This window comes from Musa acuminata, chromosome BXJ1-4 (genome assembly GCF_036884655.1).
Source record: "Musa acuminata AAA Group cultivar baxijiao chromosome BXJ1-4, Cavendish_Baxijiao_AAA, whole genome shotgun sequence".
NCBI lineage: Eukaryota > Viridiplantae > Streptophyta > Magnoliopsida > Zingiberales > Musaceae > Musa > Musa acuminata.
In genome coordinates, this window is record NC_088330.1 from 10,798,239 (window position 1) to 10,928,863 (window position 130,625).

General features: G+C 40.5%; 14 protein-coding genes and 1 pseudogene across 24 annotated transcripts in view; 8 read left to right on the plus strand and 7 right to left on the minus strand.

The window, feature by feature from the left end:
* Positions 1-555: 555 nt before the first annotated feature.
* LOC103981350 (V-type proton ATPase subunit e1) lies at positions 556-17,662 on the minus strand. The gene is made up of 3 exons (XM_009398058.3): positions 17,465-17,662; positions 2,827-2,874; positions 556-851 (listed from the first exon to the last, which is right to left on the minus strand). Exons 1-3 carry the CDS (start codon positions 17,560-17,562, stop codon positions 785-787), a joined length of 213 nt encoding a protein of 70 aa, XP_009396333.1. The 5' UTR covers positions 17,563-17,662; the 3' UTR covers positions 556-784.
* A 543-nt stretch (positions 17,663-18,205) lies between these two features.
* On the minus strand, positions 18,206-19,509 carry LOC135648456 (homeobox-leucine zipper protein HOX3-like). Its single transcript, XM_065166172.1, has 4 exons — positions 19,391-19,509; positions 19,089-19,288; positions 18,897-18,976; positions 18,206-18,614 (listed from the first exon to the last, which is right to left on the minus strand). The coding sequence occupies exons 1-4, from the start codon at positions 19,485-19,487 to the stop codon at positions 18,320-18,322; spliced, it is 672 nt and encodes a 223-aa protein (XP_065022244.1). The 5' UTR covers positions 19,488-19,509; the 3' UTR covers positions 18,206-18,319.
* An 8,107-nt stretch (positions 19,510-27,616) lies between these two features.
* On the minus strand, positions 27,617-31,571 carry LOC103981351 (sm-like protein LSM8). 2 transcript variants are annotated; one of them, XM_009398060.3, is made up of 6 exons: positions 31,365-31,571; positions 28,930-29,024; positions 28,708-28,748; positions 28,325-28,399; positions 28,075-28,127; positions 27,617-27,962 (listed from the first exon to the last, which is right to left on the minus strand). In XM_009398060.3, exons 2-6 carry the CDS (start codon positions 28,964-28,966, stop codon positions 27,872-27,874), a joined length of 297 nt encoding a protein of 98 aa, XP_009396335.1. In that variant the 5' UTR covers positions 28,967-29,024; positions 31,365-31,571; the 3' UTR covers positions 27,617-27,871. The 2 variants fall into 2 exon arrangements, with proteins under 2 accessions (XP_009396335.1, XP_009396334.1); XM_009398059.3 differs by having other exon boundaries at positions 28,930-29,013; positions 31,365-31,570.
* Positions 31,572-32,595: 1,024 nt separating this feature from the next.
* LOC103981355 (uncharacterized) lies at positions 32,596-33,998 on the minus strand. Its single transcript, XM_065166160.1, has 2 exons — positions 33,505-33,998; positions 32,596-33,224 (listed from the first exon to the last, which is right to left on the minus strand). The coding sequence occupies exons 1-2, from the start codon at positions 33,664-33,666 to the stop codon at positions 32,691-32,693; spliced, it is 696 nt and encodes a 231-aa protein (XP_065022232.1). The 5' UTR covers positions 33,667-33,998; the 3' UTR covers positions 32,596-32,690.
* Positions 33,999-43,169: 9,171 nt separating this feature from the next.
* LOC103981356 (sec-independent protein translocase protein TATC, chloroplastic) lies at positions 43,170-48,016 on the plus strand. Its single transcript, XM_009398064.3, has 4 exons — positions 43,170-43,527; positions 46,423-46,724; positions 47,235-47,525; positions 47,672-48,016. Exons 1-4 carry the CDS (start codon positions 43,248-43,250, stop codon positions 47,879-47,881), a joined length of 1,083 nt encoding a protein of 360 aa, XP_009396339.2. The 5' UTR covers positions 43,170-43,247; the 3' UTR covers positions 47,882-48,016.
* Positions 48,017-48,596: 580 nt separating this feature from the next.
* Positions 48,597-53,136, plus strand: LOC103973478 (ATP synthase subunit beta, mitochondrial-like; annotated as a pseudogene).
* A 383-nt stretch (positions 53,137-53,519) lies between these two features.
* Positions 53,520-58,030, plus strand: LOC135648484 (eukaryotic translation initiation factor 5-like). 8 transcript variants are annotated; one of them, XM_065166252.1, is made up of 3 exons: positions 53,786-53,954; positions 54,510-54,613; positions 56,059-58,030. In XM_065166252.1, the coding sequence occupies exon 3, from the start codon at positions 56,410-56,412 to the stop codon at positions 57,772-57,774; it is 1,365 nt and encodes a 454-aa protein (XP_065022324.1). In that variant the 5' UTR covers positions 53,786-53,954; positions 54,510-54,613; positions 56,059-56,409; the 3' UTR covers positions 57,775-58,030. The 8 variants fall into 8 exon arrangements, 5 of the variants coding, with proteins under 5 accessions (XP_065022324.1, XP_065022311.1, XP_065022304.1 ...); XR_010500982.1 differs by lacking the exons at positions 54,510-54,613; positions 56,059-58,030 and adding an exon at positions 55,595-56,033 and having other exon boundaries at positions 53,520-53,954; XM_065166239.1 differs by lacking the exon at positions 54,510-54,613.
* A 1,318-nt stretch (positions 58,031-59,348) lies between these two features.
* On the plus strand, positions 59,349-68,705 carry LOC135648474 (sulfhydryl oxidase 1-like). Of its 2 annotated transcripts, none has more exons than XM_065166215.1 (12): positions 59,349-59,770; positions 62,026-62,050; positions 62,133-62,225; positions 62,843-63,024; positions 64,668-64,740; positions 64,870-64,938; positions 65,026-65,099; positions 65,173-65,329; positions 66,311-66,351; positions 67,560-67,706; positions 67,790-68,275; positions 68,366-68,705. In XM_065166215.1, exons 1-11 carry the CDS (start codon positions 59,562-59,564, stop codon positions 68,262-68,264), a joined length of 1,545 nt encoding a protein of 514 aa, XP_065022287.1. In that variant the 5' UTR covers positions 59,349-59,561; the 3' UTR covers positions 68,265-68,275; positions 68,366-68,705. The 2 variants fall into 2 exon arrangements, with proteins under 2 accessions (XP_065022287.1, XP_065022295.1); XM_065166223.1 differs by having other exon boundaries at positions 59,351-59,770; positions 67,790-68,227.
* Positions 68,706-69,859: 1,154 nt separating this feature from the next.
* LOC103981359 (uncharacterized) lies at positions 69,860-73,693 on the minus strand. The gene is made up of 8 exons (XM_009398074.3): positions 73,444-73,693; positions 72,441-72,704; positions 71,249-71,320; positions 71,056-71,123; positions 70,821-70,971; positions 70,657-70,737; positions 70,480-70,569; positions 69,860-70,380 (listed from the first exon to the last, which is right to left on the minus strand). The coding sequence occupies exons 2-8, from the start codon at positions 72,699-72,701 to the stop codon at positions 70,276-70,278; spliced, it is 828 nt and encodes a 275-aa protein (XP_009396349.2). The 5' UTR covers positions 72,702-72,704; positions 73,444-73,693; the 3' UTR covers positions 69,860-70,275.
* An 11,575-nt stretch (positions 73,694-85,268) lies between these two features.
* Positions 85,269-86,747, plus strand: LOC135648521 (probable ribose-5-phosphate isomerase 1). Its single transcript, XM_065166282.1, has one exon. It carries the CDS (start codon positions 85,593-85,595, stop codon positions 86,472-86,474), a length of 882 nt encoding a protein of 293 aa, XP_065022354.1. The 5' UTR covers positions 85,269-85,592; the 3' UTR covers positions 86,475-86,747.
* Positions 86,748-99,140: 12,393 nt separating this feature from the next.
* Positions 99,141-100,367, minus strand: LOC135672420 (probable ribose-5-phosphate isomerase 2). Its single transcript, XM_065180901.1, has one exon. It carries the CDS (start codon positions 100,136-100,138, stop codon positions 99,269-99,271), a length of 870 nt encoding a protein of 289 aa, XP_065036973.1. The 5' UTR covers positions 100,139-100,367; the 3' UTR covers positions 99,141-99,268.
* Positions 100,368-107,250: 6,883 nt separating this feature from the next.
* Positions 107,251-112,978, minus strand: LOC135648527 (ATP-dependent Clp protease proteolytic subunit 3, chloroplastic-like). Its single transcript, XM_065166289.1, has 5 exons — positions 112,634-112,978; positions 110,517-110,631; positions 109,885-110,060; positions 107,860-107,955; positions 107,251-107,775 (listed from the first exon to the last, which is right to left on the minus strand). The coding sequence occupies exons 1-5, from the start codon at positions 112,940-112,942 to the stop codon at positions 107,482-107,484; spliced, it is 990 nt and encodes a 329-aa protein (XP_065022361.1). The 5' UTR covers positions 112,943-112,978; the 3' UTR covers positions 107,251-107,481.
* A 685-nt stretch (positions 112,979-113,663) lies between these two features.
* On the plus strand, positions 113,664-117,585 carry LOC135648536 (serine/arginine-rich SC35-like splicing factor SCL33). The gene is made up of 6 exons (XM_065166297.1): positions 113,664-113,797; positions 115,086-115,243; positions 115,771-115,848; positions 116,499-116,660; positions 116,968-117,126; positions 117,206-117,585. Exons 2-6 carry the CDS (start codon positions 115,095-115,097, stop codon positions 117,309-117,311), a joined length of 654 nt encoding a protein of 217 aa, XP_065022369.1. The 5' UTR covers positions 113,664-113,797; positions 115,086-115,094; the 3' UTR covers positions 117,312-117,585.
* Positions 117,586-122,271: 4,686 nt separating this feature from the next.
* On the plus strand, positions 122,272-125,658 carry LOC103981363 (IQ domain-containing protein IQM1-like). Of its 2 annotated transcripts, none has more exons than XM_009398077.3 (10): positions 122,272-122,410; positions 122,706-123,252; positions 123,348-123,462; positions 123,569-123,634; positions 123,733-123,821; positions 123,911-124,001; positions 124,092-124,238; positions 124,322-124,414; positions 124,489-124,590; positions 124,771-125,658. In XM_009398077.3, exons 2-10 carry the CDS (start codon positions 122,795-122,797, stop codon positions 125,512-125,514), a joined length of 1,905 nt encoding a protein of 634 aa, XP_009396352.2. In that variant the 5' UTR covers positions 122,272-122,410; positions 122,706-122,794; the 3' UTR covers positions 125,515-125,658. The 2 variants fall into 2 exon arrangements, with proteins under 2 accessions (XP_009396352.2, XP_065022384.1); XM_065166312.1 differs by lacking the exon at positions 122,272-122,410 and adding an exon at positions 122,420-122,558.
* Positions 125,659-130,525: 4,867 nt separating this feature from the next.
* Positions 130,526-130,625, plus strand: part of LOC135648549 (beta-galactosidase 5-like) — a 7,190-nt gene continuing 7,090 nt past the window's right edge. Inside the window, exon 1 of the mRNA XM_065166320.1 lies at positions 130,526-130,625. This exon is cut by the window's right edge and continues 303 nt beyond it. The gene's annotated coding sequence lies outside the window, so the exon portion shown is untranslated.

Consider the following 130,625-nt stretch of genomic DNA (forward strand, 5'->3'; position numbering starts at 1 on the left):
TGAGTTTTCATGTCAACTGGAACATGAGACCTATTAATTATGCAACAGTAAACTACATGAGACATAATATAGTATAAAGTTGAGCATCACAAATGCAAAAACAAAAAGCTTGCTGTCTGAAAAATACAAGTTGAGCAATGCAGTGAACATGATTCCTTTGTACTACATGCTAGGGGTCATCAATAGCATCCTTTACCTTTTTATATTAGATAGTAGAATGATTCCATAAAAGTAATAAACAATGATTCCAAAAGAATCTGAGACCAAATAAGTTTAAATTAGTCCAATTGAAAACCTTTCAGCACTCACTAGCAAAATGTAGTGCTGTTAAGATATAAAGATAGACAATTATAAATTAAACATTTCCATAATCACAATTGTAGTGTTACAGACAAAACTACATATGCTTGTCACAAATTCAATAAAAAACCATAAACTTAAGCTAACAGAATGCAAACGTAGAATGACAAAAATATTATTAAGTAAATGAATGTATGATAAATTTACACTTGTTCTCCTTCTTATCGTACACCAATGTGGTTGAGAAACAACAAATTGACCAATTAACTACTTGGGACCAATGCCCTCAAGTAAAGATCACATGAATCAACTAAATGAAGCACAGCATCAAGAACCATAAGGATACATATCAGTTTTTGATCCTAGTTCAGAGATTAAAAAGGTGAACCCTTACAACAAACTGTTCAGTTGTACTGCAAGCAACATGAAACATATACTTTGTTAGATCATAACACATGATCCAAGTTATTCTTTGCCATGCATCTCACTCTCCTTCACTGAGAATTGGAACAATCAGAGGCTTCAGCTGTGCAAGATAGACGATTGCCCACCTAACAAGGGAAGAAAAGCGTAAGCATAGATGAAACTAACAAAAATAATATTTTAAGTTTCACCTGCCAAAGTAATGAGAGAGATAATAGTTCCCCAATTAGGCAAACTAAACTTCCCGTTGTGCCACTAAGTATGAATGAGGCAAATCTGATATACACCTTTGCTAAGCATAAAAAATTTTCTAGGAATGATTACTAAAAAGGAGCAAAAAGAGTTAAAGCTCATCTCTTAAGTGAGGTTTCAAGGTATGTACATCCCATGTTATCACCTTCTACTGGCCCATTACCAAATTCAACAACCGTTTGTCTTTGTCAGCATGTATTCCCTGTAATCATGATCCTCCATGACACTTGATGCTACATCCTAGTTCTCAAAAGTTGAGTTCCTAACAAAAATTTTGGGCATTTGTCCCTGTTGCAACCTATAGTCAGCTTAGCATCAATTTGATTCACTCAAGTTCTAAGATTAAGGCAATTACTCTTCAGATTCAGTCAGATAAAGTCATCTGGCTGTTGGAATTGAATTTCCTATTTTTATTATGATTTTTTCAATTGGTTCTCATTGTCAATTAAGATAATTTTGAGGTTCTCATAGAATTGATAGAATATTTTATTTGTCCAGTTATGAAACTTAGATTCTGTTTAATATGATAAATATTTGTGTAAACTATTATTTAAAGCAAATTTCATATATCAACTAGAAAGCTGAGGTCCAGTGAAGCATCTAAGAGGCAGCTGCCAACAAAAACGGACGTGCCACTGTCACATGGACAAGTTCCCTGTAATATTCATATTCAACAATCATAAATGTTGGGTTCTTGAATACACTTTCCACCAAAATAAAATTTTTAATGATACAAAACAACTTTGGGAGAAGAAATAGGTGACAACAAATTACAAAGAACACATCAGTGAGAAACTCAGAGAAAACAAAGGAATTGGCCTGAGGACAAGCCAGATATGGTTCAAAGGAGGTCTAGGTATATGCAAAACTTTCCAGATTTTACATCCAAATCTGTAGTAACAAAAATAAACAATCGAAAGTGTTGTATCTGTAAAACATTTCTTACATACCATATCAAGTAAGGAAAGAATGAAAATTTTTGGTGTAAATTTGAAATGTTTGTGCTGTTATAGCAAGGAATAGTACCATAGTCCTTGTTATACTTATTCTGTGTTTAAAAGTTGTCCACATATGAAGCGAAAGAAGAAAAAAATTGAATAAGTAGCTTTGTAAGTTCCAGATGCAACCCTGCAGTCTGGACAAATAAGGCCATAATAGACTTTTAATTCACCCAAGAGGCTATCAAATGCTCATAATATTAACAGATAATCTCCTAAATCCCATGTTATTGTCTTTTACATGCTTACTAGTTACCACACACAAAAACTAAACAAACCCAAGTGGTAGCCCATATTTCAAAAAGAAAAAATGTAAAATGTAAAAAAAAATCTTAGCCATTAACCTTAATTTTCAGAAAGCAGAAATTTATGTTGAGACTTGAGACTACGTTTCACAGTTAGAATAAACTATATGATTGGCTTTTGGACCCTTTTTTTAGTGATTCAATTTATTTTGATATTGTCAGATCCCAAAATATCCATGTTTCCTGTAGACAGATTTGATGGAGTCCATTCCTAGGAAACAGACAAAATCATTAGAACTTTCTAATTTCAGCATATCTGTTTTTTTCCAAACAAATAGTCCACCTCCCTTAAGGAAAGATTTCTTTCCTGTACATTTGTCAAGTTCTTATGATATCAGTCAAAGCAATCTTGATGATTTCTCTCATGCAACCAAAGGTTAAAGAGACTAATGTATAGTATAAATGACATAGAAATAAAATACCCCATTTTATATAGATTGAAGCAAAATAAAATTAGAAAATGCCAGTGATTGTCATGAATTAGAAGAATGCCATAAAATAGAACGATGGATGCTGAGAAAGCGATAGCAAGAAAGGTGAGAACTTACATCATCCAACAGCAGACTGTCGCCGTGATTATCAATGTCAAATGAAACCTGCACAGCCAATTTGTCGGAATCATTTAACATTTTCACTAACCCATACGATAACCAACAATAACAAACGTTTGAGATGAAACTGCTAATTATTATGTTAATAAAATAAACCATCAGCTATCATGCTAGTATCACCCTACCTTAGTGTATATCACAATCTACCATCCAGTGTTAGACTGGCAGTTATAAAGTGTTTAATTCCATAGCTTAGTATCATAGCAAGAGAATTTATGAACATCAGAATTGCATTTCAAGGCCCCATTGCTACAATTCCTACTACCATAGTGTCACGGACTTAGCTAGAATTTCCTACGTCGTGAGGCACCCTTGTGGCCAAGACACGAACTTAGCTTGCGTTGCCTAAGTCGCGAAGCACTCTTGCGCCAACTTCTCGGACTTAGCTGGGATTGCCTAAGTCTTGACGCACTCTTGCGAAATGCGTCCGCAAAGGTCAGCCAATTTGCAACCTCACTCAAGTCTCAGAGGACCTGTAAAAGAGAATGTTGATTAGTTCAAAGAATGAGCGACGGACAAGTCCTGACGTCTCGTGAAGAGGGAAGCTTTACAAGCAATTCAGCGAGCACCTTGCGTGCAAGAGAGAAAATAGAGAAAGGAGGAAAACAATGACTTTAGCGGGTTGAACGAACAGCTGCAAGTCCACAAACAACTGCTCACCGGGTGCCGGGCGCGAAGGCAAGTTCCCGTCAAGAAAACGAGTGAACTTGTGAAGATTGTTTAACGCCCGACACTATACCAAAGCCCCATCCCCCATGGTGCCACCCGGGTGGTTCCAGGGTGCTGAGATGGCTAACGTTTCGCGCGCGGCAGCGGGCTGCAAAAAACAGCCCGTGGCACGCGAAAACGGAGCCATTTTAGGCTGTTTTGTTCGGTGCGGTGAGCGGTCGCACTGTAGCGCTGCAACCTGTTCGAACGTACATTTTTAGAAGCAAAAGAACACAAAACAAAGGCAAAACATGCTACCAAGCATCTGTACATGTAAACAAAAGCAATGAACTGTCACGAACTTAGCTGAAATTGTCTAAGTCGTGAGGCACCCTTGCGGCAAAGACGCGAACTTAGCTTGCGTTGCCTAAGTCGCGCCTCGCCCTTACGATATGCGTCTGCAAAGATCAGCCCACTTGCAACCTCTCGCAGGTCCCGAAGGACCTGTAAAAGAGAAAGTTGATTAGTTCGAAGAACGAGCGACGAACAAGTCCCAACGTCTCACGAAAAGGGGAAGCTTTACAAGCAATTCAGCGAGCACCTTGCGTACACAAGAGAAAAGAGGGAGAGGAGGAAAACAAGGACTTTAGAAGGTTGAACAAATAGCTGCAAGTCCACAAACAACTGCTCACCGGGTGTCGAACGCGACAACAAGTTCCCATCAAGGTAACGTGCGAACTTGTGAAAGATTATTCAACACCCGACACTATACCGAAGCCTCATCCCCCATGGTGCCACCCGGGTGGTTCCAGGGTGCTGAGATGGCTGACGTTTTGCATGCAGCAGCGAGCTGCAGAAAACAGCCCATGGCACGCGAAAATGGAGCTGTTTTGGGCTGTTTTGCTCGGTTCGGTGAGCGGTCGCACTGTAGCGCTGCAACTTGTTCGAACTTACATTTTTACAAGCAAACGGACATAAAATCAAGCCAAAACATGCTGTCACGTAGCTGTACATGTAAACACAAACGACGAACGGCTCGTTGAACAGAGTTATTACGGGCACGCGACGACCGTTCGTGACATTCTCCCCCACTCAAACTGTCGACGCCCTCGTCGACGCTTGTTGGTAATTGTTGATGATTGCTTCTTCATGTTCTAGGGCATCTTCGGGCTCCCAACTGGCTTCAATTCGAAGAAGCTTTTGCCACTTCACCAAGTACTCGGTCTGCTCAGCTCTAGTGGGTAGCTTTATCTTGCGGTCCACTAAAATGGTTTTAACTCGCTTCTGGTAGGAGGCTCTAGTGGGGGGTAGTCGAGTTGGAACACTTCGGGAAGCATCTTGCGGGTCCAAGTGGTAGGCTTTTAAGTTGCTGGTGTGAAGAACATTGTGAATTTTGAACCACGTCGGCAGCTGCAACTTGTATGAGACGTTGCCCACCCTGTTGATAATTAGGAAGGGCCCTTCATATTTGTGCATCAATCCTTTGTGTACTTTGTTCCTAAAGAATTGGAGTGATGCTGGTTGGAGCTTAACCAACACTAAATCACCGACCTTGAACTCTTGCAGTCGCCTTCTCAAGTCGGCCCACTTCTTCATTCTTTTTGCCGCCTTCTCCAAGTAAGCCCGCATAATATCTGCATTTCGGTGCCACTCCTTTGCGAAGTGGTAGGCTGACGGACTACTCCCAGTATACCCGATTACCATGGTGTGAGGAGTTGATAGTTGTTGCCTTGTAATGATCTCAAATGGGCTCTTGTTGGACGCAGAGCTCCGCTGCAAGTTGTAGGAGAATTGGGCAATGTCCAACAACTTCACCCAATCTCGTTGGTTGGCACTCATGTAGTGCCGAAGATATTGCTCTAGGAGCGAGTTTATCCTTTCAGTCTAGCCATCCGTCTAGGGGTGGAGGCTTATGGAGAAGTATAACTTCGACCCCAACAATTTGAATAGCTCGGTCCAGAATCTTCCCAAGAACCGAGCGTCTCGATCACTGATGATATTGTGCGGGACTTCCCAATACTTCACCACATCCTTCATCATCAACTTGGCCGCCTCCTCTGCTGAACAGTGTAAGGGAGCAGCAATGAAAGTTGTATACTTTGAAAATCGATCGACCACCACGAGTATCGATCGACCAGCAATGAAGTCCAAGGAAATGCTCTCCCACGGCCTTTTTGGTACGGGCAACGGCTCCAAAAGTCCCACCGGCTTCCGCTGCTCCACCTTGTCTTGTTGGCAAGTGAGGCATGTTCGAACATATTCCTCCACATCAGTCCCCATCTTCGGCCAGTAGAAGGCCCTCTCCACGAGAGCCAAGGTTCTGTTAATGCTTGGGTGTCCTGCCCAAAGGGAATCGTGACACTCTCTTAAGAGTTCACGCCTCAGATTGTCCACTCGAGGAACATAAACCCTATTCTCTTTGGTGTAAACGAGTCCCTCCTGGACCCAAAACCGTCGTGCCTTGCCTTCTTTAATGAGCTGCATCAGGGTTACTGCCTGGGGATCACTGTACAGACCATCCCTGATCCTGGAAAGGAAGTTGGAGTGCAATTAACTTGCTTGGCCTCTGCCCTCCAATTGTACGACATTCACGTGCTCCACTTTCCAACTCAATGCAACGGCCACGACATTTGCCTTTCCGGGCTTATACTCCATTATCATATCAAACTCAGCCAGGAAGTCCTGTCATCGTGCTTGCTTTAGGGAAAGTTTCTTCTGAGTTTGGAAATAGCTCAAAGCGATGTTGTCTATCCTTAGCACAAATCGTGATCCAAGAAGGTAGTGTCGTCAAACTCGTAGACAGTGGATCACCGCTGTCATCTCCTTCTCATGCACCGGATATCGCCGTTCAGTCTCGTTGAGTTTGCGGCTCTCGTAGGCCACCGGATGACCCTCCTGCATGAGTACTCCCCCAATAGTGAAGTCTGAAGCATCAGTATGGACTTCGAAGGGCTCCCTATAGTCCAGCAATTTGAGCACTGGTTCTTCCAACACAGCAACCTTCAGATCTTAGAATGCAATTTCATATTTATTAGATCACCTCCAAGGCTGCTCCTTCTTCAGTAACTCCGTCAGTGGAGTTGCACACTTCGAATACCCCGCTATGAAGCGTCGATAGTAGTTGACGAAACCAAGGAAGGATCTTAACTCTGGCACCTTCTTTGGGGTTCGCCATTCCGCAACCACTTGCACATTCGATCTGTCCATCTGAATGGAGTCATCACCGATTCGATGCCCCAAGAATAAGATCTCTGTCTTAGCAAAGTAGCATTTCTTCCTTTTCACGAACAAAGTGTTCTGCCTGAGAACCTTGAAAATTGTCCGAAGTTGCTTGACCTGCTCCTCGAGCGTTTGACTGTAGACGACGATATCGTCCAAGTAGACGACCACGAACTTATCCAAATACTCTTTGAATAGCTGGTTCATGAGAGTGCAGAACGTGGCCGGAGTGTTGGTTAAGCCGAAAGGCATCACCAAGAACTCAAACGCTTCATACCTGGTCACACACGTAGTCTTCGCTTCGTCGCCTCCCAGCTAAGTCCGTGATAATGTGTCAACTCGACACCGACCTTGTTGGATCTCCCAACGGGTTCGCCACCAAAGTTTTGCATCTCCGTTCAGATACATGGTAGCTATAGAAACTTTGGTTTCTTCAGAATCAGGTCTCGTCGCTCGAAAGTATTGTTTCATGTCGAACAGGAAATTCTCGAGCTCTTTGGCATCTCGGGCACCTCCATAACAATGCGCTCGGGTGCTCTCAAGTTTTATGCCGATACAACGTGGGTGTTGCTTCCTCCCGCATTCAATGCCCTCGTGAGCATGGTCACCCTGGAAGTGAGTTCCGCCACGATTTCCTACAGGTGTAGCACGGAGTCTTTAGTGTCATCTGACAATCGGTCGACTAGGGCCTCAACCTTGTCGATCCGGGACTCCGCTTCTTCTTGTGAGCTCTCTACCCCAACAAGTCTTTGTTGTCCATGGTAGAGTTCCTCCAAGCTTGCTTCAAGAACATCCAAGCGGGTTTTCGCCGCTGTGAGTCTCTCCTTATGGCTCTTCCTCCCGGTTGGCGCTCTCGATTGCGCCTCCTCCGCTCGTGGAGACTAGCCAACTTCTCGCTCGTCATGTTCACTGCCTTGCTCCACTTTAGTGGTTCCAACGACATGAGAGCGAGTATGTACTTGCAGCCCACCTACGGCTGCTTGGGGCAAGGGTCCGGTTTGCCCCGTCTTGCTTGATTCGCCACGGTGCTTTGCCATGGCGAAAATGCGAAGTTCCTTTGCTGCTTGCTTGAATTTATTGCCCGCTCTGATACCACAATGTCACGGACTTAGCTGGAATTGCCTAAGTCATGAGGCACCATTGCGGCAAAGACGGGAACTTAGCTTTCGTTGCCTAAGTCGCGCCTCGCCGTTGCGATATGCGTCCGTAAAGATCAGCCCACTTGCAACCTCTCGCAGGTCCCGAAGGACTTGCAAAAGAGAAAGTTGATTAGTTCGAAGAACGAGCGACGAACAAGTCCCGACGTCTCGCGAAAAGGGGAAGCTTCACAAGCAATTCAGCGAGCACCTTGCGTGCATAAGAGAAAAGAGAGAGATGAGGAAAACAAGAACTTTAAAAGGTTGAACGAATAGCTGCAAGTCCACAAACAGCTGCTCACCAGGTGCCGGGTGCGGCAACAAGTTCCCGTCAAGGTAACGTTCGACCTTGCGAAAGATTGTTCAACGCTCAACACTATACCGAAGCCCCATCCCCCATGGTGCCACCCGGGTGGTTCCAGGGTGCCGAGATGGCTGACGTTTCGCGTGCAGTAGCGGGCTGCAGAAAACAGCTCGTGGCACGCGAAAACGAAGTTGTTTTGGGCTGTTTTGGGGCTGTTTTGCTCGGTTCGGTGAGGGGTCGCACTGTAGCGCTGCAACTTGTTCGAACTTACATTTTTACAAGCAAACGGACATAAAACCAAGCCAAAACATGCTGCCACGCAGCTATACATGTAAACACAAATGACGAACGGTTCGTTGAACAGAGTTGTTGTGGGCGCGCGATGACCGTTCGTGACAGAACGGTTTGTTGAACGAAGTTGCTGCGGGTGCACGCCAACCGTTCGTGACATTCTCCCCACTTAAACTGTCGACGCCCTCGTTGACGCTTGTTGGTAGTTGTTGATGACTGCTTCTTCATGTCGAGAGGCATATTCGGGCTCCCAACTGGCTTTGGTTCAGGGAAGCTTTCGCCACTTCACCAAGTACTCGATCAGCTCGACTCCATTAGGTAGCTTTATCTTGTGATCCGCTAAAATGGTTTCAACTCGCTTCTCGTAAGAGGCTCTGGTGGGGGTAGCCGAGTTGGAACACTTCAGGAAGCATCTTGCGGATCTGAGTGGTAGGCCTTCAACTTGCTGGAGTGAAAAAGATTATGAATTATGAGCCATGCCGGTAGCTGTAACATGTAGGAGACGTTGCCCACCTTACTAATAATTGGGAAGGGTCCTTCATACTTGCGCACCAATCCTTTGTGTACTTTGTTCCTAAAGAATTGGAGTGATGTTGGTTGGAACTTTACCAACACCAAATCGCCGACTTTGAACTCGTGCGGTCGCCTTCTAAAGTCTGCCAACTTCTTTATCTTTTTGGCTGCCTTCTCCAAGTAAGCCTATGCAATATCTGCATTTCGGTACTGATAAGGCATATTTTGGGCCTCAGCCACGTCACAACCAGCCCCAGCCACGCCATCGCCAGGTCAGCAAGAGGAGTACTCCCACGCATCGAGCCAGGATCCGTACAAAGGCACTCCTCAGTACATCCCATCCCGGAAAGCTCGGGACGGCACCGTATGGCACCGTTCCATGCGTTCCGGGATGGCGGCCGCACGAAGGTACTGCCTCGCCCCTCGAGGATCGACCGCTGCGCCAAACCCGCGTACGACCGACCCTCGAGCAGTAGTATAAAAACCCCGGACTGGCATCTGGCCAGGGCAGGCAAAAAAAAAAGAGAAGAGAAAGAACCATCACTAGCTTAATCGTCGAGAGGCCAAAGTCGAGAACCACCCGATGAGGTCCTTCTGTGCAGGAGTGCGGTCATCCCCGGAAGTGCAACCACCCCGACCGAGAGACGTCCTCCCGAAGACGACACCAGGCATCCAAACCGAGAGGCGCCCTCCTCAGACGAACGCGGCATCCTAACCCGCAGGCGCGATCAACCTCGACGACCCCTTCGACCGATCGTGGGCTCCCGACATCGACCCGTGGACCTGGCCGTGCTGACTCACCAGCCACGGCGCATTTGTTCACCAACAGGTACCATTCTTTTGCAAAGTGATATGCTGACGGACTACTCCCAGTATATCCAATATCCAAGGTGTGAGGGGTTGACGGTTGTTATCCTGTGATGATCTCGAAGGAGCTCTTGTTGGACGCAGAGCTCTGTTGCAAATTGTAGGAGAATTGGGCTATGTCCAACAGCTTCACCTAATCTCGTTGGTTGACACTCACGTAGTGCTGAAGATATTGCTCCAAGAGCGAGTTTATCCTTTCAGTTTGGCCATCCGTCTGGGGGTTGAGGTTTGTGGAGAAGTATAACTTGGACCCCAACAATTTGAATAGCTCGGTCCAGAATCGTCCCAGGAACCGAGCATCTCGATCACTGATGATATTGTGCGGGACTCCCCAATACTTCACCACATTCTTCATCATCAGCTTGGCCGCCTCCTCTGCTGAATAGTGTAGGGGCGCAGTAATGAAAGTTGCAAACTTTGAAAATCGATCGACCACTATAAGTATCGATCTCAGTCCCCCTACTATCGGCAAGCTTGATATAAAATCCAAGGAAATGCTCTCCCACGACCTTTCTGGTACGGGCAACGGCTCCAAAAGCCCCACCGATTTTCGTTGCTCCACCTTGTCTTGTTGGCAAGTGAGGCACGTTCGAACATATTCCTCCACATCAGTCCCTATCTTCGGCCAGTAAAAGGCCCTCTCCACGAGAGCCACAGTCCTATGAATGCCCGAATGTCCAGCCCAAAGGGAATCGTGACACTCTCTTAAGTGTTCACGCCTCAAATTGTCCACTCGAGGAACATAAACCCTATTCCCTTTTGTGTAAACGAGTCCCTCCTGGACCCAAAATCATCGTGTCTTGCCTTCTTTGATGAGCTACATCAGGGTTACTACCTGAGGATCACTATACAATCCATCCATGATCTTGGAAAGGAAGTTGGAGTGCAACTGACTTGCTTGGCCTCTGCCCTCCAACTGTATGGCGTTCACTCGCTCCACCTTTCGACTCAATGCATCGGCCACGACATTTGCTTTTCCAAGCTTGTACTCCATTACCATATTAAACTCAATCAGGAAGTCCTGCCATCGTGCTTGCTTTGGGGAGAGTTTCTTCTGAGTTTGGAAATAACTCAAAGCGATGTTGTCTGTCCTCAGCACAAATCGCGATCCAAGAAGGTAGTGCCGCCAAACTCGTAGACAATGGACCACCACTGTCATCTCCTTCTCGTGCACCAGATACCGCCGCTCGATCTCGTTGAGCTTGCGGCTCTCGTAGGCCACCGGATGACCCTCCTGCATGAGTACTCCCCTAATAGCAAAGTCTGAAGCATCTGTATGGACTTCGAATGGCTCCCCATAGTCCAGCAATTTGAGCACCGGTTTTTCCAACACAGCAGCCTTTAAATCTCGGAATGTAGCTTCACATTTGTCAAACCACCTCCAAGGCTGCTTATTCTTCAGTAACTCCGTTAGTGGAGTTTCACGCTTCGAATACCCCGTAATGAAGCGTCGGTAGTAGTTGACGAAACCAAGGAAGGATCTCAACTCTGGCACCTTCTTTGGAGTTCGCCATTCTGCAACAGCTTGCACCTTTGATTGGTCCATCCGAATGGAGACATCACCGATTCGATGCCCCAAAAACAAGATTTTCGTTTGAGTAAAGTAGCACTTCTCCCTCTTTACGAACAAAGTGTTCTCCCTAAGAACCTTGAAAATTGTCCGAAGGTGCTCGATATACTTCTCGAGCGTTTGGTTATAGACGACAATATCGTCCAAGTAGACGATCACAAACTTATCCAAATACTCTTTGAATAATTGGTTCATAAGAGTGCAGAACGTGGTCGGAGCGTTGGTTAAGCCGAAAGGCATCACCAAGAACTCAAACGCTCCATACCTAGTCACGCAGGTAGTCTTCGCTTCGTCGCCTTCAACAATGCGCACCTGCCAGTACCCCGATCGGAGGTCGAGTTTGGAGAAATACATGGCCTTGCCCAATTGGTCGAACAAGTCCACAATGAGTGGGATTGGGTACTTATTCTTCACCGTCACTTTATTGAAGGCTCGATAATCGACGCATAGTCGGAGGCTCCAATCTTGTTTCTTTTGGAAGGGAACTGGAGCTCCGAATGGTGCTTTAGAACTGCGAATGAGACCACCGCTTAGCAGTTCATCTAACTGCTTTCTGAGTTCTGCCAACTCATAAGGGGGCATGCAGTATGGTGGTCTCGCTGGAGGCTTCACTCATGGCTCCAGCTCGATATGATGATCCACGCCTCTGCGTGGCAGTAGTCTTCGGCAACTCAGGTGGCATGTCTGTGAACTCCTTCAGCACGTTAGCCACCATAGTAGGATCATGAATGAACTTCTCGTCGAGTGGCTTTAGCTTCATAGCAGCCACAAATGTTAATTCGCCTTTTCATACCCCTCTCTTTAGTTGTAATACTGATATTTGTTGGGGTTTCCCGGTTCCCCTCTGAGAGACAAGAACCACACAGGGGTCGTCACCTCCCATCATACATAGGGAGTTTAGGAATGACATTGGCACCAACTTCGCTGCGTGCATGAATTTCATTCCAAGAATCACTTGGAAGTCGTCCAGTGGCACCGCCATCATGTTAGTATTCCCGCTTCACGTTTCGATCTTGATGGGAACTCCCTTTTCCAACCCGGAGATTCGCTTGGCCTCCGAGTTCATCGCCTTCATTCGACTTGGGTTCTTCTCCAAGATCAGCCCAAGTCGCTTTACTTCTCAATCGGCAATAAAGTTATGGGTAGCTCCCATGTCCACCATTGTACGGGTTGTTTGGCCATTGAGCATAATGTCCACGTACATCAGCCCACTGCTCCCTGCTTTCAATGGCTTTGCCTTTATGTTCTCCCCCACTTGACCCCGCAATGCATTTAACAAACGCATTGCTCCCATTCGGGGACCCTGCGACTCCTCATCGTTGCTGCTAGATTCTGAACTGCTTGAACTAAGGGTGACGACTTTGCCCTTGTCTGATTTGGGGGGATGGATGGAAGCTGTTAAAGCATTGAGTGCTTGTTTCTACGGGCACTCCCTCACCATGTGCAGTCCTCTGCACAAGAAGCATCCACCAGGTTTCGAGGCCTTGCCTTTTGAGCTTGGCCCTTTGTGGGAGCTTTTCTTCCTTTGTTCGCCTTTGGGCTCCTTCCCTCGAGAATTTTTTGGAGGGCGATTTCCTGAAGATGGTTTCGTTTTTCCTAGGTCCTTAGAGGAAACAAAGTCGGTGAGCCTTTCTGCAACAGCAATTGCCCCAATCACATCGGAGATATTCCTTCGATGCAGTTCTTGTTGAGCCCATGACTTCAAACCATCGAGGAAGTTGAATAGCTTATCCTTCTCGGACATGTCCTGCATGTCCATCATTAGCGCAGAAAATTGTTTCACGTAGTCTCGGATGGAAGTACTTTGGCGGAGTTGTCTCAACTTCCTCCTTGCAACGAACTCTGTGTTCTCGAGTAGAAACTGAGTTCTCAACTCTCGCTTTAAGTCCTCCCATGTGTCCACCCGACACCGACCTTGTTGGATCTCCTCCCAACGGGTTCGCCACCAAAGTGTTGCATCCCCATTCAAATACATGGTTTCTATCGAAACTTTGGTTTCTTCGGAATCAGGCCTCGTAGCTCAAAAGTATTGTTCCATGTCGAACAGGAAATTCTCGAGCTCTCTGGCATCTCGAGCACCTCCATAACAATGCAGCTCGGGTGCCCTCAAGTTTTATGGTGGCGCAACGCGGGTGTTGCTTCCTCCCGCATTCAGTGCCCTTGTGAGCATGGTCACCCTGGAAGTGAGTTTTGTCACGACTTCCTGCAGATGTTGCATGAAGCCTTTGGTGTCGTCCGATAGTCGATCGACTAGGGTCTCAACCTTGTCGATTCAATATTCAGCTTCTTCTTGCGAGCTCTCTACCCCAAGAAGCCTTCGCTGGCCTTGGTAGAGTTCCTCCAAGCTCGCTTCAAGAACATCCAAGCGGGTTTCCGCCGCTGTAAGTCTCTCCTTATGGATCTTCTTCCCGGTTGGCGCTCCAGATTACGCCTCCTCCGCTCGCGGAGAGTAGCCAATTTCTCGCTCATCATATTCACTGCCACGATCCTCCAAAGCGGCTCTAACGACAAGAGAGCGAGTTTGCACTTGCAGCCCACCTGCGGCTACTTGGTGCAAAGGTCCAGCTTGCCCCGCCTTGCTTGATTTGCCACGATGCTTTGCCATGGCGAAATTGCGAAGTTCTTCGCTACTTGCTCGAATTGCTTACCCGCTCTGATACTACAATGTCATGGACTTAGCTGGAATTGCCTAAGTCATGAGGCACCCTTGCGGCCAAGACACGAACTTAGCTTGCGTTGCCTAAGTCGTGAAGCACCCTTGCACCAATTTCTCAGACTTAGTTGGGATTGCCTAAGTCTTGACGCGCCCTTGCGATATGCGCCCGCAAAGGTCAGCCAATTTGCAACCTCACTCAAGTCCCGAAGGACCTATAAAAGAGAAAATTGATTAGTTCGAAGAACGAGCGATGGACAAGTCCCGACGTCTCACGAAGAGGGAAGCTTTACAAGCAATTCAGCGAACACCTTGCGTGCAAGAGATAAAACAGAGAAAAGAGGAAAACAAGGACTTTAGAGGGTTGAACGAATAGCTGCAAGTCCACAAACAGCTGCTCATCGGGTGCCGGGCGCGAAGGCAAGTTCCCATCAAGAAAACGTACGAACTTGTGAATATTGTTCAACGTCTGACACTATACCGAAACCCCATCCCCCATGGTGCCACCCGGGTGGTTCTAGGGTGTTGAGATGGCTAATGTTTCGCGCACGGCAGCGGGATGCAGAAAACAGCCCGTGGCACGCGAAAACGAAGCCATTTTAGGTTGTTTTACTCGGTGTGATGAGCGATCGCATTGTAACGCTGCAACATGTTCGAACTTATATTTTTACAAGTAAAAGAATACAAAACCAAGGTAAAACATGCTGTTAAGCATCTGTACATGTAAACGAAAGCGACGAATGGTTTGTTGAAAGAAATTGCTGCGGGTGCGTGCCGACCGTTCGTGACAATAGGGTAAATGATAAGGTAGCAGATTCGAGCTTGTTTTGACTTCTCTTATGAGAACCAGGTTAGTTATAGCATTGTTGTACCAACACCCAAAAGCCACTGGGCAGAGATAAGGAGATTTCCGGAGTTCAATTAGAGTTTTAGGCAGAAGTGATCTGATGGTCGTTATCAATCATATCGATAGCTTAATTTTAGAAAACATAAGCGGCTGCTTTGGTTTCTCCGAAGTCTAAAAATCATTTCTGTTCAGTCTTAACTGTATTCATTGAGAAAAGAACATGGCTGAGATGGTGAATGAAGGACGAGAAGCAATAGTGCTATTATGTAATTTTCTAATATTTATAAAAATTCGTAGCACCAAGTCAAATAACTGGAACCAATGTTCTTATTGCTATGCAGCAACAGCATTTTATTTCGTGGTGAATTTTTGTTTGAGATTATCTATTGGAAAGAAGGGCAGAGAAGCCTGTCCATTTATTATCTACTCATACTCATGCCCATTCTACATCTACTCTTTTATCATGTTAAAAATCAGCTATTATCTATATTGCAAGATGACGCTAATCTATCTACCATTTGTACCTCAGACATCAGATACCAGCCCGTTCATATCAAGTGGTGCAAATCCAAACAATGACGTTGCTTCAAGTACATTCTATAAAGTCCTTGTTCCACTCAACTTTTACCTTGAACTTTAAAGGAAATAACTTAATATGTTTACATCATTATTATTTTCCGGGCAGCTCGATTCAAAGAATGAGATTTTGATAATCAAATTGAACAAAACAACATTCATATCATATGGCATTCAAGATCAATTAAATTTATCTCGCAAAAAATCTTCCCAAATCAAACTATTAGCAGGGTAATAAAGGCTTGCAGTAAAATGTTCCACAAGTGTTTGACCTACTGCTACAAGACAAGAAGTTCAACATTTCATTTTAGATGGGAATCCATGAGGCTGGAAGACCTAACTCAGTTGTGATCCATGTTCCAAACCTAAAGAGTAACTATTGTCAATTACATCCTGAAAACAGGATGACGGGGGAAAGAAATGAATCATATGTATTACCAGTTAATTATGATGTTCCATGTAATCAACAAGATTTTTTTTCACCCTTTTCCAAAATAAGAATTGTTAAATTAGGATTTCGTCTTATATCATTAATTAATTTTCTTTATTAGCAATCAATTAAAAAATAACTAATGATTGATCTTTATTTCTGAAAAATTATGAATGTAAATAATTAATTCAAAATTATTAATTAATTATTTTCTTTGGGAGAGTCTTACCTTCAATCTCCCATATTTTGTCAATGGGGGTTGATCAGATAGGAGAAAGATAAAGATGAGTATGAGAATGATGTACATTTTCCTCTAAAAAAAAGATAAGAATCATTCCTCCTTTCCTTTTGTTATCTCAGATGATTGTTCTAGATTCCTTGTTCATCTTTTGTTCATAAGCTTGTCTTATAATTATTCTATCTTTGTTGACTTGATCTTCTTATGTGCAGCAATCTTGTTTGATTTCTAATTCATAATTACTATATAATTGACATGGACATATTTTATATTTTTCGATTTAGTTAACTCTTCATGATCTTTTTATCATTAGCTGCATGTTGAATATATACTTTGGTAAAGATGATTTCAATCATGAATTATTTTATATGTTAGAATATGTTAATTATTTATTTGATTTCAACATTATTAGTTGATTACATTTTAGAATATGTATTTATATAGTAATCCTCTCGTAGAGATTATCTATTTGTCTTTGGGAACCCAACTACTGTACACACGTCTCTCATGATATAAAAGAAAAAGTCTCGTTGATTATATTCTATCATTAATCAAATATGCAGCATCCAATCGATGATAGAATGCCCCCTTCAGGATTGTGTGGTCAGTTCAAAATTCATTAAATTGATATACTTCTTTTAAACGGAAAACTCAACACGCTATTGCACTCCTAATTAGAATATTAACTTGAATATCATCTAGTTTGTAAGCATCCTTTGCGATACCACAGATGAATTCAAGACAACTCGGCTAGGTGAAAAATATCAGCAAAATTTTGAACAAATGACAACGGGAACTTTTCCTGCAATACCAAGGATTATCAACTCGTAAACATATAGTTTTTAACCATTAATGCGGTTGTATGACTACAATCGATGCCCAAACCTGCTCACAATCATATAAGATCCGCTAAATCAACCAATACTATGAAAAATACAAACTTTTTTGCAACAAAATCTATTCGTAGAATTCTAAAAAAAGGTTTTGATACTGAAAAGGAGGAATGCGAAGTCTGGGAAGGGTAATGTACGCAGATAAAATCAGATCAAAAGAAAGAAAGACTTCGTCCATACGAATCATATCAGAGACGTCGCAAATGAAACTTCAAGCAACAGATTCTAATTGACGCAATCGGGGATCGTGAAAGACCCTAAATCGAGCATCAGATTCGCATCACATAAACACATGGATAACGAAATAGATCGAGAATCCTGAAGAATCCGGTGCCAAACGCCAATCAAACCACGAGAATAAAGGAGGAAGAACAGAAGTTGACGACATACAGATTGGTGGAGGGACCGCGGTTGCAGCAGAGACGGGCCAAGACGGAAGCGACGACGCCCACCACGACGAAGATGATGGTCGTCATCAAGAACCCCATCGGCAAACCCTCTTTCTTCTATGCTTCGATCTCCTCCTCCGCGTCGTCCGTTCGCGATCGAGATGGATGGGGTGTTCGTGGGTGCTCTTCTCGTCATCTGTGTCCGACATCGTTTTAACGACCCGCAACCGTGGAGGTCTCACGTACCCGATAAATTATTGGACTTTGGATTGTATGCAATTGAATCCGCATCCGACAATATACAAATAATACACAGTCAACGTAACCCTTGCCAAAATTGACCATATGAGCTCATGTTGACTATTCATACCCATGCTATGACAGACACTACACACACAAAGCAACAGAGAATTTAGTTGGGTGATGGATGATTCTCAAAGCCAAAGAAGAGTTGGCTGTGAATGAGGTCCGTTTAAGTGCCACAATGATACGATTTCCACAGAAGCTGATGGCAAGGGTGATCGCAAGGACCATATGTACCACAAGATGCTCCAACCAATATTACTCCCATCTTATCACTGAAAAGGCTGCATTCCAGGATGTGTTCTTGTAGCAGCCGACTCATTGTTGCATAATGGCTTCCGGGAAAGCAGTGGGGGATGAATTCTTCTTGTTCTAACATTATCTGATAGCACTTTGAAATGGAGATGAAGAGAGTGACTAGTAGAACACATTTGCAGGAAGTCTTTGATGTTCCATGAACCTTAGACATAACAAACAGAGCAACGAAGAGGTGTTGAGAGGGAAAAACACCTGTGCGTCTCTCATGTACAAAGCTTATCCCACACGATCTCGGTCAGCCATCCGCGATTCCGGCGAAAGGCAGGGTGGCGGGACGGCGGAATGGGTGGCGCCCTGCCGACGACGGCGTGAGGTGCGGCGCCGCGGTCACCCGCTCGCACCGGGGGCACATGGTCAAGGACGAGGCCGGCAGCGGCTGGCGGGTGTGGGGGGAGAGCACGGTGGGCGGGGCCACCCGCAGCGCCCGCAGCTCCTCCACCTCCCGCTGCAGCCGGCGGTTCTCCTGCGTCAACGACCCGAAGCACCGCTTCAGGAACTCGCACTCCATCTCCGTGTGCTTCAGCTTCGTCCTGCACCACAACGCAAGTAGTGCTCTACGTCATGGTCTTTCCAGGCAAAGCCTGCAAGCGGGTAATGCCACAACCACAGCATCTAACGATCTCTTAGCTACTTCTCCTCATTTGTCGTGTCCTCGCTGTCCGAGCGATATCTCACCTTCCTCAACGTGACCAAGTAAACACGAGCCTTAAATGAGATCATTAACTCCATAGTCAAAGCAACAGCGACGAGGACGCCGTGGGCGGTGAAGGAGAAGAAAGGAAAGACGAGGAGGAGCATTAATCATCGCTCACCTGGCCCTGCGGTTCTGAAACCACACCTCCACTTGGCGCGGCCTCAGTTCCAGCTTCATCGCCAACGCTTCCTTCTGCTTCTGCCGTTTCGTTCATTTACATCGTCAGTACTTCACCCCCAACAAATACCAACAACACAAATGCGCATTTATTACAAAGCTTTGACCTGCAGAGAGTTGGAGGAGGACTCACAGGGTTCAAGGTGTGATGCTGCGTAAAGCTCTCTTCCAGTAGCCTAGACTGCTCCTTGGAGAGCCGGAGCTTCTTGGGCCTGGGAGTCCCGCCCTCCTCTTCCTCTTCTTCGACGCTTCCCATGGGGTAATCCTCCTCTCCGCCATAAGCTGGCTGGTTTATGTCCAAGTCCCTCATGCTGCCACCACCACAACCCGCTGCTATATATGGACCCAAGACAACCAAGAAAGAAGATGAAAAGACAGTGGAAGATGCAGAATCCACGGCTACGGAGGAGAGAGATGAACAGAAGGAGAGCCTACCAGACCAAACTGGGGAAGAAGAAGAAGAAGAAGAGCTCGAACCAGGGACACCAATGGTGAGGTCCAGCCCGGATGGGCTCCTCCCGAGACTCCCCATCGGCCACCCCAAAAGACAAGGAAGAGCATGTGGTGCGGCCAGTAAAAGGGAGGAGGTTTTAGAGATAATGGAAAGAGGAGGAGGGGGTAGAACGGTAAGTGCGGAGGAGAGAGAGAGAGAGAGAGAGCGGATTGTGGGGTCGGGGCAGGTGCGGCAGGTTGACTCGAGTGGTCACGTCAAACGGGCGCAGTAAGGGGCGGGGTGACTGACACGCGTCAGGGTGTATCCAGGAGCAGACTCGGCAGGTCACCTTGTCTGGGGTTGCCGAGTCGGCCTGTCGGATCCAAGGACGGCTGCCGTAATCATCGGATATAGATAAATATTTTCTTTTATATATATATATATATATATATATATATATATATATTCTCTCTCTCTCTCTCTCTCTTATGCTCGTATCTCTGTCTCATCGGTTGGCCAGCAACTCTTTAATCCTCGTTAATGCATTTGCAGGCACAGAGAGAGAGAGACAGAGAGAGCAAATCCTTCTTGGATTACCTTTTTTTTCACGCCTTCAATTTAAGGTTTAAAAAATAGAATTAATCAAAAAATCGGAAATTAAAACATTTGAGCAATTAGATTTACTAAATAGAACCGTCTGCATTTTAAAAAATAAAAATGAAATAATATCTTTGTTCAGTTATATAAAGTTTTCCAATGATATTTAAAATAATAATAAATAGTAATTTTTCTTATATTCTTCTTTTTATCCCCTTCCTTTCAGGTGTTTGTCCCACCAATGGATTCTCGGAGAAAAATATATTTTTATAAAATATAAAAATTATCATTATCAAAAAGTACTTCTCATCAGTTGTAACACTGTCATAGCAAAACAATGTCTTTGTATCCCTTCAACAAGGGACAAAAATTAAGGTACCAATCAACTATTTGCTATTGGAACTCACATTAGGTTTTGTGGGTAGTACGCATCAAACCACATCACTCGTCATGTGTTGGTGAGAGGGATGTGTGTGTTTGTGTGGGTCTCTCTCCAAAGTGGTCATCAGTCACTTTTGTTGGTGTCAGTGTCCCTCCATCATCCCAAAGGCACTCCAATGGTTATGTTTTGATTGAGAAGTGGAGGATGGAACACATTCAATTAGCACTCCAATTTCACATTTTGATTTTGATTGAGAGAATTGAAGGATTCAACACATTGACATTAGCACTCCAATGTCAACATCTATGCATCTTTAGGTCCACTTACCAAAGGCATAGGTTTCCCATGCTCATAGTATCCATGATTTTGATGGACAAAACAATGGTCTAGTATTATTATTATTATTATTATTATTATTATTATTATTATTATTATTATTACTATTATTATTATATATGAAGTAGAGAAAAATTTAGGTTTTTAATAATTAGTAGTTTAATATTTTTGATATATCTAAAGATATTAATAAAGATTAAATCATAATAAGATTAGGTTGACCTCAATATCAGCATAAATAATAAGATATTGAGAATCATGTTGATTGCATTAGTATCATGAAAATTAAGAATCATGCGGATTGCATTAGTATCATGTTGATTGCATTAATATCATGTTGATTGCATTAGTTTGGGTGTCATAAGTATGATAATTGTAACATTATATAACAACGGTAGATAGATACATGAGGCAAGAAAGAAAAAAAACACTAGAATTTTTAATATTTATTTATTTTATAATTTTATCAGTAGCTTATAAGATATTGGTGGGAATTGAAGAAGAGAATATGTTAAATTTTATATTTTGGTTATTAAATGATATACTAATTAATTATAATAAGATTCTCTTTCGATCAGATTTGTATATAACATATATTATCAAGTGATTAGCTTTTATAGTATTATTATCCTAAAATGAAATTGAAAATGGATTGATGTGGGAGGTTGAAGGGAAGTGAGCATTACATGTAGTTATTGACGTAAATATTACTGTAAATTGTAGAATGGGGAGAAGATGAAGGAGTCGATGATATCATCGATAAAGTGGTTGATATAGTGGACACATTCAGACTTCAGGAATGAGCTGCCTTTGACAAGAAACAGTGTGACCTATATATATGGAAGTAGGAATTGTTCTAAAAACACATTGAGAAGCCACAAAGTTCTACAATTTATTTGTAGGTGAAAACATGTATGATGATAGGAGTTTGATCTTCACATAGTATGGTACAACTAATCTAATATTTTTATATTTTGTCTATAGATCAGAGAAAATTAAATGTTAAGTATAATGTTATGAGTACAATGGAAGATGAATATTTAGTTTTAGTTCCCTCTGCTTCTCTGTAGACTAATTTCCTGCAATTTAAGTATTTTAAAAGATGCCTTCTTGCTGTCCTTTAACATTAAGTAAATGGTAATAATAATAATAATAATAATAATAATAATAATAATAAGTTTCATGCCTTAAAATAATAATATATCTTATATTTATAAGATAGATATATTTATTTATTTAATATATCTCATCTTAAATTATTCATAGTAACAAAGACTCTTATAAGAAGGATGAAATGAGAAATAATTTTATATTCATTATCCTAGTATCTTCTTACATAACATTTTAATTTATATCTTTTAACATATTTTATATTTATTGTAATTTTATATTTATAATATCTATAGTTATAGGATCTCTTATTTATATAAAACAAGAATAGTTTATTCCAATATTAAGATTAGGATAATCTAACAAGGCATTACATGTTTTCACCCATACAACCATCCCATATAGCAACTAATTATGTGCTTTTTATTCACATAATCTTATCGATCCGATTCAACGATATCGAAATTTGACAATGATTTATTCCAATCGAATAAAATAAAAATATGACTATCGTTAACAATCAAATGAGTATTTAATTTTATACACAAACCCGATTAAGGAACACCTAAACCAAGTTTAATCAGACTTGATGATAGTAAATATATATTAAAAAACATTTGTTATCATTATCATTCAATAAAAGAATGGTAAATCCTATTTGAAACTGAGCCTCACTAATTATGTAGGTATCTATTTAACCCAAATAAAATCCAATTAAGATATATATGGAATTAGTTGAAATAAATCGAATCAATGTGATCGAAAACATCACCACATCAAAACTTAAGCTTGGCATGAGTTGGAATTCGAGTGACTCGCATTCCTAAACCCAAATCGAGCACCCTACTTATTCAAGATATGATTAGTGAGTGCTAGGATCCAATTCAACAGGTAGCTGCTGTTCCTGCCTTGAGATTTAAGGAGGAGCTGTCCTGAGGAAGCAACATGGTTTGGGAAGCTGTATGATAACGGAAGGTAGAGAGATAAACCATTCGAGGCCATAAATAGTTGGATGTAAGGTTTACAAAGATAATTCTATGCTAAGATATTTGTGAATGTCTTAATGACTTCAATTAATCTCACTTAGGATCTATGTTTAGAGGAGAAAAATTTAGTTTCTTCGTTGCGGCGTTTAGTCCCACGTTGGTTTGCTAGAGGACTCTTCCTGTCCTCTTTTATCTCTCTCTCCTCTCAAGCCAATGAAAAAGAATTCAGAGAAATAGGAAGAAAATTTTGAGGAAAAAAACAAGAAAGAAAAAATTTCCACTTTCATTTCTTTCTTTAACTATTATTCTTATATTATTATTAGTATGCTAATATCTTCCGATTCTTCAAGATCGTAGGAGAATCTACCCAATTGTACCTTGAATGATTTATTATTAGATATACCAAGGAATACACTTAGCATAGCTTTTTGAATTTTTCTATAATTTCTATTTGATTTTTCACTTATATTATATATTTTTATTTAATTAAAGTATAGATTTTAGTATTATTGCTTTAATAATTTTTTTGCAAACGAAACAAAGGTGAGACATTCATTAGTCAAGCTTATGCTTGAATTAGTAAAAATAACTAAGGATGTCTATATTTTCTTAGTCTTGAATTTGTCGGCTTAGTCATTCATTATTATAATATTTTAATTAGTCCAATGTAAGTATGATTAAGATTGACTTATAGAGGTTTGACGAATATATTTGATGGGTCAACTAACCTATCACTCAGGAGTTAGAGCATAGTGTTTCTCATGATTGTCAATTTCTTGATTCATCATATTATCTATCTAACTTGAGCAATGGAGAATGATGTTACTGTCCCAGTGAGCTTGTCTAGGTTTTGCGTTTGTAAGACTTTGCACTTCAATATTGACAACTTTATACCAAAACAATGCTGCTGTTGACTGACCTTTCTCCAAAAAACAAAAAGCCACCCATCATTACAACAGATCCGAAGTAGGTTCAGTTCAATATTTGGTGAGAGCAGGTGTAATCAGAGTTGGCAAAAGATAGATAGATAGATGGTTAGACGTATCATTGAGATGCTCATAGACATGTGAGAGACTTCCAAGCTGCAAGTTTCTTGTGTTTACACATTGCAGATAAGGATTAGATACAACTTTGATGATTCTCTTCTCCACAATCATTCAATGCATGTTAGTGTTCCTTCCCTTCCCTTCTCCATGTCATAACTCTCCTCATCTTAACAGTTGTTCGTAATTTCAATCTGATGCAATTTTACCCAAAGGAATCTCGACAGAGTAAGCACATCAAACATGCCAATTATTGATGCCAATCGATTCAAGCTCAGAAGCATTTGTATATATATATATTATATCCACAATATGATGTAATGATCGGAAATATGTGCACATACAAAACAACACTGGTTTAGGTCACGGATGACAATAATGTTGGCATGTTCTCTTTCATCCAAATAAAAGCTTACCATCAAAACATGATTCGGCACAAGCAATAATGGAGGGTGAGCCATGCAAAGCCCGGAGTAGTTCATGCATCAAACACAGCAGGAAGAAGAGAAAAGGCACACCACCTTACCTAACACTAACCTAATTCTCTTATATATACATCGCAGCTTTCCCTCTCGGTCACAACAAGGAAGAAGACGAAGAGCATAACTACGTTGTCGGAGAATGCAACGAGGCAACCCGAACTCGCCGCCACCGCGCATCAAGTCGATGCTTGTTGTGGTGCTGGTGATGGCTTCCATGGTGGCCGGACGCTCAGCGACAGTAGAGCGCGATGTGGGGTCCGATACGCAGGTCAAGTGCACTTGCTATCCCTGCGGTTGCGCACAAAGCCCGCCGCCACCACCACCGCCGAAGTGGCCAGTGCCATACTGTCCACCTCCACCGCCGGCGCCGTTTCTTTACATAGTTGGCGCGCCGGGCAATCTGTACCCGTTCGATACTGCAAACTTCCCCTCGAGCTCCTGCCGGAGCTACGCCGGGCTGACGCCGGTCTTTGTGCTCTCCGGGCTGGTTGCGCTGTTGATGTTGTGGTGGCTATGACTCGTGTTGTTGTTTCATGCCATGCTCCTTCATCTGTAACGCTCTTCGAGTTAGATTTCTGCTCTGCAATCTCAAGAATTTGAGTCAAGAAATTAATTGCTAAATAAACTACTATTTCTAAATGATTATTTTTCTTTTTCTTCTCATGGCTCTCAATAATTAAAGTGTTCCACAGTTTGATCAGTGTTCATGTCACTTGTATGATAAGGAAATCATGGAAACTAAGATAATTCTAATGCTGCTTTAAGCTTTAGCATATCATTTTTTTTCATGTTAATTTCCTTGGAATATTTGAGATTTATTTCTCCTTACCATATTAATCAAACCATTGATTGCATGAGATGAGGACAATGATTCAATTATGTCAAGTTGGACTTTGAGTGAATTAAGAAGGATGCATATGTGTGATATTTTATTCCATGCTACTTATAATAATTACAATGATTGCAAGTGTCTACCTGTTGGTGGGTGCATAAGGTTGGACCAGCATCATCAGTGTCATCTTCCTGGTCTAAAATTGAGGCTCCATTTCATGTTAAACTTTGACTTTGAAGTCAAAATAAGATTTGGAGATGGTCCAATTAGAGATCAAAGAGATACCAATGGGTGATCAATTTTTATACTAAATCTAATCATTTTTTGTTTTTTTTAAGGGTCAAAATTTTTACCAACTAAACCAATGTTTCATATTTTTTTTTCTTTTTAAGAATTATAATATCTTAATCAATTCACTTTTGGAGAGGCTCTGTTATTAACCAATTGGAGGCTGCCACGTAACTGTTGACTGGTCAAACAATAATTCCGTCAGAAACAATCGACCGCTTCGCTTCTGTCACTTCTCCGTTCTTTGCCATGTCGTTCACTCCATCGCCAACATTGACGGGTTCAATTGTCTCGCACTGAGGACAGCAGCACAAAGTCAAGTCAAAGAAGGCCTCCTGCTCGATCGCAGTGGGAATGTTATATACTGTGAGCTCCGCTTAGAGCCTCTTGTGAGCTGAAGGTGAGGACTAATGGAGAGCATCAGCACTCAGGTGTTCCACAGCATCCACTCGTACTGGCGGCGCCGGACTTATCGGAGACTGGACGCAACCAAGAAGCAGGCGAAAGCGATACGGCTCGGCGGAGGCGGAGGAGGAGGAATAAGGACGAGCAGCTGGCGATGTCGGAAGGCGAAGGTGGTGTGGCGGACGCTTCGGTTGCGGCCGAAGGTGTGGTCGGCGCCGCTACGGCTGCTGGCGTGGGTGCGGAACGCTTACGTGGACGCGATGCTGGCGCTGGCCGGCGGGAAGGGCCGGCCGTCGGCGCTGAGCAGGGTGAGGAGCGGCTCCGAGGCGCTGTGGGGGAGGAGGATGCCGAGGGCGAGGCAGGCGAGCGGCAGGTCTGCAGACTTCGAGAGGAGGATGATGATGCATCTGATCCATTCCATTGTAGAGCCGGAGTTGCCTTGTCGTGAATGAGTAATATGGAGGAGCAGTTGTACGTAAATCTCATGCATTACTGCTGGATTTAATGGTTTCTTTTCTTCAAGAGAATATTTTTCTCAAATAATAATGTAAAGAGATGGCTTTGAGTTGCATTGTGGCTGATGTTGATTTCATGTGCTCATGGTGTTTGCTCATTTAAGTTGAGCCGATCTAAGTTGATCCTTCTCAATATCCATTGATATAAACTTACGTTCATTCCTTGCCAATAGCACCAACTTTCATGTGCACACCCATCGATTAAACTTAGACACTTGAAATTGTAAGTTGTTAGAGGTAATTGAGCAAAACTCATGGGGAATTAGCTTCCATACCTTGGAACGGAAAGGAACTGGGTGAAATAGCAAGCAACAACAGAGTAAAGAACTTGAACTGAGACTCCAAGTAAGATTAAGGTTACTCGGATCCACAAGAAACATTTTAACACTCATGTTCACTGCCTTCTACGACAGATCTTATTGAGACAGAAACTGAAACAGACGAACGAGTAGTAGTAGTAATGCAAGCAAGCAGACCCTTGAAGGAAGCTCCATGCCATGGCTCACCTGGAGGGTCCTCCAGGGGGGCTCATGTTGGCTGTAGGAGAAGGTGGCGTGAGCAGTGACTCCCTGCTCAGGCTCACAGATCCTTGTGTGCTCACCTCACCATCTCCGCCTGCATACGTGAATCCATACAAGTAGGCTTCAGATTAGAAAACACAGAACAAAGATGGTGAAATCAACGTCAGACCTGTGCTTGGATGATGGTGGACTGGGACTTCTCTGCAGTGGGATGGAGAGACCAGGAGAGCTGAGAAGAGGAGAGCTGCCACTAAGATGGAGGTGATGGCCCTGGGAGTGGAATGCTCCATTGAAGGACCTGTTGATTTCGGATGGATGAGCAAACGAAACACAGAGAGAGAGAGAGAGAGAGAGAGAGAGAGAGAGGTGGGTATAGGCAATTTGGTTAGTTGACTATTTGTCTGCATCTCTCATGACATGTGGTACGTCTAGATCTGAAGGGTGCATTAACCAAGGTTGACCCAGACCATGGCTGGCGTTAGTCAAAGGCCTGCACTCCATTAGACTCCGACAGACAAGACAAGAAAGAGGCATGAAATTGATGAGATCATGATATCTCAATTTTAAGTGCCTCCACAGCAAACAAACAAACAAATGCCAGTTTAACAGCAATCTTAAAAGCCTCTACGTATGCACCTGCTAAGACCACAGGGAACTTGAAAGATTACCTCCTTATCCATCAACATGGTTAAAGAAAGACTTGGAAACGGCAAATACTCCATCAACCAACCTTGAGAAAACAAGAGGACAGCATGAATACTATTTTTAAAGGAATTCTGCTGGTCTCCTGACATGCTAAACAGAGGAAAAAGGAAAGCAGATGAACTAACTTAGAAGCAGCAAGCCCACAAATCTTTAGTACTGATCATTGGCATTGTGATCAATATTGAAGGTGGTACAACATACTCACGTTGAGCTCTAAAACAAGAACAATATTCTCCTACAAACATGTAGCCCGTCCTCTTGTCTTGATCATGCTTCCTCTGTTAATGTATCACAGGTTTAAGAGGATGCGCCCTGAGTTTGGACAAGTCGAGATTTGCATCCAGTTCTTCATCTAACTCTCCCACTACACTTCTGCACACACACGAGTTATATTTAGGACTGGATTGGTAGTGTCAGAAACAGCAAAGTTTACAGGGTACAGAGTGGAAGTAAAACAAGGCCTGTCTAAACTCAGGAGCCATACATGTTATCGCCTCTTATAATATAGAGCCCTAAGACAAGTTGCTGCACACCTTCCTGCAAAATAGGCCAAAAGAAATGTCACAGATTGTGGATCTCAAAATGTCTAATCCTGGTTATCAGATCTCACGTTCTTGCTCCTTCCAAGGATTTTAATGTGAAATGAAAAATAAAATCAAGTAAAAAAACAGACAATGAAATACACTGCAATTGAAATAATATTCCGGTTGGAAATGGTAAAAAGATGAACGAACCTTGGTAGAGTAAACCCTCTCATGAGATTCATCAAGAATAATATTTGTAGCCTGGTCAAAGCCTCTCAAAACTCCCTAAACAAGAAACCCAGGGTCAATAAATCACTAATGGGGGATGAGTATTATACTAAGCCACAAAAAAGAGTTAGTTCCTGTGTAAAAGGAAAAGAAAAAAATGTCAACAAATCACTAATGGGGTATGAGTATTATACTAAGCCACAAAAAAGAGTTAGTTCGTGTATAAAAGGAGAATTGAAAAATGCCACCAAATCATAAATTAGCTTAACTCTAAACAAGTAACAAGGAGAAATGTTCCATGAGAAACTCAGGAACACTAAAAGCTGTTACAATGACTGATATTGTTTACAGTTATAGCAACTCACCACAATGTTGCGCCCATCATTTGTAATGACTGATATTGTTTCTGCATCAGAAAAAAACATTAGCTTTTGCTTCATCAATTCAACTCATTATTTAAAAGTCAAAGATCCATAAAATCATGTGCAGCGGTATCACTACATATGAAAGTAGAATTAGTGGCACTGAACATCATTACTCTAAGTAACTAAACTTTGAAAGATGAAGATTGATCACAGAGCACATACGATCTACCAATGACTCGAGTCCAGGGCCTGTTGACATGTCTAACTGCAACTATCTCAATGGGGGTTTTGCTCTTCCAGGAAGCACTGCAGGAAAGCTGAATGATCATTATGCAGGTTAAACATAGTTCTGCAGACACCATGACATCTAATATCACCAGTAATTCTACATAGACTGGTAGGGACTGTAACAAAATCGAAATATAATAAAGATGAACCTGTAATTAGATATAATTTCATCCAAGATAGTCAACTTGGAGAAATTTCACATAACATCAAAAGTATGGCAATATCAAATACTAGATTACCTAAACATATCATACTTCAGAAATATCACTTTGCAGAGTTTGTAGCTTAGAGTGTGTGGTTACTCAAAAGAAATGGTGAACTTGTGAATTTATTTCTGTTCGGTATATGCTACTTTCACAGTTAGGTACAGCTGACATAAAGTCTATGTTACGAGCAGAATTGGCATGGCCCCACAGCAAGGTGGGATTAGTTACGACTGAGCATATTGGATTCATGTGAACCATCATGAACTTCTATTATCCACCAAAAGATACAGGCACAGGTAACAGACAGATGGAAGTCAACAAATATCAGTTTCTTGAAGGCAATTGAGCATTTTGTTACATGCAACAGTCCCCGATCAAAAGTTTTAGGGCTCACTGATCTATATAAACATATTCATGAGTTTAGGAGAAGAATGAGAGATGATAAAGTCAACATAAAGATTGTCGAAAAGGTGGCAAACAGGAATCCTGATATTTATGTGTCTTTGAAAAGTAAGATGCTCCCTTGCTGCTAAAAAAGTTAATTATTTCCTTTATATGCCATGTTGGGGTGCGTGATTAAGAATTTTAATAGAAAATATTCTTAAAACAGTAGATGCACTTCTTTTAAATTCAAACACATTCTTATTTGGCTGTCTATGTAAACAAAGTGACATATCTTACAGGATTCGAATGTCACAACTAGTTTCTAAGAATTTCAAACACAAATCTTATAGCTCTATTTAGCAAGATGGATGACAGAAGTATTATGTCTGTTAGAAACCTAAATAGAAGATATAAGAACATGCAGCACATTGAACAAAGTGTATGTTACAATCCACGTGGGTTTGTGTCAAGAATCCCTTCAGCAGTTGCTTGCAGGATGTAGGTTTGCCAATGAACTATGGTGTATACTATGCCCAAATCCCAGCTTTCAATGACCATGATTTCTTGTACAAAAGGATTAGTGAACAATGGATCCTAGAGAGGGTGGCTTAAGTACAAATGATAGAATTTTATACACGCCTTAATTGATTTTATACCTTCTGAAACCTTTAGAGATGAACTAGCCAATCAGTTAAGATTTGGAATTTTCTAAAGGACATAGTTTTGCCAGAGGGAGATGCAATTCTGAAACCATATGGGGATGGTTGGAATCACCTCCGCTGAACTGACCAGATTCTAACTTCAATTGGTGTTTCTCCAAAACACAATGGTGGGGCAGGTACATGCAATGCTTATGGTGACACGATGCTTACGGCGACATGTTTCATGAAAGCACCAAATGCAGGCATAAAGCATGAGCTATCCTAAAGCTCTCGTGTGATGGAAAGTCTAATTGCCAGCCAATAGCTAATATGCAGAACATAACGCCCTCCGTGCCAATTTCATTTGCAAGGAAGACATCAGTCCTTGAGTGATCCATGGTGTCGTAGGTGACATAGCCTTTTCTTGCAAAACCTTTCGTATTATCAAAGAGAGCATGTTTTGCACAATGTATGACACATGAATTTTGGTACAGCTTCCAGTGCTTTTGAGTGGAAGGTTGTGGGAAGGGATACAAGTAGTACAACTAAGGAATTATCAGTGACACAAGGTGCTAAAAGACACCCAAGGTGTTCGGCGTGCTAGACACCCGTCAATATAAAAATTATAAAAATATAATTAAGGAAAATATAATTATTGAGAATAAAAATTAGACGATGCATAAGTTCCGCAACATTTCATTTCAAAGTATCACCACTAAAACATCGAATCAAAAGCCCAAGAATTTTGACAAGCATTCTAGCGATGACAATTCCATAATTAACATAATTCATAGAGTATTAACTAGAATTAACTATTATTAACATGAACTAGCATCACTATTATTAACAACTATTAAATTCAGGATGAGGCAGGGAAGGGTGCTGAGAACAGTAGGAGGTCGGTTGAGGGTAGGGGAAGGCAGAGGAGAAGGGCTGACTGCAGCCGGGGTCGAGGGCCTAACAGCGGGAGAACAAGAGAGCGGAGAACGAAGGGGGGGCAGAGAGGAGCTGGAGGCTGGATGGCACATGGAAACTTGTCCGGAGGAGAGAGAGAGAGAGAGAGAGAGAGAGAGAGAGAGAGAGGCGACCGCTGTACTGGGAAGAAGCAGAGAGCAGGGAGGATGGGATGGGGCTGTACCGCCGGCGGCCAGGGCAAGCGGGAAGGGGGGAGACACTGCCGCGAGCTGTCGATGTCGTCCGCGAGATGGGAGGCGCAGCCGCGTTGGGGCAAGCCTTGCGCACGGACGCCGGTCGCCGATCGTCGGCCGCTTTGCAGCGCAACAGGGAGAGGAGTGGACGATTAGGTTTTCTGCGAAGATGCCACCGCGCGCGGGGGTTGTCAAGGGTTTACGGTGTTTTTATTTGATTTGATCAAACCAAGGCGGGTCGAGCCGGGATCCAATCAAATCAATTGACTCGACCCAGATCTGATCACATGCGCCTGGGCCGAATCTCAAATTTCCCAATACAAGCGTAACTAACAAAACCGGACCGGACTATCGAACCCTCAATCGATTCGATCCCCCATAATTGGACCGTTCCAGTCGATCGAAATACCTTCGATTTTTCTTATGACTTTATATATTTGAGATGGATAACTATTAAGGACATGAAATGATGAAATCCTAAGACATAAAAGCATTTACTCAAGAATTATTTTGAGGTCCCAGTTTTCTGTCAGCATAGCATAATTCTTCCGTGACATTCTCCTAATAGTGGGCTAGTGGGCATGTGGGCAACAGCGAGCTATTTGCAGAGCATCATGCCAAGATTCGTGCTGGTGACAATGATGAAGAATCTTGATCCATGAGAACCCCAACCCAAAAATGGGCATTAGGATCACCCAACGAGAAGCAGCATGATGCTATGTTGCCATTTGTGGCGGATCCATATGCGCAGAGACGACAGGGATACTGGAGAGCGAACGCAACCACTTGATGGCCGGAGATAGAGGGGGATAAGGTACTGTTCCACTTCTTCCTTCATCTGCTCTCCGGGAATTCCGGCCAAGTTGCATGAATCCAGCAACTAATTATTTTCTTAGATCAGGATCCAATGACTGCTGTAAATTTCTCTCGGTCCTCCTATAAATAGGAGGGTACGAAGGGTTTCATGGGTCCTTGTAGGTCTTTTGAGTTCCTCTCTCTTGTTCCTGGTGAGAAGCAGAGGAGGCACGTCGGTGATGCTGTTGACAGAAGATAGAGAGCACAGATGATGGCTTGCAACTCTTTTTGCATTCCACTCCTTTGTGCTCTCTATGCTTCTGTCATCACGTTCGGCCCCTTGCACACAGCCACCGTCAGGATCTTTGTAGGTGATGCCCCCTTCGAGTTGCTTCTCGAAAGCTTCTTACAACCCTTGGATGTTCATGAAGAAGAAGAAGAAGCCAGTGCAGCTTCCGATGGAAGATTTATGGTGATGGAATCAAATAGCACTAAAGACATGCGTGAAGAACCACCGTTCGTTACACTTCCTCTTTGACATCTTCTTCGACAGTGAAGGAGGAGACATGAAACGCCCGAGGAAGCTCCGTGGTGGTGTCCAAGAAGAAGAGCAGGCAGCACATCACCACGCTGCTCGCCAGCATCGGTATCGGCCCAAAAACCCAGAGGAAGAGGGTGAAGGACACGTAGAACGCCCTCAGGCCGAGAGACCAGAAGAGGCTGCCTCGGTCCAAGCTCCTCGCGGCGTGCTCCGGCGAGACGGGCCCTGCCACCGGCTGGCTCATGAGGAAGCCGGCGTGCGTGTGGTACCGGACGGACTGCACGTTGCAGAGGAAGGCGAGGATGAAGCAGAGCAAGAGGGCGAAGTACTTGATGGAGCGCACCACGGAGGACTTATTGCCGTAGACGAGGGAAGAGGTGGCGGTGCTAGTGGTGGCGCTGACGAAGACGCTGATGAGGGAGGCGAGGGTGACGGCGGTGGTGGCCAGCGCGGTGGACGCCATGATGTCGTTCCTCAGCGTTTGCACCGCCAGGGTGCCGTTCCCGAGCGGGTCCTGTTCAGCGTACACATTAATATATATATATATATATATATATATATATATATATATATATAATTGTATATATAATTTAAAATAATTGGCGATATTATAATTAATTTGACTAAAAAATTAAATTATTATTTAATCGGACCAAACAATCATAAATTTGAACTTCCAATTTAATTTTTTTATCTGCATTTTTTCGTATATTTTGGTCATTATACTAACACTCTTGAGTCATACAGGAAGGAACTAAAACATTCTTAAAGAAGACGAGGAGATGCAGACTTACAGTCATCATGGCTCTGAGCCACCGGTGCTTGACCTGGGCGTTCACGCCGATGACAGTGCGACTGGGATGTCGGACTATGGTGAAGAAGAGCCATATGTGGTAGGTGGCCTGAAGCAGGAGACCCAGCGGAACCATCACCATGTCCAAATATTTCTCCTCCATCTCTCTGCACCTCCTCCTTCTTCTTCTCTGTGCTGTTGCAGTCTATTAAAAGTGTTCGGATCGAGGTTGAGGAAGAAATAAGCAACGCATGGAGAGGCTGAAAAGGCATTTAGAAGAGTTATTGGTTAACAGAGACGGGACCGAACGCTTCCCTTGTACCCAAGTTTCATTGGTAAAGCGTGTGGGAGTTGTTCTTTGAACCTGTCCTCTTTCCGGATGATCCCAATACCTCTATTACGCGAGATTAAGATAAACAACTGTTCCAGAAATTGTTGGCCTCCGAGGATCGTCCAGAGAAGCCACGAATCGAATCGATCCATGCTTGTAGGTTTCCTCGCATGCCCAAATCAATTTAGACTAAGAAATGAAAAGAGGAGAAATATTCTTTAAATCAACTCTAACTGAGAAAAGAGGAGTAATATTTTTCTATATGCATGCATATAATATAAGTACATATGGAATCTAATGAAGAATGTCATGCAGCATTACTAATCAGAAATCCATGTTTGATTAAAGGATGAAAAAGGAATTGCTTGGGTCATTTTCAAAGTGATTAAAGGAATATATGTATATATATATATATATATATATATATATATATATATATATATATATATATATATATATATCACCTGCAAACAAATAATCTTAGCATGATATTTTTTATTCATTAGTGACAAAACAGAACAACCTTGTAAAGATTCAAGCATTGCTGAGAAAAAGAAGCCATCAACATTTTGTCAAAGGATCCATATTGTCCCAATACAAACAATCACAGTACATTAAGATTGACTTGTGGGAGTTCAAACAGATAGGATAGAAAACCATAAGTGTGAACAGACGATGGTTTTGCAAGTTTTGTAGACATTAGCTTGAGAAGAATGTGATGATCAAGCAATGGGAAAGAAAACATACCAAGTTGGGAGGCAAAACCATGATTGCACATATATCTTTGCGATTTCGTATGGAAAAATTGCACCATGCATCAAATTTGTAGAGCATGGGGATCTGACTAGTACCATGACTATACTCAATTAAGAAGCATTTTTGGATATTGCATGCATCAATGATCATTGAACTTTGAAGTGTGTTTTCTTGCACTTATATCTTCTTGCACAGATGAACTCCCATTGATACCGAGCTCTTGTAGGCACATAATTAAATATCTGCCATCTTCCATGAACAGCAATTGCTGACAAAGAGCTTATTGTACAGCCAGCAGCTGTGTAACAATGGTATGATTAATTAACAGATAAACATATTAACTGGGCATGCAATCTGTCATACCACCACATAAAATAAAGGCTAGCTGTACAAGCAAATTGAGATAACAATCAAGTCGAAGAAAGCAGTAATTATTTATGGTGTAGGAAGTGCAAGTATTATCTAAATTGTATCGTACCAGAACCTTCATTGATTTTGCTATTGCCTAGTTCATCCATAACTTGAATAGCCTATCCTTGCCACTAGATGCTACTTTTTCACCATCTGGACTCCAATCCACACAGAAAACCTAGGAAAAAGAAGAAGAAAGGACTTTATGTGACATTAAATAGTGAAGTTTGATGTGCATAAACTCATCAAGATTCTTGGAAAGAGTAGTACCTCATCTACATGACCTGGAAGATCTTGTTTAAGCTAATGCAATTACTCCGGCAAGAGTCTCGTCCACTACGTTCACCCATTTACTCCATAAGCTAATGCATCCATCATACTTTAAGGTTAATTTTGTAGTATCTGCTGTATCAAATGCTACATCATGAGTTATTTTGTCATGCAATGCTAGTTGTCAAAGTTGAATTCTTTATTGCCAACGCAGGATCTGATGCGGAGGGTTCATACTTAAACATAGTATCTATTTACATATGCTCAAATGACCCATCCTCATTATAAAAATATACATAACTCTATTCCGATCTCGTCTGGTATGGAATGAACTTATAATATGATGATCGAGTCGATTTCATGATTATAAGTTCATAATCCCAACCCATTCCCATTTTGGGTTGAGCAGAACATATCTACTAATTCTTTTATTCTATTTAGGGTTCATATATATATATATATATATGTATATGTATATATACATGTATATATGTATGTATATATGTATATATATGTGTATATATATTTATATTATTTCTTTAAAAAAGTAATAAAACACTGACAAAATAAAGGAGAAGCTACCAGATTACAAGTTATCAACTTGTATGAAATATCTGTAAATTTGTTATTTGTATTGGGTACATAGAAATTAAAGAAAAAACAAGCACTGAACTTTCAATAGAACATTATACAAATGAAATGCATACCTTATGTATATCATGGCATCACCACCCCACTTTACACAGGTAACAGCCAGAGTGTGACCAAAGAGACAAACAACACACTTGCTCAAAGAAATATCCCAAATACGTGCATCCCCATCCTTGCTGGAACTAACTAAACGGCGACAAGGAGCTTGCAAATGCACAGGCTCCCAGGAAATACCAGTAATCGATTTCTTGTGGCCCTGCCATTTTATAATGTACCCAAAATATATATTGTCACAAGGCACATGATGATGAATGCACATCAGAATGTCAAGTTAACTGCCCAAAGTTGATATTATAAAACATTAACAAGTAAAAATACGATTTTAACATAAACAGAATATTTTAAAGGATAGTAAGCTGAGACAAACAACAAAATGGAGAAAATTGGTTTTGAGCCAATACCAGTGGAATATTTGGATATGACCTTCTAAGAGATCATACATGAGGCTTCTTGATCATCGGTCAATGCATATGACTTTCCAAAAGACTGCAGTCGAGTTGTATACTAACCAAAGTTCGTCTTATGGGTCTGTACCAATATACAGACTGGCCGATGGTACAACATGTACCATTCTGTCACGGACAAACTTTGAAACAGGGTGTTTGATGTAATGCTTATGTATGTCCGTGTCTGTTGGCATGTTCATGCCTTGTACAGTGTGTAGAGGGGCAGCCGAAGGCTTATAAGTCCCATTTTAGTTGGGTTGGTGGCCTCTTTAGGCTTGTAAATAAAGGTTGTGTCATGTAGACACGTGCGAGAGCTTTTCGGTCTGTAATGGACCATTTTACCCTTTGTTGTGCCACTGTTCAGAGCTTGTAAAGTCTGTTTGTAATTTGCATTGTCTATGAAGTGTTTTTCGGACATGTTTGCTTGTGGATCCCGTTTGAGGCGTTCTCTCTAACCCGTTCTCTCTTTTGGTGGTCCTAAGGGACAATGGGAGGCTTCGGGGAGGCTAACCTTTGCGGACGGACACGCAAGGGTGCCGCACGCCTTAGGCAAAACCAGCTAAGGTCGTGACAATTGGTATCAGAGCGGGACAAGCACTCATAGAAACACTTGACATGCAAACGTGGGGGACCTAGCAGGGCTGCGTTGAGGGCAGTCAGCACACACGCGACCGTTTGAGGGAAAACGGGCATGGAGATGTAGGGAAAAGAGTCGCTCAGAGGAGCGGGCATCTGAGATTGGCATTCAGAGGAATGGCCAACCCTTCGCGCAAGAGGCACTACGAGAACATGCAAGCTTGGAAGAATTTGGAGCGCACAAAGGTTGGGATGGCTGAGTTTGAGCTACGGCTCAACGTTGACAACTATACTTGATGGTGCTCTAGGCAAGCGAGGCGCTTGGCAAGAATGAGACCATGCAAGGTGGAATGAGTTGCTCAACGACCAAAAGAGTTATGCAAAGCTCACAGAGGTGAGGGGAATTGCTAACTCGAAGATTTTGGTACTCATGCATGGGCTTGTATGCGGACGACGGAATGTTCGTGGCCATCCCAAGGCGGCCGAGACTCGGCACCATGGAGCATTGAAACTTTCTCTTCGGCATGTGAAGGATACGTCCGTAGGAGGCTGAAGTGTGCAACGAGTTCAGCATGTTGCTAGACCTTGAGGGGTGCAGTGGGGGCTGTATTGACGGGGAGTCGCAATCTAGCAAGTGCGTTTGCAGGAGGCAGAGCAATGCACAGTTTGTTCAGCAGATCGGAGTAGTCCAAGGGGATGGTGGTCTCCGAAACGAAGAGAGATGTTGCTCCAATGGGACAATTATCCAGGAGGGATAAGTCTCAGCTCTCCAGAGGGAGAATCATGTGAGACGGACTTCACATGTTGAGGAGGAGTACCTCAATAAACAACAACTCCACGAAGCTCGATGGACTGAGCAAGCGGCGAGGAGTCGTCGCATGATCTCGCTTGAGAGAATGCATTGGTGGATGCATTGCGAGATCAAGTGGGGGAGCAATACAGATGAAGGCACACTTGGAGTCGATATGAGATCGGACTCAAGGGAGGGCTGACCCGTGGAATGGTGGGCACGAGGGCCACCATCGACTCAATGCGAAAACGGGGAGCGGAGCAACTTGGGTGTAACTTGGCGAAGTACCCAAGCCGCATGAAGGGAGCCAGCAGAGAAGTTGGAACATGGAGCAGAGGCAGAGTGCTTTCCTTAGACAGGGGTCAAGGACATGAACACTTGCAGAGGCAAGAGCAGGATCATGTTGTTCCATGGGTCCTTCATTCTGACGGAGCAGACTCATCTTGCATGGTGCCAAAGACGAAGGGAGCTTCGGGGCACATGCACCTTATCTCGGAGAAGCATTTGAGGGAGGAACTAAGGCGACTCAATTTGCGGAGGCGAAGTTGGGTTCAGAAGGCCTTAGCACGGGGCAAGAGGACGCAGAGGCGGGTACTCTTGAAGAATATGCCACAGTGTTGCCATTCGAGTTGCTATGAAGGAAGCGGTGCGCAGCGGAGATTGTGCTGGTAGGGGCAGAGGCCCAGGATCCAGACAATGGTGCACCAATTGCAGCGAAGTCGGGGGACTTCGGGAGCTACTAGGCGACGGACTGTCCTAGAGCGGTGCTTCATCTAGGTGTGACCCAAGAGTGGGTGGATGAAGGTCGATTGCCAAAGGAGCGAACAAACTCGAAGGTGGAAGAGACCTGGCGATGTATTGGCAGAGGCCACACATGGAGGGTTCACAATTCGAGTTTATTCCACGAGGATCAGAATGCAATGGAGATGTCACCAGGAGGCGACATGGTGCAGCGGATCGTGGTGGAACAGTTCGTGGCAATGCGATACACACGACGGTCCCGTGAGGGATGAGATCATATGGAGGTATGATCGGGAGCTACTGGGAGCTCCACTTCGGTGAACAACACGACGGCAAGAAGGGCTATGGATTCAAGGAGTGAAGGCCATGGTACCGCAGAGGCGGGTCTTCCGGGCGTGCATCGAATTCTGCATCGGATGAAAACCTTGGTCATCAGCATATGGGGGCTGTGTTCCACCAAGGGAAAAGTTCGAATGCAAGTACCAGTGAGTTCCATGGGAGGGACTTGATCATGCAGAGGTATGATCGAAGCAGCTGGAGAGTTGGACTGCTCCAGAGCTCATATTCGCTTAAGGGAGCCCGGTAAGTCAGAGGACAAGGCCGAGTAAGCGAACGTTGCTACCAAGGAAGCTATGGAGAACAGAATCGGTGCAAACCCTACAATGCGATGGCAGAGGCCATGCATGGGAGTGCAGTCTGTCTTTCCATCGACCAGAAGGAGCTGCTTGGAGAACACAGAGGTGTTGAAGCAAGGGGTCGAAAGGGGCGAGGAAGCGACGACGAGTCCAGAGGGACTTAGCTACCCAAAATCAAGCATCAGTTAGAATGGAGGTGGACTCAGAGGAGTGCCACGGAGACATCTCTACTGATCATGAAGAAAAGAGATTCAGAGGCGAGGCGACGGATAGTAGTGCCATGGGCATGGCAGCGCCATGGTACCGCAGAGGCGGGACTTCCGTGAAAGTCACTGATCCCTTGCTCTCACGGAGGGAGAGCGTTTGGTCGTGAAAGGGGCCGAGGAGGTGGAGCATGCAGAGGCAATCTTCAAGTACCGGGACAAGGCTGAAGGGCAGAGGCCGAGGAACTTCGTAAGACCGGTGTCAGTGTGCTTCTCATCAAGACAGCCGTAAGTGAAGGACTTCGGGTCATGCAAGAGTGCACGACCAAGGAACGAAGCAGGCAGTACGCGGTGCTGTACCTTTGCTACTCAGTGGAGTAGGCGGCAGGGTTGATGGAGAAGACGGTACAATCCCAGAGGCGACCTCATCTATCAGAGAATTACTCCAAGTTGGGGTGAAAACTTCCCGCATTCCAGAAGTTCGATGGCATTGAGAAGGTGAATCACAGTAGCTAACTCAATGCAAGGAGTGCAAACACTTCAGGTGCTTCAGAAGTGTGAGCAAAGAGCAGGCGAAGGCCAGTAACTAGCTCGATGCATGAAGTACAACCTCGAGGAGGCGGGCGAAGTCAAGTAACATTTGCCTTCTCAACTCTTAAGAGAATGGGCGAAACCGAGTACCCCAATTCTCTTATCTATCCAGCAGAGGAGCTCTGCATAAGATCAAAGACCCTTCGAAGATAATGGAAGACAATAGTTGTCAAATCCTCACCAACGGTGATCAGTGCTACTGAGAGTAGATTGTCCGCTTCATTTCCCAACGAAATGCCAATTGAAAGCGGAAGTGATGCGAACCTACTTGGATGTGACAACTAACTGAAAGAAGAGTCAATGAGCAGATTTTGTGGAGGAAGGACCCAAAACTTCAGAAGTTTGCGAGATGATGCTCGTTAAAGCTCCAACAAGCATCCACCCAGTTCAAGCAGCATGTGGAATTTCTGAGAGACTGGCGCAGTAAGGATGGTCTTTTCCTTCATCTGGGAGATCCGCAGGAATCAACGAGGATCAACACAACTCCGCCAACCCCACACCAGAGTCAGAGTCATTGGCGAGTTGAAACAGCATGGCGGATCAAAGGTTCGACTACTCAAAAACAACAGCGGAGAGCAACGGGGAGCCAGGAGGCGCATTGCAGCTGGAGCAGAAGATGGAAGACTCAGCAAAGGCGAAGAGTTGCAGTGTTCACAAAGGCTTCGACGAGGACGTCGAAGGGATAAGTGGGGGAGAATGTCACGGACAAACTTTGAAACAAGGTGTTTGATGTAATGCTTATGTATGTCCGTGTCTGTTGGCATGTTCATGCCTTGTACAGTGTGTAGAGGGGCAGCCGAAGGCTTATAAGTCCCATTTTAGTTGGGTTGGTGGCCTCTTTAGGCTTGTAAATAAAGGTTGTGTCATGTAGACACGTGCGAGAGCTTTTCGGTCTGTAATGGACCATTTTACCCTTTGTTGTGCCACTGTTCAGAGCTTGTAAAGTCTGTTTGTAATTTGCATTGTCTATGAAGTGTTTTTCGGACATGTTTGCTTGTGGATCCCGTTTGAGGCGTTCTCTCTAACCCGTTCTCTCTTTTGGTGGTCCTAAGGGACAATGGGAGGCTTCAGGGAGGCTGACCTTTGCGGACGGACACGCAAGGGTGCCGCACGCCTTAGGCAAAACCAGCTAAGGTCGTGACAATTCGGCACCGATGTATCATGTGTCAATACGGTGGGGCATACTGATATGTAAAATGCATAAGGCATATTTTCCTCCTAATAAACGAAAAAAGGAAACAAGTGAATTTCTTTACCAGAGGATCCATGACTAATCAAAGTTTTCAAAGACGACTACAAAACAAAGAAAAAGAAAGTAAATCAAGACTATCAAGTAATATAATCAAAAGCAAAAAAAGACAGGATATCTTTGAGATTACATTCTTCAGCAGTTTGTTGACTATTTCCTGGAGCTGTGGTGGTCCAGCATTCTGTGGGAGATAGAGAGGAGCCCCAAGGGGCTCCCCTTCAGGGTCAGTCAAAAGGCACATCGCGCGATTACTACTGCTTATTTCTCTCACTTCTTCTGAAACCTCCATCTCTACCTGGCAAACTCTCAGTATAACAGAACCCTAACCTGAAAGAAGAAAGAAGACAATATATCCTAAATTACAATACAATGAAGTCCAACAAGATTCCCTCTTGTCCAAGATGAACAAATGAAAAATAAGCAGACTTTTTCTTGTAAGTGTTCATCTGATAAATTTACGATGGGGTTGCATTATCCAATTAATAGAAAAACAACATTACAAGTGGATACAAACAATACCAAATCAAAATAAACATAAAGTCAATATCAAACAAATCATTACAAAGAAAATTAAGAAATCACTCAAGGATGCTGGACATCCAAAAGCTAAGACATAACTCTATTCACTTTGTTTTGGTAGTCATGGCACAAGAGCTATATTTATAGGATTGAGATGTACGTACATCTAAACTAGAAACAATTAATAGACTAAGAAAGAAAAGAAAATAAAGGAGAAAACTAGAGGCAGTTAATAATTAAGGAATTAGAATTATTGTACTAAATTGAAAAGCAAAACCAATTAACATTTCTTATTGCCGATTGCCATCTCATCTTAAGCATGTAGCAGGTGTCAGCACGGCTATATGACATGTGCCCTTTCCTTTTGGATATCGTAGCAGCAGACTGTAATCAAGGCAGAGGTTTCTCTCTCGCTTGTCCACTCTCATACAAACCTTATGCAAGGGTTCAAAATCTACAACATACCTCAAACGACGAAGGGCAATTAAAATCATAATCAGAGGAGAAGAAAAATACGACAAAATTCTTAAATGAGAATAAGAGAATAAACTAAAGACGATCGTATTTCACAACTCGAATAATCTCTATAAAAGCAAGCAAAGAAACCAAAAGAAAGTGATGAAGCAAGAACCTTTATGATTGGAAGAGATTGAGAAGAGTGTTTGCCTAGTAGCAAAGCCCCTTTCCTCGTGTAGAAGGTAGAGGAGGTGGTGGTGGTGGTGGCACGCGTCGACGGAGCGAGGGAGGTGATGGTGGAGGCATGGGTGGTGACGGAAGACATCCGAGGGGTTTAGGGGTTCGATGAGCACCTTCGGCCGGTGGATCCGCGCTGCAGTTGCACCTCTTAACGGGTCCGCTTGGTGGAGCTCCGGTAGGAAAAAGATACCAGATGAGTGCAATTTCTGACCCGAATCCGAACTGTGAACTCAGTCTTGCGGTTTGGTTGATCAATCCGACCCGATCCGTCTTCCCCCTGATTAACAATAATAATGATATCGTTGCTATCATTAACAATAATAATAATAATAAAATGAGACGAAAAGAGTTGAAAGAGTTTGTTGGAATTAAGTTAGGATATTTATATAATTAAGAATATTAAAAAAATAAAATAAAAAATATAAATAGGAAACATATTTACCAAAAAAATCTCTCATATATATATATCAACAGAAAAAAAAAGAGAGTAACAGAGGAATTAACTAGTCATGATATTTTTATCATCTTAAGAAGTCAATATTAAATAATAAAATTACAAAATGGAAAAAATGATGGGTCTTAATTGCATTGTGCAGTAAAAAACCAATGGAATCGCCTGGTTACTGAAGCGTGCAGCGCACGTGTTTCTTTCGTGAGTTGTCACGAAAAAAATATCGGACACAGAAAAAATAATAATAATAATAATAAAACCCCAAAAATAAGAGGAGCACAGAGAAAGCCGTCATAAGAACCCCCTAATTTCCCAAAACGAAGCGAAAACGAAAACGAACTTCCGGAGAGAGAGAGAGAGAGAGAGAGATGGGTAGCACGATTCTTTCGCTTGCATCCCATCCGCAACCCTCTTGCTGCTGTCGGCGACGCCGCCTCCGCCCACCAAACCACTGGGGCGATGTCGCGCGGATCAGCGTCGCGCCGTCCTTCTTCTGGAGCTCCATCACCTCTCCGAAGCCTTCCAGCAGGCATCGCCTCATCTGCACCGCCCTCCTCCAAGACGATGCCCCGCAAGGGGGGCAGCAGCAGCAGGATCCGCCCACGCAGCTCCCCGCTGGCGTCGGCGCCGCGGTCGAAGAAAGGCCCGGTACCCTCTCGAGCATTTTCTACTTTTTTGTTGCCTTTTTATTCTTGTTATGATATTTCGACAATTTCTTTCGTTTTCTTCATTCTGTTGGCTCCAAGATGAGGTTTTTTCCTCGGAATTGCTTCCAAGTTTGCATCTTTTCGTGTTTTCGAAGAACAGTTGCTGCACTTCCAAGCAGCCATTCCATGAATGGTTCTATTCTGATAAGTAATGATCTCGTACATTATCAGTCCTCTTAAAAGTTTGGGGATTTGGAATGATCTATTAAGTTTCAGCCAGCGGACTTTTGTAAGTCGGTCGTTGGACTACAAAAGTAAAAAAAAAAAAAAAAAAAAGTCATCTAGTAGTTAGTAGAATCCTAGGTTGGAACACCTAAAGCGAGTCAAGAAAATAATGCACCGAAGCACTTAACAACTGAAATGCCCAAAAAGGATGTGACGGATGAGTTCCCGAGGCATTTGTGGAGCTGAGCTGGTTGTACACCGAAATTTCTGTCTGCTAATAATTTGAACCTATTTCTGCTAATGAGTAGAATTTTTCCTTTTAGTTTATTCTCTCTTCAATTCCTAGTATTATGATAGAACAAAGAAGTTAACAAACGGTTTTTTGAGTGATCACATCCCATGTTCGTCCATTGTATCATTTCATGCGGTTGAGAACTTTTTTGTCATTGGAGGGGACATCACAGGGTATGCCATCAGGTTTATTGAAGGATAGACATATATGCCTCCAAGCAGGATGAGATATCTCTAGTGTAAATATGGATTTGATGGTTTGATCCTTTTTGGAATCAAGATATGCAGCATTGCATGATTCACAAGTCAAACAAAATGGAGCTAGCCGAGGTTACTTCATTTTGTTGGAATATTTTTTCTCTCTCTTGGAACATTTTGAATTAGGCTTTAATTGGAACTCCTTAAGAAATTAAATTAGAAGGTATAGCATGCCATCCCATGATGACTGAGATGTTCTTTTTGTAAGAAACATGGCTTCCTTTGTCATATCATAAAGTGCCATATGTCCATTGTTTGTTAACACATGTTTTTGGCTTACCTAGCCCTAAGTGTAGGTCCATGTTGTTGCATTGGCTTGAGCCAGCATGGATTGACATACTTAGTATGGTGCTCTTTGCCATTCACACTGTCTGGTATGTTAATCACGGTCAGATGGAGTCCTTTCAACCCATGGTTTTTCTACCATTACAGCTAGCAGGATTAGAGCTTCAATGATGAAAAAGAAAAGAGGCTTGTGCATTTAGAGAAGTCTAAGCTGAGCATGTGTTGATTCATTTGATGGTGATATTGAAGGTGCACTCACTATGGGAAGCCTATTATTTTGAAAATGATATTGACAACTATCATCTTTTGCTGACTTCTGATTAGGTGACATAATACATAGCAACAACAGATCCAATCCAGTGGCCTTTGATTGATGAGGTTAATATGTACCAAACCAATTTTCAAGAGTGAACAAACAAACTCTTCTTTTTGACCAGCTTTTGTCCTTCCATCATGATCATATCTCAAGCCGATATGTGTAGCTATTCCTTGTGAGTTTGGTTAGTTAAATTTGAAATACAGAAATCACATAGTGAATAGTAGTGCCTCTTGGATTTAAATTGTTTTTCTCTGGCAAATGGCCGAAGACTTAAATGATTCAGAATGGACACCATTGTAAATTCTAACTGTTGAATGCTGGCTTGCAATTGCAACCAAAACTGGATTTAATTTTGACCCAGTGGTCACATAATGTGCCTCAGAGTTGATTTTTCTACTTACATCAATCATTACCTTCTTCCAATCTATGTTACAATGCTTATTGGATTACCGAGCAGGTGTGCTGTTGTATATCTACATCTCTTTTAGGTGCTTTCCCTATTGTACAAATTGATTGCAACACTTGCCAAAGGTTGCATTTCTGGAGATCCTCCACTACTCAGCTGACGGAGGAATTGCTGAATATAGTATTAGTAAGCTTGACCTTTTGGCCAATCAAAGCCAGCCTTCGCCATGATTATGCCATGCTTGTCCCTTACTTGAGAACTTGAGATGATACAAACTCATCCATTTGGAATTGAAATAAGCTTGGTGTCGTTCTTGCGTTCATAAATATTTATCACTGCAAACTTGAAAGAGAGGGCAAATTCTCAGTTAAGGAGATCTAGGCATGACTTCAGCTTTGAAGGATATCAGTTTGCATTGACTGGTCATGCTGTGGTTAGAAGTTATAGGATATGTGCTATGATTCGCCATTCATTGCTATGTCAAATATGATCAATCTTACATATGATCAGAAATTGAGACAGGCCTGTAGATCTAGTACATTATAGAAGATATCATTAGATGTTTGGAGACATTAGGGCTGTATACCTTCTTTTCTGAATGTGATATACTTTTTGGCACTTCCCTGTGTGGCATTGGGAAAAAGGAACCAAGAAAAGATGCCCTTGTCTTGAGAATAAGGGCTGTAGTTCCATAACATTCTGTTGCAAGTGCACAACCTCCAATGCTGTGCTTCCAATCTTGAGATTCAAGCACAAGTTTGCAGCTGTCTCATATTTCTATTAGCCCTCAGAAAATTGTGTGGGAGTTCTTTTTCCCATCTGTATGAACTAACACCTAGATGTCAGTTTTCTGTTGTTTTCTTCAACATGACTTGGTCGATCTCAGCATTCTGCACCCACTGTTGTATGTTCAGGCTCAGGTGACTTAAATAACTCTTTTGCAAGCTTTTACAAATCTAGGACTTGAACTTTCTTTTACGTCTCATGCATGACAGTGTCACTTCCCTCAGCTTATTAATTTCATACAGCTTCCTCTTAAGTATTTACCTGCGGCCAAAATCAGTTTTCTTGAAGTTTAAATTGGCCTAAAACAGTTACTGCTTTTGGTGCAGCTGAAAACATGAGTAAAGATCCATTGCAGAGTATGAAGCAGGATGGTGAGCAAAACTCTGTTTATAACTTTCTCTATCCCAGCAAAGAGCTTCTTCCAGATGATAAAGAAATGAGCATATTTGACCATTTAGAAGAGCTTCGCGAGAGAATTTTTGTCTCAGTTTTGGCTTTGGGAGCTGCTATGTTAGGCTGCTTTGTTTTTTCTAAGGATTTGATCATACTCCTTGAAGAGCCTGTTAGTTCACAAGGAGTTCGCTTTCTGCAGTTATCACCTGGAGAATTTTTCTTTACCACTCTAAAGGTAAAGTGTTTTCTCCATGGCTTCAGGTGCCGTAACTAATTTTTTGGATGCTTACAACTGAAATGATTGCTGTTTAGCTAGATGTGCCAGTCTTTTCAAAGTTGATGCTATAGATATTCTGTGCATTATGACCACATGAATTTTGCTTCTTGTTCCTTACAAAAGCTCATTGTCCTTTGACACATCTAGTAAGCATTCTTATGTTCAGAAGCCTATTCTTCTCAGCAATCACTATTAACATTTAGTGACCTTAGCTGAATATCATTGACTTATAAACATATCCATTTTACTCTTATTCTGTGTTCTTTTGATGATGGGGAATGGTTTGTTGAGTCTTTGGGAAAAGAATAGTGCATCTGTAGCTTAACACTTCTATTCTGTGATTTGGCTTCTCACTTCTTAGATGTTCTGTACAACTTTCAGCTAGCTTTCTTTTTGTCTCTTGTTTGATATCAGTCAAGTTGATAGATGTGATTGTGCCAGCTTAAACAGTATGTTGTTGTCACACAGGTATCTGGTTACTGTGGTCTTCTTCTGGGGAGTCCTGTCATTCTTTATGAGATCATAGCTTTTGTTCTTCCTGGTCTAACAAAGGATGAGAGGAAGTTCCTAGGACCCATTGTCTTGGGCTCCTCTGTCCTTTTCTATGCTGGCATTGCATTCTCCTATGCTGTTCTAACTCCTGCAGCCTTGAATTTCTTCGTGAACTATGCGGAAGGTGCTGTGGAGTCGTTGTGGTCCATCGATCAATACTTTGAGTTTGTTCTCGTTCTTATGTTCAGCACAGGACTGTCTTTTCAGGTAATGTTTCATGATCCTGTAAAGTTATGTTTTCCATGTTAGCTGCTGCAGACTATTAACTTAAAACACACTTTTAATTCCATCATTTTTTCTGCGTGTACTACTGCAAAAATGCATGGCATACTTGAACAATCTTGCTTTTGCAGGTTCCTGTTATCCAGCTTCTACTAGGGCAGGTTGGTCTGGTGTCCGGGGACCAAATGTTATCGATCTGGAGATACGTCGTGGTTGGTGCCGTTATTGCCGCTGCCATTCTTACCCCATCGACCGATCCCCTGACGCAGATGCTACTGGCAGGGCCTCTGCTGGGTCTCTACTTGGGTGGTGCATGGATGGTCAAATTAATAGGTCGTTAATCCAATCATCTTGTGCATGTTTTATCTTCACCAGGGAAATTATGTGTATCAAAATATGAGGCACATCTCCTTTACATGCGACATTACTGTTTACATTCAGTGTATATTTCTTGTAGGCCATTTAGATCTTTCCAATTGCAGTCTTTGAAGTGTTTGTTAACTGATCATATCCAAACTTGGACAATAGCCTATCTTGTTATTGTAACAATTCAGGACTAGTATGCAGTATGATTTGGTATTACAAGGATTAATACACAATAAAAAGCTCATGTAATGACAATCCATTTTGTTCCATTTAATATGTAGTTTAATCGACTTTGGTGTCCTAATTATTGAGTTTAATCTGTATTTCGGAGTTGGCATCCTCTGGAATATATATATATATATATATATATATATATATATATATATATATATATATATATATATATATATATATAAAACCAATCACACACAGTGTTTCTAATTCTCCATCCCGACCGTCCATTTTATAGAAACAGTATCTCGATCGTCCACGTTACGAGTAACTTCAAGTCGAAAGCATGGTTAATGGATGAGATGAGCGGCCAAGATGTGCGGAAGGACGATGGATGGGTGCCCATTTGCGATATTAGTTGGAGGGAATCCGAAAGCCCGAACCCGGCCGGACTCCAACGATTCCATAAATCCACTTCACTCGCCCATTTAAACGTCCGCTTTCTTCACTCCTCTCTCTCTCTCCTCGGCGCTCTGCTTTTGAGCCGCGAACAGGGAATATAATAGAGCAGGTCCGCCGCTTCTCCTTCCCTGGTGTCGTCTACGCCTGGCCGCAATGGCCTCCCGCCGCCTCCTCTCCTCGCTCCTACGCTCATCCACCCGCCGGGGCCCCGCCCTCAGATCCGCCGCTGCAACCTGCCCCATCTATAGGGCCGCTCCGAGACCCTCCCCCGTTGCATTCCTCCTCTCCCGCGCTGTCGAATATGCCACCGCATCCGTGGCAGCTTCTCAGCCCACGCCGCCCCCGGCCAAGGCCCCCGCCGGGCCAAGCGGCAAGATCATGGACGAGTTCACTGGCGCCGGCGCGATTGGGAAGGTCTGCCAGGTGATCGGCGCCGTCGTCGACGTCAGATTCGATGCGGGGCTGCCGCCGATCCTGACGGCGCTGGAGGTGCTCGACAACCAGATCCGGCTGGTCCTCGAGGTCGCGCAGCACCTGGGGGAGAACATGGTGAGGACCATCGCCATGGACGGTACTGAGGGTCTTGTACGCGGCCAGAGGGTTCTCAACACCGGATCTCCTATCACTGTATGCATCATCCCTTATTCTTTGATTGAAATGACTGCATAATCAAAACAACAACATCTTTCAGTGTATCTTCGATGTCTTCTTGCGACGAAGCAACCAATTGGACGATAATGCTGGAAAAAGTAATGCTTTCGTCGTTAGATAAAGTTAAATATGTATCTCATGGCTAGTCAGTGGAACCCTATACTGTTAGTTTTTGTGCAGCTTGGGAATGGTCTGATATTTCTTAATCTGGGTCAGGCTTAGGGCAGGTACAGGGTATGATTTTTGAGTGGTAAGATGGGTGCAGATTGAGTAAAACCCACCTGCCGTGGCGCTTGGCTTCTCTACTTGCAAGGATGGCAGCTGTGTCCTATAAGAAAAAAATTCTTTCCTTTGTACTTGGTTTGCATTTATGTAAGCAAGTAGATGCTTCTAGGTTGGTTTGCATGGCAGGTTAATCATGTCTGGCTGTTTATTGCTGGACTTGCTCAAAATTTTCTGTTAATTTTTTCCAAGAGGTTTTGTAATGACAATTTGCTTGTAGAATTGGCATCAATAAGAAAATTGATTGTTGTTTGACAAATATATAATCTTGATGACTCTGATTCATATGATTCTTGACTTTTTACACTTATTGTGGTTGGTTAAATTGTTAGGTTCCTGTCGGTAGGGCTACTCTTGATCATGAATGTTATTGGGGAACCAATTGATGAGAAGGCTGAAATAGGTAAGAGTGTCAATTTGTTCTAGTTTGATAATATTTTTAATGAATAATGTCTTCAAATTCTGTCTTCATTTGTCTGATGTATAATCCTCTCTTTTATGAACAGAGACTAGTCACTTCCTTCCCATCCATCGTGAAGCACCTGCTTTTGTTGAACAAGCAACAGAACAACAAACTCTTGTTACTGGCATTAAGGCAATTTTTTAATGCTCTTCCCCCATATCCAGTCGTAGTATTAATTTTTTTTCCTGAAACAGAAGTCTTTATTTCTCTGAAATTGCCAGGTTGTAGATCTCCTGGCACCTTATCAAAGGGGTGGAAAGATCGGGCTCTTTGGTGGAGCTGGTGTGGGAAAGACTGTACTTATCATAGAACTGATCAACAATGTTGCAAAGGCTTATGGTTAGTCCTGTTGAGATATATTCATTTAAGTTTCCAACTTGTTTTTAATTGTTATATTTGTTAATTTTTTGGATTTTAGGTGGTTTTTCTGTCTTTGCTGGTGTTGGCAAGCGTACTCGTGAGGGTAATGACCTGTACAGGGAGATGATCGAGAGTGGTGTCATTAAGCTTGGAGACAAACAGGTCCATGCTTGAGAAATCTCATTATCTTTGATGCCTCTATTCTTTTGCACTCCTTTGTTGCCTTCCTGAAGCTGTGTTTGTGATCTAATTGTTTTGTACCTCAGAGTGAGAGTAAATGCGCTCTTGTTTATGGCCAAATGAATGAGCCCCCTGGTGCTCGTGCGCGTGTTGGTTTGACTGGGCTGACAGTTGCTGAGCACTTCCGAGATGCTGAAGGACAAGATGTGCTTCTCTTTATTGACAACATCTTTCGGTTTACCCAAGTAAGCTATGAATTCAGGTGTGTTTTTCCTCATGATGAAATTGTTTGTTAGCAGAATATTTTCTCATATATCTTCAACTACCTAGGCAAACTCTGAAGTGCCTGCCTTACTTGGTCGTATTCCATCTGCTGTTGGTTATCAACCAACTCTTGCTACTGATCTTCGAGGACTGCAAGAGCGTATCACGACAACAAAGAAAGGTTCCATCACCTCAGTGCAAGCTATTTATGTGCCTGCCGATAATTTGACAGATCCTGCTCCAGCAACTACTTTTGCCCATCTTGATGCTACAACTGTGTTGTCGCGACAGGTTGATAACATAGTTGTCTATAATAATACCTTCTTTTGGAGTTCTTAATATTATTTAATGATTTGATGTGATTCTTCTAACATTTATGTTTGACTCATTAGATTTCCGAGCTTGGTATTTATCTTGCTGTTGATCCTCTTGACTCCACATCAAGAATGCTTTCTCCACATGTGTTAGGGGAAGAACACTACAACACTGCTCGTGGTGTTCAAAAAGTCCTTCAGAATTATAAAAATCTCCAAGATATTATTGCAATTCTTGGAATGGATGAGCTTAGTGAAGATGATAAGTTGACTGTTGCTCGTGTTCGAAAGATCCAGGGGTTCCTGAGCCAGCCTTTTCATGTTGCTGAAGTGTTCACTGGTGCACCTGGAAAATATGTCGAATTGAAGGAGAGCATGAACAGTTTCCAGGTTAGGAATATACCTTTACACAGTGTTACTGATTCATGATGTGATCTTATTTTACTGAAATCATGTTAGCAAATTTGTCTTGAAAGACAATATATCATTACTTATTGTCTTTAGATTGGTAAGTGCGCACACCAAGGTTCTAGCCATTGTTATTGTGCAAATTTCTTTTCGGATGATTAAATAATAAATCATTTTAAAAATGGAGTTTGTGAAAGGGTAAGATTATTGAACCCTTCAACAGCTCAACATTTTGTTTTAGGTGGGCTGTTGATAGTTCAGAATTGGTAGCTTCAGATTAATTTCACCATTATCATGATTTTTACAATATCTAATTAGTATTAGTGAACCTACATGTTTGTTGCCTATGGTGCTTGGAGTCAACTGCCATCTACATAACACGATATAGATCAAAACTGCCAGGCATGGTTAGAATTATCCAGCTACAAGTTTCTGTTTGGATGTTGGCGTTGGTTAATTCCAACTTCTCATTAACCAAGGATTTGTGAATAGTTCATGTGAAGAATAATATGACAAGTGTAGCAACTTATTTGTTGCATATATATATATATATATATATATGTGTGTGTGTGTGTGTGTGTGTGTGTGTGTGTGTGTGTGTGTGTGTGTGTGTCATGTTTTGTTTCTTGAAATCTTTGCTTTCCTTCGAACAATTTTTTTTTCCAGTGATCAGTGTTGCTAATGATCTATTTATGCCACTTGAAAAAGTTACATGTGGATTACATTTAGAATGTATATGTATTTTTTTGTTTGTTGTTTTCTCAATAACATTTTTAGGATGATAACCAAGAGCTATAATTCCATGCACCCCAAATATACAGGACAGTACAACTTGCCATGATATCTAAAAATGTTAGGATGGAGAATAAATATGACCAACTAGGATTTTTGGATGGAGAATAAATATAATCAACTAGTCAAATAAATATATCTGTTTAGTCAATCAGCGTGATTCACAGAATGGTCAGTACAACAGAATTGGTAGAATTAGCTATTCCATTTATGTTGTTGTTACTTGTCCTGTTAGCGACAAAAAAATAATTTTTACTATTTTTTTCTCTCAATCTAAACAAGAACATCAAGAGCAGCTACCTCGCTGATCAAGAGTTTCGGAGGAGATCTTTAGCCCATTACTTGCAAATCTCTCTAAGTTTCTAGTTGGGATGGTCTAGTTCGTTTAAGTTCTATGTATTAAATTCCTTTGTGCCATGGTACGAGTTTCTGTCACAGATGATTATTCTGTATAATGATTTTGCAGGGTGTTCTGGATGGGAAATACGATGACTTACCCGAACAGTCATTTTACATGGTTGGAGGTACCGAGGAAGTCATCGCCAAGGCCAAGAAGATTGCAAAGGAGTCAGCGTCATGATAGAAATTTCTCTCCTCATTCAGAAACTGGAGCGATATAGCCTATGGGACCACCTGCGATCAAGAAAAATTGCATTTCCGTAGACAGCTTTTTCTTTGTTTTAATGCTGGCCGGATTTTTTATCTTCTTCCGAGAGAGCCAAAAATGAACTCTCAGATCTTCTTGGCACGATAAGTATATGCAGCGACTCGTTTTTTTCTTGCATGAGACATTTGCACTCCAAACTGTATCCAAATGTGTATTTTGTACCAGTCACTGAACCATGTAGTTTGTTTCTCTAGTGGTTCTTACCTTCTGGTTTAATATGTTTCTTTTACCAGTTGCATAATTTTCTTGATTAATGAATTACAAGGAGTGAATTAATATTTCTTTAAAACTCCTTTTCTTGCGATTCACTGCGTCTTAATAATTAGGACATCTCATAGGTCAATTTTATCTCTCTAGTTTGAACATTTTGATGTTAATTTTATCACGAAAGGAATTTTAATTTCTTTTACGGAAATCACCTTAGAATTATTATAAACTCCAAAAAAGTCTTTTCGATAGTTTGACATTTCGTTGACCGTGGACTTCGGCCGCAAACGTTGGGTGGCCATGTCACCCATCAAACCTCTGTGGGGTGATTCATCCTTTCTGAACGGTGGATGGTGAGAAGCCAGATCACCCCCTAAACTTTTCTAGGGTGATTCATCCTTTCTCAATGGTGGAATGAATCATGTATTTTATGGATCTATAAATGTTGGCCACGTCAACCATGTCGACTTGATCGTTTTGACCGTTCTACGTAGCAACGTAACCCAAATGAGGCATAACCGCGTGCAAGAGGCCCATCACTGATTCGCGGCCTTCACTGGGCCCATTAAGCTCATCACGATGGTTCATCCGAATGCGTCTCAACCCTGATGCAAGCGATCGCCGCAACCGCCTACAGAAACCTACGCCGAGGGTAAACCGCGTTAATAGCAAACCAACAGGGCGGATGGCATACGCTGACGTGCCCTAATCCTTCAGGGAAAGGGCTTCGGTACCCCCCCCTCCTATAAATCTGCCCAATCCTCGCCTCTCTTACCGTCCATTCCTCCGAGCTCAGATCGTCGATCTGGCCGTCGATCGCATCCGAGGTGAGATGAGTCCCTTCTCTGCTCCGTCTATCGCCCTGTTTCGCTTCTTTCCTTCTTGTCGGTTTCGACGTTCGATCTTGAGTTGGAAATATCTGATTCAGCTGGATCCGATTGTCCTCTGTGTTCTTCTTGTTGCCTATTTATTTGTTGTTTTTTTGTTATGGGTGAGATTGGATGATCTAATGATTGATCGACCGTGTCGATTATTGTGATAGTCTGTTTTTCGAGTTTCTTGAATCTTGATGTGTTTGGATTGTTTTGATTTTGCGTTGTTTACATGGAAAGAGATATAACTGAGATTTCGTTTCATGGCTGGATTAGAGCTGGGTTCTTTCTTTTATGGTTGTTATGGTTATTTGATGTTGATATATATGGGAGATGGAAACTGATGTATGGTAGGATCGACATATTGCCATTGTTCAATATTTAATGCGTATATGATTCAGTATAGTGAAGTTTATGTTTCTAGATTATAAATCTCTTAGGCCTGGCTAATCTTTGGTTATGTTTGAATGTGTATAATATGATGTGTCCTGTCAATATCTGTGGTAACAGGTGCTTTGAACGAGGGCGGGATTTGACAAATTTATTCCTTTGATAGCTGCTAAATTCATTGGTCTAATTTCAGTAGCTCAACTTGATGCGTTGGATATATTTTGGTTTGTGATTCCACATGATTATGTTTTGGTCTGCGATTGCTTCATTGTCATAGAATTTCCAATGTTTGTCCCTTTTTTTCTGTAACTGTACTAATCAAGCTCTAGAAAGTGGTAATAAAACTCAAATGGGCACACTTCTTGTCTATATCTATAGTTGGTGATAAGCAAAAAGTTATTTCGTTCAGACAACAAAGTTCTTTAGGTTGTTTGTATTATGAAAGATGTTTTATCACAATGAATCTGATGTAAACTGCTTTATCATTCATGGAGGATGGCTAATGATTTCCATGAGCTAATGCTGGAGAGATGTAGTAAGTAGACATCAATTATCAACAAGCGCTTGGATTTTGTAACCTCATCTGCTCTAGAAGATTAAAGATGAAGGTTAATGGTGGAGTCGCAAAAGCAGTTAACTGGAGTCGTAGGTCTCTAAAATAGTGGTAAACATCATGAGCCGTATTTCTCAGGTAACTGATTGGCATGATCTGTTTTGAGCTACCTCAAATTCAAACTGTGGAAGGACTTCTCATTCTAGACCTACCATTCACCTATCTCCTGTACTGCATTGGCCTATAGCCGAGCACCATAGTGTTAAACTGGAGTTTTCTATATTAACTGACAGCAAATTCTATTCCAGGAAGTTTTGATTATGGTTGTGGCATATATGCACTGGATATTATTTTACCTAGTTTGAAAGTTTGTCGCTGAATATCTTCTAAGTTCAGTGTACATGATTTTGGAAGTTCATTACAGACGGTGGATATTTTTCATTGGATATATGATTTCAGACTTTCCATTGTTTAAACAAAGCAGATGGGGGTAAGTAGGATATGGCAATTTACATGGGTACACTGGATATTTTTCATTAGTTATATGATTACAGACTTGTCCTTTCCCTCTTCTTGTGTTGCAGGCATTCATTTTGTTCTATTTGCATCTGAATTTAATTACCAATGTGGCTGACCTTGCTTTCTTTGTTAGGTTTTCATGTTTTCCATTTGCTTTGTGGATGAATTTTTTCAACAAAAGATGTTATATCATTTCAAATGCCAATGGCTTCTCCAGTAATCAGGCAATCGACAGAATTACACATCTGCGGTCAAATTTGTTAGATGTTGGGCCATGATGTATTTAATGGGATCACAAAGTTCTAGAAGGAATTGTGCAGCTAATAACCCAATTATACTGTTAATGAGATTTTACCTACTTTGGCACTTTGTGAATACAATCAAGGTGTTTTCAGCTAGGCATGACACACTCACTCAAAATAACTAGAACCAAATGAACATTGTAGTATTCTTGGTCTCATATTTTGGATTCAGTTCGACTCTGTTTTGCTTATAAATTGGTGCACTGCATATGACACATTTACATTTTGTTTGTTAGATCTGTTAAGTGTTTCCTTTTTTTTCTCACTGAATGATAGTTGGTCAACAATGATTTAGGAAGTCAAAAGCCATAACTAATACCATTGCACATTGCCAAAGTCGAGGGGGTGAACATTGAAGCTTCTTTTATGTCTGAGCAAGTCTCTCTCTTTTTGGTATTAATCGGATTGCTTGGAGAATATTCTCCGACCGCTAGAAGGGAAAGGCTCTTTTGGGGGATTTTTAGCTGCATGCATTACAGGTCACATCAGCATTCCGTACCACTTTTGGGTTGCTACTGCACGCAACCTCTTCTGATCACGGGGGACTTTGCTGGTGTTTGTAAAGGAAAGGACAGCATTGCCACTATCAGTTCTTGCTACCTTTGACAGACCTTATTTGTCTTACCAAAGAATCAGCTTAGTGAATATGGCTTTGCAGAATATCGGTGCTTCAAACAGCGATGATGCCTTTTATAGGTACAAGATGCCTAAGATGATAACAAAAATTGAAGGTCGTGGCAATGGCATCAAGACTAACATTGTGAACATGGTTGATATTGCTAAAGCACTGGCTAGGCCTGCTTCTTATACAACAAAATATTTTGGATGTGAGTTGGGGGCACAGTCTAAATTTGATGATAAGACAGGGGTTTCTTTGGTTAATGGGGCCCATGATACTGCTAAGCTTGCTGGTCTGCTTGAGAATTTTATTAAGAAGTATGTGCAATGCTATGGTTGTGGCAACCCTGAGACAGAGATTATTATCACCAAGACCCAGATGTTAACCCTAAAATGTGCAGCCTGTGGATTTGTGTCTGATGTTGATATGAGGGACAAGCTGACCACCTTTATTCTGAAGAACCCACCTGAGCAGAAGAAGGGAGCAAAGGAGAAGAAGGGAATGAGGAGGGCTGAAAAGGAGAGGATGAAAGAAGGCGACACTGCTGATGAGGAACAGAAGAAGCTGAAGAAGGAAGCAAAGAAGAAAGGAGTCACCTCTACCAAGGAAGTAACCTCTTCAAAGGCTACCGCTGCTAAGAAGAAAGCTGGAGGTGGCTCTGATGAGGATTGTTCAGCTTCCCCTCTTGGCAGTCGAAATGTTGCTGCCAATGCTGCTGCTGATGATGACGATGTCCAGTGGCAGACAGATACCTCATTGGAGGCAGCTCAACAGCGTATCCAGGAACAGCTGAGTTCTGTGACAGCTGAGATGGTAATGCTCTCAACCAGTGAGTCCATCCCAGAGAAGAAAACAGAAAAAGTAAACAAGGGAGTTACCAATGGCAGTGTGAAACACGAGGAGAAAAATGGTGCAGGCCAAAATGCTGTCCTATCCAACAGTTATGACACATTGCTAGGGAAGATCAGAAACAATTTGAACAAGGGATCTACCCCCAGCCAGCTGCAGACTTTTCTGGGTTCTCTGACTGCATCTCGTCCGGAGGTTATGGCTGCTCTCTTTGAAGCTCTCTTTGAGGGAGTGGGGAAAGGGTTTTCCAAGGAGGTTGGGAAGAAAAAGAAGTACATTGCTGCTGCTGTCCATGGTGAAGACTCCCAGGTGCTTCTGCTCCATGCTATCGAAGCCTATTGTGGCAAGTGTAGCCCAGAAGCTGTGAAAGAAGTTGCCCTTGTTGTGAAAGTACTTTACGATGATGACATCCTGGAAGAAGAGACCATAATTAAGTGGTATGAAGAAGGTACTGCAGGAGGCAAGAACTCTCAGGTATTCAAAAATGTGAAGCCCTTTGTGGAGTGGCTTCAGAGTGCAGAGTCTGAATCCGATGAAGAGTGACAACATGCATTTTTCATTTGCGTTTGCTGTGGCTGTCATCATAGCAAGTCATATAAGTCTGAATGTTTCAGAGTCGTATGTGAAGGGCTCATCTACCAAGCCCTCGTCGGTTTGAGTTGGTCTGTGTGATGGTCATATCGTCGCTGTGCAATAAGCTTGATTGGTGTCCAAGCAGCGGAAAACAACTTTGTTGTAATAAGTTTGGTTCAGTCATTTGGATTCTTTTATCGTTGAATGTGCTCATGCTGGTTTTTCACTTTTTAATTCTTCAATTACAACTCTATTTTATGCAAAATTTGACCTTATTTGTTGAAATAAGTTTGGTTCAGTCCTTTGGATTCATTCTTTTATCCTTGAATGTGCTCATGCTTTTTAGTTCTTATTTTATCCCATTTTCCTTCCTTACTCTTTATATATAAAAAAAAATTATGTAAAATTTATCCTTATTAGTTGGAATTACCTTTTTTAGAATTGAATTTTAGTATTTTTTTTATTTATCTTATCCTATTTTCATCACTAACTGTTTTTTTTAAAAAAAAATTATTTTATGCAAAATTTGTCCTTATTAGTTGGAATTACTTTATTAGAAGTGTGAGAAGTTTGAAACTATGTTAGGAAAGATGCAGGTGGGTTGATAAGGTTGCTGCCTTCTCGTGTGGCTTTTGCTATATGCTGTTGTTGTAGTAGATTCCAAGGTGTTATTTATATATGTGCTCCTTAACTCATGAATGCAGATTCTGCCTTTTCAACAGTCCCTAGTTATTTTTATACTGACCAAAGGAAGGATTATCCCTACCAAAGTTTCATATAATGAAATCATCTAATCTTATTAAGTATGTTTTTCTGGTGAACTGTGCACATCTATCCGTTCTATATAGGTTACCACTGAAAGCATGGTTCTACCCAGCCATGAATGATAGATACATCATCATCACCACTTACTAGTAGCATTCTAATCACTATATATTTTCTAGCTACCAACAACGACCACAACCACTCACCCAACTTGTTGTTTTTCTTTCCGTCTTGGTTGTGCTTCAATCATTCACCAGCACTTGCATGCACACGTCTAAACTTTCCTTTACTTCGACTCCATCATAAGCTTGATCATAGTGTCCGACAAGTCCCTCTCGATCAAGTAGATGATTGCCTATAAATCTTTTTTTTTTTTTACAATCAATTTAATTACAAAATTTCCAATTGACTACCGACAACCAACTACTAGTGGATTTTTATGTTCTATACTACGTTGCGAGTCGAAATTATATTTAGATTTTGTTAGACATCAGTCGGTTTAGAATTATGACCTATAAAGTCTCCATCTCCTCCATTTTTTTCCTTATTACCACTTCCTTTTGTGTGCGACTCGATTTTATTTATTGCACTTGCAAAATTGATCTGATTGCTATCTTTAAGATTCGCATCACATTCTTAATAAACGGTAAGAGTTTTTTTCATTCTTTATATACATGTGTGTATGTATATACATGGACAAAGCTAAGCACTATTCTGGTCATTTACCACATGTACAGCCCAATCGCGTCGGTCCAAAAAGAATTCTCGGTATCGGCTTCTAAACATCCCCCCTTCACCCCGTGAAGACTTCCCCATTTGAGATCGAACGGAAGAACTATTAAACCCGCCCCTCTCTCTCTCTCTCTCTCGCGAGGAGATCCTTCATGGAATCTCCTTTTCCTGTACTCTCCACCCCGTTTGTTCATTAAGAGGGTGGATCCGTGTCGGTGATTTCTCTTCTGCTCCTTCTTCGATTCTTTTCTGGGTGTTCGATGCCTCCTCCTGGGCGAAGGCTTTTCCTCGCCCTCGCCCTCGCCCTCCTCTTCCTCCTCGTCCCGGGCCTCGACGCCCTGCGAACTCTTGGCGACGGCAGCGGCGCCGATGTCCCCGACGCCGCCGTGGAGCTCAACGCCTCCAACTTCGATAGCGTCCTCAAGGAGTCCCCGCTCAAGTTCGCCGTCGTCGAGTTCTTCGCCAGCTGGTACGGACTTCGCTCTAGTTTCCTATCGGAAAGTTGACCTTTGTGCGAGGATCGGGTTGACAAAGATTTGTCGTTTCCGGTTTCTCTGCGAGTTGCGTGTTGGGGATTCTTGATCGGTGTGGTTATTGGATGAGAGAGGGCTCACTTAAATCTCTACCCCCTTTGGTGGATTTCTACTCTTGTTGTCTGGATCATAGGAATTTTGGTTTGTTGAGCAGCTCCAAATCGAATAATACTGGAAAAGAATGAAACTTTGTCATAGATCATGATGCGATTGTCACAACTTCGTCGATGAAGATGATGAAATTTCAGGCGAGTTATTGGTTTGCTCCGAAACGAGGGGACAGGTTGGCAGGTGTTGTCTATAGAGGCTTATGATAAGGTCAATAGGATGGTTTCCTATGGTTGTTCGTGAAGTGGATATTAACGTTTTGGACACTTATAAGGGTCATGCTAACATAGATGTAAGGCCTTTTGCGTTTGCCAGTAGCTAAAAGATCATATTGTGAGAAGCACCTTTCATTATAAAGGTTTGCTACTTGGAACTTTATCATTTTGGTTTCTCTAGAATTTCCTTTTCTTAAGTAAACACTGATCAAGCGAACAAAAGCTACGCAAACATGTGCCCTTGCCATCTTTAGATAGCCACTTCTCTTCCCTCCCTCCTACCCAACCCACCTAAAAGGGATGAAATTAAGAAATAACGAGAGCACAAAGTGAAACACACTTATACGTCCATTTTTTTGGTAGGTCATCTCGAGTTTTCAAATATCGGTTAGACTGTTATGTGCAAACGGGTACTTAATATTCTAATCAAGGACTGATATCTGACCATATAGCTTGAAAATGCTTAATATTCATTTTATATTATTTTATTCGGTGATACCAGCTGTTATAGGTCAGTCAGTATGTTTCTGTTTTAGAAGTCTTTCAATAAAAAAAAATGTTGATCCTGGTTTGTCTCTAGCCCAGTGATCTTTAAACTCTCAAGAAATTGGGAACTGATCCCAGTCAGTTGATTCCCAATTGTCTTTCTCCAGTCGGATCTGACAATCCGATCAGATAAGCATTAAACTCTCACCGCGGGTGTTTGTGATTATCTTATGTGAGAATGCTGTTTCTAGTTGAGGCACTTGTCCATATTTCTTTATTCTTCTCTCTAAATTTCTTTTAATCTCTTTTTCTACCTCCACTTCTGGTTATTTTATACTTTGGGACTCTGTCTAACTAGAGTTCATCAACATAATTCTATCTAATTAGCTCCATCTGAGTTGGTGTGGCCCAACTAAATTGGTGATATCTGGAAAACAAGGGCACATCAAATAAATTTGATAAGAGCAAGCTACTCTATTTGAAAGCCTCCTTCCCAAATTCCAAAAGAATACATATTTTCTTAAACAGCTCGGTTGGCACTTTGCAGATGGAATAACAAGATTTTGACAACTTGAAGAAATATTCCAAGACTAGTTAACTTCTTATTCTATGATGCCTTTGACTCTGTCAGATTATTGGAATGCTGTAGTGTACCCAGAGGTTGTATGTTTTAGGTTTGGCTTTTGCTTAAGATATAGAGCAGTAAAAAATGGTTCCCTTGTTGCTTAACAAAGTAGTGTTTCAGACAATCACTTGATCAAAATGAATGCTTTCAGATAAACATCTGGGGTCTATGTGACCTTGGCACAAAAGATCAATCTATTTCTTACAGATTGCATGGTTGTTCTATTTGATAGGCAACTCATTGTTGCAATATAATATGGTCATACGATTTCATAAAAGAATGTGATATAGTCAGAGTTAATGATTCTCTTTTGTCGGTCATTACCTTTGATTCTAGTGGTAAAGGGAGGAAACAATGTCCTTTACTCTGGAACCTCGAGTGGATCTTCTATGAATTATCATAGGGTAACGAAAAGGTAACTGTAATTTTAACTTGATATTTATTACCACAGTCTCCTGTTGGATTTGATATTTGATGGGATATAAATGAAATTTAGTTTTCTGATACCATAATCTGTTGCTTTCTAAAATGCATTTTGTCATTGGTGCTGGAAAAGTATATTGCATTTATTGATTCTGAAATTTGCTTGCAAGGTTCTAGGATTTTATTAATTCAATTGGTTCAACACACATTAGAAGGGATGTTTAACTTAAATCATCATTTTTACCAATTTAAATTTCCAAATTGTATTTTGTGTTGCCTTTTTCTGTTATTATTTCTTTTTGATATGTTTCATCTTAAATCTTTTATTTTGCAGGTGTCCTGCTTGTAGAAACTATAAGGTATATGTGCATGCTATTAGGATTGATTATATTTTAAGTTTTTACTTATGAATTTGACATTGGTTGAGTAACAATCACATAGCCTCAATATGAGAAAGTTGCCAAGCTTTTCAATGGGCCAAATGCAGTGCATCCTGGGATTATACTCATGGCACGGGTTGATTGTGCAATGAAGGTATGGTTTCTCTGATTCAAACATAGTATTTTTTATATGTCAATTATCAAGAAGATATTTCTTGCTAATATCTTGGGTAGATATATACTGCTTATTCGTTTTTCATGTATATATTTTCTGCCTATGAGAGAAATGGGAATTAAGTAGAAATCTTAGAATAAATTGTGGAATTTGGTATAATCTATGGTACTGAGCTTGATAGACGAGGGGTCCTCTGCACCTTCCTGGGTCCTATTTTTGTCCAGCTATGTGATGATGTACATTTGATCCCGCAGATCTGAACCTTGTGGACTAGTTGAGGGCAGGAACAACATTTTTCTATCTCAATTAGATCTGACTGAGTAGAAAGTTGACTGGGATGGACAATTTCTGGTGCTGACATGGTTGCCAAGATTTATATTTAATCACATGAAACTATAAAGTTCTGTGGTTTATCAGAGTGGTCTATTTAAAAATTTTGTTTCTTTTAGTGAACTTCACAATATTGATAAGTGCAAATTATTGGTCTAGTTTTGCATCTTCTTTTCTAATTGGTTTATGTAATATTTGATCCATATACTTAGTAGTTAGTACCACAAAATTAATGAGTAATACTGTCATTTTCTTTGGCAGTGCAGACAAATGCAGATCTTTGTGGTAAATTTTCTGTTGGACATTATCCTATGCTATTCTGGGGCCCTCCACATAAATTTGCATTTGGTCGATGGGACCCTAAGCAAGACAAGGATGAGATACAACTGGTTGATGAGTGGAGGACAGCAGATCACCTGCTCAGTTATATAAACAAGAGAATTGGCAGGCAAGTTGTACTTATCAGTTCCTATTGTATAATTTGTGGTTTTTTTTTGCTTCATGTTCTGACAAAATGGCAGCAGCACCTGTTTAATTTAATCGTAGGAATTGTTCATCTGAAAGTAAAACAACGGGGGAAAACCTCTCTCTTATATAGTATTGCAAACTACAAGAGTGATGTCAATGTTCGAAATAATTATTTTGTTAATTTTCTTTATAAAAGTTATCATGGTAATTGCATCCACCTTCAATTTCTTTGTCAATGAATTGTTGTTAAAATTGAACTAACTCACTAAAGGGTGATCCAAATGCACAAGGCTCCCACCGGTGTGGGTCCTAGCGAAGCAACTAAAAAAGGATTTTTTTTATAAATAGTCAATTCCCTATCATGATTGATGTTCATCTATAGTTTTGTTGTATATACCTTGCATTCTAACCTTAATAAGACTCTTTAGGCAGCATAAAATTTGAGACAAGATGTTTATACTTTGTGTTGTTATTTTCTCCATATGTTTGTACTAGAGATGAGAGCTCCTAGGGACCACACATAGGGCTCTACTCTCATGTCAAACACACTTCATACCACTGGGAAGAAGAAAACATATCTTTCATTAATTTCTTTATAAACTATAATGTGATAACTAACTACCCATAAAAGTTAGCCTTTGATAATTAACTATCCATGAAAGTTAGCCTTCTGTAGACTTGCAAGGTTCTCTTTTGGCAAAAATACAATTTTAATGTAAATTCTGGAAGTCCCTAAGCCTACGTAAAGAGAGATACAAACCTTAAAACTTACTTCGTAGTGACTTAAGGACTTCTCAAGCCAATCTATGACTAAAATAGGATCCAAAACGAGAATGACATGGCACATGATTCTGACTTCCTATTTATCAATTTAAAAAGACAAACCTTCATTTGAATTTAGAAACTATATATATATATATGTATATATATATATATATGTATATATATATATATGTATGTATATATATATATGTATGTATATATATATGTATATATATATATATATGTATATATATATATATATATATATATATATATATATATATATATATATATATATATATATATATATATATATATATATATATATATATATATATATATATATATATATATGTATGTATGACCAGTAACCATTGATTCAAACCTGACTCATTCCAAGCTGATCTCTGACTGAACTTGAACCAACAAATTAAATGCCTCTGCATTAATCAGCCAACCATTGTCATTTCGAAAATCTTGTGTCACTTCTAGTTGGTATTATTTGTAGAGAAGACCATAAAGAAAAATTGTATTGGAGCGTGTTAGATCTTAGCTATCATTTTGTTGTCGCTAACTGCAAGTCTCTCTTGAATGTGGTTTTGGAGATGATGGCCCAATAGTTCTGTATCGATTGCCAAAAGATGATAAGAATATGCTTAGGTTTCACTTTGAATACTTTCTTTATTTTAGTTTCTTACCTAACTTGTTCATGAGTTTTCTTTTTCACTTTAATATCTTGGACCTTAACTAACTACTCCTGATCAATGTCATCTATTGCTGCCTTGAGGTAATTTTAAGTCACTGAATCTTTCATGCATCGTAAGTCATCAGATACTACATCTTTTTTACCTTCTTTTGCAGCTCATTCGGCTTAGATGATGAAAAATATGAAAATGAGGATACACTCCCAAGGAATGCCTCTGATCCGGAAGAAGTATGCTCTTCTAGTCACTATGATTTATTTATATCCATCATGTGTAATTTTTAGTTGAGTTTTTCATTTAGCAGTGAACTTTTATGTGCTTTTGGAACTTTCCTTGTTATTGATTCTTCATCTTCTAAGATTGCTCGAGCAATTTATGACGTTGAGGAAGCAACAGCACAAGCATTTGAAATAATCTTCCAGAACAAGGTTGAGTTCTTTTTCTCTGGATGTAGTGCCTTTCTATATTTTACATTCTCAAAAGAATGAATTTATGTGATGATTGTACAATTTCAGATGATCAAGTCAAATACTCAAGTCCCACTTATAAAATTTCTTCAACTTTTGGTGGTTCATCATCCCTCAAAAAGGTCAAAGATCAGGCTTTTTTTGTATATAGCTTATAAGATAGACTTTAGTACTTATTCTGGAGTTAATTATTAGGTGTCGGAGGGGAAGTGCTGAAATGCTAGTGAATTTCGATGATTTGTGGCCTTCAGATCCCATATCACTGAGTTCACAGGAGACTACCATATTGCAGCAACTAGATGCTTCCAAGTACTATCATATCTGTGGCAAGGAAGTTCCTCATGGGTACTGGGTAGGCATTCTACTTTATTACTGATTTTGGAGCATAGTAGTTGGTTCTTTTCGTTTAGAGAAAATTATTATATCCAAGTGATTTAACCCATGGAATGTTCATGTATTTGCTTGGTTAACTAGCCTAACATCAATTTTTGGAATAGTCTTAGAATTGAAATTGATTTGTTTCAGTTATGATTCAGCTTACAATAATTTGTACAAGATAATGTGATTTTTGTATGTGCTTGAAACAAAAAGAAAATACACCCTGACCTTTTTTTCTTTCTGCCTTCCCACCACCCACTTAACCCACCCACCAAATATATAAACTTCTGTACTTGTAAAAGAACCTGCATGTGATTCTTTATGTCTGATGCATAGATTGACAAATCAAATGATTAAATGACAACCTAATTCCTTAAGCTACTAAAAGGAGAATTACATCATAATTTACTTGGAGGGTTCACCTTTCAAGCAGCAAGTCATGTAGTATTTTATATTCCAAGTGAACTATATATTTCTGTTCTGACCTTCAAAATTGCATAAAATAGTTGAGCTATCAAGTTCCTTGAAAGATGTGGGAAAATGAGATCTGTCGAAAACTGGCCATTGATAAGCTAAGACTTGGTCTTGTGAAACTATAACCTGCATGTGATCTTTTATGGCTGATGCATAGATTGACAAATCAAATCATTAATGATAACCGAATTCCTGTGTTAATAAATATGGGACCAGCATAATTTACTGAAAGGTTCACCTTTGCATAATTCTTGAATGCATTGATTGGTGATGTTCTGTCCTGGACATTGAACTAATCTATTCTAGTGACGGTAATAAAAACAGGATGAGAAATGGACAGCTACTGTTCTTGTTTGTGAAGACATATCTAAAAGATTTGCTAAATTGTGTGTGACATTAGAAAATATGAGTTAGTCATATGTATATTTAAATAAGTAGCAACTTTTTAATATTATCTAATGTGTGGAAATTTATGTTGCAGATATTTTGCCGTGGGAGCAAGAAGGGTACCAGAGGTTTTAGGTAGTTTTCCAACCTTTGCAGATACTGTTCTTTGGTATTTTGATTACTGTTGCACAACAAAATAAACTTATTGGTAAAATTTCATGCCGTTTGCGGAATCTGTATATTTCTTCAAAAATTTCATGCCGTTTGTGGAATCTGTATATTTCTTCAAAAAATTTCATGCATGATGCATCTCTGTCATGATGATGACAAATCCATTCTATGTGTAAGTGCAGAACAACTAATTGTTAATATTTTAGAAGGTGGTTGCCATTATTTTCTTTTGCTGGGTCTTCTCGTGGGTAGTAAAGGACATGGAGGTAAATGATCTGAGGAAGCAGGGTGATGGATTGTTTCCTTTCATGGATTTTCTGATATTTTTTATACTTATTCTTGGGTTTTCTACATGTATTGATGCCAAATAATGCCTGCAGCCTTTGGATATTTCAACCTGTATCTCATGCCTAATTTTAACAATTTGTTAGATACAGAAAAAATTATACCAGCCAACCATGTAATTGTTCCATTCAAAATCTAATGTAGGCAACGGTCCTCATCTCTAGCACACCTTTGAATGTAATTCAATACAACTGCTTCCTTTGCAGTTTCTGAAAGATTTATACTGTTTTTTCCTTGTTTTAACAAATATAATTTAAAAAACATAGTTGATATTAGCTGATTGAACTATAAGATGGTTGTATGGATCTCTGAATATAATTCCAACTTTATGATCATGATGTGAGTTTTACTAGGATCATTAGCATGCAGGAGTTTATGCTGTGAAAATCTTGGATATGGAATTATATTGTAGGAACCTATATGAATTTAGAACATATCATGGTAATTGAATAATTGTTTGTTCAACTTAGAGAAATATGAAGTCTTAGGATATATTGATTTGTTTCCTTCACTGAATGGTGGCATTTGAATGTGCTTTCTGTCTCAGTTGTTATAAGAAACATGTTCATCCAAACACAAATCGGTTAGACTTTGGTGGTCATGCTTATTTGGTCTCATTTTAATATCACCATGCCCAGTACCATTTTCATCTGTTATACCTCGCTGCCATTAATACCTTCTTGATAGGTGGTATTGACTATTTTATGCATTTCTTGCATGCATCTTCTGATGATACAGTATATTTAATAGATCATATGGAATGAGTTACTATGGAGAACAATATATGGTGACTGTATAGCTTATTGGAGTAACTGTGTTTGTTGCAGCTGTGGCCTCTGGGTTCTATTTCACTCCCTATCCGTTAGAGTTGGAGATGGAGAGAGCAATTTAGCCTTTATAGCAATATGTGAATTTATTCAGAATTTTTTCATCTGTGATGAATGTCGCAATCATTTTCATGAGATATCGTCAAGGTATAAAATATGATATTTTTTTTAATTCCAAGAATTTTCAATTTCTTATCTATGTATAACTCACTTTTCATTTGTGCTTGTAGTGTCTCAGTACCGTTTAACAAAACCCGTGACCTAGCAATGTGGCTGTGGAGAACACATAACAAGGTCAATCAGAGATTGATGAAAGAAGAAAAAACTTTGGGTACTGGTGATCCGAGATTCCCGAAGATCACTTGGCCTCCAAAGCAGCTCTGTCCATCATGCTATATTTCCTACAGCAGGGAAAGCAATGGCACTGAGAACATAGAATGGGATGAGGATGAAGTGTTCCAGTTTTTGGTCAGATATTATGGAAGAACGATTGCTTCTTCCAAGGAAGCAACTCTCAGCAGCAGTGACGATGCAGCTTCGACATATGACATAGCTTCCTCAACCAATGCAGTGACAGTTCCCGTCGGAGCTGCACTAGCCATCGCGGTTGCTAGCTGTGCATTCGGAGCACTAGCTTGCTTTTGGAGGACCCAACAGAAGAATCGGAAGTACTTACACCAACTACACTCTCTAAAGAAAATATAATTAGTAGGAGGGTAATCGTTCACATGTTTTTCGATTATTAGGCAATACTATGGTTTTGTTCAAGAAAGTGATCTACTTTGTTACCCCTGCTAATGTTTCAGGCACAGAAAAGGTTGGAACTGAAGGCATCAAGAACAAGTCAACTATCGCTTCTATGAACTGAAGCAAATATGGATTATTGGCTTCATGAATGATATTCACCAGAATTCGCCATCAACTAATTATCTGATTTTTGGTTGTCTGCCTGGAAATGAGCTGTATACTGTTTTACAAATTCACACTACAATTTTCAAATAGTATGTCAAACTTATATTTATTAGCATCAAATGTCAGGTAGCTCTGCATCTAGCAACAATTATTGGAAAGGTCAGCTGTGTGGAAAAAACTGGCAAGGGTTGGAGACCCTTGATTTGTAATTCAAATCAAGTTTTCTTTGGGCATTAGGGATCAAGACATTTGGTTATCTTATAAAGGGCATAGTAGTAAATGGCTTGGAGGTTGATGCAGAGCTTTGAGATGACACCAATGAACATTGAAGTTTTGACTGATGTCATCCATTGAATTAGAGACTTCAATTTTTCAAGTTTTAATCTTCAGGTGAATGGTGAAAGTTGAAACTATGGGTGTAAAATCTTATACCAATTCTTTGACTATATGACATTCATTCAGACTTCAAAAAAAAAAAGATATGCCTGTCAATCATAATATCTGAATTGCTAATCAAAATGTCCCATGTCACCTTGTTTATTAACACCATTGTTTCAACAGTCACCTATTTTCATTCAAGTAATGTGGAATTTGATTTGGGGTTGTGCTCTTCTTATTTGTACCATGGTAAGTATATTTTATCTCACGTCGGTCAGGAGTATTTCGATCATAATAATATGATCTTATAATCACTAGTCATCTATATGGTAAAAATTATGTGGAACCATTCAAATCCCAATTTGAACTTATGAGTAAAAATTATGTATAGTGCTTGCACCAATATATACAGACAATGACTTACACAGGATTTATTTAATAACCAAAAATCCTAATTTGAACTTATATGAGTAATCTGTAGTCTTTCACCAATTTCTATTAGTTGCTACAGGATTAAGTTAACTTCAAAAAAGCATGATGAGAAACTATTAGCTTGATCACATCTTGATAAAGTAAATGGAAACAGAAAGCAGAGTGAAACCTGTGAGGCACCAATGAATTACCACATGAAATAATTATTATAAATTGTTCTGTTTTTATGTTTTACCCAAAGCATATCTTAAACAAAAGAGATCAAACAGAAAAGATAAGGTCCAATGTGGTGGAACACTGCAGAAAGAAGTTACCAGGAAGCATGAAGGTCACCTTTTGCTTTTGTTTATCCATCATCAGTCTTTCTTCTCTACCAATCATCCACAGTTCTTGTAAGTCATCTACCTTGCTTCCATGTTAACTCACTAAAATAATTCACTCATCATGATGGTTTCCAGTTGAAGAAGATACAAGGCAGTGGTCACAGTAAATTGGATATCACAATTCACAGTACTCAAATGAACTGGAAAATCAACCATACAATTTCACAACCGATGATTTTAATGAGCATTCACAGCTAAATTCAAGCATTAAACTTATTATATAATAGAATAGATTGTGACTTTATTTACAAGAACACAACATTTATAAGGGTGTAGCCAATTCATACATTTCATCACATACATAACCACACTTCATCTTCATGGACTCGAAGAGAGTGGCACCATTATGTTGGGTGAAACTACCTAACATACTATTTACAGTTTTTGATACCTCTGCTACTTGCTATGCAAGTATTATAAAGCTCCTGGAAACTAAATGAAGCTTCGGTGGTAAATTTACTAGCTGCGGGACTTTGAGTTTTTCCCTCTCTTCTGTTTTATTCCATTTTCCTTCTTCAGTTTGGGAATGAGCAAAACCAACAATTTTTTGCATCACCAGAGATACAACAAGAATATCACAGGACTAACTTATGTGCCCAAAGGCATTTCGGTTAATGAATGTGGATAAGATGCGATGGAGGTTGAGTCGATTGTGAAGAAGGGTGCAGATGCTCATCCTCTCTTTCCGATGCTGAAATAGAAGATTCTTGCATTTCCTGCAATGGAGAAACATTAGCTGACTTGAAGAAAAAGAAAGAAATTAGATGTTTAATCTATATCTAGAAAATGTAGCAAAATATTTTAAAAAAAATTACCTGCAGTTGTTGCCGTTGGTAAAATGTGGTAAGTGCTCTCAACATAACGTAGAGAGGTAGGATGATGCCAGCAATCCTCAAGAGCAACAGCTAGTTTTTGGTGAAAGTATAAGTCAACATCTGAGAAATAATATAACCTTTTTTTTGTATATATTATGAGTTCCAGTAAAGCCTTACTGTGAAAAGCGGGATCGAATACTGCTCAGCTCCACCCGCGATAAATGGGAGAGAATGGTGAAGAACCAAAATAACCATGACCTGGAAACAGAAGATTCCAATTTTCAACTGCCACCTCAAAAATAAGAGTTGGAATTTCATAAAAGGAAAGAAAAGCAACTCACTGTGGCAGCCACTATGCGGCAATACATTATGCTTCTAGCGTTTGAAGCTGCATGGTCATAGTAGCTGGATGCCAGAAAAGCACGGTCAGTTTGGGTCATTGTTATATATTGATGATTGTGGATATCCCGCCTTGAAATCTCCCAGTTTCCCCTAAATGGATCATATTTCAATCGTAAGATCATTTGGAACCCAAAAATTCACTGCATTTTAGTGAAAAAGGATCAGAGTGAGTACCTGAAATTCATAGGAGTAGTCCCATAAAGAAACAACTTAGGAGGGGCCGTATAACCTGGCTGAAATTGCTGGATCCATATTATAGCACGAGTGATGAGAGATTTAGTCAAACACTCTGCCACTTGAAATTGGAACGACTCGACCATGGATGCACATATGAAGGTTATGTATCAAGAAAACAATCACGAATTACCTGAAGGCATATCTCGCATGTGGTGTCACCTTTTTCGTTACACCACTTCTGCACACACTTGCGGTGAGCATACTGCAGGCAGTAAAAGATCTGATTAGAAGATATATTTTACTTTATAAAAGCAATCACTATTCAATATTAATGAGCAGATTTGTCTCAACTGAAGAAAGCTTCACCAATCTTGCTCATTAAATTGTGTTCAACCAGTAGCAACTTTCCCGTTAAGTCTTTCTGGACAAGCAGTAGTATGCACTCAGCATCTAATGCTTTTTCTACCAAAGTGAATTTTCAGTGTTACTGAATGACATCATGGGAAAATTTTGAATAAACAACAAGTTGGACATATTGAAAGCTTTTGTTCTATGCATCAGCTATGATGAGTTTATCTTTAGAAGTTATAGCTTAAAAGTGTCATTCTTTCTGGTCATTATTTGCAGTTTCGCACAACCAAAAATAAATGCCATGTAGAACAAGTTGTTGCTGATGATTTTGTTTAACACAATCCGATCAACTGCTTTTTAACATAGGAGGCAGTACCAAATGAAAATAGGAGCAACTGATATTATCGAGCTGCGAGCTAAACCAACAAGCGCATGATAAAATATTTGTAAAGAGAGATAAAGCACAAACGCAGAGCTATAGACATTCTCCATAAGACCACTGTTTCCATTCTCATTAAGCTAAACTTCAAATGCTGAATTGGAACATTTTGCAATCCCCTAAGAACACTGCCAATTATGTTATTATAGAAATATAATAGGAAACTGATCATTCGGTTCGTATATGATACCTAATAAACAAGCAACCTTCTCAGTTTGATGCAAGGAAGGCTACTTCACTACTCAGCTAATCAACCATTATACGAAAAAGAGTCAACACCTGAAAGTTAAATTACTAATTAAATTACATCATTCATGATCACATCAACAAAACTACTCTCGTAGTTAAAGTTCCAGAATCATGTTGAATGTTAATTAGTTAAACTAAAAAACTGCTGATGTTTCTTGTTGCACCTACCGTCCACCACCGAAGTGTTGACATCACTATCGGTATATAATCCCTGATACAATGAAGGATTTGCAACTAATAAAATAGTCTAGCAAAACTATCCATCTTAATTGCATCATACCGAGAAATAGACGTCAACATGGAGTTGTTCTACAGTTTAGGAAAAAAAGTATATTCCTTTTACCTTTAAGCTTCCACAGCAGGAACAGGGAATCTCCATGTTAGCATCCTCATCCTCATCCTGGCAGATTCGGCACTCGACCAATTTACCAGTGAACACCCCATCCCCAACATGTTTCTTCTTAGGAGAAAGATCAGTTTCCTTCTCCACTGTTGACAATGAAGCAATTGGTGTGTTTGACCCCTGATTTATCCTTCCTATGGCAGCTTCAAGGGTTGACTCCGTGAGCAAGCGGTCCACCAACAACACAAAATGGTCCCCCATTCACTTCATGATTACAGAGAAAGTAAGACAAAATCATCAAATAAATCCATATCCATTGAATAGACGATACTCGGCTAAAATCCAACAAATCAATTAAAGATTATTCTTTTGCAATTAGGTTTTCATGCTATAACTCGAAGAACGGACAGGAGGACTCGAGCTCATACAAGAGCAAGGATTGAACTGCTTTCAAGAATAGAAAGAAACCAAAAGAAGAACATATATAATATGAAACGAGGGCTCGATAGAACATGAAAAGCTTACAGAAAAAAGGGGCAAAGGCGGAAGCCAATCGAAATGGATCAATTTTCAAACGATAAGACATCAAGAAACGATAAACAAGAAAAATATGGATGAACATATAAGGTTTTGGAACGAATTTAATAGCTCTAATACCTGAGAACTTATGTGGATTCAGAGCTTTAACAACCCTAAGATTCCGACCATCAAAACAAGTAACTTAGTAACCCAGAAGCCAAAAAAGGAAGAAAAAAGATGGAAAATTTTCGAAAAGGAGACGCCTTTCTCCATAGACAAACAAAGAGAAACGTTCCAGAAAGAAGCGAAGGACCATCTAAACCCTCTACAACAACAACAACAGCATATGGATAGAAAGCAGAAAAGAAGCATAGCACCATGAAAGGAAGTAGCGACCATTACAGAACAGCCAAAACAAGCTAGAAAAGGGGGAAGCAATGAAAAAAAAGGTGGCAGCTTTTCTAAGAGTCTTCAAAGGTCTCACCTATCTCCTCAGGAGAATACCGGCAGCCGAAGAGAACAAGCAGGAAGACGAGGAGAAAGAAGGCTTATGAAGTGGTGTTTGGATACCTTCGAGTGAAGAGAATAGCATGGTGGGAGAAGGAAAGAAGGGGTTTAAGAAGGAAGCAATAGATGCAGTGCGGTGTTGAGTTCATACAGAAACAATTCAAAACCAAATCCTTTTCATTCAATCCAAATCCACTTCTCTCTCCCTCTCTCTCTCTCTCTCTCTCTCTCTCATATTCTTTGATCCAAGGACAAGATAGGTGCATTAACTTCTTCCATCAAATCATCCCACATCTACTGTACGATGAGGGTTGTAATATTTATATACATTGCAAGTAACAAAGTAGCTTCATTTTGGTGAAACCAGCCTTGGAAGTAAATCATAAGAACTCATAAAATTATCATGAAAATAAGCCAACTGAGACAATTTTTTCTTCTTTACAACAAACAAATAAAAATCACTGTGCTGTTTTGATGGCTACATCTCTCTTCTGTGCAGTCATTTTCCAAGCTCAGATCAGAGTATATCCATCCAAGGGATGTGGTCATCGTGGCTCACCTATGCAAGACCAAGAGGTTTGGGATTTTAATATGGCTGAGGTTGGTTTGGTTGGCAACCTCCCCTATCAAGTCACGGCTTTTAGGCCTCCTTGTGAGATGATGCACTTCCAATTTAAGCAATAGTGTATGGTGAAGGGGGCTCTCACGGCATTGGCACACCTCAGAGATCTTTGGGGATGGTGTCAGGGCTTTGTGGTTGACCAACCTGCCACCTCTCCCTTCAAAGGTTTTGGGTTCATGTTGGGAAACATCACATCACATCACAGTGCCTTGTTGAAGATGGAGAATAGGCATGTAGCCAAGTTTCTCCAATGCTAATTTAGATTCTCCCCCCAATAAAGCACAATGGTCATTGTCAAAATGTGGCCAGAAGCAAAGAATTACAACTCTTGACAAGAACTTCCTTTTCTGTTCATTGAACTAAGCCACAAAGTTTGACCAAATATCAAAAGATATTGTTTTTAGAGTGTAGGAAATATCAAATGAACTCCTTTTTTTTCATTTTTATTCATATAATATATTCATCAATTTTTATTTTTTATCAAACATACACACTATAATTATAGTACAGTTTTGTTCTTTAGAATTGATACCAATCAATGGATGACACATGAAGAAATAAATTTGATAGTTCCAAATTACACAATTTGTAAGTGCTAGTAAAGCATTAATACTTATCTTTTCGATAAGAAATTACATTGTATGATGTGGCGTTTCGTCGCTTCTTTATCCATATATTTTTTTTTTTATCGAACATTAGGATGATTATTTTTGGATATTGGAGAACAGGTGATAGACATCTAATGTTCTTTTTCCATTCTTAAATTGAATATATAATGTTTCATATTTATTCATAAAACATATGAATTAGACTTGCATTAATATAATGTTGGTCATGTATTGAAGCATCCAATTCTCACGTTTTCAACAAGAAATTACATGGCCTTCAGGTACAGAAACATTCTTTCTGGATAAACATGGATTCCATATGATGTGGCTTTGACTCAATTTTCTCTCTCCTCATGGGCAAATGATGTCGGCACAAATCTTCTATCATAAATCGATAAGAATGTTTGAGAAATGATCATCTTGGTCCACTGAGTCATTAGACAAGTCAAAGCAGCATACCAAGATTTTGCTGGTCAAACCTATTTGTCCCATGGTATAGTTTATCATGGACTCTTCATGGTCAAACCAGCAGCAGAAATTAATTGAGCAAGTCTAACTAGAAAAAATAAAAAAGACTCCCAAATCAGAGAGATTCATAGAACACCAAAACCTTAAATTCTTCTCATTGACCTGATAAAGATACTCTGATCTCAAAGCAATTCTTTCCCTCCTCAGATCAACATGCAGTTCATGCTCAGAAGAGTGGAGTTACTGATGTTTCAAACCATAACAAAAGTCAAACCCTCGAGATGTTATTCAAAGTCAACCCTCAAAACTAAAAGAAGGGGAAATATATGGTGTTATAAATGGCTGTGATGACATGTCCACATCATGAGCATCGAATAGGCATCCAAAATAACAATGAAAAGTAGTGGTTGATCATTAGCTCTTCTAAATCATCATCTTTACATATCGAGGATTTAGATTTTTTCCAGACTGATGCTTAGGGAAGAGAATCTCTCAGAATGAGCCATTCAAGATGTGTACATGTTGGATAGCAAGCAATTCGCAATGTGTGATGTGTATGCTGCTGCAGTTTTTTGCATGCTCAGAAGAAGAGCCAACACTTGTGTCCTTAGGAATCCAATGCAAATCCTCCTTCATTGCTGATCGAAAGAATTCATCCAATCAAAATCATTTCGGCATTATTTCGGATCAGCTCTGATCAACACAACAATATCAAGTCCAAACTTTAGAAACTGATAGTGACTGCAGCAGATGCTCTCGAGCTAAGAGTTGCAGCAGAGCATGACCGGTTCACTGCAAGATAGATAGATTCATTTCATCTGCCAAACTATTGGCTTCACATACTGGTTGGCATTTAGTGCTTCCACAGAGAAAATAATGGTCTGTTGGATCGCCAAGTAGCCCAAAACTGTGAGGAACCTGAAGAAGATATGTGGCTAAGCAATGAAAGAGATTGTCATGACAGGATGGATCACAAGGCTATGTGGCTAAGCACAATCAGAAACCTTCTTTTGTTGATCGAGTGATTTGCTTGCGGTAGACAGAACCAGATGAGTTCTTCCTAAATGAGATTCTACTCTCGCATATTGATTCAGTAAAATGACAATATGATCCCCCATTAAACTCCTCATATCTTGGATCTCTGTCTCTTCAAGCTCTCTCACATCACTAGCAGTTTTAGAACTCTAATCCTTTCTCTGCTTCTGCTTTTGCTGTGCTGTGATTTCTTTTCTCTTCCTAATGATTAACTAAAAAAAATGGCGACAAAATCTCAGCTAGTTTATGGATCGTTGGTCTTCAAAGGTACCTAAGATTATCCTCAGCTGAGGATGAAGGAGAGGTACAGTTACAGATGTTGGGAAAGGACATTTATTGGGCAGAAGAAGTCCTACAAATCGAGGGATCCAAAGCTCAACTTGATGATATTATCTGAACCAGTCAGTTATGGTTATGGATCTTAGAAACACTGATAGATATCATATAATCATAGAAATATTTATCATATAAAATCAATAACTATATAGTTCCTCTAAGAACAAAACTATATGTATTGATCTTCTTCAAACTCTGCATTAAAGTCTTCTATCACACTACTAATAATAATATTTTACTTGAGAAAATTAAAAAGAATATACTGTTAGAGCTAGTCCCAGAAAATTTAGCAAAGGATAATTTTGGCAACCCAACAAAGATAATAAAACGAAAAGATAAAAACGATAAGAACACCGGATTTACATGGTTCGGTCAATTGACCTTGACCTACATCCACGGATGAAAGATGAGCAAATCACTACTATAAAAGAGGGACTATTATAAATACCTTAGGAAGATGTTCCTAGGCCATAAAACATCCGAAAATACTAAACAAGGAAAACTCAAACTATAAGCCCAAACTATTTAACTGAGTGCGGACTTAAACCCAAAGCAAACACTTGGATTTTTCTTGTGGTGCATCTGACTTCAAAGCCCAGACCCATATTTATAGTTTAAACAGGAGATACCAAACTTGATTTTCTTGATGTGGCACTACGTGCGATTTGCCAAAACTAACATATACATTAAAGTTGCCAAATAGTAATTAATACAAACAGAGATCTCAGCTAAGAAGAAAACCATGAATTCATCTCTCCAAAAAGCTCGATCGAGTTAAATATATCCATCCACTAAATGCTATGCGCATCTGGAATCATTTTTATATAGGTTTCAGTTGTGCTCGGATAAAGACTATAAGAATGACACACTTTGGAAGTCGTGTAAGAATTCTCTGTTGGACCCCTCTCTGCATCAATCCTGTAGTGACCGGAGAGATCATATCTGTTCTTTCCACCGTAACGCTGTCTTTGTCCCCGGTCACACTTACTGCACTACCAGCAGAATAAAATACTGATCATGATCATGACAAAGACTAGCAGTCATACTTCCATTATGTGCAAGAAGCAATCAAGATGGTCTTTGTGAGTCCAATCCATGTAATCACTTTGATCATATTATGCTGAAAGCTTGTTATCTCACTGAATCCTGTGAAGTAGCACGCATAGCTTGTAATCATGCATGTTCATTGCACTGTATCACACATTGTCACAATTGAAGTCACATCTATTATTTTTAGATATTTGTATGATTATTCATAGATATATTAAAAATTTTATATAAAATTATAGTAAGTTTTTTTATTAGAAATAATGTTGATGCAAGTGAATCTCCTGTTTATCTTAAACCATCTGTTTTGATCTATAAATAGATAAGATTTCCTAAAGATTATATATATAAAAGAAAGATTATAGAACTATTCTCATCTTTCCTTACTCAATATTTTATCAAGAGGAAAAAAAAATGAGTCTAATTTTTCCTGGAAATTAGTTTGTTTGGATTGAATGATTATACATTTACAGAAGAAGAAAAGTATTCTAAATGATATGGAAAGGTACACTACCTAATATTAATTTTTTTACATAATAATAACATAATTATAATTTTTATATGTACATATGCTTGCAGCATTTCCTCTTCTTATTATTGACTGGATGGTGTAGGCTCACAAGTAACCAACAAATTAAAAACAAATATGATTACCAAATATCATATATGGGCATGGCCTATATTGGATATGGGCCACAGTTGAATCGAAAGCAGTATATTAAGTTAGTGCATAAGATTTTTGTCAATATAAAATTTTAAAAAGATAAATAAGTCATCTATTTGTTGAATCTCGAATTTTGATGATGAAATCAATTGATAGTGTTTATGATTTAATCTACGTTTTGAGTGACGCATGAAGCTTCGATCATGGATATACAATTAAAACAGGAAGAATCATGTTGGGCCAGAGAAAAACATGTCAGAAGATTAGATGTCACGCCGAAGGATCAGTTGACGTATCGATAGAAGGCTTCGGGCCAAGAAAAGCGAATATTGCACTAAGAAAATTAGAGTTGCAGAAGTCAACTGGCTGATTGGGTAATAGGCCACAAGAGAGGACGATGCACCGAAGAATCGGACGAAGAGTCGATGAACCAATGACATACCGGATACAATTTGATTAGCTTAGTAGTAATTGTCTAGATCGAAGTGAGTTTTAAGTATGCATGATTAACTATGATAGTAAGACATAAAGCAAAATGAAGTCCCGGAGTCAAAAACATGATTTCGTTGGGAGTTCGAGAGTTCATTAGAAGTCCAAACGTTCGTCGAAAGTTCTATCGGAATTGATCGAGAAGTTCAGGAGCTTGCCAAAGAAGCTCATTGGAACTCGCCAAGAAGATCGTCGTGAAGTCCAAGAGCTTGCCGGGAGTCCGCTGGAACATTGCCGAGAGATCGTCGGAAGTTCGTTGGAAGCTCGCCGGAAGAAATCTAGACTTACGGACTTATTTAACTTAGTAAATATTTTAAATTTCATAGTTAGCATATAATTGAGATTATAATTGGGTCAACCCAATTAGGGGCTAGTTGGGCCCATGTATAGACTATGTTGGGCCAAGTGAAAGGCCTAAACAGTGACCCAATAGGTGACACCGTCGTGGCACAGTCTTCGAGACTATATCAGGTGATGGTACCGCCCAGACACAGGCGATGGTACCATCCAGTGGTAGGGTGTCAAGCGGTGGTACCACCAGATTGGGCAGTGGCACCGTCCAATGTTAGTGTTGTAGGCGGTGGTATTACCAGGATCCGGGAAACCCGGGATGAGACATTTTTAGGCTCTAAGTTTAAATCAACTTGAGGCCTATAAATATCCCTTTTATCCCTAATTAACAAACATACAACTAATAGCAAAAAGGGAAAGAAAATGCTATTGTAATTGTGTGTGAACTCCTCTCAAAACTCTAAGTATTATTGTAGTTTGAGAGAGGAGTAAGGGGGGTTGTAAAGGTTCTCTCCTGAACTTATCAAAAAGAGAATCGAGTTGTAAGAGTGGTTGATCTTCACCCATTAAAGGAAGATCGATAGTGGATGTCGGTGGCCTCGACGGAAGAGGAATCGGTGGAGTGGATATAGGTCACGACGACCGAACCACTATAAAAATCTGGTTTGCATTTCTTTTAAGCAACTTACTTTAATTGCAAACTGCTTTCTTATTGCTTTCACTATACTCCCTTATGCTTCCAAGTTAAAATCTTTCCAAAATGGGTTTTATCGTATGAAGAATTTTTAAACCGATGCAATTTTATCTGTTGCATTAATTCACCACCCCCCCCCCCCCTCTTAGTGCTGACTCGTTCCTAATAATTGGTATCAGAGCCTGATTTTTCTCACTCTCTCATTTGTCCTCCCATGTTCAATGGGATGCGTATTGGAAAACTCAAATGAGAGTTTTCTTGCTTTCTTTGGATTTGAATTTATGAAATATTATCGAAAACGGTTTTCAAAAGGCCTTCTCTTCCAATGAACCATTGGAATGATTTGGAGAAGAAAACTTTTTCTTTAAATGCTAGAGCTATGAATGCTCTATTTTGCGTCTTAGATAAAAATGAATTCAATCAGGTTTCTATTTATGAAACAACATTCGAGATTTGACACACACTAGAAGTAACTCATAAAGGCACGAATATAGTAAAAGAGTATAGAATAAATCTTTTGATTCATGATTTTAAATTATTTTGAATGGAACCAAGTGAGACTATTAGAGACATATACACCTGTTTTACGGATGTCGTCAATAGTCTAAAAGCTCTTGGTAAAAATTTTTCGAATCTTAAACTTATGAATAAAGTTTTACGATCACTTTTTAAAAATTAGGATTCGAAAGTAAATACAATACAATAGGCAAAAGATCTCAATAATTTTTTACTTGAAGAACTTTTTGGTTCATTGATGACTTATAAAATGGCACGCAATGCACATAAACAACTCGAGAATAACCTTTCAAAGAACATGAAGGATTTTGCACTTAGAACAAAAAGGGATCACTCGAGCGAAAGCTTAAGTGATGATGAACTTAAACTTCTCACAATAAAGTTTAAAAAGTTTTTAAAACAAGAATCAAATAATAAAAATAAACTTAAAAAGAATGCAACTACTTGCTATGAACACAAGAAGAAGGAAGCACTTTGGGATAAATCAAGCTCATCCAATGACGATGAGCAAACCGATGAAGACAAAACGACGAACTTCACCTTAACGGCTCTCGACGATAAGGTAAATGACTCACCCGAAACCCCCTTAATTTATTTTGAAATTACTTGATGCATTTCATATGTTGCTTTTAAATTAGTTAGTAAAAAATATTAAATAAATAAATAAAATGGGATCATGCTTTTTTTTATAGATAATTTTGAAAATGATAATGGCAATCGCATGTTTTATAAAAATATAATTAAATATTAGATTTAAATCTAATGATTAATCCTATGTATGTTTTTAAGAAAAAAATAATGTGTATCTAAATTGATGATTTTCGACTTTGATTGAAAATGCTTAATGAAATCATGCTCGATGGTTTTTATGACAAAATTTACTTTTCGATCTTAAACGTTGATACATATTTTATTTGGCATAAAAAAACAAAGGCATGCTTATACGAAACAAACAACTTCAAATAAAACGGGAATACATTTTCCATCTCTATCTTTTTTATTTTTCGATAAAAGATTATTGAACCCATGTATATTATGCTTTTGTGAATCTCTTAAACTATGAAAATGATTTGATGAATTTGAATGAGTTTTATCGAGACTTATAACATGAAATCTTTTATGAATCAAGATAAATCTTTTGTGATCTCCTATTCTTCTTCTTGTCATTTACTAAAGAAAAGAATTTTATAGATGAATCATGAATTTTTCAAAATTATAACTATTTTTTTAATTGAGACATTATGCATGAATTAAGTTCTCATGTGAATCTATCCATGTTGCCTTCATTGAATTTTTCAAAGAATAATTTTGATGATGATTTTGGATCTATTTTTATATGACTAATGATATGATATATCCAACTAAATCATTTATCGTATTTACGACTTGTGATATATTTAACATGAAACATCTTTCTTGATGCACATTTGATTCACTCTTTTAAGAGAATATTTATCAAATCGTGATAAGATAAGATTCTCTTTATATGAATCAAGATTTTTTTTCATGATCTGCTAAGAATTCTTTTCATTATTTATTTAAGAAGATATTTGTTAAAATGAATCATGGTGTCTCTTGATTTCTCAGAATTATAACTTGAGAATTCTTTTTATAAATCAAGATTAAATGACTCACCCGAAACCCCCTTAATTTATTTTGAAATTACTTGATGCATTTCATATGTTGCTTTTAAATTAGTTAGTAAAAAATATTAAATAAATAAATAAAATGGGATCATGTTTTTTTTTTAGATAATTTTGAAAATGATAATGACAATCGCATGTTTTATGAAAATACAACAAAATGTTAGATTTAAATCTAATGATTAATCCTATGTATGTTTTTAAGAAAAAATAATGTGTATCTAAATTGATGATTTCCGACTTTGATTGAAAATGCTCAATGAAATCATGCTTGATGGTTTTTATGACAAAATTTACTTTTTGATCCTAAACGTTAATGCATATTTTTATTTGGCATAAAAAGATAAAGGCATGCTTATATGAAACAAACAACTTCAAATAAAACACATAAAAGGGAATACATTTTCATCTTTCTTGATGCACGTATGATTCACTCTTTTAAGAGAATATTTATCAAATCGTGATAAGATAAGATTCTCTTTATATGAATCAAGATTTTCTTTCATGATATGCTAAAAATTCTTTTCGTTATTTATTTAAGAGGAGATTTGTTAAAATGAATCATGGTATCTCTTAGATTTCTCAGAATTATAACTTGAGAATTCTTTTTATAAATCAAGATTATTTACTATGATTCTTTCTTTTTGCTATTTAAGTTATCCAAAAAGATATTCACAATTTATCTTCATTATTTGTGTATCTCATCATCAAAATTCTCTTAATATTTTTCATGTGATGATATGAAATTATGCATTAAATACTCATGAATTTATTTTAATGCATACAAATGAGAAGTTATAATCATGCATAGTTGGATGTAATGTAATTTGATATTTTGATACCATCATGATTTGAATTATTTATGATTTGGAATAATGCATGCAATACTATTGTTGCTAAAATGATGTATCATGAATGCTTGAGTATCATATATGATATGCCCATAGTAATGATTTATTTTTGGTATCATACATGAAGGATGAAATGTAAGGTTTCGAAATTGTGCATGTTTTAATTTAAAACTATAATGATGCACAAATATATTAAAATAATATTGATACTTTACCTTTGTCATGATTTAAAAATTATTGTAAAGGGAAAAAGAATTACAAAATTATTTTCTTCCCTTCTTTTTGATAATGACAAAGGGGGAGAAAGAACTAGCTTGCACGTTCTAAAATGATGTAAAATTTGTTAGCTTGCATGGTGTAAAATTTGTTTAACTTGCTTGATGTAAAACTTGCTATCTATCTAGCTTACATATTTAAAACTTGCTAGCTTGCATAATTCAAGAAGATGCAAAAATATGTTATCTTGCACAATGCAAAGAAAAGCAAACTTGTTAACTAACATCACCAAAAATTACTAACTTGTCTATCTTAAGAAGTAAAAATGCAAATCTGTAAAATTTGCAATATTGTATATCTTTTATGATGATCTAGTGATTATGTGTGTTCTAAAGTGATGGGAAAGTTGTTAAATTGCTAAGCTTGTATATCTAAAACACTTGAACTTCTCCTTTTTGTTGATGACAAAAGGGGAGATGTATGATGTTATGCATGATTTTATGATGATGTGTTGCAAATATTCATGATGAAATTTGCTTTGACTTGAATTCAGTTTGAACTCAAGGTTCTATCGATGTGGTATATTGAAAAGGGGTGTTAAGTTTAACTTCATCATCAATCTGTTGTCATCATCAAAAAGGGGGAGATTGTTGAATTTCGGATTTTGATGATGAAATCAATTGATAGTGTTTATAATTTGACTTACGTTTTAAGTGATGCAGGAAACTTCGATCAGGGATAGATAATTAAAGCGGGAAGAATCATGTTGGGCCAAAAAAAAACATGTCAAAAGATTGGACGTTGCGTCGAAAAATCGATTGACATATCGACAGAAGACTTCAAGCCATGAGTAAAATTCTAAGAACAATCAAGACAAAAGAACTTATATTGGATCTCATATCGAATGATTTATAAAGCAAAATGAAGGGATCAATTTCAAGCTCACAGGTAGGATCACACAGGTAGGATCACCTCTTGACCAGGAAATGAAAGATCCAAAGTTTTGTGATTGCTATGTTTGTTGAGGTCCACTGGTTCTCAAAGACCCTGATTAGAACATCAAGCCTACAATCCCTTTATCCTAAATCTCTTGAACCCCAGCTTCAGACTCCCACAAAAGAGCTTGTCGGGTCTTTAAAGAGCCAAGGAACCATTCACAAGCTCTTTGTTTTTTGTCATAGCTACTTTATGCTGAGATCGATAACTAGATTCAGCAAGGTCAGAAGCAGCCACCATACCATCATCTTCATCCTCTACTGCCACTGTTTGGATGAAGAAGCCACAGTTGAGATTTTGATGTGAACCAAAAACAAAAGGAGAGAGAAAGAATTGTAGAGCAGCCATGTTGTAATGATCTTCGTTCAGGTCCCATGAACAGTGTTCTACTTTCTTTTTCAGCCATTTTTCCTGATAAATGAATAGTTTTAGATGCGTAATTGATGGATGGCATGAACACAGCCTTCCTTATGTCGTCTCAGTGTTTCCCTGATATCAAATATACAAGTTCAGATAAATAATTGATGGGTGGCGTGAACCAGGCCTCCTCACCACTGACACAAGATAAGTGTTCGTGACATGATATGATACGATAGCTCATGTCTTTTTCATCGCAAGTGTCTTGATATCAAGATAGATTTTTCTTGTTTTTGGACTAGGCCAGATGTTGAAACCCATGTTTCTACATGGACAATGGAGATGAGGTATATTCTCCTTCCTTCCCTATGTTATCAAGATACTGACGAAGCAGAGAGAGAGAGAGAGAGAGAGAGAGAGAGAGAACTATTTATTACACAGTACTTGGAAACTCGGAAATGTTGCGGTGATGGTGGAGCATATGCGGAGAATCACACCAAATTATGGCTCTTCCCAATGCCTAATGTGGCGGGAACCCCCATTTCTCGTTGTCCGAATAACTGTCTCTTGTTCCTCATGTCAAAACTATTGCGTTAGCCTTCCGTGCCTACTCGCTTTTCTACCTGCCCTCCTCGTCGACGACCCAGGCAGTGGGTCTTGCAACTTCTGTCCAATAAAGAGACAGGTGGACCGTGGGTACGAACACCAAGTGGGTCGCAGAAGTGTCACTTTTCCCGCTTTAGTCCCATTTTTGGTGGGGCCCGACTCGATCTCTGCCGTCTCCGCCACCATGCCCTGTGGTCCCACCGTGGCGGCTTATCGAGACCGTTGTTCTTCTATGAGAAAAGAGATCACAGCCGTTAATTCGATTCATGCCTCGGCCCGCCCGCTTGACGGGGTTGCGGAATTTGAGATACTACTCTTCATCAAGCAATCGAACATAACCCACCAAAATTATTCCATCAGGAATACAAGTCGTGTCCACGAAGACCAAGCGTCGACTTTAAACATGGAGAGATTGCTTGTTCCTGTCGGGAAGTGATAGAGGATCCAGCCCCGACCTCTTTATATTCATCGCTCCTACGCGCCACTCGGCTTCGTCTTCCTCCACAAGCCCTAATCGAAGCCCTAATTTTTGAACAAATTATCCAAGAAAAGGAGAGATTTTTCTCAGCCCTTCCTTTTATTATATTGCGATACCAGTCGGGGAAAGAATTCTCGTGTTCTTCCCCCCTGGTCTATCTTATTGGACCAAAAGTCAGATCTTTTTGCTCCCTTGTCGAAGCCTATAAGATGCAGGACGCTTGCACTCGAACTGTGGATGTAGCTATCCCCTTGCCCCACCTCCTCAAGCCCGACTTGGAGCCGCCCCCCTCGCCCTCGCCGTTGGCCACCATGGCGCCGTCCCAAGATGAGCTAAAGCGCGTGGCTGCCCACCGGGCTGTCGAGCTGGTAGAGTCCGGCATGGTCATCGGCCTGGGCACCGGCTCCACCGCCGCCCACGCCCTCGACCGCATCGGCGACCTCATCCGCAGCGGCGCCCTCCGCGATGTCGTCGGCATCCCGACCTCGGAGTGGGCCGCCGCCCGCGCCGCCGCCGCCGGCATCCCTCTCTCCGATCTCAATGCCCACCCCGTGGTCGACCTATCCATCGACGGCGCCGACGAGGTCGACCCCGCCCTCAACCTCGTCAAGGGCCGGGGCGGGTCTCTCCTCCGGGAGAAGATGGTGGAGGGCACCAGCCGGCGCTTCGTGGTCATCGTCGACGACTCGAAGCTGGTTCCTCGCCTCGCGGCCAGCGGCCTCGCCGTCCCCGTGGAGATCATCCCCTTCGGCTGGGCCCTCACTCTCCGCCGACTACAGAGCTTGTTCGACGGCGTGTCGGGCTTCAATCTCAAGCTCAGGACCGCCTCCATCAACGCCAAAGCCACCACCTTTGACGAGAAGGGGTGGGACTCGGAGCCATTCGTGACTGACAACAAGAACTACATCGCGGATTTGTTCTTCGAGAATGGGATCCATGGCGACCTGAGAGTGATCAGCGATGCGATCCTGAGGATTACCGGAGTGGTGGAGCATGGGTTGTTCCTCGGATTGGCGTCGTCGGTGGTGGTGGCACAGAAGGATGGGGTGGTGGTGGTGAAGGACAAGGAGGCGACATCGAATGGGATGTGAGAACAATTCTTTGTTAATCTTTGTGTTGTGTTGTGTTGTGTTAGTTAATTATTATTCTTTTTTTTTTTGGTATAAAGATAACAGACGAAGAAGATAAAATATTAATTAAATTAATTACTATTTAAAAGAATATGTCAATTAAGAATAAATTAATTTTTATTTTGAAAGAATGAACTCAAATTGTTTTGGGTAGAGAATAATATATAGAAATGGTAAATGCGAAGGGGATGTAACAAAGATGTTATAGTCAAATGTTGATGAGAATTTAGGTGACGGATAGTGTGATATTATTTACTCATTTATTGTGCTACTAACTCAATAATTACTAATAATGGACGCTATATTTGTTGTGTTTCATCTAAGATGAATGTAAGAGATATTTAACTGATGCTTTATTATTTATGTCTCGAATGATGAATTCATTATCTCTTGAATAAATATTATATTATATACGAAGGTATTTTTGGTGTATTATGTCCCTTAATATTTATTTATCTTAGGTGGATATATTATGTGGGTGTTTTAGTTTTATCTCTTAAAGATTGATCATGTATCGAAGCTACAACATATTAGACTAAAGATTTCTTTATTTGTATTGTGAATATTAGCAACATGATAGTTGATGCTTCTTTATGTTGAGAGAAAGATCAAAATAACAAGTTTAATATTTATCCAATTTTTTTTATTATTATTACTCACTTGATCTATTCTTAAATAGAAAATAGTGTAGTCAACGGATAATAATTGAATTTTTCAATATTATCTTTTCGATGGATGAAGGATGATAGAGATTACGTTAGCCGAAGGATGATTACTACTGATTCCAAGACGCAAAGGTAACCATTCTACAATACTATTGATTGATTGTAATTTGAACCCTATTATTTTTTAATCATATAAGACTAAATTGTGATTAATGTCTTGATCAAAGATTATATTTGTTCAAAATGAGTTTGATATTGGTTACAATAATTTGCTTTTTAGTTCCGGAGGATACTGTAGATAGTTAATTCTAAATTTTTTTCTTTGTTTACTTGTGAGACTACGCCATCCATCCGATGTCAACAATAAAAAGAGGAAATGTTGCGAGTATACGTAAATATAAAAATTATAATCATGTTATTATTATGGGAAAAATATAATATAAGATAGTGTACCTTTCGATATAATTTAGAATAGTTTTCGATAGTCTACCAAATGTATAATCATTCAATCCAAATAAACTAATTTGTAGGAAAAACTAAACTCATAGAAATATGATAATAGTTCTATAATCTTTCTTCTATATATATAATCTTTAGAAAATCTTATGATCAAAGTGTTAGTGAACAAATGTATCGTGGCTAATGAGTCAGCACGGCCTGATCCACGGGTCGATGTCGGGAATCTTCTATCGGTTGAGCCGGATGCCGAGGTTGACTGGGCCCTCGCGACAGGGTGTTGATCAACGTTCCCTGGTGTGCCGATCCGAGCGTCGTGTATGTCGAGTTGCGTCTCTCCTTCTCCGGGGTGGTTGATAGCTCGTCTTTGTAAGGTGGCTGCGCCCTCGGGAAGTAGTGCTGGTTGGCGTTGGTCGGGATCCGGGCTGATTGACTATTCTCCTTCGTGCACTGGATGGCGATTCCCGGGTGGTTGGCAGCTTGCCTTCATGAGGTGGCCGCGTTTTCCTGCAAAAATGACCCTCGACGAGGCCCATCCGACGAGCAAGTTAGTAACGAGAGGGATTGCTTTCCTTTTTCCCTTTTTGTTTTCTGCCTCTCCCCTGGCCAAAGGCTGGCCAGGGGTTTTATACTATGGCGCGAGGGTTGATGGTGCGTCGATTCGACGTCGCCGCTAACCCCCGAGGGATGGGACGACCCTTCTGACCGATCATCGTTTCGGGATGTGCAGAGCGACGTCAGATGGCACCGCCCCGAGCTCCCGGGACGGGACGTGTGGCGTAGGACTCTGACTTGGCATGCTGTGTCGGCTGTGACGTGTTCATGCTGTCAAAATATACTATATCACAAAACAAATAGTTTAGGATAAACAGGAAATTCACTCCCATCAAGATCATTCCTAATAAAAAAAAATTTATTCTAACTTTATGTGAAAATTTTAATATACATGTCATAACCATATAAATATCTAAAAATAATAGATGTGACTTCTACTAAGATGACAATGTGTGATACAGTGCAATGAACATGCATGATTACAAGCTATGCGTGCAACTTTGATTGCTTCTTGCACATAAGATTTTTGAATTTTCTTAATTTAATTGAGGATTTTGCTTTGTGCATAGCTTAATAGAGGGAAAAGCATCGACCAAGTACAACGACATCCGGCAAAGATCGGGACGGCACCACCCGAGTACAACATTGTCTCGCGAAGATTGAGACAGTAATGTCTCGCAAACATCGGAACAACACCAACCAAGTACAGCGCCGTCCCGTAGAGATCGGGACGACACCGACCAAGTACAGTGCCATCCTGTAAAGATCAGGATGGCACCACTCGAGTGCAGTGCCGTCTCATGAAGATCGGGACAGCGTCGACCAAGTACAACGCCCATTGGGTCGGCAACTATAAATATGACAAGTACGGTTGGTCCCCAAGCATAGGGATAAAAACCAGTCACGGGGCCGACGAGAGGGGGATTGATTCTTGGGCCATTTTTCACCCAGTCATAACAAAATCTTCGGAGGGGTCGAAGTTGGGAGTCCCCTTCCCGACCCCGACCTGTGTACAGGGACAAATGATAGGGAGGAAGGCCCACGACGACGAACGTCGCCTCGTCGCCCAAGCGACGGTTGAGCCTGAGGCCAATGCCCATGCACAGTGTGCGAAGCCTCCAACACCCTCGCTCCGGCAATCCCGAGCCTGACACACTATCATTCGACTCGGCATACTCCCTCTGGGCATAACTGTGATCAGTGAACCGACGTATAGATGAGGTTCAGCGAGAGTTTCATAAGTCTAAAGAGGAGCTTGGCGAGTCCTCTTTAGGAGGATCACCTATTACACCTGAAATTTAGGCCATGCCAATTCCTCCAAGCTTCCGTCTCCATGTTCTCGAAGCCTATGACGGTAGCTCCGACCCGACAGAACATGTCGCCACCTTTCGAACCCAGATGGCCCTATACGACACTTTGGATGCCCTCATGTGTAGGGCATTCCCCACCTCGCTCTTAGGCCCAGCTTGAATGTGGTACAGTCGACTCAGACTGGCCTCGATCGCCTCCTTTGACCAGTTGGCCAAGGAGTTTGAGCTCAATTTCCTGGCCAGCGTGCGACCGAAGTCGTCCGCAGCTCTGCTCCTCGGTCTCAGCCAAAAGGACAACAAGTCCCTTTTCTCATTTTGTGACTCCCTTTGCCACTGAAATTTGGGGGCTGCCCAATGCTCATCTCTCTTTGATAATGCATGCATTCTTAATGGGACTCCGGCCTTCCAGATTCTTTTGGTCGCTGGTCGAGCGGTTGCCGACGTCTATCCCTGAAATGCTTTAGTGTGCTAACCAATTCGTAGCCGCCGAAGCATTGATGGCGGGAAAGCGTGAGGAGCATAAGAGGCCGCGAGTAGAACCAACCCGAGAGCAAGCCCCGGCGTCGCCAAGAAGGAGGATCGACCAACCCAATGCACCACTCCCGAGGCCCCCACTCCCGCCTTTGAATTCCTCCGGGATGGAGATATTCTTGCATATCATGGAGAAGGGACTCTTGAAGGCCCCTAATCCGATGAAGGCACCACACGAGCTCAGAGACCGCTCGAAGTATTACTGGTTTCATCGCAACTATGGACACGACATCGAGGAGTGTCGCGACCCGAAAAACCAGATCGAAGAACTCATACGCTGGGGGCACCTAGGTCACTACATTAGGAGGTTGAGCGAATTGTCGCCCCGTCCTTCGGGTCCAGTCGAAAAGTAAATTGATGTGATCAGCGGCGATTTGGCATTAGGGGGAGATAACATGGTGAGGCAGAAGGCTTATGCCCGTGCAACCATTGAAAAACACCCGAGGTAACCCCAAGTGCCCGAGATCACCTTCCCGGCAAGAGAAACTGAGTACCCGGAGCATGACGATGTGCTAGTCATCTTGGCCAAGATCGCCAATGCTCGGGTTAAAAGGACCATGGTGGACACCAGGAGTTCTGTCGATGTCCTGTACTTCGACGCCTTCCGGAAACTCGGCCTAACCAAGGAAGACCTCGACCCAATTCAATCGGCACTTACTAGATTTACATGTGATTCCATTTCATCCCTTGGCACAATCGTCCTACCAGTCACCCTGGGTGAAGACCCACAGGTCAAGACGATCATGGTAATCTTTATGGTGGTGGAACTCCCCTCGGCATACAACATCATCCTGGGCCGACCAACCCTCAACAAGCTAAGAGCGATCATCTCCACATACCACCGGGTGATAAAATTTTTGACCTGAGCAGGGGTCGAGGAAGCGAGGTGTGATCCTCAGGAATCCCGACAATGTTACCTAGCGACTATCACATTACCTAAGAAGCTGAGGCGTGAGCATCCCATCACCGACCCTCGAGACATCGTAAAGCCAACGCAATGCCCCGAACCAACCGAGCACACCCAAGAGGTCCTGCTATGTCATGACCGACAAAAATAGGGTCGTTAGGGTCGGGTCAGGGCTACCGGAGGAGGAAAGAGAGCAACTCATCAACCTGCTAGTTGAAAATGTTGATGTCTTTGCCTGGTCACCAGTGGACATGCCCAAGATTAACCGAACGGTCGTACAACACCACTTGAACATCAGTCCCCAAGCACGACCGGTGAAGTAGTGGCCCCGAAAGCTAGCACTCGACCGACAAAAGGCTATAAATGACGAGATAGAATGACTCTTGGTGGCAGGATTCATCGTAGAAACAAAATATTCTCGATGACTGTCGAATGTAGTTCTCGTTAAGAAACCTAATGGAAGTTGGAGAATGTGTGTTGACTACACCGACCTCAATTAAGTATACCCGAAGGACCGCTATCCACTCCCGAGGATCGACCGGCTGATCGGCGCAACCTCAGGGCATGAGCTCCTCACATTCCTGAACACGTTCTCGGGGTACAACCAAATCAAGATGGCGCCGAAAGACCGGGAACATTCAGCTTTCATCACAAACCAAGGAGTTTACTTCTACACAGTTAGTCATGTCATTTTGTTGGAATTGATAAATATTTTAAGATTTTTGAAATCAATTATTCTTAATCATAATACAAGGGCTCTTGTTTAAGAAAAAAAATCTTAAAATTAAGACTTAATTTTTTATAAATATTTTATATATTTTTAATTTTTGATAGGAAAAAAAAATTATTAGAAATATTTTATATGTCCTACAATATTTCTATAATGTGAGAAAACAAACATGAATTTTTGGAGTCTACATAAGAGGTGTATTAAAGTTTGAGTGAGTTATAAATTGATTTCATATGATGATGAATTTAAATTTTTTTTATAAATATAAGTAAGGTATGTCGAATCACTCACCTTTACAATCTTACCTTAATTAATGTACACAAATCATTGTTCTTGTAAACAGAAATTATATGTTCAAGAGTTATCCTCATATGACTCCAAGTCTTCGGCAAAGCAGGTGATGCCTATCAATTTTGGCATGCAATTGTAAGCTTAGACATATACTAACATCAACAATTTCCAATGGTCATACCATATTAATGAATTATTTCGTTCATTACAATATATATACTTTTTGTATCTCTAAACACTCGGATGACAAAAGACACTGTGGACGTAATATCCAACTGTGATATTAAAGAGTTCATGTACCCTTTTTTTTCCTGAATATTTCCACTTGTGAAGATGATAATAATCACATGTTCATCTTTTTTTCTAAAAAATACTTTATATTACTTTAATAAAAGTTTGCAAACAGATTTGCTGATTGCAAAATTCACATACACAATGAAAAAATCACATAAAAATCACGTGTATTGGTAAGTTTTAGAGGACAACAGATGCAACAACCAAATATTATGTCACCTCTCTCTCAGACCCAACTCAGTTGATGAAGTATAGTTTTCTAGACCATGAAACACTGCCGAGAAATTTTGGTCCCATCTCACCAACCTCAATAAATCATATTTTTAATGCTGCCGATTGTATTATAGAAGACATTTATCTTCACAGAGTCCATTTCAGATTCTATCATTGTTGTCGAAGGACGAGATGAAAGCAACAAGCAAGTCCGGAACATCCTCTACTTCAAGATAAGCACGCAAGTGGAGGGCATAACTTCATCTGCTTGTCTTGTAGATTCCATCTGTATTTATCGGAACATTAAAACAATAGATCGAGGTTGCCGTGATTATCCAACTAAAATACAAATGGTGGACCCATTCATAGTCGAAGCTTTAATAGAAGACGAAGGACACTGAAGATGATCTCAACTATGGAGGCTCCACCGAAAAAGCGTGCTATCAGGACATGTGAATAGGGTCAGACGCATCTATGCAACCCGCTTCCCAAGATGGCCTTTCAAGATTTGAGCCTGCTGTTATTAATATGGAGCGGTTTGTGGGGGAAGAAGAAGGGGAGGAGGAAGGGAGAGAAGGGGACATGTGATGGGGACCCTTTGTTGCCCGCCTCATTCGATCGACATATGCTTTTCCTTCCCCTTGTGTCTCTTCATCTGCTCGTGCATATTGAATACTCGAACGCTTGTTGTTCTCATATGTTGTGGATGCATATGGATGTGCATGGAGTTCGAGTGTGTTTCTTGTTTCTTTTGTGTTGCTATTTTGTCTCAGGTTATGAGTAGTTCAGCTTAGAGATTAGGAGGGATTTTTTGGGTTGGAGGTGGAGCTCCTTGAAGTCCAAAGGAGGGTCTTGGTAGGGTGGATTGAGCTGCTGGTTTATGGATTCCGCCGCCGTATTCCATGTTTTCTTTGCTATAGCTGATGACAAAGATGGTGAATGTTTTGGGATAGGCTTGTGGTTTGCATAACTCAGGAGCTGGGTATTTGGATTGAAGGGAGCTCTACATCTGTTTACTCCAACTTTCTGTTCTTGTTTTTCATTTCTATGTCTTGTTTTATAATCACTATCCTCTCTCTCTCTCTCTTTTAGTCTGTTGCTTTCTTAATTATTGCCAAGATTTTGATGAGGGTTTGCTTAGTTTGTGGCGACTTCTTGAGTGCTGATGGTGCCGAAGGACAGCTTTTCGATTCCCCAAGGGGGTTCTTCTATTCCTCTGGTCGAGGCGAGTTTTGCTAGTGTGTGAGCTTAAGTGTCCTCCGTCCGAGGCACCCTTGTTATTACAAAGTCTTTAAAGCAATCGATAAGCCGTCGTACCTCGGCTAAATATTTGATCATGGTTGCGTCCCGAACTTCATAATTTTTGTTAACTTGGTCGACCATCAGTTGAGAGTCGGTGAAGATCTGAATATTCTTTACTTGTAGCTCCAAGGCTAAGTGGAGCCCGGATAGTAGGGCTTCGTACTCGGTCTCATTGTTGGTAGCTTTAAATTCAAGGTGCAGCGTATGCTTGAATAGTTGATCGCCCAACCCTTTGAAGACCAGCCCGGCTCCACCTCGCTCGGCATTGGCCGACCTATTAGCATATAATGTCCATTGCTATTCGGCATCCTGGCTGGTGCCTTCTTGGTGGGGAGTTAATTCTGATACGAAATCAACAATTGATTGTGCTTTGATGGTAGTCCTGGGGACGTATTGAATGTCAAACTCTCTGAGTTCTATTGACCACTTCACCACTTCAGCATGTGCCCTAATGCGTTGAATTTGAATATGACCTGGCGAAGTGGTTGGTCGATCATTACTTTTATTGTATGGGCCTGGGAGTACGGACGCAATTTCTGAGCTGCATGTACCAGAGCTAATGCCAGCTTCTCGATTGGTCAGTACCATTCTTCGGGTCCATTCAAGATTGGTTAGTGTAGTATACTGGGTGTTGTTCTTTTTCCTCATTTCGAACCAAGACGGAACTAACCGCGTGTTCGGATGCAGCCAAGTAGATGCAGAGGGGTTTGCCTAGGGCGGCTGAGGTGAGCTGGGGTAATCGAGTGAGATGTTCTTTGAGCTTCCTGAATGCTTCTTCACATTCTGCTGTCTATTGAAAATCTTTGGGATTTCTCGAGGCTCGGAAGAAGGGTAGGCATCTGTATCCTAACCGAGGGAGGAATCGGGTGAGCGCAGCCAGCCTTCCTATGAGGCATTGCATTTCTTTGGTCGACCGAGAAGGCAACATTTCCATTATGGCTAGGATCTTTTTGGGGTTTGCATCTATCTCTCGTTGGTGAATAATGAAGCCGAGGAACTTGCCCGAGTTGACTCCGAAAACACATTTGGCAGGGTTGAGACGCATGCTGAACCTCCTCAGTGTTTGGAATGTTTCTGATATGTCTACCAGGTGAGTGCGGGCGAGCTTGCTTTTGACAATCATATCATCAATGTAGACTTCCATATTTCTCCCGATTTGATATTTGAACATTTGGTTGACTGTCCTTTAGTGTGTCGCTCCAGCATTTTTCAACCCAAAGGGCATAACTTTGTAATAGTAGATTCCTTGGTTAGTGATGAAGGCTATGTGTTGTTGATCTTCGGGAGCCATCTTGATTTGGTTGTATCCCGAGAATGCATCTATGAATGTGAGGAGCTGGTGTCCTGATGTTGCATCAACCAGCTGGTCTATTATGGGGAACGGGTAACAATCCTTTGGACATGCTTGATTAAGATCGGTGTAGTCAACACATCCTCCAGTTTCCGTTAGTTTTCTTGACGAGGACTACATTGGACAGCCATTGGGGGTACTTTACCCCGGCTATGAACACTGCTTCCAATAGAGGATCTATTTCATTGCTGATCACTCCTTATCGTTCAAGGGTAAACCTTTGAGGCTTCTATTTCACTGGCCGCACATGGGGGGAGATATTCAAGTAGTGTTGTGCAACTTTTGGGTCAATGCTGAGCATCGCTCTTGACGACCAAGTGAAGATATTGATGTTTCTTGTTAGGAAGTTGATGAGTTGGACCCATTTGCTTTCTGGCAGCTCAGACCCGACCTTGACCACTTGGTCTGGCCGACTTTGGTGGAGGGGAACTTCCAACGTCTGCTCGGTTGGCTCGGGGCGAAGCTGTCGTTTGGGAGCCTCTCAGGGATCGGGAATGGGTGCCTCTAGTTTTACTTTCTTGGGTAGCGAGACTGCTGTCATATAGCATTGTATAGATTCCCAAGGGTTGCTTCTGACTTCGTCGATCTCGGCATGAGTCGGGAATTTTATCGCCCGATGGTAGGTAGAGATGACTACCCTTATCCTATTAAGGGTCGGTCGGCCTAGCATGACATTGTATGCTGAGGGGATCCCGACCACCATGAAAGTGACCATCAGGGTCTTAGACCTCAGTTCTTCACCAATGGTGAGCGGTAAGGTAGTGGTGCCAAGGGGTGAGATGGAATCCCCGGTGAAGCTTGTGAGAGTGGAGGCCATGGGTGCTAGGTCTTTTTAGTCAGGTCGAGCTTCCGAAAGGCGTCGAGGTACAGCACGTCAGTCGAGCTTCCAGTATCAACCATTATCCTTTTGACATAGGCGTTGGCGATTACAGCCGAGATCACCAAAGCGTCGTCGTGGTTGGGGTGCTCGGCTTCCACCACCCCGCCCCCCCTCCCCCTCCCCCGGATGGTGATCTTAGGCACATTTTGCTATCAGGGACATTTTTCCACGGTTGCTCGGGCATAGGCCTTCCGCCCTGATGAGCTATTCCCTCCAAAAGTCGAGCCGTCAACGATGTCATCAATTTGTTTTTCAACAAGGCCTCGGGGGTGCAGGGAAGATTCTCGTGGCCTCTTGACATAATGCCCAAGATGTCCTCTGCAAATAAGCTCCTCGATTTGGTTTTTCAGGTCATGGTAGTCTTCGATCTCGTGATCGTAGTCACGGTGGAACCGACAATACTTGGAGCGATCCCTGAGTTCGTGCGGAGTCTTCATCGGATTTGGTGCCCTTAGAAGCCCTTTTCTCTGATTTGGAGGAAGATCTCAGTTCTAGATGTGCCTAGAGGGCGAGGGGGTGGCCTCGGGAGCAGAGGTTCGGGCCGGTCGATCTTCCTCCTTGGCGGGCTCGCGAGTTGTCCTCGAGGTTGCTCCGTGCGAGACCTCTTGTGTTCCTCGCATTTCCCTGCTACCAAGGCCTCGGCTGCAATGTACCGGTTTACACGTTGGAGCATTTTGAGGACCATTGTCGTCAGCCGTTCAACAAATGACCAGAAAAAACGAGATAGACGCAGCCCCGTCAAAAATGCTTGCATGATAAGGAGGGATGTGCGTCCAGGACTCCTCAGATTTCGGTGGTAAAAGGGGCGACAAATAGAGAGAGGGGCTCATCATCCTTTTGACTAGGCCGAGGAGCATGGCCGTCGATGGCTTTGGACATGCGCTGGCTAGGAAGTTGAGCTCGAACTCCCTTGCGAGCGAATCAAAAGATGAAATAGAGGCGGACCTGAGTCGGGTGTACCACATCCGAGCCGATCCTCGGAGTGTGGTTGGAAACGTCGACACATCAGGGCGTCGGACATGCCATACAGGGCCATTTGGGCCCGAAAAGTAGCAACGTGTTCCGCAGGGTGGGAGCCGTCGTCATATGCTTCGAGTGTGGGGAGGTGAAAACTCAGAGGAATCGATTTGTGCTGAATTTCTGGGATGAAGGGGGATCCTACTACAGAGGGTTTCCCGAACTCTTCTTTGGACTTATGGAACTCCTTTTGGACCTCGTCCAGACGTCGGTTGACCGAGCGTAGCTGAGCTCGAAGAGAGTCCACTGAGTCGGATGACAAGGTGTCAGGCTCTGGGAGGCTTGGGGCGACGCGTCGGGTACCCGAGTAACTGTGTTTCGGGGTCGACCTCGGGTTTTTTGAACCTCCCTCATGCGACATATTGGTGCCTTCTACTCGGGGTTGCTAAGCAGCCAGGGATGGCGCTTGTGGTCTATGAGCGAGGGTCAGCAGATCTCGCAACTGAAGCGGTGGTTGGAGCAGTGTCGGCTGCTACGTGAACTAGGGAATGAGGGGAATGATGGCCTGCATCATCCCCGCTAAGGTTTGGACTTGGTGCGCAAGGTTATGGAAGGCCTTAAGCGAAACGAGAGGTTGTCCTATGGCGGTTCCGGGAGGCATCAGCCTAGGATTGTTGAACAACCGCTAGTAGCGGCTCGGAGTTGCAGTAGTGGCATTCCCTTCCAGACTCGGAGGGGGTGGAAATTGTCCCCTCAGCCCGAAGGTCGCGTGAGGCGAGAATGGCTTTTCTTCGAAACATTCTCCAAGGTGACTCTGCTGGGGGCATTCTTGCGACATCGAGACCTCCTTCCAATGCCAAAAATGTTAGTGAACTTTATACCGTGGCCAGGGAGTCAGTATGGCTTGGTTCGGCTCCGAATGTCCAAGGAGGCACCCACGAAGACTCTAGGCTGGTCGTCGGGTTGGGTCGAGCGGAGCGGGTCATCGTCTGCTTCCTCGTCATCGGGCCCTGCACATAGGTCGAAGTTGAGGGGATGTTTTCTTGACCCGACCTCTCCGAATGTCAAGTTAGTGGAGTTGGATCTCACTCAAAGTTCTCTTATAAGTTCGGCTAGAAAAAACCTCCCCTAGTGTAGCTAGATAGTTGGCTCTTATACTTGTGCACGAGAGTTGATCGTACAGGGTTTGTTTAATGGCTGTCGACCCTTGCAAGCAACTAGCTCATACCTTCTGTGCGGTCGATGTCTGCATTGGGACGGTTTTGTACTTGGCGGCGCCGTCTCGAGTTCCCAGGGTCGACTTCATATTTGGCGGCACCGTCCCGAGTTCCCGGGGTTGGCTTTGTATTTGGCGGCGCCGTCTCGAGTTTTGAGGTTCAGCTTTGTATTTTATGACACCGTCCTAAGTTCTCAGGGTCGACTTTGTACTCGACGATGTTGACACGGGTTCCTCGACTGAGGTTGTACTCGATGACCTCAACCCAACCATGAAAAGGAGGTTGAGGTGATGGGGCTTGGTTGGCCATGCTATCGTAGATGCTGTCGTGAGTGAAGTAGCACGCATAGCTTATATCACACATTGTCACAAGTTAAGTTATCTTAGTAGAAGTCACATATATTATTTTTCGATATTTGTATGTTTATTTACATATATATTAAAAAATTTATATAAAATTATAATAAGTTTTTTTATTAAGAATAATCTTGATGGGAGTGAATCTCTTATTTATCCTAAACTATGATCTATAAATAGACAAGATTTTCTAAAGATTAAAGATTATATATATAAGAAAGATTGTAGAATTATTTTCATCTCTCCTTAGTCAATATTTTATAAAAAAAAAAGAGTCTAGTTTTTCTGTAAATTAATTTGTTTAAATCGAATGATTATACGTTTATACATCAGAAGAAAAATATTCTAAATGATATCCAAAGTTACACTATCTTACAATAATTTTTTTTACATAATAATAACATGATTATAATTTTTATATTTACATATGCTTGCGGCATTTCCTCTTCTTATTATTGACATCGGATGGATGGTGTAGTATATCACAAGTAAACAAAGAAAAAAAAAATTAGAATTAACAGTATCCTTAGAAGCTAAAAAGCAAGTTATTGCAACCAATATCAAACTCATTTCAGCTATTGAACAAATAATAATCTTTGACCAACACAAAAATAATAGGGTTCGAATTAAATCAATAGTATTATAGAATGGTTACCTTGCGTCTTGGAATCAGTAATCATCATTCGGCTAACATAACCTCTATCATCCATCGAAATCAAGAAAAGATAACATTGAAAATTTCAATTATTATCGATTGACTTCATCACCACCACCCCATCCTTGTGTGCCACCACCACCGACGACGCCAATCCGAGGAACAACCCATGCTCCACCACTCCGGTAATCCTCAGGATCGCATCGCTGATCACTCTCAGGTCGCCATGGATCCCATTCTCGAAGAACAAATCCGCGATGTAGTTCTTGTTGTCAGTCACGAATGGCTCCGAGTCCGACCCCTTCTCGTCAAAGGTGGTGGCTTTGTCGTTGATGGAGGCGGTCCTGAGCTTGAGATTGAAGCCCGGCACGCCGTCGAACAAGCTCTGTAGTCTGCGGAGAGTGAGGGCCCAGCCGAAGGGGATGATCTCCACGGGGACGGCGAGGCCGCTGGCCGCGAGGCGAGGAACCAGCTTCGAGTCGTCGACGATGACCACGAAGCGCCGGCTGGTGCTCTCCACCATCTTCTCCCGGAGGAGAGAGCCGCCCCGGCCCTTGACGAGGTTGAGGCCGGGGTCGACCTCGTCGGCGCCGTCGATGGATAGGTCGACCACGGGGTGGGCATTGAGATCGGAGAGAGGGATGCCGGCAGCGGCGGCGCGGGCGGCGGCCCACTCCGAGGTCGGGATGCCGACGACATCGCGGAGGGCGCCGCTGCGGATGAGGTCGCCGATGCGGTCGAGGGCGTGGGCGGCGGTGGAGCCGGTGCCCAGGCCGATGACCATGCCGGACTCTACCAGCTCGACAGCCCGGTGGGCAGCCACGCGCTTTAGCTCATCTTGGGACGGCGCCATGGTGGCCAACGGCGAGGGCGAGGGGGGCGGCTCCAAATCGGGCTTGAGGAGGTGGGGCAAGGGGATAGCTACATCCACAGTTCGAGTGCAAGCGGCCTGCATCTTATAGGCTTCGACAAGGGAGCAAAAAGATCTGACTTTTGGTCCAATAAGATAGACCAGGGGGGAAGAACACGAGAATTCTTTCCCCGACTGGTATCGCAATATAATAAAAGGAAGGGCTGAGAAAAATCTCTCCTTTTCTTGGATAATTTGTTCAAAAATTAGGGCTTCGATTAGGGCTTGTGGAGGAAGACGAAGCCGAGTGGCGCGTAGGAGCGATGAATATAAAGAGGTCGGGGCTGGATCCTCTATCACTCCCCGACAGGAACAAGCAATCTCTCCATGTTTAAAGTCGACGCTTGGTCTTCGTGGACACGACTTGTATTCCTGATGGAATAATTTTGGTGAGTTATGTTCGATGCGTGATGAAGAGTAGTATCTCAAATTCCGCAACCCCGTCAAGCGGGCGGGCCGAGGCATGAATCGAATTAACGGCTGTGATCAGAACAACGGTCTCGATAAGCCGCCACGGTGGGACCACCGGGCATGGTGGCGGAGACGGCAGAGATCGAGTCGGGCCCCACCAAAAATGGGGCTAAAGCGGGAAACGTGACACTTCTGCGACCCACTTGGTCTGCGGACCCAGAGGTCCACCTGTCATTTTATTGGACAGACGTTGCAAGACCCACTGCCTCGGTCGTCGACGAGGAGGTCAGGTAGAAAAGCGAGTAGTCGCGGAAGGCTAACGCAATAGTTTTGACATGAGGAACAAGAGACAGTTATTCGGACAACGAGAAATGGGAGTTCCCGCCACATTAGGCATTGGGAAGAGCCATAATTTGGTGTGATTCTCCGCATATGCTCCGCCATCACCGCAACATTTCCGAGTTTCCAAGTACTGTATAATAAATACTCTCTCTCTCTCTCTCTCTCTCTTTGCTTCGTCAGTATCTTGATAACATAGGGAAGGAAGGAGAATATACCTAATCTCCATTGTCCATGTAGAAACATGGGTTTCAACATCTGGCCTAGTCCAAAAACAAGAAAAATCTATCTTGATATCAAGACACTTGCGATGAAAAAGACATGAGCTATCGTATCATATCATGTCACGAACACTTATCTTGTGTCAGTGGTGAGGAGGCCTGGTTCACGCCACCCATCAATTATTTATCTGAACTTGTATATTTGATATCAGGGAAACACTGAGACGACATAAGGAAGGCTGTGTTCATGCCATCCATCAATTACGCATCTAAAACTATTCATTTATCAGGAAAAATGGCTGAAAAAGAAAGTAGAACACTGTTCATGGGACCTGAACGAAGATCATTACAACATGGCTGCTCTACAATTCTTTCTCTCTCCTTTTGTTTTTGGTTCACATCAAAATCTCAACTGTGGCAGCAGAGGATGAAGATGATGGTATGGTGGCTGCTTCTGACCTTGCCGAATCTAGTTATCAATCTCAGCATAAAACCAACTGTAGTTGTGACCAAAAAAAACAAGAGCTTGTGAATGGTTCCTTGGATCTCTTTAAAGACCCAACAAGTTCTTTTGTGGGAGTCTGAAGCTGGGGTTCAAGAGATTTTGGATAAAGGGATCGTAGGGTTGATGTTCTAATCAGGGTCTTTGAGAACCAGTGGACCTCAACACACATAGCAATCACAAAACTTTAGATCTTTAATTTCTTGGTCAAGAGGTGATCCTACCTGTGTGACCTATGCAGTTTAGCTTGAGCTTGAAATTGTTCCCTTCCTTTTGCTTTATAAACCATTGGATATGAGATCCAATATAAGTTTTTTTGTCTTGATTGTTGTTGGTATTTTACTAGTGATGTCCACCAAAATTCAATTTACTTTTCTCATCTGTTTGCAACATGAACTGTTTTGGTTTGTCAAATGAATGGAAGAGCTGTTTGAATGTATCATTTGGGTGAATTTCTTTATATCTGATTGTTCATATTGACTATAATTATTTAACCTAATTAATAAGTCACCAGTTTGATTGTTTTAATCTCAATCAAGATTCAACTTAACATTTATTAAGAATAAAAATACAGCATATGTCTTTGTTCAACTAAATGGTGGGGTCTAATTAGATCAAAAGTAAGCAATTCAATGAACATCATCCAAAAAATAATCTGAAACCCTATGGATGTGCTTATCAAACACATATAAATAAACCAAAAATTCTAAATAAATGTTTTTCTATGTATTGTGTGAAAAAGTAATTAATTGTTGACATAGAAAATCCCTATGCCAAATATAATGCCATGAATGAATTGTTAATCAATTTATAATAGATAATTAACAAATTCATGATAGTTCATTATACCTTTTTTTTTTTTTTAGTGACTACCAAATGGTACATTATTTTTTTACTTTATGCAAGTATATTCATAAAGGACATTAAAATTCATACTCTTGAGATAAATATAAGATATTTAGGAAATACATGACTTATTTATCTTTTTAAGATTTTATATTAACGAAAATCTTATGCACTAACTTAATATATCACTTTCGATTCAACTGTCCATTTTAGGCCCATATCCAATATAGGCCATGCCCATATATGATATTTGGAAATCATATTTTGTTTTTAATTTGTTTTTTACTTATATCTCTATTTTATGACATTTTGAGTAAATTTGTTTCAATAGGCTTACTATGTTTTAGCCAATGTTTTAATCAAGTCATATCAGTAGCTTTCATCCATAGTTCTTCACAGAAAAGCCAACTTGATGGTGGTGTTATATGACTTGACTCAAACCTAACAAAAGAAAAATTATTATCTGACAAATTAAAATATTGTATGCAATTTTCCCAATAATTATCTTATTTGTGGAAAAAAGGCAAAGCAAGTTCTTACACAAACTAAAGTAAGCTTGCCCCAATTTTGAAGCAACTAATAATCTAATACTATTATTTACAATGGTTCTTTTTCTTGAATTGGAGAAAACTCAAGTATCAATTTTGACCTCTTTTAGTTGGATGTCTCAAGACATTTATTTATACCAAAACATGGGGAAAAAACATGAATTAAATTCAAGTGCTCAACAATCAATACCAAAACAGGAAAATACACTGAGCACAGCTGATAAGGATTCCTAATTGCTATATTTTATGTAAATAGTGGTGCCATGGGACCCTCAATTCTTCTATCTTGTGGTGAAAACAAACTTGACATTGCCTTCTCCACCAAAGTCATGGTGAAGGGACACAGAGGCAACCAGAAGAGAACACACCCTTTGCCTTTCAAGCTCACACATTTCTTTCACTCCATCAGATCATTGACCATTCACAGCCAAACAAATGCAGGGAAGATCTATCCCAAAGCCTAAAGTGGGTGAGTGAAAGGCCACCAAAGAGGTCAGTTAAGGGGAGCTTTCACACCCTTCTTCCCTCCAACCTACTTTAACTCTCATTTTAATATGTATCAGAAAGCAAAATTGTATATGTTTCAGGCTCATATAACTTTTCATCATGATGTTTCTCAAAAGATGAAGTTTGGAGGTTATATTTTCAGTCATATTCTTCCAATCTTGAGTTTAAACATCTCATGTCATGTAAATATTTTTCAGAGATTTTATTGCATCAGGAACTTAAGATAAATAATAAAAAATAAATTATCAATGTTGACCAGTCATGCTAGTTATTATTTGATTACAAGAAAAAAATAATATAATATATGGATTGGCTGTTAATATATCATATAATGTTAAACAGGACAATAATTTGATTTAATCAATAAAAATATTAAAATGTTGTCTTTTCTCTTTTCTTTATTTGCCTTATTTTGACATGAATAAAAAGTAAGAATGGAGAGGGAGAGGGAGAGAAGAGAAATCTCTCATTTAATTACAGAAATATATCGTTTATAGGCAAAAAAAAAAAATTCTTGATCATTAATTTATGGAAATGGAAATGATATCGATCGAAGATTTCAGATCTGAAAGAGAAAGAATCAACCAAAAATGACCCTAATTCACATCCTAAGCAACGCATCAGTTGCAATCAATTAACCGGTTCGATGACCGAACCGGACCGGGCTGCTGGACCGGCCGGAACCGACGAACAACGTGGGTCCCGCGTTGACCGGTCGTCTGCTCCGAGTATCTAACGCTAGATTCGCTGCGCACTGGCGCACCAAAGTGTACTCACAGTAGTTCTATGCGACCACATATCTGTCGTTCAAATATGGCATCGCGTCATCCGTACCGTTCAATCTAAAAATAATCATCCAATACGATCTTAATGCGCTCGATTACTATTTTTCCTTCTGTCCCGGTGCTGTCGCCATCAGTTGTCTTTACTTTTTCTTTCTTCCGTGTCTTCAGATTGCACTCATGGCACGCTTCCCGCTCTGTTTCCCACTTTAGGCTCAAGTCCCAATACGTTCTGCTGCTGCGTACAGCCCACGTTTCTCTACTTATATACGGTCCGTATACATGTATACATGATATACGGAGAGAATGAACTCACGGAGAAACAGTAGGGCTGTGGAAGGTTGGATAGAAATGTAGTCTCTGTAAGAAGTATTCCTTGATATTATCCATGGTTTTTGGCTTTGTGTAATCCACGACTGTATTATCATCTTCGTGCATGACTGAATAGCTCCCCCAATAATTCATATGGCCAATACTAGTCAACCTCTATTTGCAGCTACCGCTGTCTTATCACCCACTTTGTTTGTTTACGGGCGGACATGGTAGAAAGATCGGAGGGAACACGAAAAAGCGTGCTATCAGGACATGTGAATGGGGTCAGACGCATCTATACAACCCGCTTCCCAAGATGGCCTTTCAAGATTTGAGCCTGCTGTTATTAATATGGAGCGGTTTGTGGAGGAAGAAGAAGAAGAAGAGGAGGAAGGGAGAGAAGGGGAGATGTGATGGGGACGCTTTGTTGCCCACCTCATTCGATCGACATATGCTTTTCCTTCCCCTTGGTCTCTTCATCTGCTCGTACATATTGAATACTCGAACGCTTGTTGTTCTCATATGTTGTGGATGCATATGGATGTGCATGGATTCTGAGTGTGTTTCTTGTTTCTTTTGTGTTGCTGTTTTGTCTCAGTTTACTAGTAGTTCAGCTTAGAGATTTGGAGGGGTTTTTTGGGTTGGAGGTGGAGCTCCTTGAAGTCCAAAGGAGGGTCTTGGTTGGGTGGATTGAGCTGCTGGTTTATGGATTCCACTGCCCTATTCCATGTTTTTCTTTGCTATAGTTGATGACAAAGATGGTGAATGTTTTGGGATAGGCTTGTGGTTTGCATAACTCAGGAGCTGCATCAACCCAGCCTGACCTTTATTTGGATTGAAGGGAGCTCTACATCTGTTTACTCCAACTTTCTGTTCTTGTTTTCATTTCTATGTCTTGTTTCAGAATCACAACCCTCTCTCTCTCGCTCTCTCTGTCTCTCTTTTTCAGTCTGCTTCTTTCTTGATTATTGCCAAGATTTTGATGAGGGTTTGCATCATATGAAGGGGTTTTCTGCCTACTTTATTTGGATCGTATTATTCTTTGGCAATATACTGGATATTATTACATCTTAAATAACAGCAGCAGTGTATAATCTTTCTTTGTGTGTGTCTATCATAAGGATTTATTATACAGCTTTTGCTGGGTTCAATGAATGTTTTGGTGCAGATCAACTACAGAAATGACATCAGAATCACTCTGTGAAGTGATCTCAGGATCTACACATGCTCTCTTCCAACTGCCCAACACTATGTTATCCGATGACATGATTCTTATCTTATTGTGTTTTCAGAGATTAATTAATCAGGTTCTGAAGAAAGATAATGAAGCATGTCATGAGTTGCTGCGCCAATGGAGTGCAAGTCGTTGGTCATCAACGATGTGGAGCCTCCATAGTTGAGATCATCTTCAGTGTCCTTTGTCTTCTATTAAAGCTTCGACTGTGAAAGGGTCCACCATTTGTATTTTAATTGGATAATCATGGCAGCCTCGATCTATTGTTTTAATGTTCCGATAAATACAGATGGAATCTACAAGACAAGCAGATGAAGTTATGCCCTCCACTTGCATGCTTATCTTGAAGTAGAGGATGTTCCGGAATTGCTTGTTGCTTTCATCTCTTGTCCTTGGACAACAATGATAGAATCTGGAATGGACTCTGTGAAGATAAATGTCTTCTATAATACAATCGGCAGCATTAAAAATATGATTTATTGAGGTTGGTGAGATGGGACCAAAATTTCTCGGCAGTGTTTCATGGTCTAGAAAACTATACTTCATCAACTGAGTTGGGTCTGAGAGAGAGGTGACATAATATTTGGTTGATACTTCTGTTGTCCTCTAAAACTTACCAATACACGTGATTTTTATGTGATTTTTTCATTGTGTATGTGAGTTTTGCAATCAGCAAATCTTTTTGCAAACTTTTATTAAAGTAATATAAAGTAGTTTTCAGACAAAAAAAAGATGAACGAGGGATTATTATTATTATCTTCACAAGTGGTAATATTCAGAAAAAAAAAAGGTTACATGAACTCTTTAATATCACAGTTGGATATTACATCCACAGTCTCTGTTGTCATCCGAGTGTTTAGCGATACAAAAAATATATGTATTTTAATGAACGAAATAATTCATTAATATGGTATGACCATTGGAAATTGTTGATGTTAGTATATGTCTAAGCTTATGATTGCATGCCCAAATTGATTGGCATCACCTGCTTTGCCGAAGGCTTGGAGTCATATGAGGATAACTCTTGAACATATAATTTCTGTTTACAAGAATAATGATTTGTGTACATTAATTAAGGTAAGATTGTAAAGGTGAGTGATTCGACATACCTTACTTATATTTATAAAAAAATTTAAATTCGTCATCATATGAAATCAATTTATAACTCATTCAAACTTTAATACACCTCTTATGTAGACTCCAAAAATTCATGTTTGTTTTCTCACATTATAGAAATATTGTAGAACATATAAAATATTTCTAATAATTTTCTTCCTATCAAAACTTAAAAATATATAAAATATTTATAAAAAATTAAGTCTTAATTTTTAAGATTATTTCTTTTCCTTCAACAAGAGCCCTTGTATTATTGATTCCAAAAATCTAAAAATATTTATCAATTCCAACAGAAAATTTCTTGAGCTATAGATGCAATGATTAAAAGCATAACCAAACTGGTGAAGGAAGAGAACTATTAGTGAGGAATCAAGTCATGACAGCCAAAACAACTCTTGCTGTCTTAGTATGAACTTGACAAAAGCAGCACAGTGATGTCACAACAATCTACTAACTAGAAGTTTGAAAAAGGATGCCACCTTCACTTGCAAGTACCCAAGCCCTAGAACTTCGGTGATCTCCGTGATTTCTTCATAGGCCGACAAGTCAGTGGAGCTCTCTTAATTTGCTTCATACGGTTGTTGGTTCCTCCTTAGGTTGTTCTTTGCCTCTATCCTCATCACCATTGCTGTCGACTTTATACCCATTTTGTGAGAGTTTCTCCTCTGAAGGTAGGTTCTGCCTGGCTTTTCTACTACCATCAACTTTCCACAAGTCCCACACACGGGTTTTTGGTGGAGGTGTAGCCTCCGCAATTGGTGCAACTAGGCCCGGTTTTCCATCATCTATGACGGCGTCTACCAATCCATATTCCTTCGCTTCCCAGGGATTCATGAAGTTGTCACGGTCAGTATCAAGTTCAATCTGCAAGCATCAGGATAATTCAGCTCTGCAACGAGAATACAGTAAAAGCTTTACAAATCAATGCTTCTTATCCTGGTTGCTCACCTGCTGTTCAGGTTTTCCAGTAATTCTCGATAATATCTTGTTCATCTTTATTTTATGGTACACCATCTCTTTAATCTGCAACCCCATCTCGGTTGCCTAGCATAGAGGAAAGAGAAAAAGAAACAATTGAGAAGACCTTTGTACTTAATGTGAAAAAGGTTTACCTTTAGATGGTAAACTACTAAAGGAAAACTAAGTTCACCAAAACACCATATGAAGCTTACTAATGTCAATAAAGAGCATTGAGTGTATGATTCATTTCTTCCCAGGGTGGATAGTGGAAGAGATTTGATAATTGAATTTGGATTGCTTGTGATTCTGGATGCTGATCACCCTATGATGAGGCTTATTAATGTCAATAAAGAACATGAGTGCATATTTCTTCAGTTTCTTCCCAAGGTAGATAGTGGACAATATGTGATCATGAATTTGGATTGCTTGTGATTCTGGACCACAATGAGGCCGATACAGAACTGAAATCAGGAAATTAAACTTATATTCAACTGAATGGATTTTCCAAAGTTATAGTGAAACCTGGCGTTCCAATAGAAATCCTGCTAGTATTAATCAGATCAATTTCTCAAGAGGGTAGTTTAGAGAAAACTGGAAGAAGTATTGACACATCAATTTCTCAAGAGGGTAGTTTAGAGAAAGAGGAAAGCATGAGATTCTTGTTTCATCTTAGTGGCACAACATAACTTGCAGTCCAGTGGAATAAACTATATTATGATTCAAGTAGAGAGAATCAATCCCTAAGATGACCAATTATAGCTGAACTTTATAAAAAGATACTGGGAGTCCTCTTCACTCGGGTCATGGAAAGAAAAATCATGTTTCTACTATAAGGAGTTATGCAATGATAATGGGATGAGACTCAGCAGCATGCCATTTCAATGTAATTTTAGTTTTCAGAAACTAAATACTATCGAGTTCTAGTTGCAAGAGCATTAAACTGATTTACATGTTTAAAAGGATATAAACCCCCTGAACTACTTTATGATTAAATTACATAGGAATATACAAACATCAAAACGTTCCAAGTCAAAACTTAACATAATTTATAGGTCAGTGATGTGTAGCTCTTGTATATCACAGTTCATACATCCTTGAATGCACATTAGTATACTAAACCTTTTGTACTCTTAAATTTCTTTATGTTCTGCAGAAAAATATTGCCAACAACCAACGCTACACCTAAGATAATTCTTGCCTACTTTGTAATAAATTATTCATAACCAATTTATAAACTGAGATCCTTTAGATTTAGGATCTTTCAAATTTCCATATAATCCATAATACTGTTTCCACACTGATAATCTCTAATATCACATTTCATAATGAGATCACTGTCTCTGCATAATTCACTCTGGGTTTCATCCAGCTGCTGAAGACATACTACTTTTTGTCCCTTCTTTAAGCAAATTTCTGAAGGGGACACAGTTTTACTGTGCAGACAGGTCCCTAAAAGATATACTCATTCAGACTACTTCCTGTACTTGTAACCATATATCTCTATGTTTGTGCCACAGTGAGTGGCATTTAAAGCATCAACATGTACGTGAAAGCACTATCAACATTTAACACAATGAAAGGAGGTATAATGAAGCAAAACACCAAGATACTAGGCTGCTGTAGAGGAAAGCACTAGCATTTATGAGAACAACAAAACTTTAAAGTAGGGCCAGCATGTATTTTTGTGTACTAAAATTGTATATAATATGCAATCTACACATACAAAAGAACAAACCATAATGTCCCAACTATTTGGGCTACTCTACATAGATCTTTTCCCTCTATTAAGCTATACACAAAGCAAAATCCTCAGTTGAATTAAGAAAATTCAAATTTCTATTTATAATTTACAGTTTTATCTATAATTAATATATATTCAACCTACGAAATATGGATAATTAATCTTGAGCAGTGTCAATATAAGAAGATCAGGGCACAAATCAAGCCAAAAATTCTCTTAAATTTTCTTTCAAAAAAAACATTTCAAATTAAAAAGAAAGAGTAATTTCTCACTTTGCCTCCAGCTGTTCCTAGCGGTTGATGGATCATGACTCTAGCATTTGGCATGCAAAATCTTTTTCCTTTTGTTCCAGCCGCTAGCAGAAATGCTCCCATAGATGCCGCAAGACCCAAGCAAATGGTGGAAACATCAGCCTTGCACAATTTCATAGCATCATATATTCCCATTCCTGCAAATGATTACCAATTAGTTTTCTATAAAAGAATGAGATCCCAGAGTGTTCTTAGTAAAATCCACACTTCCAATCGGAAAGTAACAAACAGAAAAGTTATTAAAACAGAGAAGATGCATATTTCATCGATTTGTTGCGGTTCTTCCATGTCATGCCTCTAACCAGAATCAGGATAGCAATAAAAAACACAATTTAATGAGCTAATAAGTGGTTCCGCGTAATAGATATTTAGGATATAAGATACTTGTCAATCCCAAGAGGCCATCAATCATCCAAGATTTCTTTCAGAGATAAAATTTAATAATCCAAGTGATTAAAAAAGTTGTCCGCTTGTATGCAACACCACAAATAACTCAAAAAATTTTATGCTAATATCGCAAGTCGATAGAAAAATTATCCGGTCCAGTTGACAATAACCAAAATGAATGAAATGCATATTTCAAACATAGATACCAGCTGTCACAGAACCCCCGGGTGAATTTATGAACAATTTAATCTCCTTTTTTTGGTCTTCTGCATCCAGAAGTAAGAGCTGGCTGATAATCAAATCAGCAGTCATGGTATCCACCTAATGATTGCACAAAAAAATGATCAAGAAAATGTGAAATTAATAAGAAACAGGTCATAATCATTCTGATATCTCATAATTGCAGATGGAATATAATATTCAAAACTCACAAACTACATCATAATTAAACCAGTGTTCTCATCCTACATCTTCTGAAAAGCTAAAAGAAATACTGAATCTATATTTCATACTCTATGCAGTAATAGCATGTTTATTAATTTGACAGAAGCTGAAAATTGACTTAAAAATAAGCCCTATCCATGTGTACCAGTTTAAAAATGATAATTCAATCATTGCTTTCCAAAATATCATCTTGTTATAGACTATAAAGCATGGATACATAAACTATACATTATGAATATGACAACATAGACACTGTAATCAATGTGTTCAATATATTTCTTATAATTTTACAAAATCAAAAGATATTCCGTACAGAGATAATCTATGATCATTGTATATGTAACTTATAAGAAGCTTGACTTTTATCCATATAAATAAAACAATCAGAAGAAAAAAAAACTTAAAACCGATGTGTGAAACTAAAAGGAGACCAGTGACTACTCACATCAAATTGTCATGTACATATAATAAGTTAACATAAGCCTAGGTGATACGTGCCTCAGTATGTTTTAATGTATCCACTGTGTCCAAATGTATCCAACATGAATGAGAAATGGACACAACAACATTTTCAAAATAAATTCCTAACTTAATGTCCTCTAGACAACTCGCCATACTTGTCTACTGAAACTTTATCATTAAAAGGCAATAAGACAATCCCACTCTTAAGCATTAATACTAATGATTGGCTGAGTCTGCTGAGCACTTGACCTGCTAAGCTAACCTTCCCTTGCTCTCCCTCTTTCCTCTTACACTCTTATGAGTTCTTCTCCTTATGATCCAACCTACACACACTCCTTATTTTTAAATGCACAATGTTGCTTTTCCTGTCTAAAAGTTATTTTGGAATATGATCTCAGTTGAAGAATATAGAAACGTGGTTGATTGATCCTTTTGTGATTGAAAGAATGAGCTTTGTCATTAGGAAGAGATTAACACTTTAGCCACTTCATTCCAGTCTTTTTCACTTTCAACAGTTCCTGTTCAAGAAAATGTCTGTATCCTTTTAGGCAAGGATCTTTTTCATTGAGACATCAAAATTTATTCATGTCCTAGTTAATTATGTGCTACATCTAATTAATTCTGATGAAGTGGTTCTCGTGTGTCAGGATAAATTTTTTGCACATTACTTTGCTTTTATTTAACTGTCACCCATGCAGTCCATGAGGGTCATGTTTCGACAGTTTCTCTGCCTTCTCTAGATATGTTTCATCATTTGCTTACAAGAAGGTGGCATAAACTTATTCGATCAATTCTCATATAGTCTAAATGCAAAGGTGCAAACATTATTTCTGTGTGGTTAAACTCAAACAGGGAATTCCACTTCACGATTTCCTCCATTCAAAAAAAGCTATCCAAATGAACCAAATTCATACCAGCCCTAGTATCTATCTGCATGCAACAATAGAGTAATTCGTCCTACTAGATCAGTGACCCAATTGCTCTTGCTCATATTCGCACTCACACATTCACAATTTGCCTTTTTTTCGAACGCTTTCTCCATTATTTAGGTGTACATGTATCGATCTCCTGTCCCGTTTCTCAAGCCAACACCAACATGCTTAATCTTCCAAAGTATTTCGCACAATACGAATAAATCCAAATGATAAAAGTGAGAAAGCAGAACACTGAGCTGGAAATTTAGCCATAATCACTACCAAATTACACAAGCTAAAAGACTAGGGTAGAGAGTAACGAACAGAATTGCTCACAAAACTTGCCATACGAAACGAAATATGCACAATAACAGAAAAAGAAGTCAATTTTCTCTCTGATTGTTCAAATAATACAAAAAAAAAAGGGACTTCAACTGCGCTTAACGAGCTACTTAGAAGAAAGATATTACAGAATCAGGTGAAATAAGAGAGAAACGGAGAACCTGGGAGCCCAGGAAGACGATGCGCTGCCGGAGGAGCGTGTTGGTGGTATCCATCTCCTCGAAACGCGGCATCCGAAAAGCCCCCGGTACCGAACCCGAGAGATCCCACCCCTCCGACAGGGTCCGCCGGCGGCCCAAAGCGGCGGCGGCTCGAAGGGGGGGGCGAGTTTGCCTCCTCGGCGGGGCCACCGCGAGCCGGCGGGGAGACGAGGAGGGGAAGAGAAACCCATGCGGGAATAGAGAGGAGGCGGAGGATATGAGCTTGTCGGAAGGCGAAGCAGAAGACGAGACGGCCACGATGGTCTCCATCTTTGCTCCCTTTCTCCCTTCTATGCGAGCCAACGAAGCAGCAAAGGGAACCAATCCGAAGGCACACAAATAGATGTGGCCTACACCGTTACTGGGTTGGGTTGGGCCGTTTCGGCCCATAATTTGGTTCCATCGCAAAATTAGGTAACAATTTTATTTAGGACGAATACTTGGGAAAAAAACTTTTTCTTTTTGGAATTTCCGACGTCACGCTCTAAATTTTCCTAAATAATTATTTTTTTATATTCAATTTGCATCTATGTCGGTTGCGTCCTCCGTCTCCCCTTTACCTAGCTTGTCGTCCATAGTTTCTATCGTTACTTTCGACGATTAACCTTCGCGCGAGGATTATAGTGAAGAGGGACGACTAGCTCTATTATAAACAAAGAGGATGACCTCGTATACTAAAAGGAGGTTATGAGCTACGATGAGTCTTCGCTTGAGGGTTGTGGACGATAGTAGGATGTCTAATATAATAATGGGTATGGTGAGAAAAAAAAGATAAAATAATTTTTTAAGTGATTTTTTTGAAGTAAAATACTCAAAATTATGAATAGCAGACTCTTTTTTTTTTTGCAAAATCACGATTTATTTATTCCTTAACAATTTTATTTTGTTCAAAAAAATAAATATATTATTAATGACTCCGCACGAGCTAAGGACTCCACACGAGCTAAGGACTCCGCACGAACGAAGGAATCTTCTGGAGAAGGAACCAAGTGCACACTATAAATAATATCGAAAAGGGGTGAGGCGCCCATCGAAGACGCGCCGCCGTCGCTAGGGTTCTTCTTGGTGTCGATCGTCTATCGTCTTCTTCCACCTCTGGTTCTCTGATTCTTTTGTTTCGTTCCGGTATGCTCGGATCCCCTTGTTTCAGCCCTTCTTAATTGGTTATTGGTTTTAGAGCTGCTTGATTTATGGTTTTAGATACACATGCGTGGTTTTTGAAATATTTGGATCGTTTGAACGGGAGATCGTGCAGACTTTTTGATGTTGGATGCAGTTTGTAGTTACCCATGTTCAATCACGTAGGGCGTTTGGAGCCCTAGATTCTTAACCTAGAAATATTTCATGTTTTTGATTTAGCCAAGTCCACGAAGAGTATCTGTTAATTACATATGTGTTCTTTAACGTGCATTAGCATATAGTACAACTACTTGGGAGCAAAATCCGGATTTCGTCGTGCTGTTTTAGGAATCTTCTAGGCATGTACTAGACGGGTTTTGTGTTTCCATGTTAGCATAGTTAAGTAACAGGGGAAGAAATTTAACCTAACTATGATTTTGGTTGTTTATGACATTTAAATTTCTATTTGCTTGCACATTGACATGCTGAATGTTCTCTCGAAGAACTATTTTGTTTAAATTGATTTTATATAGTGAGTTATCTTTTATATAGCGTTCAGTATGATCAATGACATTTTCCTTCCTTTCACTTTTGTCCCCCTTTTTTTAGTTTTCTTTGGCATCTGGCAGATTGTTTCTATAACATGATAATGAGCGACTAACAAATTACATGGCTACCGTACTTGATATCAAAATGTGTTCTTGGGTCAAAAACAAACTAGCGAGGTGCATCTTCTACTTGTTACATGGCAGAGAATTAAGATCCATAGATGGCATGAATAGATGTGGCCTACACCGCAATGGGTTTGGTTGGGCCTTTTCGGCCCATGATTTGGTTCCTCGCTGTAGTCAGTATTTTGTCACTTTTCTGTAGCAGATTGACTTTTGCAGGATGTTCGGCAACTGCAATAGCTTATATCTTTATTTATATAACCACTGCTAGTGGGTTATGGTTCATTGATATTACTGATTATGTTCAGACATCACTTTAACTCTATGATTTGCTTAAGCAATCAGCAGATTTGTTTAGATGAAAAGGAATTCTTAAATTAGCATTTTTTTAAGCAAAATTCATTTGACTAAAATATTATTACTTAGTTGTGTTTGTTTATGATAACCTACAGCCAGATTTGTTAAGCTTTTTCCCTATGCATATAATATGTTTGTTTCAGGGGTCATCTCTTGATTCCCTGTTGTCTTCATTTAGCAAGTTCTCAAAATTATCAATTTGCACAACAATTTTTAGGCCTTATTCTTAAATTATTTCTCATGAACTATTTGTATACTGGATTCAGTTGAATAGGATGAGAGGCAGAAGCTACAGTTGCAGTCCGTCACCACCAAGGGGTTATGAGAGAAGAGGACGTAGTCCGAGCCCTAGAGGTCACTATGGTGGGCGTGGTAGAGATCTCCCAACCAGTCTTCTAGTTAGGAATCTTCGCCGTGACTGCAGGTTTGTTGTTCACAATTGATTACTTGATGCTAAGAAAGGTCCATGCTGCAAATGACACTACTTTCTGGTATTTTTTATTTTTGATATATATTAGCAATTATATTCAGGTTTGTTTCTGTCTATCTGAAAGCAATTATGTGATGAAAATTTTCTGTTTGCATTTTGCATTAATAAACATTTTTATTAAGGATCGTTTCAAAGCGTTAGCTTGAGGTCTTATCATTTGGCTCTTTTTTTTAGATCTTCCATTTTTGGTTGTTACCATCTTGAAATTGGGACTTTTGATGATTCAGAGTAGTCTGTTAAAGGTGTGCATGTAAATTTTTTTCTTTTCTGGTGTTCCAAATAGTTGAGCTGGTAAATTCGGGGAAAAAAATTGATGATGTTTGGGTGCTTAATAAAATCAGCAAAAGTCAGAATATTGTGCTTGTGAATTCTTTCCTTCTATTGTTGTAACTATTGGAATTTGACCGTTTTTTATTGGATCGATATGTATTGTCTAATAAATGGTGCTTCATGATTTGCAGACCTGAGGACCTCCGTAGGCAGTTTGGGCAATTTGGTCCACTGAAGGATATTTATCTGCCGCGTGATTATTACACTGGGTAAGTGGGACCTTTTGAGTCTTCTGTTTATTATAAATGATGACCATCTGAGGATGAACAGCCTAATCCTGATGCAATTTGAATTTTTGCTGACCATTTTATCAAGCAACTTTGTAAACATTTGATGACTGTAGCCATGTATAACAACAACCTATGTAATAAACCATTGGCTCACAAGTTTTTTTCTGGTGACCTTTATTCTTTGTGCTCTATGCCCTTCTTAATTATATGTTGATTTTTTATTAAGGCTGTTGAGCTCAACAGTGAATTAAGAGTCTGAAGACACAAGTCAAATCTTGAGAGTTATGTTGAAGAGAATGTAAATAAATGAAGATAGTGGCTAGTGAGGGAAGGAAGTGGGTTTCAGGTTAACTTTTTGAAGATGTCAAGTCTTGGAAGGATTTGAAGTCATCTATAAACGTGAAAGGTCAGCAGCTGAGTGCGTGCTTTAACTTGAATTATTTGAAACTTCAACATTTGCATGGAGCCTTTTGGGCATCCAAGATATTTTCTTTATTTATGAGCCTTTGATATTTTTCAGGCATGTGATGATGTAGAAATTATTGTTAATGATTGTCATCATAATTGCAGTTGCCCTACAATATGATCACTGCATCAGAATTTTATTAATACTGTGTGGGTTTTCTCAGAGAGCCACGAGGGTTTGGGTTTGTCCAATTTGTCGATCCGGCTGATGCAGCTGACGCTAAGTATCACATGGACAGGCAAGTTCTTCTTGGCAGAGAATTAACCGTCGTATTTGCAGAGGAGAACAGAAAAAAGCCTTTGGAGATGAGGGCAAGACAAAGAAGGTATGTTGAGTCTAAATCTCAGCCTTCAAAGTTTTACTTGAAAATTTTGGTGGATTAATTATCCAGTCCATTTTTGGTTGATTTCTGAAGTGCTAACGTCCGATTCCCCAGTTTTGAGTGCTGATACTTTTTGGAATTTATTAATATTATACAGTAGGTTAAATCCCTTCGCCGCATGTTCTTTGCATCATTTCTAGTCTTGCTTGCTTGTGTTTAATTGGCAAGCTGTGCTGTGTGATTAGGCATCCACATTGTCCAAAATGACTCAGTTGAAGTGCTGATTATAATATTTTTTGTTATTTGGTAGGGGTCGTGATCATCGAAGATCACCTCGACACCCGCGGTCTCCTCGCTATTCCCGCTCCCGATCTCGCTCACCGCAATGTTCTCGTCCAGCACGTGGTAGATCCCGCTCTCAGAGCCATAGTTATGATTCTCCTTCGCCAAATCACAGGCATCACTCAAGGTAACATTATCATTTATGGTGGTTAGGATCGAGTCTTCCAGATCTTGTTATCTTTGAAGTTGTGATTTCCTGTCAATAGGTCTGTTTCACCCCGCAATGGAAAGCCAAACCGGGAGAGGTCATATTCCCGCTCACCTCCAGGCAGCAGATCACGAAGTAGGAGTCCTGGAGATTTACCGGAGTAAGCCATCGCCCAGAGAAAGGTCTCTTTTGGAGCTAGTAAAGCAGATCGAGTAGTATGTGCGGTGTTACTGGCAGCATAGTTTAGTGTTACAACTGGTAGATGGACACCTGCTGTGGCGAACAGCACTTGGATTGTTTCCTTAGCTGAATGTTGCGGACCTGATTGAAGTTTAGTGGACTCGCTACAATCGTTGGTAGTGTGGGTTTGAAATACGATCATTTGATGCATCCCTCCAATTAGATTGAATTTACAAGTGTTTTGCTTTTCCTGTTTCACATTCTTGTCTTGCACACAATTTTGCGTTAATATATGTTTTTGACTCACTCCAGTTTCTTTCCCATGTCTTTAAGCCGGTCTGACCTTTTTCTGGTCATAACTCGGCATTTGACTTCGACTTAGCACCCAACATTTGAGAATTATCATCTTTTTAACCAATGCTGGATTTGAAATCGGTCGGTGTGCGACAATTCAAAGGATCATTAATTCTTGCGTTCAAACAAAACACCGAGTTCGTCTTCTGCCCTATTAGTTCCTGCCTGCTGTCAGTTTTGCCTTGTACTATTCATCCGGAGGAAAGATGAAACATAAACGAAGCAGTAGTGAAGGTGCAGAGATGTGTATTAAACTGGTAAAGCTATGAAATGTGTGAGACTTGCACTGTTTCCTATTTGAAGATTTGAGGCTCAACATAGATCTCCCGAGGAAAACTTTTCCCTTCTAATTAGAAAATCAAAGTCAAATTTATTATTCTCCGAGAACGCAACCAAGTCGCCTCATGAGATCCACCACCCACAGGTTTAGGTTTTAATCGATAGATCTCTTACGGTATGAATCTGATATTTGACTGCAAAGCAACGGGAAAGGGTCAGACCGAAAGTCCCTCGTCGCACAAGTTTCCTCTTGCTTTTTGACTTGTATCCATCTCGCCGTCCTTGTTAAAGCGCCTCCGACTCGTAGCAGCTTTGACCCTCACCGTATGCTTGTGGCGTGGACGGCAGACTTTACAGCGCGGGCGACCTGCCACTCCATCCCATACGTCAATCCCATACTTCCTATTTCCTTTCTCTCTTCTTTGAACCTTGTCAACAGATCCAAGGATGACGCAGCTTCTGAGAAGACGCGTCTTGACTTATTTGAATTAAAAGAGAAGATGAGGCCTGTCGGTTGGTGGCAGTTGAGAGAGAGACGCAGAAGAAGAAGGAGGTCTTCTTGCGTCTTTCATGGTGTGCGTCTGTGTGGAGACTCGGTGAGAGTGATAGAGAGTATAATAAACGTATGATGCAATTAAATAAGGAACGAGAACAGCTGTTCTTCTCCTGTTGCCAAGCTGGGGGATGCTCTCGGTGTCCATCTCTCAGTCATCCATCCATCCATCTGTTGGCTGATCTCCTCTTTTATCAACAACGACAGTGTCAACGGACTTACCGCCGCTTGCTGTTGACTCTCTGCATCGCCGACTCCACCCCTGTCCCCATCTGCATCTCATTTATCTGTGACACCGGGTGACGATGAAGGTCTCAGATCATGAATGAGGATTGAACCTACCACTACTACTAAACTAACCCAAATGGTGCAAGAAGCTACCACATAAAGATTACAGGGATCCAGGGTTGCTCTGGACCACTGTGTTAACTATGTTCGTATCTTATGTGTATCTTTTGATCTTAATGCAGCCAGCCTTTGGTTGGGTCCATCTTAAATGATCATCCATGATTTACTATGAAGGGAGTACATGTGACACATGTAGCCATCTCATTCCTTCAAGATAATTAATCATAAGCATTCATGTGTCTGCACACAGCTATCAACTGTACCAACAACTACTCTCTCTCTCTCATCACGAAATTACTGCAAGAAACTATTCTTTTCACCTCTCATATCAATTCAAACACAACACGGTGATATATCAGATCTCCATTGTACACTGAAGCTTGAACTATCCAACCTAAACCAACCAAACCCACCTAAACCAAGATCATGGAGATCTTAATTAGCTTTATTGAATTTAGTGTCCAGGTTTCAAGTTAATAACCCTTCCTCTTCGCACAACCTGTTCAGATACAGTGACTGCAAGCATCAGCTGATCCGCTGACTGCAACTATCTACTGCTTCGAATTCTTCCCTCTCTTTCAGCTTCAAACCAACCAACACCAACTCTCTCTCTCTCTCTCTCTCTCTCTCTCTCTTTCTCTTTCTCTTTCTATATATGTATATATATATATGTATTTATTGACACAGTGCCTATTCAAAAACAAATCTGGTGTCTATCCATTTGAACAGAACGCACCAATGTGAGAATCTCTCCTATTCTATTTGCTGCTTTTAATGGCTGCAGGCGAATGGCTGAGGAACCGATGGTTAGCTTTCGGCGTGGGTAGTCCAGTCCGCATTTGTTGGCTCCAAGAAGGTTAGTGTCGTCGGTTCATCTTCTTCTTCCTTCGACCACATGGACGCCAGCTGCGTGCTGACACGCGCGTGCATGGCGAGTACGAGAGGTGGTACGGCCTCGTTTTAACTCAGGACCTGCGTACTTTCTTCGGACATGGGTGCAAGGAGTTCCAACGCGACAGTTGGACGTGACGGTGTGCTCGGCCCCTCCACTCCGGCAGCTGCAGTATAAAACTCCTCTTCCTGCTTGTCTTGTGATCACCTAATTAAAGTGCATGCCTTTTTCTACTCCGAGCTCAAAGCTGGCTGTTCATGAACTGGTGGCGAGTGGGTTGACCGCCGAATGCTAATCTGAATCCATGCACAGTTTTCTCAGGGTGGTTGAACTTGGGAGAATTGGGAATGGTGAGTGCCTTCTCTGAGTATTGTTGTTGTTATTATTAGATTTAAGATGAGTTTGTCACGTCTCATTAAATATGCATTTAATTAGGCACTGCATGTTTTCTTGGCCACCAGCTGGAAAATGGTTCAGTTCCTGTCCACTTTTAAGGTCATTCTGGGATCGCTATCCAATGGTTGGCAGGGAAGCAGACTAATAAAAGAACAGCATGCCTGCATGCATGCTGCTGCGCTTTAATTAAGCTAAGCAGCAGATTCGTGCACATAGTTTAGCAATGTTGTGGTAGGATCCATGGCCACATACTCACATTTCATGCCACTCCTGAATACATGACATGATCAACAACTCACAATGTTTGGTGCTATGAGTTTTAACTCTGAATTCAAAAGGATTCTTTGAGTTTTACTGCTGCATCAAGCAGATGTGGAAGAGATTGCATTGACCTTGTCAAAACTCGCTTTTGACATGACCCAACTCTAGCTCGGGATTGAAGATTTTTCAGCCAATGGAAGGATTCAATGTTTGGGTAGAGGTAGCAGGGTTGAGATGTTGAATAGTATTAAGGTTGGTCTTCAGTTCAACCCAGTCTGCAATCCTGCTACAAATCCTCTCTCTCTCTCTCTCTCTCTGCTGTCACATCCAATCTTAAACGTGAGTTTGGATAGACATGCAGAAGTATTGTGGAATTTTAGGTTCGACTTCGAATAAATATCAAATTGACTGACGACCGCATTGTAAGAGTGATGAAGTCGCTACGAATTGCAGGAAATCAAAACCACTAGTTTCTCCTCCTTTATCCTCTTCAGTAAACGAGGCCACCTCGAAAAGATTAGACGACGTCCAAATGCTTCATCTCTCCACGCGTTTACTCACCCCACAAGCAAATCAATGTCAACCCACATGTCACCTGAGCCTTGACGTCACGGTGGAGGCAGTGTATGCCAAACCTAGTGGTGGTGGGTGAACCGAGGGTGTGTTTCCCAGTGGACAAGGTCAGAAGGTGAGAATGAAGAACTGCGTCGCTGTGAGGAATCCTTCAACCCTGAGTGTGTGACTTCTGTCCGAGACGAAGACCTCCACTCAGTCACAAAGCGACTGCAGGTTTACATCTGAGCCAGTGGTGAGGCCGATCGATCGGATGCGTGCATTCAAACATGATGCAGATCCTGCAAGCCATGTCAAGTCCCATGAAGAGGTCTAAAAGACGATCACCAAGCAATCCTACCCGATTGGAATCAGTCTTTAGAGGCTGAGGACTACCTGCTACCTGCTTACTAGTTTAGTTCTTTGATGTGCGTGTCCTAACCACACAGAATAAAGAGTCGAGAGGCTCATCGAGCTGCTTTTGCTGCAGCAGTTCCTGACAGAGCTGCAGAGCTGTCTGTCCCACAAGCCACATAAGCTATTGAGCTTTCTTTGGGTTGGATTGGATTAAGTTTCATTGCAGCTTCAAGATCTCATCAGTTAACAGTGACTGCCAATGACAAGTTTTTATAGTACTGTGTGGATCAGAGATGAAATTGTATCCATTACTTCAGTAAGAAGGATGATAGACGCCCAACTGGGACTCTCGAGGATAAGAAAAGAACAGAGTCTGAGGCAGGAATAACTGAGCTTGTGTTCTTAATGTGTAAAGACAATGCAATATGGTAAATTACATTAAAAAATCATGATGTAAAAGTATATAGTTTCTAGAACGACGTGCAGAATATTTGTTCTTTCATGACCGAATCGATCGAGGCTTGTTTCCTTTGTTGAATCGATCATCGCAAAAGACATGCTATATGGCATTATTTACAGCCACAGAGAGGTTGAGAGGGTCCAAAGTTCTTTCTGCAATACCAATCTTTCAGTAATTTGAACGCCAATCTTGTTGTTGTTGCAGTATGAATCTTTCTTGATCTCTCTCTTTACGTATACATATGAAGGCAAAAGGAGACAAGGAGTAATACAGAAAAGGTTGCTCTTTTTTCGGTTCCATGCTACTGCATTACTGCCTCTCTTGGTGGACTCGGAGGACCACGTGGTTGGAAATTTTGGGTTGCTCCACTGTCCTCCCACCGTCACCTCTCTGTCTCTCCCCCCTATTTAAGAACACCATCTTGGATCAGCTCCAATACAAAAGGGAGAAAACCACACCCCTGATCACCTTATTTTAGGAGCATAACACGAAGTCCAACCACTATCTTCTTCTCCCGGCCATTCCTCATTCCCTGCCACTACCATCCCCCTTGCCTCTGCCTCTGCCTCATTCATTCCCTTCTCTCTCTTGCACAAGCTGTTGGATGAAGCTGAAGGCAGGGGAGGCCAAGGTGAGGACTGTATCCTGCTTCTGTTTTGATCCTTTCATTGTTAGCTTGCTTTGAGATGGACGGTAGTGGGTTAAAGAGCTGGTTCTTTGCCTTTATTCTCTGTGGTATTTTCTCGAGTTTGAGTTGGAATGCGTCTTGATTAATGTGGGTGAGTTAGTATGTCTTTGTTCTTTAAGTCTTTCTTACTGCTCGTGGCTTTGGGATTCACAGTACAAGTTTGGTACCAAAATCTTTCATTGTTGTAGTTTGGTACCAAAATCTTCTTGTTTAAGCTCATGGATTGTTTTCGTTGCAGGCTGAGATCTGAATCACACTGCTGTTGTCAAGAACTTTGTTGATTCTGAAGAAATTTGTGATATAGAATCTCTTCCACCTACTTTCAACATGGGGTTAACATGCCCTGGAGCTGGCTATGATTCTATAAATGATAGCTTGCAATCTCTCCTTGTGCAATCTGTCAGTTTAGATAACAATGTGAGATCGACTCTGCGGTCCATCAGCTTCAATGGCCGAGACTCTGAGCCTACTAAACTCAAGGCTTTTGGCTCAGGCAAGTTTCTAATTAAAGAATCTCTGAGCTTTAATGGAAGGGAAATGGATCCTTTCAACTCGGACACCAAAATCTCAATAGAGAGTCCGACCTTTGCACCGGATAAATCCACAAAGTCTGATGTTCCCAAAACCTTGAGGTTTAGTCCTTTGGGGAAGAGGCCCTCGGAGTCAACTTTGATCAAACCTGACAGCCCAAAGCATGAAGCCGCGGTGAAGTTACAGAAGGTCTACAAAAGCTTTCGGACAAGAAGACAGCTCGCGGATTGTGCCGTCCTTGTAGACCAGCGCTGGTATGTCCTTTACATGGTTTTCTCTCTTTTAAGGACAGCACTTGTCATCATCTTATACTTTAGATAACTAATATGTGAGATTCTGTTTGATCTAGGTGGAAGTTGATAGATTATGCACTGCTCAAGCGAAGCTCTGTGTCTTTTTTTGACATTGAGAAACCAGAATCAGCAATCTCACGGTGGTCCAGGGCGAGAACCAGGGCCGCAAAGGTATATTTCCCTGTTTAATGATTGCATTCAATGGATCATGAATAGATAAATTTAGATTGTGTTACTGTGAGCGTTAAACATTAGGAGTCTCATTCTTGTTTTACAGGTTGGAAAGGGTTTATCAAAGGATGAGAAAGCTCAGAAACTTGCTTTGCAGCACTGGCTAGAGGCAGTGAGTCTCAGTTCACACAAGTTTTTTTTTTTTTTTTTCTGCATCTTTCCTTGTTATCGACATTTTATAGATATTCTTTTGCTGTAATATATGGACAGATTGATCCTCGGCATCGTTATGGTCACAACCTGCAATTCTACTATGATTGTTGGCTTCAATGCGAAAGCATGGAACCCTTCTTCTACTGGTTAGCTTTGTTCGCTTCAACTTTTTTAGTGATTTCTGATGGCTTAAAAACCAGAATATTGGCCTTACCAAACCACTTTGAATTGTTAGGCTTGATGTCGGAGAAGGTAAGGAGGTCAGCCTTGAACACAAGTGCTCTCGATCAAAACTTCAACAACAATGTATCAAGTATCTTGGCCCAGTAAGCAACCTTCTTTGACAATCCTACAGCACAAAATTGTTGTTAAGATTAGTTGTATTTATATATGAACATATTGTCACCTTTTTTCAGAAAGAAAGGGAAGCCTATGAAGTTGAAATCGAAGATGGAAAATTCGTGTACAGGCAGAGCAGGCAACTCCTAGACACATCTAATTGTCCAAAAGGTGCCAAGTGGATTTTTGTCTTAAGCACATCAAAGAAATTATATGTCGGTCAGGTGAATTTCTTTATCCTGTAAAAATCATAATATGTGTATCGTTGTTTGATGGATCGACTAACATCACGTTTCGGATGTTGCAGAAGAAAAAAGGCACATTTCAGCACTCTAGTTTTCTTGCTGGAGGGGCTACTTCTGCTGCTGGTCGATTGGTTGTAGAAAACGGAGCGCTGAAGGTAAAAATTAATTATAATGATTTCAATATCTAGGAAGCTATATTCAGTTACTTAATTCCAACATGATTTGACAGGCTGTGTGGCCTCATAGCGGGCATTATCGCCCAACACAAGAGAACTTCCAGGAATTCATGAGCTTTCTTCAGGAAAACAATGTAGATCTTACTGATGTTAAGGTGAGCAAGTCACTTATCCTGATGTATTTAACATGTTTAAAATATACTTATTGTATTCCACATGATCAAAATACATGATGCAGGAATTGTGAATATGCTAAACAGGAAAATAAATTTATATTCTTGAGCCAGATGAATGAAGCATTAAAGGTTTGATTGTCTTTGTCTTGTTGCATACAGAAAAGTCCAACTGAAGAGGATGATGAACTCTACAATAGATTGAGACACAACCGCTCTGAACTAAACTTGGCCGAAAGAAATGCCTCTGTCAAGCCTGAAATTGGAGTAGATTTATCCCATGCTTCCAGTGGGAAAACAAGCAGCAACACAGAAGCAGACACCTCATCATCTGAGGCATTTGAGGGAACGAACATTAGTTGTTCTCTAGCCAATCCAAAATTAGGGGGTAAAGAAAATTCAGAGAAATCACTTGACATGCAGCTACACTGCAGTCTCCACAATTTCTGCAAGCAGATAGTTGTTAAAGACAATGAAGAGAGTGAAGATGAGGATGATGAGGATAGAGGCAGTATCAGACAACCAAAAAGGGTTAGTTCAGATGGGAAAAATGAAGTATCGGAGGATTCATCAAATTCCGATAAACACTACATTTTGCGAAAAAAGAACCTCTTTCTTGAGGAACAAGAAGAGGATGAAGAAACCATTGTACCATCAGAACTGATACTCCGAAGGTTAAATTCAATGAATGGCATCAAATCATATCAGTTGGGGAAGCAGCTCTCTTTCAAGTGGACAACAGGTGCAGGGCCTCGAATTGGGTGTGTGCGGGACTATCCCTTGGAGCTTCAGTTCCGTGCTCTAGAACAAGTCAATTTATCACCAAAAAGTCCTACAATGTGTAGATTTTCCTCGCCACGAATCACAAAATGCCAGAGTCCAAAGTCGGAGGAAGCATCTCTGTAGAAGGCTGCGGCAGCAATCACACAAACCTGACAAAGTTAGATAAAGAAACCAATTACTTAGAATCACTGTTTGTACGTATATAAAAGATGATGAGTATTCAATTCATTTATTTTGTAGATCTTATAGAGAAATTCAAATACCTCACTTAAAACTGTATCAAATTTTTGATGGATCAACAAAGATCAATACCATTTCTTAAAAGAAATTAGTTCAAAATGTTTGTGGTACTTTGTAAGTAGATAATATCTCTTTGCTAGACCTCTGTTGTATCAAACAACATTGTCAAAGAAGGCAAACAAGCTGTGTGAAACTTCCATGGATGTTTTAAGTTGAGCTGGTCATTCAACTACAGAAATTGCAGAAGCATCATTTTGGCCAACTGTGTGGGGTTCAGAGGATCATGTTTTGATCATAGGAATTTTAATTACTGAGAAGTATTCAAATGATGAGAATATCCATCAATGAAATAGCCAGGAGAGGTATTTCTAAGTCAACTTCACCATTTCTTACCTTTCCTCTCAGAAGAAAGAAACTTCACTCCAATATACCTGCCTCAAGACACCATAATGCTAGATCAAATAACTCAGCTATTTATAATTATATAGAGAAGATGTTTCCGAAGAAACTCGAACACACTGATATCTCAGGTCAAAAAAAGGACTCCACCATTGTCCTAAGGTTTGTTTTCTCTGCAAATGACTAATTCAGGTGACCAAATGTTTTCAAGTTAGCTGCTATATGATAACTTGCAAGCAATCCAATTATGAGCAACCAAACATCCTCCTAGTGTTTTTTTTTTTGTGAAGGATGTCCATGGTTGTAATCGAAAATATTAACTTTCAAGCATGAACAAAGATTTGAGGTTTATTCAGATTTTGTCTTTTTCTTTTCTAGTGGGGGATAGAAAGGGGACATTTGGATCAATACCTCATTTCATTGACTGATAACAAATACATGGACAAGTGAGAAAAAGAAAAGATGGGGAGGAATGGCCTCCACCATGCAAGATTTAATGGGATGCCAAAGAGACAGTTGACTTGCAACTCCAAAAGAAGGTTGGAAGATGCAACCATTACTCTCTTTCCAAGTGTACATGGGTAATGAATGTAGTGGCCATTGGTTGGATCATATTCCTTGCTCCATCAATATGTTGGTGGTGACCACTAAACCATTCCAAGGTGCATTGTAGTGGGCATTGGACACTTGGTACTTCCTGTGTTGACATATTGGTAGTCAATGAAAGGTGGCTAACATCTTCATCCTTCATAGTGCCTTTTCAAGCATCTAAAAGAAAACCATGACTTCAGGGCTGACTTTGACTGACAGAGAAGACTCTGTATTGGTGAGAACCTTCTATACTGAGTTATTAATTATATATATATATATATATATATATATATAAGCTAAAATTCAAGGAGAATAATATTATGAGAGATTAGTATTAGTGGACAATGGAAAATTTTGATATTGTGATTGCCATTCGATGAGAAATTTCTCTAAAATTTGTCAAAAGAAGGAATAATGGTATAGTTCAGCAGATGAGGAAAAAAAAAGAAAGTAAGTGGGTATAATTCAGTAATTCTTGTTTGTTCTCCTACTTGATTGCGAGTAAAGTCGGCCTAATCTTTTGGTAAAAGAAATTGACCCCATCAAATGATAGATATTTTATGGATTTGTAAGGCACCCAACACATGATTAACCAAATGATTTTTTCCCTCATTAGCAAAATAATTTAGTTTCCATGGAGTTAAGTGGTCTCAGACATGAGTGATTTATGAAGCATTAGTAAATATAGAAAGATAATAATTAGTGTCTATAGCACAGTAAAGTGGGCTGAGCCAAGAGAGATGATAGAGCTACAAATGAAGCAGGCTGGATCAAGGTAGGTTATATAGCCCAAGGAGGAAGAAAAGAGAGACTACTGCTACCACTACTACTACTACTACTACTACTACACATGATCTTTTCATAGATGTTCATCAGCAGAAGCACAAGAAGGCTTCTGATTCTGTAACATATTTATCAGAATATCACATGAAACCATGTCAGTAACACAACATGAACATTATCCCTGTTGCATATCTTAAAAGGAATTTCTATGTATTGTTCCAAAGTTGCATGAGATAAAACTGGAACCATAAGAACACTAGTTTCCATCACCTCATCTGCCATTGTACAGTCTTGATATCAACTTAATTGTCAGTCTAAGTTTTCTCTTAATGAAGTGTTTGTTATATTTGCATTATGCCTCTCATCCAAGGCTTATGGTGATCATATTGTCGAGGCTGCCTCGGGTTCATGGGGTATATGCATGAGCTTTATCAGCATGATCTTGCTTTCCAGCAGTTGACCATGCAGCACAACACGCTGATACTATCATTTTTCTTGTTTTGCAGATGATTATTAAGCCATTAAATTGTGAGCGAAATCCAGTATATATCATTCGACTCTTTTTGATCGAGAACAATATGGTTATCTCACACATAAATATTTTCCTAACAATTCAAGAAGCAGGTGTTATATTATTATGACAGAGGGAAACACAGAGAGAATTACCACTGCTTCTCTTGTTTTTGGTGCAAAATGACAGTGGGAAACAGAGTTCACCAGCTTGATAAGACAAAACAGAAGATTTGATGCAGACTAGGAGCGAGCTTTTAGTTTTCATTACTAGTGAGAGTGTGAGGAAGAAGGCCAACAGTCCCCACCCATTAGATGAAGTCTTACTTGGACCTGCCATCGACCAAACCAAACCATACGCTCTTCCAGAAACAGAGGCGTCCATCATCTGCGCCACCCACCACGGCGCGTTCGCTGTGCGCACGCACATCCGTTGTCGAGTGAAGTGCGCATCGGATCTACAGGCATAAAGAGAGCAATGTTGGGCGAGAATGACGGGACTTTGTCTTATAGCGAGGGCCACAACTATAATAATGGCGTCGGTGGAGCGAGAGGAGCTCTCGTCGGCAATATAACAAACACTTGGTGAGACAGTAGAATATATATATATATAGCCAATTATGCATTATTGATGGGTCCAAAGAAAAAGTTAAAAGGTTGCAACATGAAGTTTGTGTCAATAATTTTTTTATGTTTTTATTCTAAAAAAATAATTTTATTATACTAATATGAAGTCTGCTTTAGGTGGGTCAATAATTTAGTTTGTCCACCATTAATTTTGCCCAATGGATGTGATTCATTTCATGATGGGTTATTAGTGTCATTAACCAAAAATAAAAACTAGAGACACTATCTTTACTTTAGATTAAATTAGAGCCTTAAATGAACAGACACATGCATGCTTACCATTTCTATCTGCACTTTGGCCATCTTGCCTTTCTTTCTGGTGCCTTTCATTGCATCCAAAATGTTTCTTGAAACCACAAGGTTGGTTAGATCTCCAAATGCACACTTTGAGCTGCAAATTGTTTTAGTGATTCTACTTGTTTTTCTTTTCATTTTTTTTAATAAAAAATATCAATTAGTGGATGATGAGTTTAAAACATTGTCAATAGCAATTTCACAAATTTTCTATATCTAAAGGAACACATGGATTAATGACATTAATTGAATGAATGGATGATTGATTCATATATATATATATATATATATATATATATATTACATTTGATATCTAAATATATATTTATTTCTCAAGTTTTAAATCATGAAGAAGTAATCTTACTAATGCAGCAAGTACTAAATCTTGAAAATCTATTTGATGTGATGTGATGGACACCAAGCATCTAACCAAACTTAGGATTCTCTCTCTCTCACTCCATTGTGTTAGCACAATCAATGGGAGCCTAGCTTGTCAATTTTCCCTAAAGATTCTAAAACACATTTAAACCAGTATCCATATGTTGTTCCCCCTTTGTTTGTACTCATCATTCACAGGGTGGACAGTGAAAGCCCTGACTTAATAAGCCAGATGAACTTTCCTAGGGCACATAACAGTTGCAATTGTTGTGGGGACCTAAGAGTGAAAGAGGAAAAGGTTGATTCAGATTTGGAAGCACATCATTTTTATCTCATGGAAGACAAATTACAATGTTATGTTTGTTCCTTTGCTATATACTTGATCAAGATTTTAATTCACAGGAATAATCTTTTTTCTTGTAGCATAATATTGAATGTTGGTGGACATATCTATTTTTCTTGTTATTTAAGGCATAATGAAAATGTTTGGTCCACTAGCGAGGACAAAAAGCTCATTCCTTTTTGATCTAACTTTATACCCTCTATTAAAGAACCTCATTGCCTCTCACATGTACCAATCTCTCTTTGGTGGTTCCATACCAGAGAATGATGAATGCTGTTGGCCATGTCACTTGTTGAACATTGAGATTTGTGAGCTTCAGATTGAGCAATGTAGTACTGCAATAGAAATTTTGAGTTTAATCATGTGAAGATTATTATGCATCACCCTTGAAATCTTAAGAGATGATGTGGTAAATGACAATGGAAATGCAGGAGTTGTTTCTCATCTTTTTCCTCTTGTCTTCATGGAAACCAAACATTGGCTCACTCCACTTGAGTCAAAAGCATGACTACCTCTGCTCCACAACCCCAGAGATTTGCTAATTGCTGAATACTTTCCAATGGCAACACTCTTTCAAGAATGTTGGCCAGTAGTCACGGAAGCTGTTGCAAGGACATCACATCCCATGCAGGAAAACCAACAGAATTTGTACCATCAACCCTAACCTACCTATGCATGGAGGTCAAGAAAGGGAAACATGCATGTGCTTTGGGAAAGAAGGCTTGGCATGATGAACTTCGCACTTTGTTTGTTGCCAGTAAATTCTACAGAAGTTTGTACCATATACCATGACCTAACCATGCATGAAGGTCAAGAAGGGCAAAAGGTGTGTGGTATGGGAAAAGGGGTTGCCATGATGAGCTGCACAATTGTTTGGAGTGGTGCACACACTTGTCCATGCTGTGTGAGGAGGTAAAGAGATGCCAACACCTGTTCTTTCCATTATATTAATAGCTACCAGTCTGACTGTCCCTCAGCTCTGCTCAGCTCACTGCATTGTGTATCCAACACAGCTGATGGATTCTTTGGCAGGTTAGGAAGACCACTCCACAGCCCATCCAAGCCTTCC

What these genes read in the sequence shown, in the direction of transcription:
- LOC103981350 (XM_009398058.3), bottom strand. Translation starts at nt 17,562, where the DNA reads ATGGGGTTCTTGATGACGACCATCATCTTCGTCGTGGTGGGCGTCGTC. An exon ending in CGCGGTCCCTCCACCAATCT is followed by an intron (nt 2,875 to 17,464) that starts GTATGTCGTCAA and finishes TTGGCTGTGCAG; the next exon opens with GTTTCATTTGACATTGATAA. An exon ending in ACAGTCTGCTGTTGGATGAT is followed by an intron (nt 852 to 2,826) that starts GTAAGTTCTCAC and finishes TTCCCTTGTTAG; the next exon opens with GTGGGCAATCGTCTATCTTG.
- LOC135648456 (XM_065166172.1), bottom strand. Translation starts at nt 19,487, where the DNA reads ATGGGGAGTCTCGGGAGGAGCCCATCCGGGCTGGACCTCACCATTGGT. An exon ending in AGCATCACACCTTGAACCCT is followed by an intron (nt 18,977 to 19,088) that starts GTGAGTCCTCCT and finishes ACGAAACGGCAG; the next exon opens with AAGCAGAAGGAAGCGTTGGC. An exon ending in TTTCAGAACCGCAGGGCCAG is followed by an intron (nt 18,615 to 18,896) that starts GTGAGCGATGAT and finishes GTTGTGGTGCAG; the next exon opens with GACGAAGCTGAAGCACACGG.
- LOC103981351 (XM_009398060.3), bottom strand. Translation starts at nt 28,966, where the DNA reads ATGTCAACAGGCCCTGGACTCGAGTCATTGGTAGATC. An exon ending in AGAGGGTTTACTCTACCAAG is followed by an intron (nt 28,128 to 28,324) that starts GTTCGTTCATCT and finishes CCTATTTTGCAG; the next exon opens with GAAGGTGTGCAGCAACTTGT. An exon ending in ATTATAAGAGGCGATAACAT is followed by an intron (nt 27,963 to 28,074) that starts GTATGGCTCCTG and finishes GTGTGTGTGCAG; the next exon opens with AAGTGTAGTGGGAGAGTTAG.
- LOC103981355 (XM_065166160.1), bottom strand. Translation starts at nt 33,666, where the DNA reads ATGGAGGAGAAATATTTGGACATGGTGATGGTTCCGCTGGGTCTCCTG. An exon ending in GGCTCAGAGCCATGATGACT is followed by an intron (nt 33,225 to 33,504) that starts GTAAGTCTGCAT and finishes TACGCTGAACAG; the next exon opens with GACCCGCTCGGGAACGGCAC.
- LOC103981356 (XM_009398064.3), top strand. Translation starts at nt 43,248, where the DNA reads ATGGGTAGCACGATTCTTTCGCTTGCATCCCATCCGCAACCCTCTTGC. An exon ending in TTTTCTTTACCACTCTAAAG is followed by an intron (nt 46,725 to 47,234) that starts GTAAAGTGTTTT and finishes GTTGTCACACAG; the next exon opens with GTATCTGGTTACTGTGGTCT. An exon ending in GCACAGGACTGTCTTTTCAG is followed by an intron (nt 47,526 to 47,671) that starts GTAATGTTTCAT and finishes TTGCTTTTGCAG; the next exon opens with GTTCCTGTTATCCAGCTTCT.
- LOC135648484 (XM_065166252.1), top strand. Translation starts at nt 56,410, where the DNA reads ATGGCTTTGCAGAATATCGGTGCTTCAAACAGCGATGATGCCTTTTAT.
- LOC135648474 (XM_065166215.1), top strand. Translation starts at nt 59,562, where the DNA reads ATGCCTCCTCCTGGGCGAAGGCTTTTCCTCGCCCTCGCCCTCGCCCTC. An exon ending in GGGTTGATTGTGCAATGAAG is followed by an intron (nt 62,226 to 62,842) that starts GTATGGTTTCTC and finishes TTGGCAGTGCAG; the next exon opens with ACAAATGCAGATCTTTGTGG. An exon ending in TTTCATGAGATATCGTCAAG is followed by an intron (nt 67,707 to 67,789) that starts GTATAAAATATG and finishes TTGTGCTTGTAG; the next exon opens with TGTCTCAGTACCGTTTAACA.
- LOC103981359 (XM_009398074.3), bottom strand. Translation starts at nt 72,701, where the DNA reads ATGGGGGACCATTTTGTGTTGTTGGTGGACCGCTTGCTCACGGAGTCA. An exon ending in CCTGCTGTGGAAGCTTAAAG is followed by an intron (nt 71,321 to 72,440) that starts GTAAAAGGAATA and finishes TACTGCCTGCAG; the next exon opens with TATGCTCACCGCAAGTGTGT. An exon ending in ACTACTCCTATGAATTTCAG is followed by an intron (nt 70,972 to 71,055) that starts GTACTCACTCTG and finishes TGATCCATTTAG; the next exon opens with GGGAAACTGGGAGATTTCAA.
- LOC135648521 (XM_065166282.1), top strand. Translation starts at nt 85,593, where the DNA reads ATGCAGGACGCTTGCACTCGAACTGTGGATGTAGCTATCCCCTTGCCC.
- LOC135672420 (XM_065180901.1), bottom strand. Translation starts at nt 100,138, where the DNA reads ATGCAGGCCGCTTGCACTCGAACTGTGGATGTAGCTATCCCCTTGCCC.
- LOC135648527 (XM_065166289.1), bottom strand. Translation starts at nt 112,942, where the DNA reads ATGGAGACCATCGTGGCCGTCTCGTCTTCTGCTTCGCCTTCCGACAAG. An exon ending in TCGTCTTCCTGGGCTCCCAG is followed by an intron (nt 110,632 to 112,633) that starts GTTCTCCGTTTC and finishes TGCAATCATTAG; the next exon opens with GTGGATACCATGACTGCTGA. An exon ending in CTGGAAAACCTGAACAGCAG is followed by an intron (nt 107,776 to 107,859) that starts GTGAGCAACCAG and finishes TGATGCTTGCAG; the next exon opens with ATTGAACTTGATACTGACCG.
- LOC135648536 (XM_065166297.1), top strand. Translation starts at nt 115,095, where the DNA reads ATGAGAGGCAGAAGCTACAGTTGCAGTCCGTCACCACCAAGGGGTTAT. An exon ending in AATCTTCGCCGTGACTGCAG is followed by an intron (nt 115,244 to 115,770) that starts GTTTGTTGTTCA and finishes CATGATTTGCAG; the next exon opens with ACCTGAGGACCTCCGTAGGC. An exon ending in ATGAGGGCAAGACAAAGAAG is followed by an intron (nt 116,661 to 116,967) that starts GTATGTTGAGTC and finishes GTTATTTGGTAG; the next exon opens with GGGTCGTGATCATCGAAGAT.
- LOC103981363 (XM_009398077.3), top strand. Translation starts at nt 122,795, where the DNA reads ATGGGGTTAACATGCCCTGGAGCTGGCTATGATTCTATAAATGATAGC. An exon ending in ATGGAACCCTTCTTCTACTG is followed by an intron (nt 123,822 to 123,910) that starts GTTAGCTTTGTT and finishes TTGAATTGTTAG; the next exon opens with GCTTGATGTCGGAGAAGGTA. An exon ending in TAGAAAACGGAGCGCTGAAG is followed by an intron (nt 124,415 to 124,488) that starts GTAAAAATTAAT and finishes ATGATTTGACAG; the next exon opens with GCTGTGTGGCCTCATAGCGG.